Source organism: Megalobrama amblycephala, linkage group LG12 (assembly GCF_018812025.1).
Source record: "Megalobrama amblycephala isolate DHTTF-2021 linkage group LG12, ASM1881202v1, whole genome shotgun sequence".
Classification (NCBI taxonomy): Eukaryota; Metazoa; Chordata; class Actinopteri; order Cypriniformes; family Xenocyprididae; genus Megalobrama; species Megalobrama amblycephala.
The window spans coordinates 3,758,250-3,902,428 of NC_063055.1; the positions used below are offsets into that span (position 1 = coordinate 3,758,250).

The 144,179-nt window shown below is 36.5% G+C and overlaps 3 protein-coding genes across 3 annotated transcripts; 1 reads left to right on the forward strand and 2 right to left on the reverse strand.

Annotated features, from left to right (window-relative positions):
* The first annotated feature begins 879 nt into the window (after positions 1 to 879).
* Positions 880 to 84,576, forward strand: dock5 (dedicator of cytokinesis 5). Its single transcript, XM_048209273.1, has 51 exons — positions 880 to 1,071; positions 9,745 to 9,828; positions 12,154 to 12,194; positions 12,314 to 12,369; positions 15,264 to 15,360; positions 15,522 to 15,670; positions 15,915 to 16,050; positions 18,077 to 18,234; positions 19,217 to 19,298; positions 22,424 to 22,553; positions 24,290 to 24,362; positions 24,566 to 24,708; positions 25,851 to 25,976; positions 26,141 to 26,265; positions 27,092 to 27,190; positions 31,209 to 31,281; positions 31,647 to 31,750; positions 34,916 to 35,096; positions 35,632 to 35,729; positions 35,813 to 35,902; positions 38,666 to 38,766; positions 39,007 to 39,141; positions 39,709 to 39,820; positions 40,225 to 40,295; positions 44,670 to 44,776; positions 44,884 to 45,020; positions 49,080 to 49,175; positions 49,453 to 49,551; positions 52,553 to 52,723; positions 55,600 to 55,700; positions 55,820 to 55,878; positions 56,132 to 56,286; positions 56,433 to 56,518; positions 58,262 to 58,418; positions 60,374 to 60,414; positions 60,504 to 60,594; positions 62,573 to 62,692; positions 63,040 to 63,129; positions 66,488 to 66,592; positions 67,407 to 67,548; positions 69,768 to 69,849; positions 69,936 to 70,020; positions 71,531 to 71,617; positions 72,146 to 72,322; positions 72,670 to 72,753; positions 74,893 to 75,030; positions 77,244 to 77,410; positions 80,639 to 80,783; positions 82,458 to 82,608; positions 83,555 to 83,676; positions 83,819 to 84,576. The coding sequence occupies exons 1-51, from the start codon at positions 1,029 to 1,031 to the stop codon at positions 83,918 to 83,920; spliced, it is 5,604 nt and encodes a 1,867-aa protein (XP_048065230.1). The 5' UTR covers positions 880 to 1,028; the 3' UTR covers positions 83,921 to 84,576.
* An 8,133-nt stretch (positions 84,577 to 92,709) lies between these two features.
* LOC125279888 lies at positions 92,710 to 96,008 on the reverse strand. The gene is made up of 2 exons (XM_048210011.1): positions 95,077 to 96,008; positions 92,710 to 94,213 (listed from the first exon to the last, which is right to left on the reverse strand). Exon 2 carries the CDS (start codon positions 94,189 to 94,191, stop codon positions 93,214 to 93,216), a length of 978 nt encoding a protein of 325 aa, XP_048065968.1. The 5' UTR covers positions 94,192 to 94,213; positions 95,077 to 96,008; the 3' UTR covers positions 92,710 to 93,213.
* A 12,354-nt stretch (positions 96,009 to 108,362) lies between these two features.
* On the reverse strand, positions 108,363 to 123,740 carry vsig8b (V-set and immunoglobulin domain containing 8b). The gene is made up of 8 exons (XM_048210670.1): positions 123,586 to 123,740; positions 121,378 to 121,480; positions 117,732 to 117,901; positions 115,601 to 115,802; positions 113,055 to 113,204; positions 112,671 to 112,793; positions 111,314 to 111,452; positions 108,363 to 108,903 (listed from the first exon to the last, which is right to left on the reverse strand). The coding sequence occupies exons 2-8, from the start codon at positions 121,451 to 121,453 to the stop codon at positions 108,657 to 108,659; spliced, it is 1,107 nt and encodes a 368-aa protein (XP_048066627.1). The 5' UTR covers positions 121,454 to 121,480; positions 123,586 to 123,740; the 3' UTR covers positions 108,363 to 108,656.
* Between the last annotated feature and the right edge of the window lie 20,439 nt (positions 123,741 to 144,179).

Sequence of the window (144,179 nt, forward strand, 5' to 3'; positions counted from 1 at the left end):
TCTCTCTCTCTCACACACACATACACACACACACACACACACACACACACACATGCACAGAGATGTAGCAGTTGCTGTAACAATAGAAGATTCCAAACATTCCTTCCCATCTCATCTCTGTCTGGCTCAGTTCACCGTCCTTGAGAATATTCCAAACAGCCATATGATGTTCTAAATCAAAAATGATAATTGCATTTTTTCACCCTGATGTAATACATGGATAGTGTGGGGAAATGTGGACATGCATCCCTTCAAAACAACCAGAATGACTGTTTGCTACTCAAAGTCATGTCAGTTTTATTGTTCATTGTTTCATTCATTCACTCTCTGCAGGGCCAAGAGAGAAAAAAAAAGAGACGTAGTTTCCCGGGAAACCTTGGCACAGCCGAATATTACAGACAATAAACAGACAAAAAATAGACAAAAAACACTACAAACTTCAGACAAATTAAGAATAAAACAGCTGGTGCAACATCCCGTAATAAAATCAATCAATCTATCTATCTATCTATCTATCTATCTATCTATCTATCTATCTATCTATCTATCTATCTATCTATCTATCTATCTATCTATCTATCTATCTATCTATCTATCTATCTATCTATCTATCTATCCAAACATTGAATCCATATAAAAATGAACACACACTCACACACATACGTCTGTATGACTATATTTGTGAGGACATTCATTGATCAATCTCTAGCCTCTTACCCTGACCTTAACTCTAACCCACTCTAAACCAAATCTTAGCTATGAATTTTAGCACATTGACGACTTTTAGTATTTAAGTATTTATTATTTAATATTTAGCTGTTTAAAAATGTAGGTTTCAATGAAATTCTCTCTCTCTGTGTTATGTATGTGTAAGTGCGCGCGAGCCCGAGGGCGCGTCACACACGCGCGCAGCGAGCGGTTCTTTGCGTAACACCGGAACTGTGATGTGCGGACCGCTGCAGCCCTGCAACTCCACAGCACTATTATTGTTCCTATGATTTATTTCACTTCTCTCAAGTTATCCTGCCATGACGCTCTGGATTCCCACTAAAAGAGAGAAATATGGAGTGGGTGAGTGACTTTCAACGCGCTTTTGTTACTTTTTAATCAATGTTTCACTCTGGAAACTTGCGTTGGAGTTTGAGGAGCGTTCAGCCGCACCTTTACCTGAACACACACGCGCTTCTGATACCTGTGTGAAAAGTTGTCAAGTTATTACACACAAACTCCTCAGATGGTTTAATATAGCCAAAGGGTTTAGATTTGTTGACATTTCGTTACAGAAGATTGGATGGGTATCTCATCGCACTGTAGGGTCACAAACAACATGTTTATTTTAGTATAGTTTGCTTCATTGTTGTATATAAGTACACAGTGCAGTGAATGTTGTTCCTGGAGGTTTGACAGGACAATACAATTACAATAAATACAGCAACAGAGCGGCCAGAGTTACAGTGATCACAGTCATAAACAGCATTTCCCTTCCAGCCACATTAATCTGTGCTCATGAGCTCAGGTTAACACACCCATAAAGCCAAACAGAAGGAACTCTTCTATCTCACACTGCTCAGTGACATATAGAGTTGCTGGATTGTTTTGCAAATGTCCTTATCAAACCACAAACAACAATAAAGGACATTTGCATACATTTGTGGTTAGTTAACATGCTGTACTCCATCTAAAACTATTTTTTAATATACATATTATGTGTAAGTTACCCTTGTGCAGTTTAATTTTTAGCTGAAACCGCCCTTTATTTTTCAGATGCATCTTTATGGAGTTGCATTTATTTTTCCAATCATCCAATTCATATCACATGCTTCATTTGAAATGACTTAAATTCTCAGGACAATTAAATCGACTTAAAATGCACAAGATATTATAACACAGTAAAGGCTTCATGTAATTCTCCAGTCTCTGTTTTCTTCACGTTTAGTGCTTTCCACTACAAAAATGCACTTTATATTATCTACACATTCAACAACACTTGCCTCTGAAACAGTAACTGCCGTGTTTGCAGAGGGAATAAATTTAATATTTAATGTTTAATGCACCAGCTAGAGGTGAGAGATTTAAGCACTCTTTCTCTTTCTTTAGCTCTCCTAATTTTATATATATAGTGCTGTCAAATTGATTAATCACTTTTAATTGCATCTAACATATAAAGTCTGAATATATGATATTTATTTGTGTGTATATATATATATATATATATATATATATATATATATATATATATATATATATATATATATACAAATATCTAAACTTTTATGTTAGATGCGATTAATCACAATTAATCGATTTGACAGCACTAATATATATATATATATATATATATATATATATATATATATATATATATATATATATATATATGTCATTTTTTTTTATTGGAACAGTCAATGTATAAAAATATATGTTTGATAATGGTTTGAATCTGAATGTGCAATATTTGGACATACTGGACTGGAGTTTATGATTGTCATAATTTACAAAAACAACCACTGTTCAATAGTGTAGGGTCGGTGCGATTTCTTAAAATGTTCTACAGAGGCACTAAACCCATATTAAACTCTTCACTATACAGGCCTAGATTATAATATTATGACATACTGTACATGTTAGATCTCATATTTAGAGCTCATTTTAATATTTGGACCACTTTTGTTGACCTTTTCCCCTTCAGTGCTGGTTCATTTCTGACCCTGGTTGTTTTACATGTATTTATTCTATTCCTCTGGTGCAATACTCTACTTAGTATTTATGCCAAGAGCGGTCAGCTGGCCAGTTTAACACACACAGGAATGATTGTTGTGGTGGAACGTTCTTAAGGGATATGTAATCTTTTGGTCAGACATCAAGCAGTCTTGGCCTGTTTTCCTGCCCGAGGACTTTGACATACACTCGAGGAATTTGAATTAAAGGTGCTTTTTGCATCTGGTGAGGATTTGTTAAAGGTGACCTATTATGCCCCTTCTACAAGATGCAATATATGTCTCTGGTGTCCCCAGAATCTGTCTGTGAAGTTTCAGCTCAAAATACCCCCAGTGCTTCCCACACATAGACTTTACTTGGGCGGGCCGCCCACGTATAATAACGGCCGCCCAAGTATATTTGGAGACACATTTTTGCTTTTATTATTTTTATCCTCTTATACTTTTATATCCGCGCAAGATAGCGAAACCATCCGCGATCGATAAACTAGTCGTTTCATGCCTGCTCATTACATGTGCATCAGAACTGTTTATTCCCGCTAACATTCCCACAGGCGCTGCATTTTGCAAAGTCACAAAGCAACGCTGTTGCGTGTTCTACAAGCTCGCGCAACAGCGCTTCAGACTGCTTCAAAGTGATTCTCAATCAATGAAAAGCGCAGATTTATGCCAAGCGATTGCTAATGAACTCAAGCTGATGAATTATTACAAAGTCTACTTTATGGCCTTTATATAAAATGTTTTAGATGATTGTAAGAATCTGAAGGATCAGCCTGCAATAGTACAGACATTTCAAAATAAGAGTCCCGGTGTATTTCGGGCTTGTTTATAATTAAAAGTCACACGCTAAGTTTTTTTCTTTTTCTTTTGGGCATTATTGGTATTTTGGTTACACGATAAATTGTATTTAATTTGATTTCCATTTAATTCATAGTAAATTATTGTAGTCTCCCCCACAGGAAGAAAAGACTTAGAACATTATTTGACACATATATTATTCATTTTATAAATTTTACTAGTAAAATCTGTGTCCCTTTCACTGAGAGAGATAATATATGACAGCAAAGAGAACATAGGAAAAGGTGAACCATTTAAATGCTGTAATTTTGCATAATTTACAATGCATAATAATGCATAATATTAGTATGTAATTAAATGTAATATGCTATGAAATTAAAATTAATTTCATTAAATAAAAATACTGTTAAAATCACACATTATTTGTTTGTCACATGTAGTAGACCATTTTTGTGCCGTGGGTAATAGGAGGATTTTTCACCCGGCTACCAGTATATTTCAAACCTGTGGGAAGCACTGTACCCCACAGATCATTTATTATAGCTTGTCAAATTTGCCTCTGTTTGGGTGTGAGCAAATACACGCCGTTTTTGTGTGTGTCCCTTTAAATGCAAATGAGCTGCTGCTCCCGCCCCCTTTCCAGAAGAGGGCGGAGCTTTAACAGCTCGTGCTCCAGTTGCTCAACATCAACAAAGCTGGAGAATCTCACACAGCCAAAATGAGGATTGTCAGTAACGGTGTTCAGCCTTACATTGTTCAAACCGGAGTCGACACTGATGGAGAGACTCAGGAAGAAGTTACAACTTTTAGAATGAAACTGGACGTTTCTGAATGGTTAGTGGATACATTTATGTAGTTGCTGTGGAGTTGATTCAACTCATCGACTAGCATGTGCCGTCATGTTCTTCTTTTGTGCAAATCCAGTGTTGAATTGACCCTCGTTTGTGAAGCAGTCCGGTGTAAAATGACGGCTTGTCAACAACACTCTACTACAACAACTCTTCCTCTTCTCTAAAGCAGCCCAACATGGCCTCAGCCCCTTTGTTGTGTGTTCTCGGGGGTGGGGTTTATGTAAATTTTAAGGTTTGTGATGTCACTAACCCAGGAAGAAGCTCATTGTAGTCCCAACCAGCTTTTTGTTGTAGTCCTTAAACAGAAAATATCTCTTCTGAATTCTAGTCACACACATTCGAGCTGTTTTTGCACCATGACTTGACTTCAGCATGTCACTAAAACCACAGGGCATTAATTTCACTGCCCTTGTAAAGCGCCATCACACATCTGCTCTCTGTAATGGCTCGGGTCATCATGGCACAAAGTGCATAATAAATGCTTACGGCAAAATGACAAGTGGCAGTATGCTGGTGTGTGACTTGCTTGTCAGTGATGTCATAGACAAGCCTACACAAAGACCGGTCAGAATGGAGCCTGTTAGCACAGCCCACATCCCAGCATGCACCAGGCCTCAGCACTGTGACACCTCTATGGCCCATTTGGCCCAGACAACAAATCACACGCTCAAATTGTGCCTAGTGTGTGAACTGAAGCATTGTCTGTGATGCCTAGACCGAGACAGCTTTTTTAAGTGATAAAAGGTCTTAATATGGATTAAATGGTATTTTTGTCTTTGTAAATGTAGCCTGGGGTGGTGAAATTCTCCTTTGTGTTTGACACTCCTCTTTGAGTTCTAGATTTGTTTGGGTGTGGACGGGAAGTTTCACGCACCTGTATTGTAAATGATTAATCTGAGCGAACCAGACCGAAGTTTATAGGCTGATTTTACGAGTTGTGGAAGTTATGAGATATGGTAGCACATTTATTTTCTTCTTCATAGTGCAAAGAACAGTATGTCAGATTGTAATGAACTTGTTCTGTACAAACTCAGCCGAAAGAAGTTGCTTTATACTTCTGTCCGCTTCTTTTCCACGGCAAAGATTTATCGGTTGAGTGTGCTTGAGATCTGCAGTGCGCTAGTGGAAGCATGTTGTGAAAGGTAGCCTCAAGCTTTTCGGTTTATCTATGATTCTTTATTTGAACTGAACAATGTGCATGCCTGAACAAGGCCTGAGCCTTTTTCCCTTGGGCTGAGTGTCAGCGCGCTGTAGATAGTGCTGCATTGAAAAATACCATTCTTTTTTAGCTGTAGTTTATCTTTTTATTGTTTAATGCATCAACTACGAGTGGGAGATTTAAGCAAAACATATATACATAGAATCCAGAAAAAATATGTATCTTTGATGAATAGAAAGAACTGCATTTATTTGAAATATTTTATAACATTATGAATCACTTTAGTCACTTTTGATCAATTTATTGCATCCTTGCTGAATAAAAGTATTGATTTCTTTAATAACATGATCCCAAACTTATGAACGTTTGTGTATGTCTGTCAACACTATATGCACACTGGACTGAATTTATAATTCTCATGATTTTTAAGAACACCTGTTAGTGTCAGAATACACAGTGCATCACAGTTTGTTGCGTATGGAGCTGCATAGCTGCAGACCAGTCAGGGTGCCCATGCTGACCCCTGTCCACCGCCGAAAGAGCCAACAGTGGACACGTGAGCATCAGAACTGGACCACGGAGCAATGGAAGAAGGTGGCCTGGTCTGATGAATCACGTTTTCTTTTACATCACGTGGATGGCCGGGTGCGTGTGCGTCTCTTACCTGGGGAACACATGGCACCAGGATGCACTATGGGAAGAAGGCAGGCCGGCGGAGGCAGTGTGATGCTTTGGGCAATGTTCTGCTGGGAAACCTTGGGTCCTGCCATCCATGTGGATGTTACTTTGACACGTACACCCTTTCATGGAAACGATATTCCCTGGTGGCTGTGTCCTCTTTCAGCAGGATAATGCTCCTGCCACAAAGCAAAAATGGTTCAGGAATGGTTTGAGGAGCACAACAATGAGTTTGAGGTGTTGATTTGGCCTCCAAACTCCCCAGATCTCAATCCAATTGAGCATCTGTGGGATGTGCTGAACAAACAAGTCAGATCCATGGAGGCTCCACCTCACAACTTACAGGACTTAAAGGATCTTCTGTTAAAATTTTGGTGTCAGATACCACAACACACCTTCAGGGGTCTAGAGGAGTCCATGCCTCGACGGGTCAGGGCTGTTTTGGCAGCACAAAGGGGGACCAACACAATATTAGGAAGGTGTGCATAATGTTATGCCTAATCTGTGTGTGTATGTATATATATATATATATATATATATATATATATATATATATATATATATATATATATATATATATATATATATATTTATATTTATATTCTTATAAAAAGAATATCTGCTGATTTCGTCCTATATTGTGTAGCCCTACTGTTTTGCACCATTGAGATAAGATACTGGACAGTTCGGGTAAATGGGTTGGCAAACTGTTTTATTGCCCACCCCTAGTATCAGCCAATCATGTTTCAGTGATTACTTTGTCATGACTCTGTTTCTGTAATGTCATTTAATATATGTATGAGGAATGAGGAGGTTAGTCAAGTTACCTTTATTTATATAGCGCTTATACAATACAGATTGGTTCAAAGCAGCTTTACAGTGAAAAAAACGATTCAGTGATGCAAACATAATTGTGTTAGTGTGCTAAACTTTCCTAGATTTAGTTTTTTATCACATACATCATTTTTATGGGTATTCAGCAGATGGAAAGCAGTGTGTGGAGGCAGATGCATGGCACAAGGAAATCTTGCACTCCCACTAAGTGTCCTTCAGCATTCAACAGGGAGGGAAAACTCAGGCTTTGTATAGTGCAGACATGAACTCTCAGGTTCATCTGCAGTTCAACAGCTCGAAAATGTTACTACTAGTATGAGAAAAGCACTCAGCCCCTCTTAGCGTGTGCACATTCCACGAATCGGCACTTGTGCAGTGCCCAACATTTCAGATGCTGTTTGTGCAAGACAATATTGCATCCTAGTACATCACAAACTCTCTTGTCGTCTGTTGTATCCCCTACAGCATGGTGAAATGGGTTAGTGGATAAACAGCATGGGTTTTTTGCTAAGGCAAGCATCATTATTACTATTGCTGATTCTGAAAGACCCAAACTGTATCTTTTGAGGTTAAGCTTTATTTTGAGTTTACCAAGACAGGATCATCATCAAAACATAATAAATTGCAAGCAATAATAAGTGAGTTAATAAATCGGCCAATAGATGTTAATTTTGTAATGTTATCATCAGCCCGATATATTAAAGCTGATAAATAATGGATTATTTCCTTCTACTGAGACACTTAATTTGTTTTGAAATGCTTGAATATTATTGAAATCACTTCAAAAAGGAAAATACAGTCTATATAATATTATGATAAGAACACTATAATTGTGTGCTTTGGACATGGCTTTTAATGGTGAGATTTTTTTTTTTGTAATCAGGCTCTCAAAAATTATATAAATTTATTTTGATTTAGATTTATCGGCCAATATTTCGATTATCTGCTTTCAAATATGAAGAATTATCGGTTATCGATATCGGCTAAAAATTTTCATATCAGTGCATCCCTATATAGTTTAGTTTAGGGCTGCCTTAACTAAAGATTTTTTAGTTGACTAGTAGTCATTAATTTAAGCGATAAGTTGACTAATCACATGTGTATATTAATAAGCCATATAAATCATAAGAATGAGCCTTTAATTATCTGTATACAATATATAATTTGCCTAATCAATGCTCAAGCAGAAGTAATAATTATTAATGTGTCATGAAAAAACAGCCAGGAGACTGTCTAAACATTTGAATAATTTATTGATGTTTTCTGTGTTTTTGGCCGCAGAGATGAAATCTATGATGCTAACTCGTCATCTTCACAGTAGTGGACGTGCCTATATGCACATTTCATACGGATTACATAATCCGAGAATATTTGTTTTCCACTTGACAATCGCTTGACATTTCAAACTTTCTATAGATATATTTCTCATGTCTGTGAGGCAAGTATACACAGAGTTTTGGTTTATTTTTTGACGCGCTCAGGTTCACAGAGACCAAGAGTTTACACAAAAAGACCCTTTAGTTTGCAATGATGTATTACTGTTATCAGTATGACCAAAAATGACACCGTATTTTAAGTGGTTTCAGGAAAAAATGCAAGTGATCGCGGCGGCGCCTCCATGTCATGCAGTAAGAGCTATACTTTAGCTTCCTCACTTGGATCGCTCAAACACTTGGATATGTGCCTAATAAAGTGCACATTTATCATTAGAGTGAACCACCATTTTAAAGTTGCTACTACTTACATGTTTCAAATTATAAGCCATATTTGAGGTCGACAAACGATTAGTAGAATATTAGTGGGCTGCCCTAGTGTATTTAAAGGGATAGTTCACCCAAAAATGAAAATTGTACCATAGTTTACTCACCCTCAAGCCATCCTAGGTGTATAGCACTTTCTTCTTTCAGCCAAACAAAATCGGAGTTATATTAAAAATATTCTGGCTCTTCCAAGCTTTATAATGGGAGAGAATAGTAGCCAATATTCTAAAGCCAAAAAAGCACATCTATCCATTTGAAAAGTAATCCATGCGACCTCAGGGGGTTAATAAAAGCCTTAAATTTATAGTTTATAAAGTTAGTAATAACTTGACACATATATAATAAATAATATAAAGGAGCCGTATGTTTTTTTTAAAAAAAAAGGTACCATTCACTCCCATTATAAAGATTGGAAGAGCATGGATATTTTTTTATATTTTATAACTCCGAAAGATTAGAGAAGAAAGTCATATACACCTAGGATGGCTTGAGGGTGAGTAAATTATGGGATTATTTTCATTTTTTTTTTAGTGAACTATTCCTTTAAAGTTGTCTTTATTATATTATAGAGACTTGATGTGGACTCGTTTGACAAATATAACTACCCAGAACACCGTATCACTGCAAAGCAATGTCCTTGCATCATGATGGCATGTTTTTAGGAGCAAAATAAACTCACATTATCTTCTAAAAATCACTTTTTGTTGTAATCTCACTGGGAGTTTATGTTTCATTTGGCTGTTGTGAGTCATGCTGATAGACGTCAGACATGTCAAGTGGCTGTTTCCCTGCAGAACTTGAGAACTTTCCACTTAAGAACTTGTGCAACAGTTGGTGCGCTGTCATTTTTTCCCTCTTTCACAGGACAGACAGCAGCCTTGTTTTTTTTTTTTTTTGGTTTCTCTTTGCTCTCTGCAGTCTCTGACACCCTTTTGTCTAAATTTCAGCTATCTATAACTATGATGCCAAAGGAGAGCCAGAGTTGAGTCTTCAGGTGGGGGACACGGTACACATACTTGAGACGTTTGAAGGTGAGTGTTGAGTTCCAGCGTGTCGTGACACGTCCACCTACACTTTCTGATAGCGTGTTCTCACTTGCACTGAACACATAATCTGGGGTATCCCAGTTGTGTTGATGCTTTGAGAGATGTTTGAATTAATGCACTCATGGCCTGCAACACACAAACGGCATACTGTATTTGCTTAGAGGATTTAAAAGGATCATATTTTACACTTTGTAGCAGTTTATTTGACCAAAGTCCATTTATAATGTTAAAAAAAGTTTTTTTCCATGATCATTTTCTACTCTCTAAGAATTTACTCACCCGCATGTTGTTGCAAATATGCAAGACTTTCTTTTTTTTCTTTTTTCTTTTTTTTTTTTTTTTCTTGTGAAACATATAAGACATTTTAAAAAATGTCCATACAGTGAAAGTCAATGGGGTCCAATTATGTTTGGACCCCAATGTTCTTCAAAATATCTTCTTTTGTGTTCTTCAGAAAAAGAAAGTCATACAGGATTTTGACTTAATACTGCAATATTGTAAAATATTATTACAATTTAAAATAACTTTTCTACGGAAGAGGATTAGGGCCAAGCAATAATAAAAAGATTGAGATTAAAGTTGTTAAATTTCGAGAAAAAACTTGTTAAATTTCAAGAAAAAAGTCTAGATAAAATGTTGAGAAAAAACTTGTTAAATTTCGAGAAAAAAGTCGAGATAAAATGTTGAGAATAAAGTCATTAAATTACGAGAAAAGTCGTTAAATTACGAGAACAAATTAGTTAAATTATGAGAAAAATGTCGTTAAATTTCGAGAAAAAAGTCGAGATAAAATGTTGAGAATAAAGTCGTTAAATTATGAGAATAAAGTCATTAAATTACAAGAAAAAAGTCGTTAAATTTTTTTAAATTTTTAAGTTTTTTCTCATAATTTGTTTATTCTCAAAATTTTATCTCGACTTTTTTTCTCGAAATTTAATGACATTTTTCTCATAATTTAACAAATTTGTTCTCGTAATTTAATGACTTTATTCTCAACATTTTATCTCGACTTTTTTCTTGAAATTTAACGAGTTTTTTCTTGTAATTTAATGAGTTTATTCTCAACATTTTATTTCGACTTTTTTCTCGAAATTTAACAACTTCAATCTCGAGATAGTTTTATTTTTTTATTATTGCTTGGCCCTAATCCTCTTCCGTAGTTTTCTGTTTGAATATATTTTAAAATGCAATTTATTCCTGTGATCAAATCTGAGTTTTCAGCATCATTGCTTCAGTCTTCAGTGTCACATGATCCTTCAGAAATCATTCTAATATGCTGATTTGCTGCTCAAGAAACATTTATGATTATTATGTTGAAAACAAATTGTGCTACTTAATATTTTTGTGGACAAGTGTTTTAACTTTGCTGTTCACATGCAGCTTTAAGTAAAACTACCATCTGATCTTAAAATTCCAGTCCACATGTGAAGGACTTAAACCTTTAAGCTTGGAAGTTAAAATTGTGATGTAAATTCAAGTGATTTTTGCCTGATTGAAAAGTTTTCTCTCCATTTTCACTTTCTGAAAAAGACAGGAAAATTTTTAGCACTAGTTCAACAAAATGAATATAATTTTGAATATGTGCCAAATGATTGTGCATTATGCACACAATTGATGCTTTATCTGTGTATTTTAGCATTCTTGTACTGCAACAAAGAATGATAGGAAATTTAGTACAAGTCTGTTTCCATGTAAACTGGCTAAATAAGTATTTTCTGGCAAGCTTTATAGATATTCTTCTTCAACAGCACACAAAATGCATTCAAACTAAATTGTCAAGTCAACATTCACAATGAAAACATTATTATATTACTGATACCAATAAGCTTCCACCATTATTATTTAGTTTACGCTCCCCCAAATCAGAAAGCTGAGCTTTAAAGGTTTAGTTCACCCATAAATGAAAATTCTGTCATTAATTACTCACCCTCATGTCGGTCCACACCCGTAAGACCTTCGTTCATATTATGGGTGTGGAACAACATGAGGGTGAGTAATTAATGACAGAATTTTCATTTTTGTGTGAACTAACCCTTTAAAGACAATACAGAGTTTCCCACTGGTAATTATGACACTGTAGTGTTGCATGTAATGTCTGTCTTCTTGTAAATATGATTGAGACAAGAATAGAAAACCTGAATTTGTTATTTAGACCTACCCTAGTTTCAATATATTCATTAGTGATATTGTTAACTCTGAACGAACAGAACATCTGCCGCATTCTGTTATATAAATAATATAGACCAGCATCTGCCATGTGGCATCATCTGTTTCAAAGATCTGTTAATTTTTTCTCTCTCCTTCTCCCAGGGTGGTACCGAGGATACACACTACGACAGAAATCACAAAAGGTGTTGGGATAATTATCATCCTACTGATAAAATGACAATCTAATCATTACCTGACATTCTGCAGCAGGCGGAATGAATTGCGTGGGTTCTCACAAATGCTTCTTTGTCTTATTTCAAAGGGCATTTTCCCTGCCAACTATATTCATCTGAAAGAAGCCAAAGTTGAGGGAACGGGGTAAGAGGCAGATCATTTGTTAATTATGCTCTATAATTCATTAATGACAAAATGTCTATCACTTATCACTTAATTAAACATGTGCTGTCAGAAAAGTCTACAGTTCCAGTCATCTACCGCAGGCTTGCGGTTTTCTCGTTTGCTCTCAGAGATTGTAACACTTGTTCAAAGCAGTTCAAAGCAGTTAAATATGCATGATTCATAAATATGGGTTAAAATGCTCTGGAATGTGTCATAGCAACACATTTGGCAAGAAAATATAGTCTGAATCTCCCAGCATGCCAAAGTCACACAACATGGTCATTGCTGCATTGCTGACACAATTGCTGACTGTTCTGGACCAAATTTAACAATCTTATAAGTAAGTGTTTATTTTTTCCTCAATTCTCAATGTAATATATATATGTGACCCGTCACGGAATCCAGGGACACAAGTCGGCAGCACAACTCTCGAGCAAAATGAGAAAGAAGCATTTTTTTCAAAATTGGTGATTTTCGTTTATTTGCAGAATCTGTTAGTTGAGATCATGAAGAAGCCTTTCCGTGTTTGAGATAGCAGTATTGGTATATTTAAAAGCGTACATTTTGAGGTCGAAATCGGCTTGTTTTTCGGAGACTCTAGCACGCAGTAGGGGCGTGTCATGTCTGTGTGTATTTCCATACTGGGAAGCGTGGCTACTTATTATGCAGCGCTCTGGCCGGCTCTAGCTGATATCAAAATTCAATGAAGAACCGTGGCCGTTACACCGAAAATGTTTTGAAGTACTTCTTCGACAAGCCGGATGCTTATGAACAAGCGCTCACTGATTCTGAAGACGATCTGAGCGACGATGAAAGCGGCATAATAAGACATTACCTCTCTGGAGTCGGGTAACGCGCCGGCGCGTTTTGCAGGTTTTTTTCACATTGCAGCAAAACAGACTTAAAATACTCCATCATATTTTGTCATAGAGACATAAGTAATATATATCAATTGAAACTATAGAATGTCTTCTTTTATTTGTGTACACTCAGAGTAAAAACAAAATGTTGTGCTTTTTGAAAAATAAAGAAAACTAACATGATGCGTGATCTCTCATCTCCCTCTGAACGAAGTCCAATCTGATAGTTCTCAGAAAATGAACTGTAACTTAGTGAATACTAATCATAAAAAAATTATACTTATGTCTGAAAAAATGTTGAAATGTCAAGTTTTAAAATGTGTAAGTCAAATCGAAAACAAACCTTCTGTGTTTATGTAATCTGTATGAAAAGAGAGCCATGTCAGAAGTCCGTGATTCAGCTCATTATCCGCTAATGCGGCCACGCCCACGGAGCCAGCGCTATTCAGACGCAAATTCAGTCAATACATGCATTCATCGCCTCAATCGTGTATTTATTGTCTTGAAAAGTGTTTTGAATAGCCATAGTTAGCGATCTCTGGCCTCTGTTAGTCCAGTTATTTCCTGGATTGCCTATTCTTCTTTAACAGGCTTCTCAGGTGAGAACATTTCATTTCATGATTAGTGACCAAAATGATCACGGTTATCACAGAATCCTGTTCAAAAAGTCAATTCACCAAGTTTTATGTGGAAAACCAGCAAATAAAAAATAAAATTAGCATCAATATGTACTTTTTCTTTACATAAACATTAAAATAATAACATAAAAAATGATGGGCAGATTTTAAAGGAGTGTCTTGCAACATGTTATCTACAATGCACAAGTTCAAATAGAGTTTTGACAAAAAAGTCACATATTTCAGCCTCTAAATCATTTTTATAAAAGTAAAAAAAAATAAATTACTGACATTTACAATGCACATTAACCTTTATTATTAATAGTATGCGGTCCATGCAGCTTTACAGGGGGTATGGCTTATCTAAATGAGATGTAAATGAGCCCTATTGTCACTCCCAGCAGGTGAGAACAGGTGAGAACTGCACAAACTTTAAAGGGGTTTTTCTCCCTCTTGAGCTTTCTTGATTGCCTACCTTCAAATGGCCACAACTTCTCCAAATATTATCAGATTTCCATGTGTCACACATCGTTGGAAAGCTTGGAGACTGCACTTTCAGAATCTGTGAATAACTCAAAATGCCCCAAAACCGACTTGTGTCCCTACTTTCCGTGACTGGTCACATATATATATAGATCAGGAATAACACTCTGCAGTGGTCAGTATCTATCAAAAGTGGTCCAAGGAAGGAACAGTGGTGAATGGGCAACAGGGTCATGGGCGGCCAAGGCTCATTGATGCACGTGGGGAGCGAAGGATGGCCCGTGTGGTCCAATCCAACAGACGAGCTACTGTAGCTCAAATTGCTTCAAAAGTTAAAGCTGGTTCTGATAGAAAGGTGTCAGAATACACAGTGCATCACAGTTTGTTGCGTATGGAGCTGCATAGGCGCAGACCATGTACACCCTTTCATGGAGACATTATTCCCTGGTGGCTGTGGCCTCTTTCAGCAGAATAATGCTCCTGACACAAAGCAAAAATGGTTCAGGAATGGTTTGAGGAGCACAACAACGAGTTGATTTGGCCTCCAAATTCCCCAGATCTCAATCCAATCGAGCATCTGTGGGATGTGCTGAACAAACAAGTCCGATCCATGCAGGCTCCACCTCGCATCTTACAGGACTTAAAGGATCTGCTGCTAACATCTTGGTGTCAGATACCACAGCACACCTTCAGGGGTCTAGAGGAGTCCATGCCTCGACAGGTCAGGGTTGTTTTAGCAGTAAATGTGGACCAACACAATATTAGGAAGGTGGTCATAATGTTATGCTTCATCGGTGTGTATAGATTGTTAAAATAGGCCCATGGTCTCTCAGGTTTAAATAACTGCAAAAGACATTTTATTTGAGAACCTGACCGAATCACGTTTTTCTACTAACCTTCTGTTGATGTACAGGAAACAAGAGACTGTCGTACCTACAGATTTGCCCTTGGTCCACGAAATTGGCACCACTCTACGAGAATGGACACAAATATGGCACAAGCTTTACGTGGTACGTGAACCTATTTGCGGTTTGTTTGAGTTGAACTCATGGTCCGTTTCAGCTCAACACAGAGCTTCCCACGATGTGTTTGTTCAACAAAGACAAATCCCATCCATAGTGTTTTGTAAGCTGTGATATCATTTTTAATCACCTGTTTGTCTACATATCAGAGCAACAAGACCACGCTGTTCCGGAACGTTCAGCAGATGGCCTACAGTCTGATCGAGTACCGCTCGCAGATTGTGTCCGGCACGCTTCCCAACGACGACCTTGTGGAGCTGAGGAAGAAAGTCACAGCGAAAATCGACTATGGGAACAGGTGTGATATAGCTTCCCGAACCTCATGTCGTTTCACCAAACAAATATTTTGATAACTTTTCATTTGAGGGGCTTGAATGTCTGAATATGTGATTTGCTGATATCCTCAAGCATAAATATTGAATTATGAACCAAGTTAAGTTGATGGAATGCTTTAGTACAACTGTTTAGAATTGATGATGATAATACAGGGAGGATGTGTCAGTGCTTTTGTGTGGTAAAATATGACTGCGGCTGTTGCACAGGATTCTGGGTCTTGATTTAGTGGTTCGTGATGAAGCCGGAAACACATTAGACCCCGAATGCACCAGCACTGTCAGTCTGTTCAGGGCTCATGAGTCAGCATCCCTCAGTATTGATGAGAGGATACAGGAGGAGAAGGTAAAACGCTTGTTTTTGCTCTGTTTATTATCAAATTGGTATAATATATACGCTGGTACTAGGAAAATATTTTCTTTGTAGTTGCATGTTGAACCCTGGGTCCAGAATTAGCACCTGACTATTGCCAAATTGGATTTGATGAGTAGGCTACTTAAAATAGTTGGCTTCTAACTGTATTATGCATGGTTTGAATTGCAATGTAAATTCACAGGAATAGCTGTCTTAATCTAATTAGGAAGGATACAAATGGACTGCTAAAGAAAAAACTGATACACTGGTTGGTTATTCTGATGTTATGATTTGACATATAAATAGGCTAAATATCTGTTAACCTTTTATTGCACAAGGAGGTGGAAATTTTTATTAATCCTCTTTGAAGCAAAAAAAGCTAAAAAAACAAACAAAAAAACACTACTGTTCAAAGGTTTGGAATAGATTTTTAATGTTTTTAAAAGTTTCGTCTGCTCACCAAGGCTGCATTTATTTAATTAAATTTTTTTTTTTTTTTTTTTTTTAAACCCAGTAATATTGTGAAATATTATTACAATTTAAAAGAACTGTTTTCTGTTTGAATCTAATTTATTTCTGTGATCAAAGCTGAATATTCAGCATCATTACTCCAGTCTTCAGTGTCACATGATCCTACAAAAATCATTCTAATATGATGATTTGCTGCTCAAGAAACATTTATTGTTTACAATTGTACAAAATATTTGTGTACAATATTTTTTTTCAGGATTCTTTGATGAATAGAAAGTTCAAAAGAACAGTGTTTATTTGAAATATAATCTTTTGTAACATTAGAAATGTCTTTACTTTTGTTCGATTTAATCCTTGCTGAATAAAAGTATTCATTTCTTTAATTTCTTTTCAAAAAATAAAAATAAAAATTCTTACTGACCCCAAACTTTTGAACGGTATTGTATAATGTTATTAAAGCTTTGTTTTTCAGATAAATGAACTTTCTATTCATCAAGGTATCCTGAAAAAAAGTACACAATTGTTTTCAACATTGATAATAATCATACATGTTTCTTGAGCAGCAAATCATCATATTAGAATGATTTCTGAAGGATCATGTGACTCTGAAGACTGGAGTAATGATGCTGAATATTCAGCTTTGCATCACAGGAATAAATTACTTTATAAAATATATTCAAACAGAAAACAGTTATTTTAAATTGTAATAATATTTCACAATATTACTGTTTTTACTGTTTTTTTTTATTAAATAAATGCAGCCTTGGTGAGCAGAAAAAAATTCTTTTAAAAACAAAAAAAATCGTACAGATTCCAAACTTTTGAATGGTTGTGTGTGTATCTCTCTCTCTCTCTCTCTCTCTCTCTCTCTCTATATATATATATATATATATATATATATATATATATATATATATATAGCAAAAAAATCTGTATACATTTTTCAGCTGGTTATCTGTTTATATATCGCAAATAAATAATTTATTAATTAATTTACTTGCAACTGAAAAGTGTGTCAAAAAGGTATTTTTGTTCTTTGCATGAGCGCTTTTTTTGTATGTTTCTTGATAATTAATAATCCTCCCTAATCAACATTCAAACGATATTTTACTGTGTACATTTTTACAGTAATTTTTCTAGTGTATTTTGCTTGTTTTAAGCAAAAACTCACTTAATTTTGTCTTATTTTTTCTGAAAACAAGACAATTATTTTTACTTGTCTAGAAAATGCTTCTTGATTTTAAGAATTTTTAGATATTTGGACTAGAAACAAGACAAAAATTCTAAGAAAAGCATTTTTTGCAGTTTCATCTCAAGTGTCTTTGAAGGTTACATTTAAATTGTCAAATTTTACAATTTATGCATTTGACAGATGCTTTTATCCATTGCATTCAAGTATACATTTTATCAGCTCATGCATTCCCTGGGAATCAAACCCATGACCTTGGCATTGCTAGAACCTGCACTACTGTTGTTACATAACTTCAGTCAAACTGTCCACTACTTCTGTCTCCATTACTGAAGTTTCTCTGTTCTTTACCGGTAGATGCGGCTTCAGAACATGGAGAAACGGCGTCAGGCCCTCTTCAGCGGCGTGCACACGTACAGCCTCTTAATGAATCTCAAAAACTTCGTATGCAACATCGGAGAGGACGCAGAACTCTTCATGTCATTATATGATCCAGACAAGTCTGAATTTATTAGGTGAGTCTGTCTCTTCCTTTTGTTCTATGTGTTGTTTTTTTAAAAAGCAGAAGGGCAAAAGTGTAGAATGTCTGCTGCATATGGACTCCTGTTTGAAATATGTAAATGCTTGGCTAAGTTTTACTTCTTTAAAAGCTGAAGTACACCAGTATATTGCACAATGAACAGCTAGTGTGCTTGTGTCAGTTTCTGAGATGAAAATATTATGGCACGAACTGGACAATGAATGTTATTTTATTTCAGCATGTTATTTTATTTTGAGTTGCTTTATGTAAGAGAGAGACTGAAAACTCCTCTGTTCTTTACAAGTCAACGAAATAGTTTTTCAAAAGATATATAAAACACCTAGTCAATGTGCTTCTTTGCTTTCAGTTCTATATTTTCTTTTCTGTCTTATAGCCTTTATATGTAAGAGCTTGTGTCATGAATCATCAAATTTTCCTTGACATTTTGAATTAAAAGAGTATAATTTATTATGAAAACGGTAACACTTTAGTATAGGGTACATGTATTCACTATTGACTACAATTTTTTCCTCAATTAACTCCTAAATTGCTGCTAATTAATAGGTAGTTTTTGTAGCGTTTAAGTTTAGGTATTGGGTTGGATTAAAGCATTAATATGTGCTCTATAAGTACTAATAAACAACCAATATACTAGTAATATGCATGATAATAAGTAACTAGTTAAAAGTGAGAATTTAACCCTAAAACATACTGGACTCAAGAACTCAAGTCCATTAAAACTGTTTATTAAATCCAAACTTGAAAAGTGGCCCATTCTAAAACCAGTGGAGTTTTGATGAGGATGGAAAATGGTTGTGAATATTAAATTGACATTTAGCATTATAAGTGGACCTCAACAAAGTGATAGAAATGTTCAGTATGACCCCTTTAAGCTTGTCATATAAGGCACACTTTTGCTCACAATCCTAGTTTGGTTAGTAAATGTTTTCGTGACACATTTGGTCTTGTCCTATCAGTGAAAACTTCCTGGTGCGGTGGGACAGCACAGGCATGCCGAAAGAGATCGAAAAACTCAACAACCTTCCTGCACTTTTCACGGTAACAAAGATTAAAAGAACAGGTTTTTGACTACTGCTCAAAAGTTTGGGGATCAGTAAGATTTTTGAAAGAATTCACTTCTGCTCACCAAGGCTGCATTTATTTAATCAAATATACAGTAAAAACAGTAAATGTAAAATGTAATTTACAGCTGTGTTCCAAAGCTGAATTTTCAGCATCATTACTCCAGTCTTCCGTAGCTATGTTGCCATCCACCTATTTTAATGCAGATTTTGGGATATCGCATAAAAAAAATAAAAAAAAACAAAACGCTGGATGGATATGGCCAGATGCGCATAAATTCTAAAAAATGTGCATAAAAAACTCAAATGCGCTAAATTGAGTTGGATACATTTTTGATCCGATAAGCAAACATGCTCTTAAACTATAATGGAAACACATTTAGCCTAGGCCTAAGAAATTCCTCTGCGCATCAAAAAAGTCACTTTGTGATGGGACGGTGTCATGAGAAATCGAGTCCCCCCAGGAATCGGGTCTCCTTTGGTACCCAATCGGTAATACCTGATCAGAAGTTGTTATTGTAAGCACAACATGCTTGAAATATAAAATTAATGGCTATGTATTGAATAATAAAACAAACTGGAACAGATATTGGAAGCAAAAAGATAAGCTAGCAGGCTAATCGGGTAAATGTATGCCATGCTAGTACATAAGCTAACTAAAAAACAGTAAGAACAAGAAATGCTTGATTTCACAACCTAGAGCTTCAGTTATATACTAGTTTATGAAACCATGTAATTTAAAAGACATTAATGGTCATTGTAATGCATTATAAACTAGATAAATCATAACATGTTGCAGGAATTATAATCAGGTGTTAAAATACTACCCATTAAAAGTCATTTGAACAAATGGGATTACTTGGGGCCCTAAAGGAGACCTGATTCCTGGGGGGGTTTGATTTCTCACCACAACGGCATAACTGGACCAACCAGTGGACCGTTCTCGCTGCACAGAATCTGAAATGCTGTTTTGGTCATTCTGAAATGCCTGAGCAAAGTATGTCATCAAAGTGGTTTGGTATAATTATTACCTCTCAGAACTGTCTTACACGACTTGTTCCCAAACAGCAGACATCAGTCTCTGAAACCATGATAACATGACCGAATTTATTGCGTTTTGTCTGCATGCTCTGAGGCTCAAGTACAACCCGATTTCCAGAAATGGTGGGATGTTTCTTACATTTGAATAAAATGAAAACCAAAAGACTTTCAAATCACATGAGCCAATTTTTTATTCACAATATAACATAGATAACATAACAAATGTTTAAATGGAGAAATTTTACACTTTTATCCACTAAATGTGCTCATTTCAAATTTGATGCCTGCTACAGGTCTGAAAAAAGTTGGCACGGGGGCAACAAATGGCTGAAAAAGCAAGAAATTTTGAAAAGATGCAGCTGGGAGAACATCTAGCAACTAATTAAGTTAATTGATATCAGGTCTGTAACATGATTAGCTATAAAAGGGATGTCTTAGAGAGGCAGAGTCTCTCAGAAGAAAAGATGGGAAGAGCTGTGAAAGTGTGTAAAAAGATTGTGGAACACTTTAAAAGCAATGTTCCTCAACGTCAAATTGCAAAGGCTTTGCAAATTTCATCATCTACAGTGCATAACATCATCAAAAGATTCAGAGAAACTGAGAAATCTCTGTGCATAAGGGACAAGGCCAAATACCTTTATTGGATGCCCGTGGTCTTCAGGCCCTCAGAAGACACTGCATCACTCATCGGCATGATTGTGTCAATGACATTACTAAATGGGCCCAGGAATACTTCCAGAAACCACTGACGGTAAACACAATCCGCTGTGCCATCTGCAGATGCCAACTAAAGCTCTATCATGCAAAAGGGAAGCCATATGTGAACATGGTCCAGAAGCGCCGTCGTGTCCTGTAGGCCAAGGCTCATTTAAAATGGACTGTTTCAAAGTGGAAAAGTGTTCCTTGGTCAGACGAGTACAAATTTTACATTTACATGTTGGAAATCATGGATGCCGTGTCCTCCGGGCTAAAGAGGAGGGAGACCTTTCAGCGTATCATCAGCGTTCAGTTCAAAAGCCAGCATCTCTGATGGTATGGGGGTGCATAAGTGCATACGGTATGGGCAGCTTGCATGTTTTGGAAGGCACTATGAATGCTGAAAGGTATATAAAGGTTTCCAGACGGCATCTATTTCAGGGAAGGCCTTGTGTATTTCAACTGGACAATGCAAAACCACATACTGCAGCTATTACAACAGCATGGCTTTGTTGTAGAAGAGTTTGGGTGCTGAATTGGCCTGCCTGCAGATCTTTCACCTATAGAGAACATTTGGTGCATCATTAAATGAAAGACGACCACGAGTTCTTCAGCAGCTGGAAAACCATATCAGGCAAAAATGGGACCAAATTCCAACAACTCAGAAACTCATAACCTCGATGCCCAGATGTCTTCTAACTGTTTTGAATAGAAGGAGATGCTACACCATGGTAAACATGCCCCCGTCTCAACTATTTTGAGACCTGTAGCAGGCATTAAATGATGCTCATTTTGTACGTAAAATTGAATGTTTAAACATTTGTCATGTTATCTATGTTCTTTTGTGAATAAAATATTGGCTCATGTGATTTGAAAGTCTTTTAGTTTATTTTATTCAAATTAAAAAAATGTCCCAACATTTTATTATAGGCTATAAGAAAATGATTACATTAAGTGGCTCCTCCTATTGCAGCAACTTCCATTTTCTTATTGATATTTAGAGCCAGTTTATATCAGGAAGTGATGATCTTTCACAAGATAAATTCGCAACTTTGGAAGGAAACATATCCACTGTCACATGATCCTTCAGAAATCATTCTGATATCTTGATCTGTTGCTCAAGAAACACTTCTTATTGAAAACAGTCAATAGAATGAATAGAACGTTCAAAAGAACAGCATTTAATTGAATATATATTTTTGGAATAAAGTCTTAACTGTCACAAACAAATAAGTAAACAGACAAATGTTCTGACCCCAAATGTTTGAACAGCAAATCTAAAAATGAGGAAAAAAAGCATGGGATCATTTTGAATAATTTTAAGTGTTTCCCGCTGTTCTTCTTCTGTGACATCCCTGTGTTCAGGACCTGAGCAGCAGTGACCTTATCAGACAGCGCCTCTTCCTGGTGTGTCAGATCATCCGTGTGGGCTGCATGGAGCTGAAGGACGGAAAGAAACACACAGGAGGGCTGAGGAGGCCGTTTGGAGTAGCAGGTTTTAGATGCGTTATTATTCATAGATGGTATAGCTGTAGAAGATCCAGAGGATCTTCTCTTCATTTCACACTTCAGAGAGCGGAAACAAAGTGGACAAACGCACAAATCAAACAGACACGCACAAAACATTTACATGATGACGTACTGGGGTGTAACAAACCGTAGTGTTCCCGTTAAAATAAACACAGAACTAGTGGCATCCTGGAACTGAATTGCAAAAATATCGATTGTTTTCAGGCAGATTTCCTGAACACACTCTCTCTCTGCCTTTCTTGAACAAACAGTAAAGTTGTTCCACCTCGACAGGACGACTCAAACAGCTCAAATTACACTCATTTAGTTCTACTGACTACATGTAAGTGCTTTAAAAAGAACTGCACAAATGTCACGTTTCTGCTTCTAAGCTCTTCAGCTGTCTTGGCTGCTGGGTTTGGAATATGAGTGCATTACTGCAAATACACTTTTTGTCTGTTTTCATGATCTTCAGCATCATTTTTGTGGTAATAGATCTTAACCTACAGATGTCATGTGTGTGTGAACAAGGGTTGAATTGCATTGAGAGAATCAGTCAGTGTTTCTACACACTTTTACTCTTTTGCTCTTCAGCACTGCCTCATAATATGTCAAGTAACTGAACAAAAGACATTATTTATCCATATTGCTGATTTGCTGTTGAAAAGAATGACTTTTCCCCAGTCAAGCATGCATAATGTTTTACATCTCGCTGCTTACAGTGTTCTCTTGCTTTTCAACAGTGAGTTTCTTTCTCCTGTTATCATATTTCAGTTCAAAGTTTTCACTCGTGCAAGTAGGCTTGACGTTACTATTACTATCTTTCCTTGTTGGTCTAACTCAATAATATATAATATATAACTCAATAATGCTAATATGAAATGATTACATTGTGAAGAGATGTAAACCTAAAGGCGACCCACATTTGCTGAAAATAGTTTCGTTGTGTCAAGTGTTTTGACCTTTTTTATATTATTTGACATACCGTAGACAAAAAAAACAACAGGTTGAATGCCTGAAATGTATTTTTCAAGAAGAAAATTGAGGCAATTTTTATTTTAAGCTCTTAAGACATGATAATAACATTCATCCTTTGCCTTTTTTTAAACCTGAGCACAGACAAGTTATTGGTAGGCAGCATGAATAATTATGTTTTTCTTAGATTTAATAATCTGACTTTGAAGATTTGATTATTCATTGAACATCCATCCATCCATCCATCCATCCATCCATCCATCCATCCATCCATCCATCCATCCATCCATCCATCCATCCATCCATCCATCCATCCATCCATCCATCCATCCATCCATCCATCCATCCATCCATCCATCCATCCATCCATCCATCCATCCATCCATCCATCCATCCATCCATCCATCCATCCGAATAATGATGTTTTTCTAAGATTTAATAATCTGATTTTGAAGATGATTTAGAGTCTGGTTCATTTGGTATTCAAGCTTCCAAATCAAAAGTTGATATTGAGTTTTCTATAGACTCAAAATGAATCTCTTATCAACATTGAAACATATTCAGGAAGATCAAATGAACAGTTTGCGCCACATATTTGACCTCAGAATACATCTCAAAACCAATACTTCGAAAATGCGAGTTATTTTTTCTCTCTAAGGGAACGTGAACAATACAGAATGTAATAATTAAATGTAATGTATCTGTGGTTCGGATCAGCTCTAGCCTCCTGTTTCTTTGTGTTTACAGTCATGGATATCACAGATATTGCCCATGGGAAAATTGATGATGATGATAAGCAGTATTTCATCCCTTTTCAACAGTGAGTGTGTCCTTTTTGAGATTAGAATATCCTTCATTTGCATGATTATAATTTCTCTTTTCATGTTTTTTTTCTTTGTTCTTCTTCATGCATTGTTGTTTATCTTGGGCAGAGTCCATCATACACTGTTAGCCCTAGGCTACATTTTGATATTTTTTTCTTCTTCAATTTTGTCCTTCTCCTCTTGGACTCTCTTTTCCTAGGATTGCCATGGAAACATACATCCGTCAGAGGCAGCTAATCATGTCTCCTCTCATCCCGTCTCGTGTCATTGGCGAGAATGAGCCACTCGCTGCCGTCTTCAACAAAGTCATTGCAACACGAGAGGTCAACCACAAAGGACAGGGTAAATCCAGACCAATAAGCCCAAAAATTAATCTTTGGTCTTGTGTTTATGGCTCTGGGGACAATTGTGACCTTACGGAAGTTTCTCGATTGTTGTATGAAAGTCGAATGTTTGGAAAGTTTGAGAGCATGAAAACAGGATCAAAACTGTTTTACATAGAGACAGAATGAGATGTGAATATGCCCGTCTTTCAGGATGTTTTGGCTTTGAATATGAATATCTCCCAGTTTTAACAGTTCTCTCTCTTTTCAATACCCATATGGCACAGTGTTTACTATAACTGTCAGGTATGATTATTACCAACCCTACAAATCAAATAGTGTGACACTTTTTGTGTAAACATTACAATTTCTATTTTAAAATGTTTTAGTAAGTTGCAAGAAAATATTGCATAAAAATATCCTGGCTGTTAATTTCAGTATACATCTGTACGTCTCAGTTTCTGTTGTTATAAATTTTATTGGCTTTATCACATGTTGCCACTCAACTCTAATAATTTTGAGACAAAAAAAAAAAACTATTCTAGAAAAAATAATCTACTGTTTTGCATGTAAACACATATTTAGTTTCCTAATGTTGTTTTAAATTGAGTTAAAATTGAATGCATTAAATTACTTTAAGGATTTTCTTTCTTTATTCTTATCCATCCATCCATCCATCCATCCATCCAATATTCCATTCATACAATCCTTCATCCATCCATCCATCATTATATCCAATCCATTCATACAATCCTTCATCCATCCATCCATCATTACATCCAATCCATCCATCCATCCATCCATTCCATTCATACAATCCTCCATCCATCCATCCATCCATCCCATCCCATCCCATCCCATCCCATCCCATCCCATCCCATCCCATCCCATCCCATCCCATCCCATCCCATCCCTCCCTCCATCCATCCATCCATCCATCCATCCATCCATCCATCCATCCATCCATTCCATTCATACAATCCTCCATCCATCCATCCATCCATCCATCCATCCATCCATCCATCCATCCATCCATCCATCCATCCATCCATCCATCCATCCATCCATCCATCCATCCATCCATCCATCCATCCATCCATCCAGGAGTTTGTTGACTGACGAGACCCGTCTAACCTTATAAAGGCATATTTTTGCTTTCAGGTTTGTTTGTGACCCTAAAGCTGCTCCCTGGAGACGTGTTCCAGGTTAAAAAAGATTACCCTCATGTTGTGGATCGCACAACAGCTATAGTCAGGAAAATGGGCTTTCCTGAAATTATCCTGCCAGGTTGGTCTGCACATCTTTCAGATTGAAACATCTTCGTCTTAGCAATAGTGCTATTAAAGCCATTCTGACCCTCTTCAGTAAATCCATTTGCAGTCGTCTCTTCACTCAGATACTCTAGTGACCATTACTAGTCAACCCACTGTGCAACTGTTATTTCTCTACAGGCTATGTAAGGAATGATATATATGTTACACTGCTACAAGGAGAATTTGATCGTGGCAAGAAGAAAACTCCCAAAAATGTAGAAGTTATAATGAGCGTGTTGGATGAAGAAGGAAATCCCATGGAGGTAAAGAAACCCCATAACATTAAATATTAACTAACATTAATATCTAAGCGCAATTAGGAGATTCCCACACCATCGCTTGGTAAAGTGCACGTTTAAAACCAATAACTGAATCCCGATTCAAACATTAGTGCTTCAATTACATATTTCTTTTTGCATCAGTAATTTGCATGTGCTACCATGGTACATATCTAAAAAAAAACATGGGATTACCATGGAACAACTTTTTAGGAAATACCATCAAAGTCATTTTAATATGAATGATATGAATAAAAACTGTTTCTTTGGTTCCATTGTCCTCCGTTCTTCTCGTTTATGTTGACTAACAGTTTTCGCTTTCACTATTTAGCATGCAGCGCTCATCCACCCCCTTTATCTCTGTGTTTTGACAGCAGAACTGTTGCTGGCATAAAAACAGCTCACAGATCTTTCTCCTTTATGAAACGGCTGCTGTCTTTTGAATGTCCAAACACACAGCACAGAAAGCATTTTACAGTGCTGTTCTTGCCAAATGCTATTTTGAGCTGTAATGCACATATATGCGTGTCGTGTTTACACTCGTGAACACAGAAAAATACAATAAATTTGTTCTGAAACATATTTCCTAAAAAGATTTCCCCCTTTTAAGAGCTCTTCTCTCAGTCTTGTTGTCATTTTATATACTGCACATTATGCAACACAGTTTCCTTCAACTCAAGCTGTGCACTGCCAACTGCTGGTCTTGTTAACAGTGAACTTTTTCTGCTGCAAACCACTTACTGTATGTGAAAAGAAAAACTATTTTCTTCCAGTAGATCTTACTTTTTTTACATTCTCATTCTCTCTTCAGAAAGCCATATTTCCTGGAGCTGGTTATGAAGGGATCACTGAATACAAGTCTGTCATCTACTATCAAGTCAAGCAGCCCTGCTGGAATGAGACGGTTAAGGTACAAACACCAGGACGAAAACAAAATCAAAGACGTCGTGGTTATGTTTTTGAAGTTTTGAAGCTAAAGTCCCTTTCATATGACTCCCGGCAGCATTCTCTAATGCAAAGCATTAATCTACAGCACAACCTCCCTTTATTTTGCGTGCAGGTCAAGCGTTTTGACCTGTAACTCAAAGTCCAACAACATCAACTTTTGGAGCCCCAGTCAAATATGAAAATAAGATGGAAGAGCGACTGATTCTTGTAATCATAACTCCTGACCCGTTAGGCGTTGGCTCAAGTGTCTTATATCGTTGGAATTTCTGAAAGTTTTTTGAAAAACCTACTTTTGCGATTTAGTCCTAGGTTTTTGACCCGATCTGAGCCAAACCAGTGCAGCAAGATTCTCTGGAGTCTGATTGTCAATAATTATCAAATAAATTTTGAAATTTCGATTCACGGTCTCTAAAGGTGCATTCACACCGGACGCGAATGAAGCGGTAAGCGCGAGTGATTTACATGTTAAGTCAATGCAAAGACGCGAATTGACATCCTGCGGCGCGATTCGCGCGAATGAAGCGGCGCGAATTGAGCGATTCGCGCAAGTTGAAAAATCTGAACTTTGGCGAATTTCCGCGCTGCGTTAACCAATCAGGAGCTTGCTCTAGTAGTGACGTGACGTAGCGAGCTGAGGCAGAATTTCGAAACAACAATGGAGGACAAAATCATCGTCGCTGTACATCTTCATACATTTATAGAAACAGAAATAAAAAGGATCGTGTTTGAAAGAAAGTGAATGAGGAGGTCGGACAATCTGATAAGTTGTAAAAAATGGTCTTTACTCAATTAGAGCTATATATATATATATATATATATATATATATATATATATATATATATATATATATATATATATATACATATTAAGACTACAAGCCAACTAAAGACGACCAATTGAGCTTATTCGCTGTAATTTACAATTATTTCCCCACTGACAAGTTGTGTTTATTCAGAGGAAGTGTGCAGAAAGCAGTGGGAGAGTCTGGGACACATAAAGGAGCGGGAGAGCCCCTCTCATGACGCGAATTCGCGTCTGTTGTGAAGGGATTTTAACGCGCGAATGAAGCGAATGTCACGCGCGAATGAAGCGAGTAAACTCAAAATGTTCAAGCGTCCAACTACGCGCGAATAGCGCGATTTATTCGCGCAAGTCGCGTCTGGTGTGAACACAGCATAAGAGCCACCAAAACGTTTGAAGTGGGTGCGCCACTTTTACTAAAATGGCTATAACTTGTGAACAGAATGAGATGTTTTTACCAAACTCGGCTCACATATGTAAAAGCTAATTCTGTTGTCGTGTGAAAAAGGAAGTGGTGGCTGGACACTAGGTGGTGCTATAACAGCAAAAAAAAAAACATGAAAATGGCTATAACTACTTCACCGTTTGTCCGATCAACTTAAAAATTGGCATGCAATGTCTTTGTCCGAGGGGCCATGATTGTCTTTGACATTGACGCATCTCGAAAAACATGTCCGCCATCGGCCACTGAATTTTGAGCAGCTATCAGACAAGGTTAACGGAAGCCCATCGGAACAAAACTCGCTGAGCCTGTTTGACTCACGGCCCTAGAGGCCTGTGAGAAATTATAAAGAAATCGGCCACCGGGGGGTGCCTTCGCGTTTTTTATATGGGCAAACGATCGTGTATCGTGCCTTTTTTCGTGTACGCCCACAACATTCATACCACATGGTAGACCTCCTCATTTTGAGCAACTTTGCCTCTACGACCGCCGCTGTCCATCAAATCATTCGTTAAATATTGATGATTATTTCAAAAAACAACTTTGGCGAACTAGTCCTAGGTTTTTTGCTCAACCTTGATAACTGTTAAAAAGCTTTAAAGGATTAGTTCACTTCAGAATTAAAATTTCACCCCCATGTCATCCAAGATGTTCATGTCTTTCTTTCTTCAGTCGAAAAGAAATGAAGGTTTTTGATGAAAACATTCCAGGATTTTTTTTCCCAGTGGGGTTCATTGGGTTTAAGGTCCAATTTGCTCTACATTGGGCTCTACATGATCCCAGATGAGGAATAAGGGTCTTATCTAAAGAAACGATTGGTCATTTTCCAAAAAAAATAAAAATTTATGGTTACACTTTATTTTACAGTGCCATAGTTACATTGTAATTACTTAAGTACTGAGTACTATTAATTAACTACATGTACTTATAGAGTTACAGTTAGGGTTACGGTTTGGGTTAGGGTTTGGTTTACGGTTAGTACGTGTAATTATGCATAATTTACTGTTACTACTATAGTAAGTACATGTAACGTGTAACTACGGCACTGTAAAATAAAGTGTTACCAAATTTATAAACTTTTTAACCACAAATGCTCATCTTAACTTAAACGTGTATCTGTTATTATAATTTGTTTTGGCTTTAAAGGTGCCCTAGAATTAAAAATTGAATTTACCTTGGCATAGTTGAATAACAAGAGTTCAGTACATGGAAATGACATACAGTGAGTCTCAAACACCATTGTTTCCTCCTTCTTATATAAATCTCATTTGTTTAAAAGACCTCCGAAGAACAGGAGAATCTCAACATAACACCGACTGTTACGTAACAGTCGGGATCATTAATATGTACGACCCCAATATTTGCATATGCCAGTTCATGTTCAAGGCATTAGACAAGGGCAGAACGTCTGGATCTGTGCACAGCTGAATCATCAGACTAGGTAAGCAAGCAAGAACAATAGCGAAAAATGGCAGATGGAGCAATAATAACTGACATGATCCATGATTACATGATATTTTTAGTGATATTTGTAAATTGTCTTTCTAAATGTTTCGTTAGCATGTTGCTAATGTACCGTTAAATGTGGTTAAAGTTACCATCGTTTATTACTGTATTCATGGAGACAAGAGCCGTCGTTATTTTCATTTTTAAACACTTGCAGTCTGTATAATTCATAAACACAACTTCATTCTTTATAAATCTCTCCAACAGTGTGTAATGTTAGCTTTAGCCACGGAGCACTATCAAACTCATTCAGAATCAAATGTAAACATCCAAATAAATACAATACTCACATGATCCGATGTATGCATACAGCATGCATGACGAACATCTTGTAAAGATCCATTTGAGGGTTATATTAGCTGTGTGAACTGTGTTTATGCTGTTCAAGGCAAGCGTGAGCTCCGGGGGCGGGGGAGCAGGAGAATTAAAGGGGCCGCAACCTATATATCGGTGCATAGTTAATGATGCCCCAAAATAGGCAGTTAAAAAAATGAATAAAAAAAATCTATGGGGTATTTTGAGCTGAAACTTCACAGACACATTCAGGGGACACCTTAGACTTATATTACATCTTTTAAAAAGAAGTTCTAGGGCACATTTAACACATATCGATACCCAACATTCTAATAAATTACAAAAATCTGTAATAATTTACAGTAAAGTTTAATTTGTTGCAATAAGTAACTACAGTAGTTAACATGAACTACCAGTGAACAGCATTTATTCATCTTATTTAATGTAAATTTCAGCATTTACTAATACATTATTAAAATCAAAAGTTGTAACAAAGCATTAATAAATGCTTTAAAAATATATTGCTATTATGTATTGTAGTCCCTCAAAGTCAGAATGGCGCAATATCCTGACAGAATGATCTGGTACATTGTTTAACACACAATGCATATCAAGACAATCAGAGAGAGTATGTTCCCTTTTTCTTCTTTCTGCATTGTATTAAAGTGATTGCCAGGATATTTTGCTTATATTAAGCTCAGATATGTTCTCTCTCCATACTTATACTATTTTAACTATGTACACCTGCCACATTCATGCTGCCTAGCAAGGAAATTGCCTTTCTGTGATGCTGCCAGCAGTGCTTTTCATGTCAAGGTCAATTGAACTCCTGACACTTGTGTTAAGAGGTTCGTTGAAGCCCTTCACATGGGTCATGTGAAAGGGACTTAAGAGCTGCAGCAGGGTTTCATTCACTCGTTCTCTTCTGTCTGTCAGGTGGCCATTCCTATTGAGGATGTATGTCGATGTCACCTGAGGCTGACCTTTAGACACCGATCTTCTCAAGATTGTGAGTCCTTATAGTGCATGACATTGAGGTTACTAGAACTGCATGTAGAAGTTAAGGACTGTGGTATCTGTTCTGTTTTTTTTTGCTTTTCATTAATGCATTTCTGCAGGGGTTCACAAACTTTTTGTCCAGGTCATGTTTGTAGTGTGCATTTCACTTCATTTTAGGCTCAAGAAAACCTGCATATTTTATATACAAGTCCAACATGGGGCTAAATATTATGCTCGAAAAACATTTTTAGTAATAAAGAATAAATAAGATTCAACCCATTAGCATTTTTGCTGACCCCAGGTTGAGAACCTCTGCGCTACTGTGTGTTCAAGCTTGTTTTTATGTTGAACATTTGTCTGCTTACATTTTTGTAGCCAGAGATAAGTCCGAGAAGCCTTTTGGCATGGCTTTTGTCCGCCTGATGAAGTCGGATGGCACCACGCTCCCAGATGGAAAACACGATCTCATTGTCTACAAGGTGGGCATCTTAAAGAATGTTCTGGGTTCAGTACAAATTAAGGTCACTTGTGGCATAAAATTGACTATTGCAAATATATAGGGATGCACGATATATCGGTCACCATATCGGTATTGGCTGATATATGTTCATTTTTAATGTTATCTTTATCGGCCCGATAAGAAAATTTGGCTGATATATTAAAGCCGATAAATAATGGATTATTTCCTTCTGCTAAGCTGCTTTTTTGTATTGGTTTTGAATTGCTTGAAATATGATTGAAATCTCTTCAAAAAGGAAAATAAAGTTAAGTGCAACATACAGTGCAAGTCTGTCATATAGACTACATAATATTATAATGAGAACATTATAATTGTCTGCTTGGGACATGGCTTATAATGGCGAGACTTTTGTCTTTGTAATCAGGCTCTCAAAAATTGTAAAAAAAATTGGATTTAGATTAGGGCTGTCAAACGATTAATCACGATTAATCACATACAAAATAAAAGTTTTTTGTACATAAATAACATATTTCTCTTAAATATATACATTAATCTGTGTGCATTTATATATACATATTAATTACACACAGTACTCACACATATATTATGCAAACTCGGCTTTCAAATATTCGCCAAAATGTTCATATCGGTGCATCCCTAATAAATATATAAAGTGACAAGATCTCAGAGTTAAACTGTGTCAGAAAAATATTAATCTTAATTATGTCAGATAACACTTAAGCAAAACATGGTCAGTTCAATGTGTCTGAATAATTTTTGGGTATATGTCACAGTTTACTTTATTTTTCTATCCTCACTTACATAAATTTACTATAGTGTCTATATGTACTATAGTAAATATATCAAAAATGTTTGAATAATTTTTGGTTTGACTGTGTGTGTATATGTATATATGTATTTTTTATAATGTATTTTTTAATTATATACATTTTAATTATATATATATATATATATATATATATATATATATATATAATAAAAAAAAAATATATATATATATATAAAAAAAAAAAAAAAAATATATATATATATATATATATATATATATATATATATATATTTAAAAAAAAAAAAAAAAAAAAAAAAAAAAAAAAATATATATATATATATATATATATATATATATATATATATATATATATATATATATATATATATATATATATATATATATATATATATATATATATGTCTCCACATTTTTTTTTTTTTTTTTTTTTTACTACTAATTTTGTGGTTATCAGCATTATGCTGATTGAGCTTAAGTTGCATTGAACCAGAATTCCTTAAATGGAATAAATTAGAATTTAAAAATTTTTAAAAATGTGACCCGCTCTGGCGAAATGAGTCGGAAGTCGCAACGTTCTTTTTAAGATATGGGCCGATAATGTGGAAAAGCAATGAAAAAAATTGATTTTTTTTTTTAAGCTAATTTCAAAGAACTTTCAAAACTAATCTCCCAAAGTTTCGTAGTCCAGATAATTGAGTAAAGGTATTTAAATGGCTATTAAATTTGACATAGTTTTACCAAATTCGCTGGAAATGAACTTCTCAACTCCTCTCGTCACTTATGAGCATTTCCCGGTATCCCCTGAAACGTCACTATCTCTGCTCTCCAAATATGGTGTTACACGTTGTATAGAACCAATCAAAAAGCTTAGGAATGTAAACACGCTGACATAAACGCTGATTTTTATCAATGGGAAGCCCCGTTTCGACTGACAGGCACGCGATTGGTCCGGCCATCCTCCTGTCAGACTAGCGCGCACTCTGTGTAAACAAGCTAGTAGATCTCCTCAGAAAGATTCAAGTTCAGTAGTGTATAGTGTAGTGTAGTATACTGTGTGTAAGTTAGCTCTGTTTATTAATAATATTTGAGAAATGTCGCTGTCAAAAGAGAAAAAAGTGGCCAAAGCTTTAAACTCACTGGAGGCTGCTAACCTAAGCTCTGCTGCTCTCACTTTCTCTTTCTCTCTCTCTCTCTCTCTCTCTCTCTCTCTCTCTCTCTCTCTCTCTCTCTCTTACTCACACACACACACACACACACACACACACACACACACACACACACACACACACACACACACACACACACACACACCCTCTCTCTCAAGCAAAAATGTAGCACCTCTCTTCAATCTTTCTGATTTTAGTAAATCTTTGTAAAAGTGCCTTATAAAATATTAATTCAAATAAATACTTTAAAATAATTTGAGCTTCAGCCTGGTTTAATAGCATTTATATATATAAAAATGTCTTTGGTCAAATTAAGCTTTAAAATAAATAGTTTATCCCTTTAAATGCAATGGATTTTGAAAGAATTTCAACAAAAAAACGGGCAAAAAACTTTAAAAGCGATTTTCTCAGGTTTTCAATTGGAAAAAGAGGGCAGACGACCATAATTCAAATGGGTATATCTTTAAAACCATTCAAGGTATGACTTTGACTAGGATATCATTTTAAAGCTTATTGTCTCATCTTTGCATTGATACCAAAATCTCAATTTTTTAAATTTGGGTCACTGTGACTCATTTTGCTGGATCAGGTCACAAATACTCATTTACTATCTCATGATGTTCCAGATTTGTTTTAGATGAACTATTTCTTTATTCCTACTCTAGTAAAAATAAATACATTGTTGTAGGGAGTACAGAACTTTAAAGTTGAAGTGATACCTTGATCTTTCAGCCATTTTACACTACCGTTCCAAAGTTTGGGGGTTGGTAAGAATTTTTTAATGTTTTTAAAAGAAGTCTCTTCTGCTCACCAAGACTGAATTTATTTGATTCAGAAAAACACAGTAAAAACAGTAATTTTGTGATAAATTACAATTTAAAATGATTTCGATTTGAATATATTTAAAAATGTAATTTATTCCTGTGATCAAAGCTGAATTTTCAGCATCATTACTCCAGTCTTCAGTGTCACATGATCCTTCAGAAATCATTCTAATATGCTGATTTGCTGCTCTTACTGTCCCAAAACTTTAGCTTACTTTCTTTGCTGAGAGCTCGAGTCAGTAAAACACATTTTAGCATGCAAAATTTCCTTAACTTCCCTTTATACCTAACAGTATGTTATTGTTCCATGGCTTTACAATTCAACTGGACAATAAAGTCTCAAACATGCAGTGCCACTACAAGTTCCTCTTCTGTTCCTCCAGGTGGATGTGAAGAAAGCTGATGATGCTAAGACGTATTTGACTCTGCCTGGCACATATGCTGAAGTGGAAGAGAAGGAGAGACAGACGGGAAAATCCTTCCATCATGCCGGCCTCATTCCCGTCACCAAAGACAGCTTCCAGATCGGCACGCTCACCTGCTCTACGAAGCTTACTCAAAACGGTATTTCTCTTCTGTAAACGCAACAGCACTTCCACAGTCATTTATTATATTTTGAATTTCAATATTTCCACAATATTTACCCAAAAATGACAATTCGCTCATAATTGTCTTTGCAAACCTGACATTTTTTTATGTCAAAATTAGACTTGTTTTTGCACACATTACATTTAGATTTCATTTTCACCTTTATTTGTTGAGCGCTTTTCACGAAACGTACTGCAGCTTTACAGAAAATGCGTGTTTCTAGGTTACAATTAAGAGAGGTGACTATGTCAAAGTAATATCCATATGGCAGAAATAAACAGTTCTAAGAAAATCCTGCAGTTAGCTAATCATGTCATGTATTAATTTAAGCAGAAACAGTGAGCATGTTAAAGCAGTGATTACATTTAGTGATCGTAATGTGATCATACCATTTAGAATGACAAGAGGGATGAGAATAGATAATGACAAAAGTGTAACAGTAACAGTATGAGACAGCAAAGGTCTTGCAGTAGGTGGATTTCTAAAGCTTTTTTAATTTCCTCCGACTCAGTTGACCTTCTGGGGCTTCTCAACTGGAGATCAAACACTGAGAGACTTGAAGAAATTCTTCAGAAACTTATGGAAGTGGATGGAGGGGAGATTATTAAAGTAAGGTTGTGAGAAAACACAACACTTGGCCTTCTGCAAAATTCTGCTTTATGATCTGAAGTTTTTGTTGTGTGTTTCTCTAGTTCCTTCAGGACACACTAGATGCTCTCTTTAATATCATGATGGAGACCTCAGAGGAAGAAACCTACGATACACTGGTTTTCAATGCCTTGGCAAGTTTTAATTATTTAACTCACTCTTCAGAGATCCACTAGTTTCCAGACTATGCTTCTGTTTTGGAGTTTTTCCTTTGGAAAACCTGAAAAATACCAAGGAACATTCAAATAAGTTTCAATAAACGTTCGTGTATTGATTTGGTCCCAACATGCCACATGAGTGTAAGTATTAATTATCCCAAACAACAAAGTTTAATACTTGTTCAGATCCCAAATCCGTAGTATAAGTAACAGTAAAAGTGTTGCTCATTTGGAACAAGCATGACTTTTAATTCATGATCATTGGATAAATATTTTTAAAAATCCTTTGGTTCACATTGCTTTGGGAAATTCTAGTCCATTAAAACTTTTACAGTCGAGCAAAACCAGAAAAATACATAATGATTATAGAAATATAGATTTCTACTATTTTATAACTTTTAATGACTTTTTAAAGGGGTCCTATTATGCCCCTTTTTACAAGATGTAACGTAAGTCTCTGGTGTCCCCAGAATGTGTCTGTGAAGTTTCAGCTCAAAATACCCTGTGGATTTTTTAGTATACCATGTTTTAACGGCCTATTTTTGGGTGGTTGAAAAAATGCACTGATTTGGTGTGTGTACCTTTAAATGCAAATGAGCTTGTGCTTGCCGCCCCCAAGCTTGTGATTCCATTACACTGAGGCATACATAATACAGGAGAAGCTCACACAGCAAATATAACTCTCAAAATGGATCATTACAAACTGTTTGTGATGCAGCATATCAGATCATGTAGGTATGGCATGTATTTTGTGGATGCTCGCTAACATTCGTTTCTGAATGAGTTTGATAGCGTGCTGCACGGCTAACGTGGCTAAAGCTACACACTGTTGTAGAGACTCAGTAAGAATGAAGATGCGTTTATGAATTATACTATTATACTATTATAATTATAATATAATACTCTTATAAATATAGCTAAACTGTGCAGGACAGCTGCACTCCAGGACCACAGTGAAAGCAAAATGGTGGCATCATGGGTGGAAACATACAGATTAAGGGGCGGTAATATTATAATAAGTTCCCCTTGTGACATAGAAAGGGGAGCAAAATCTGAACAGCTTGTTTTTTTTCACATGCTTGCAGAGAAAGGCTTGCCAAAACAAAGTTACTGGGTTGTCCTTTTTCACGTTTTCTGGGTTGGTAGATGCACCGGAGACCCGATTATAGGACTTAAACACAGAAAAAGTCCCTTTAAGACTTTGTGTTCCCTTTAAGAGATTTTTATTGTTATTAATAATAATAATAATTGTAGTTGATATGAATATTAATATACAATTAATAATATGAATATTAATACTAATAGTAGCATTAATATTACTATTTTATATTCTGTGACTTTTTAGAAATTTTATAAAATGTACATTATTTTTATTAACTGATATGTGCTTATTAATAATTAATATGATAAATCACCATATTCACATTCGTATCTAATAATAATAATAATAATAATAATTATTATTATTATTATTTATCAATGGTACTATTATTCATATTAATGACCATTAATATTTATATCAATAATAATAATAATAATAAAATGTCTTAAAAAGTAATGAAAACCTTATACAATATATATATATATATATATATATATATATATATATATATATTGTATAAGGTTTTCATTTCTATAATCATCGTCTTTTTCTGTAACTAACATTTTTCATGGACCAGAATTATATATATATATATATATATATATATATATATATATATATATATATATATATATATATATATATATATATATATATATATATATATATATATAAAAATAAATAAATAAATAAATAAATAAATAAATAAATAAATAAATAAAAATAATAATAATAATAACAATAAATATTATTATTTATCAGTGGTACTATTATTCATATTAATGACCATTATTATTCATATCAATAATAATAATAATAATAATAAAATGTCTTTAAAAAGTCATGAAAACCTTATAAAATAGTAGGAAATGTATTTTTCTATAATCGTCTTTTTCTAGTTATTCTCAACTGTAACATTTTTCATGGACCAGAATTTTTCTTCCTAGTGCAATGTGAACAAAATGTTTTGAAAAAATATTTATCCAGTAATCACGAATGAAAAGTCAGAATGAGCGACACTTTTGCTGTTACTCATACTTGTGGTCTGGGATCTGAGTAATAAACTTTGGTGTGTATGTTTTCTCATCGTGATATTTAAAATCATGTGACATGTTGGGACCAAATCATTACACTAAAGTTAGATGAAAGTTACCAACTGTAGAAGGAGTGCTCGACCACTTCTGCCGAGTCATTGCGTTACTCGTACCCTTAACGCCATAACACGCCATATGGCCATCTGCATGTGGGATGTCTTCCCCCTCACAGACATACAGGTCAGATTATTCCACCATATAATGCGTACTTGATGTCTATGAAGACCATTATTTATTGTAGGTTTCAGTCCGTTTTTCAACCACTGTTTCAGTTGCATCACATTTGGGATGGAGAGTGACGTTTGTGCCTCATAGTCATTTGAGGTTGTGCATCATTAGTTGGTTATTATTAATTTTCCCCGCCCACTTGATCTTGGTTACTTAAATACAAAAGAAAGGTAGTTTACTTCAATATTCAATTTAATATTCAAATAAATTATTCACAATAAGATACATTTATTATGAAAGTAAATTTGAATTTCTTGTAGTCATATGATTATAATGTGAAGAGCTAGACCTTGTATTTTTGCTTTATTTGTTCAGGTTTTCATCATCTCATTGATTGGCGACATAAAGTTTCAGCATTTCAACCCTGTTTTGGAGACCTACATTAGCAAACACTTCAGCGCTACTCTGGCGTATCAGTAAGAGTTACTGTCTCGTTTGGATTTCTCTGTCCTTTGTTTCACAGTTTTACAGTGTTTTAATAGAACTCGGCCATTTTTGTCCACATTTTAATTCTCACTTTGCCAACTCACACTAACACTCTCTTCTTCTCTCACCTGTTCTCTATATACACCTGTCCAGAGACACTCTCAGTTGTGACCTGTGTATTTATTTGCAAGTGTGCAGTAATTGCCTCGGCTTGCCTTGTCTTTTCACAGGAAGTTGACCAAAGTGTTGAATTATTTTGTGGGCCATGCCGAGAACCCGGCTCATACAGAGCGACTGTATGCCGCCTTGAAAGCCTTCAAGTATCTTTTCCGTTTCATTGTGCAGTCTCGAATTCTCTATTTGAGGTGAGTACCAACCTGTATTTGCTCTTAAATATACCCTCCAAGAGGGCTTGATTGAACTTGTCCTTCATCTGACGATGCAAATGAAAAAGCAACAGTAAAAAAGGTACTTTAGAAATCACGTGCTTCTGAATCCATACAAACACATAAAGCAATTGGAACTCCATTTGGAGCTCAAAAAAAAGGCAATTAAATCAAGAGCATTGGTTCAAAGCAGTAGCCTGCTTTCCTGCATAATAAGATTACATGCATCCTTGTGCATCATGTTTATTGCTCAGTGTCTAGATAGATAGATAGGTCATTTTGTTGATGTTTCAATTCAATTCATCTTTATTTTTCAATTCTACTATATGTTCAAGACATACAGAGGATTGAAATTACGTTTCCCAACATAACACAAAACAAGATTGAAAAGTAAATAAAAAACAATACAATACATACAACAAAAACATATTACATAGGAATTTAAATATGCTTACATTATAGTGCAACAGTATGCAAAAATGTTTGCATGGACAAGCATCACTAATATGTTCTTTACAAAATGCATTTCTGTTTGTTGTTTGTCAGGTTTTATGGGAAAAGTGAAGATGCAGGGCAGTTTCTCGACTCCATTCGGACCTTATTTCTTTCAATTAGCAATCTGATGGACAGACCTCTGGATGAAGGAGTTAAAATAAAGGCAGGTTTCACTACATGGATATTGACACTTAGAATATGGCCATTTGTAAAAGCCACAAATAAAGATTTACACTACTGTTCATAAGTTTGTGGTCAGTATTTTTTTTTTTATTTGAAGGAAAATAATACCCTTATTGCATTCAATTGCTCAAAAGTGACAGTAAAGACATTTATAATTCAAATAAATGCTGTTCTATATCAGAGAATCCTGGAAAAAAAAATTCATGCCATGGTTATCACACAAGTATTAAATAGCACAACTGTTTCAACATTATAATAATACAAAATGTTTCTTGAGCAGCAAATTAGAATGATTTCTGAAGGATCACGTGACACTGAAGACTGGAGTACTAATACTGACAATTCAGCTTTGATCACAGGAATAAATTATGTTTTTTCTAACAGGGGGCAATCCTGAAATATCTTCCCACAATCATCAATGAATTGCAGAAGGTCTTTGATGCTGTAGAGCTCAGGTAAAGTGAATGACGTCACATTGATGTGAAAACATCTGTTCTAAATTTTTTTTTTAAAGCATAAATCATGGTTACAGTAAGACACAAATAAATGTAAATAAATTACCTCAGTGCTTCTGATGGTGAAAGTTCCATACCGCCCTCAGATGTTAAAACCACCAGAGTGTCTTACATTATCAACAAATGGCAAAATGAATGAGATCAGTGTAAAAAAAACAAACTAATTTAAAGCTGCAAGCAGTGATGAAAGGGCCCTCGCACCTGTGCCACCACCACTCGGTGGCTTTAGGAAAACAGAGCACGGTGGGAAATATGCATTTACAGTGGGTACGGAAAGTATTCAGACCCCCTTAAATTTTTCACTCTTTGTTATATTGCAGCCATTTGCTAAAATCATTTAAGTTCATTTTTTTCCTCATTAATGTACACACAGCACCCCATATTGACAGAAAAACACAGAATTGTTGACATTTTTGCAGATTTATTAAAAAGAAAAACTGAAATATCACATGGTCATAAGTATTCAGACCCTTTGCTGTGACACTCATATATTTAACTCAGGTGCTGTCCATTTCTTCTGATCATCCTTGAGATGGTTCTACACCTTCATTTGAGTCCAGCTGTGTTTGATTATACTGATTGGACTTGATTAGGAAAGCCACACACCTGTCTATATAAGACCTTACAGCTCACAGTGCATGTCAGAGCAAATGAGAATCATGAGGTCAAAGGAACTGCCTGAAGAGCTCAGAGACAGATTTGTGGCAAGGCACAGATCTGGCCAAGGTTACAAAAAATATTCTGCTGCACTTAAGGTTCCTAAGAGCACAGTGGCCTCCATAATCCTTAAATGGAAGACGTTTGGGACGACCAGAACCCTTCCTAGAGCTGGCCGTCCGGCCAAACTGAGCTATCGGGGGAGAAGAGCCTTGGTAAGAGAGGTAAAGAAGATCCCAAAGATCACTGTGGCTGAGCTCCAGAGATGCAGTCGAAAGATGGGAGAAAGTTGTAGAAAGTCAACCATCACTGCAGCCCTCCACCAGTCGGGGCTTTATGGCAGAGTGGCCCGACGGAAGCCTCTCCTCAGTGCAAGACACATGAAAGCCCACATGGAGTTTGCCAAGATGGTGAAAAATTAGATTCTCTGGTCTGATGAGACCAAGGTAGAACTTTTTGGCCTTAATTCTGAGCTGTATGTGTGGAGAAAACCAGGCACTGCTCATCACCTGTCCAATACAGTCCCAACAGTGAAGCATGGTGGTGGCAGCATCATGCTGTGGGGGTGTTTTTCAGCTGCAGGGACAGGACGACTGGTTGCAATCGAGGGAAAGATGAATGCGGCCAAGTACAGGGATATCCTGGATGAAAACCTTCTCCAGAGTGCTCAGGACCTCAGACTGGGCCGAAGGTTTACCTTCCAACAAGACAATGACCCTAAGCACACAGCTAAAATAACGAAGGAGTGGCTTCACAACAACTCCGTGACTGTTCTTGAATGGCTCAGCCAGAGCCCTGACTTAAACCCAATTGAGCATCTCTGGAGAGACCTAAAAATGGCTGTCCACCAATGTTTACCATCCAACCTGACAGAACTGGAGAGGATCTGCAAGGAGGAATGGCAGAGGATCCCCAAATCCAGGTGTGAAAAACTTGTTGCATCTTTCCCAAAAAGACTCATGGCTGTATTAGATCAAAAGGGTGCTTCTACTAAATACTGAGCAAAGGGTCTGAATACTTAGGACCATGTGATATTTCAGTTTTTCTTTTTTAATAAATCTGCAAAAATGTCAACAATTCTGTGTTTTTCTGTCAGTATGGGGTGCTGTGTGTACATTAATGAGGAAAAAAATGAACTTAAATGATTTTAGCAAATGGTGCAATATAACAAAGAGTGAAAAATTTAAGGGGGTCTGAATACTTTCCATACCCACATTAAGTATATAAATATTGGAGGACAACGTCAGTCATTTGTATTTGCCACACTTCCTGCTACAAGCTTGTGGTGATATGACTATAACTAAATTTTGACTTGTAGATGTCTTCAGGCCAGGGCACTTATTAAACATGTGAAGTTTGGGGCAGATTGGACATTGTATGCCTGAGTTACAACAACTTCCTGTTTCATGGCGAAACAACGAAATTTGTCAGGCCGTCACGGACACACCCTTCAGCGAAAACTCAAGATCTTCGCAATTTAACGTCGCAAAGGCCTTAAGATTAGACTGACCAAATATGATGTTAATTTGATTAAAGATCTAGGAGGAGTTCGTTAAAGTACAACGTCTGGAAATGGCACAAATTTTGCAAAGGAAATTAAAAAAAATCTCACCTCCTGTTGGGTTTTCAGATTTTACTTTTTTGTAGGTATTGGGCTGTTACATGTGTCTACCGAATTTCATACTTGTACGTGAAACGTAGTTCCGATTTTTTTGTTAGTGTGATCTGCCGATACCGATTTTTGCGAATTTTCTTTCTAAGAACTATAATTGACAACATATACAAACAAAAATCTACTTTTCTTCAATGCAAAGTTTTAATTTCATAAAAAAAAAAAAACACAAGTAAAAAGTCAGTAATAAAATATAAAAAGCTCAAATAAATGCAATAGAATAAAAAGAGCTATGAAACTAAGTTTTTCAGGTAAGAAAATACTACAGAAATTAAAGTAATCAAATGTAAAATAACACATTCAGTATTATTTTACATTGTTTACCTTAATTTCTGTAGTCTTTATTGTAAATATTAATACAGATCAATTCTTACCATTAAACTTATAAAACATATTCAGTCAAGAGAAGAAAGTGATTTTCTTTGTCCTTTGTTCTTTGATTAACATGACAGATAACAGCAGGAATATTGGGCTGCTGTCCCTTTAAGAGTTTATGAACTGTGTTCAATGGACCCAGTACTGTTACACACAACATGGGTTCACTTTCTTAGCTATTTAATGATTCAAAACTGACTGTGTTTATCTGTATACTCGCCAAGATTACCTGTGCCGCTGGTTTTGACATACTTTTGGTACTTGTTGTGACTCTGTTTGACTTCTGTCTCTGTTTGAGACTGAGCGTAGCTGAAGTGAAACTGATCTGCCAAGGGAAACCGATCGGATCATGAGGGAAATCGGCCGATTCCGATACCTGACCGATCGATCGGTGCATCTCTAGATTATTTCCTTCAGCTGAGACACTTCAGATGTTGAATTGCTTGAAATACGATTGAAATCACTTCAAAAAGGAAAATGCAGTTAAGTACAACGTACAGCGCAAGTCTGTCATACATGAGAACATTATAATTGTGTGCTTGGGACATGGCTTTTAATGGTGAGACTTTTGTTTTTGTAATCAGACTCTCAAAAAATATATAAATTCATTTTGATTTAAGTTTATCGGCCAATTTATCGGTTATCGGCTTTCAAATATAAAGTGTTATCGGTTATCGTATCGGCCAAAATGTTCATATCGGTGCATCCCTAGAAATTATATTACCAAGCAAACACTTTCGAAGACATTTTTAACAGTCATCCCTGAATCCATTTTAGACTTTTTATCCAAAGAAAACGGACCCACTTTATATTAAGTGGCATTAACTACTATGTACATTTAAATTAATCATTTAATACAATGCACTTATTGTGTACATACATGTTTTTACATTGTACTTATATTTTAAAAACACCTGCATGTAATTACATCTATAATTAATTTCTGTAATTACATTTATAATTACACTGTTGACCCATCCCTTAACCCTTACCCCTACCCTTAAACCTACCCATACCACCAAAGCTGTCCCTAACCTTACCCGTATCCCACCTCAATAGCTGCAAATGTGTTTTGCAATTCATTATGAACCCAATAAGTACATTGTACTTATTTTTTGATGTAAGTACATAGTAGTTAAGGCCACTTAATATAAAGTGGGACCAAGCAAACTTTAAAAACCTTAAATTGATCTTTTTAAAGTATTTCAACTTGATACCCGCCTTGAAAATAGCCAAGGAAGCTGAATGGCATTAAAACACCAACCAAACAACAAGTCCTGAAATGTGAAGCTTGTTTTTTTGTTGAAGCACTTGCATGAACAATTGAGTAAAAAAACAGTTTATTTTTAAGCTTTAAATTATAAATGTCTTTCTACCATTCTCACTGACAGAATAGCTTTGGCGCTGTAGTTCTTGTGGTAAATTGGTTGACATCTAACAGTCTTGTAAACATCGAATGTTTGAAGACCGGTTTAGACAAATTAATGGTTGTGTATGTCAGTTCTCTATTTTCTTGTCCAAAATCTGATTTACATTTTCTGTACCATGTTAAAGTTTCCACTTTGCATTCCTTGGACACATTTTTTCCCCTTTCTCTCTCACACACACAGTGTTCAGCTGGCTAAGTTCATCGAGAGCATCCCAGATTTTCAGATGGTGAGGCAGAAGCTGGGCTGTTTGGTGAAAATTGTTGAGAGTAACCTGTTCAAACAGCCAGGTAGGACTTGACATAACATATAATTTTCTCATCCACATCACACTAAATGTGTAGTTCCCAAGCTGTGTGTCAACCCAAACCCCTCATATTCTCTGTTGTGCTTCTAGACTGCAGAGATGTTTTGTTGCCCCTGATCACAGATCAGCTGAGTGGACAACTGGACGATCACTCCAACAAACCTGATCTTGAGGCCTGTGTACAGCTGCTGAGCACTGTACTGGACATGTTGGACTGCAAAAACGTGGTGAGTTATGTGGTAGAACATCCCTTATAACATCTGCCATTTGTAAGGAACCTTATCTTAGCCTCAGACCATCTGATGAGCAAAACCGTAGGCACTGAACTAATTGGCTAGCTTTATGCAGTTTCTGGGAGTCAGGGTGTACAGGTTTTATCAGTCCTCTGAAATTAATGTCTTTTTACAAGTTCACAATAAATTAATCAGTCTGGACTCCACAAAAAGGATATTTTTTTTTTTTGGATGTCTCAGTCATTTTTACTTCTTTTGCAAACATTAGAAATATGATTTTTGAAGTATATACGTTTGGGGACTGGAAGACTTTTTAAATAAAGTCTCTTCTGCTCACCAAGGCATTTACTTAATCAAAAAGCAGTAAAAACAGTAATATTGTGAAATATTATTACGATTTAAAATAACTTATCTATGTTTTAACAGATGGCAAGGCTAAATCACTGAAAATAATTAGATTAATAAAAAGTGACAGCATTTATTGGAAATAATGTTTTGTAACAATGTAAAAGTCTTTTCAATTCAATGCATCCTTGATGAATAAAATATTAATATCTCTTTAAAAAATGTACTGACCCACACACTGGAAATTATACTGCTACAATGTAAGTGTATAAATTCATGGACACACTTTCATTTGTTGGATGACACAATGGAAAACATTATTGATTGGTTTGTAGTTTTCAACACATTCTTACAGATGATTCAGAGATAATCACAGGTCATTTTTTCAGCTTTGATGAAGTAAATATATTCAGTTCTTGGCCATCTACATAATGCTGTTGCAAATTTTATTGATTTGTCACCAAGATAATGTAGAATACATCACAGAAAACCTGACGTTTTAGTTTGCAAGACATAAAAATGGACGTGCAAGATCAATGAATGTAATACTTTTATTCAGCAGTGACATTAAATTGATTAAAAGTGACAGTAAAGAAGTCTGTAATGTTACAAAAGATATCGATTTCTAAAACATTCTGTACTTTTTAGCTTTCTTGTCATCAAAGAATATGTTAAAATATATCTGCAAGCAGCAATTATCGGGGTTCAAGCATTTTAAAGGTGCCATCGAACGTTTTTTTACAAGATGTAATATAAGTCTAAGGTGTCCCCTGAATGTGTCTGTGAAGTTTCAGCTCAAAATACCCAATAGATTTTTTTAAATTAATTTTTTTAACTGCCTATTTTGGGGCATAATTAGAAATGCCCCTTTAATTGCTCGCGCTCTCCGCCCCCTCCCGAGCTCTCGACTCTATCATTGCATAAACAAAGTTCACACAGCTAATATAACCCTCAAAATGGATCTTTACAAAGTGTTCGTCATGCAGCATGTCTGATCGCGTAAGTATGGTATTTATTTGGATGTTTACATTTGATTCTGAATGAGTTTGATAGTGCTCCGTGGCTAACGGCTAATGCTTTATACAGTATGCATTATGCAGTATATTGTTTATGAATTATACAGACTGCAAGTGTTTAATAATGAAAATAGCGACGGCTCTCTTGTCTCTGTGAATACAGTAAGAAACAATGGTAACTTTAACCACATTTAACAGTACATTAGCAACATGCTAACGAAACATTTAGAAAGACAATTTACAAATATCACTAAAAATATCATGTAATCATGGATCATGTCAGTTATTATCGCTCCATCTGATGATTCAGCTGTGCACAGATCCAGACGTTAATACTGGCTGCCCTTGTCTAATGCCTTGAACATGGGCTGGCATATGCAAATATTGGGGTCGTACATATTAATGATCCCGACTGTTACGTAACAGTCGGTGTTATGTTGAGATTCGCCTGTTCTTCGGAGGTCTTTTAAACAAATGAGATTTATATAAGAAGGAGGAAACAATGGAGTTTGAAACTCACTGTATGTCATTTCCATGTACTGAACTCTTGTTATTTAACTATGCCAAGGTAAATTCAATTTTCAATTCGATGGCACCTTTAAGGCCTTTAAGCACTTTTACATTTTATTTAGTAAGCATGTAACCACTTAAATTATAAAAGGAAAAGACCATTTACAGACAATACAGGCAATTTACCATTGAAAATATATGGTTTTTAAAGCATTTTAAGAGTTCTTGAGATTGAGCCAAAAACCTAGGACTAGTTTGCCAAAATTGGTTTTTGAAATAATCTCCAATATTTAATGAACGATTCGATGGACAGTGGTGGTCCTAGAGGCAAAGTTGCTCAGAGTGAGGAGTTCTACCATGTGGTACAAATGTTGTGGGCATACGCGAAAAATTGCACGATACATGATGCTTTACACACGTGAAAAACCCAAAGGCGCCACCCGGTGGCCGATTTCTTTTGAATTTCTCACAGGCCTCTAAGGCCGTGAGTCAAACAGGTCCAGTGAGTTTCGTTCTGATCGGCCTCTGTTAACCTTGTCTGATAGCTGCTCAAAATTCAGTGGCCGATGGCGGACATGATGTTCGAGATGCGTCACTGTCCTCATAAACAACAGTGGCCCCTCAGATGAAGACGCTGCATGGCAATTTTCAAGTCGCTCGGACTAACGGTCAAGTCGTTATAGCCATTTTCATGTTTTTTTTCCTGTTATAGCACCACCAAGTGGCCAGTCGCCGTGTCCTTGTTCACGCGACCACAGAATGAGCTCTTACATAGGTGTACTGAGTTAAAATATCTTCAGTTCACGAGTTAAAGCCATTTTAATAAAAGTGGCTCCACCCACTTCAAACGTTTTGGCGGCCCTTAGAGACCGCGAATCGAAATTTAAACTTTTTTTGGTAATTAGTGACAATCAGACTCCAGAGAATCTCGCTGCACTTATTTGGTTCCGATCGGGCTAAAAACTTATCACGGTTTTAACCAAAATATCAAGCATTGATAACAATAAGAGTTGTTTCTTGAGCAGCAAATCAGCATATTAGAATGATTTCTGAAGGATCATGTGACACTGAAGACTGGAGTAATGATGCTGAAAATTAAATTATGTCCTAAAATGTATTCAAATATTTCCCTGTTAATTTAGGCAAGTTCTCTTCTGCATCAGCTCAGCTACAATGTGGTGTCCGTCAAGGGTCAATTTTAGGACCCTTGTTATTTTCATTGAACATGCTTCCCCTGAGCTTTATTTTTCAGAACTACAGCATATCTTACCACTGTTATGCCGACGATTCCCAATTTTATTTCCCAGTGAGTATAGACAAGATATTGCTTCAAAGATATTAATTATTGGCTGGCAAATAATTTCTTACAATTAAATGAGAGCAAAACCGGTCTTGACCTTAATTTCTTCTTTGTCTTGCTTACCCAGCCTAGTTGCCCAGTTAGGTCAGTTATCGTCGAACATACAAGATGATGTGAGGAATCTTGGAGTGATTTTTGACTCATCTTTACTTTTAAATAAGCAGATCAGTGCTGTTGTCAAGAGTAGTTTTTACCACCTGCAATCATTCGCTAAAATAAAGCGTTTTCTTTCCCACACTGACTTGGAAATTGTGATCCACTTACTTATTTCATCAAGGTTAGATGATTACAACTCATAGGATATTGGTGTGCCCCAAACTGCATTATCCCATCTACAAATTGTCCAAAAAGCAGCAGACAGGCTTTTATTTTACTAGCTTGATTTGTAAAGCACCTTGGGTTAGCTTCTGTTTCACAATATCAAAGTTTTTACTGTATTTTTGATCAAATAAATGCAGCCTTGGTGAGCATCATGGTGGCTACTTTATAAGGAAATGCCTGCTTACACAAGACTATGAGTGACTTTTTGTATGAATACAGACAGGCTGATCTATCAACCATGATGCTTTTCACTAGCTTGTTGATATGACAGCACATTTAATATTGGTTGACATTTTCAGTTGATATGTATTAAGACAGGCAGACATTTCAGGTCAAACTCTTGTGACTTGTGAGCAGTGCTTTGCTGGAGCAGTTGCATTGCGAATTTCCAAAATAAGGTCATTTAAGGTCATTTTATCAGAGAGAGAGTAGTTTCTGGAATCAGTCATCACTCATTCAACCACTCTTCAATGCATCTCATTCACCTTTTTATGCTTTCAGGGTCCCACATCCGGTCATGTGAAGTTAATCGTGGACCGTCTCTTGCGGAGGGTCAACCGTACGGTCATCAACCTGAGCTTGGACTCTCCCTTCATAGTAAGACACAAGCATGCCACAAAATGGAGCGTTTTAGAAAGCTTTAGCAGAGATAAATCAGCTTACCTTCCTGCCAAAGCTAGTGTTATTTCGACCGCACAGCGGCGAAGCCCACACACACCTGCTGAAACTCATAACAACAACAACAACAACAGTCTGCACCACTGAACCTAACTTGTTTATTTCTTCGCCCAGGCTCGTGGCTATGAGTTTTCTCAGCGGTGTGGGCAGCACATGTAAAGTTTATTGATTATTCCCTCTCTTCCTCTGGACACAGGGCCACTACCTGGCATGCATGACCGCTATCCTGAAACAAATGGAAGACGCACATTACGCACAATACATCAGCACCTTCAAAACCAGACAGGACATTATCGTAAGTCTCCCGCTCTCTCCGCAGGAACCATCCATCATCGCAGATGCAGAAAGAGCCTTCTGTGCTCCGAGAGTTAAGTTATAAATAATCCACCTTTCGCACAGCTGACTGATGCGACGCATGTGGCTCTGTTCCCTGTCGTCGGTCGAAGTGAGTCAGGGTTTAATAGCAGAACGAGATAAGCGTGTTCAAAGTGCGGCTTCAAATTACCATGTGTTTTTCCTGCTCTGTCATATATGTGCATTCCACAAATGTCATTTGCCGGTCTGCATCTAATCATAGAATTCCTTTGCATGCACATACACGCTCTTAAAGGATTAGTTCACTTCTGAATTCAAATTTCCTGATCATTTACTCACCCCCATGTCATCCAAGATGTTTATGTCTTTGTTTCTTCAGCTGAAAAGAAATGAAGGTTTTCGAGGAAAACATTCCAGGATTTTCCTCCATATAGTGGACTTCACTGGAGTTCAACGGGTTGAAGGTCCAAATGTCAGTTTCAGTGCAGCTTCAAAGAGCTCTACATGATCCCAGACGAGGAATAAGAGTCTTATCTAGAGAAACAATTGCTCATTTTCTGGAAAAAATAAAAATGTATATATTTTTTTAACCACAAATGCTCATCTTGCACTTGCTCAATGCGCCACGGATTAAGTAATCATGTTGGAAAGGTCACGCGTGACGTAGGTGGAAGTACCGCGGTAGGGTGAAAAACTCCAAACTCTCATTTTCTCCTCCAACTTCAAAATCATCCGACATCGTTGTTTTACCTTTTTTTGTAACAGGCGTTTAACTTAGTCTTTGCACGTTCGCTTTGTAGACACTAAATCTGTACCTCCGTCTACGCCACGCGTGACCTTTCCAACATGATTACGTAATGTGTGGCACATGGCAGAGCAGTGCAAGGCAAGAATTTGTGGTTAAAAAGTATATAATTTTTAATTTTTTTAGAAAATGACTGATTGTTTCTCTAGATTAGACTCTTATTCCTCATCTGGGATCATGTAGAGCTGCACTGAAACTGACATTTGGACCTTCAACCAGGGCTTGACATTAAAGCCGAGTTCAGACTGCACGATTTTAGCCCCGATTTTGGCTCGCCGACAGGTTTTGAGAAATCGCCGACAAATGCCCGAAATCACAGGCAAATCGGTGCTCGTTCACACGAGTGACAATCACGCAGTGTGAATTAGCAAAGACGCGATCTGAGAGAATCGCTGACGAGTCGCCGACGCCCGTGAGATATTTGGCATGCTAAATATGTGTGAAAAGTGTTCTGACTGAAAACTACATCGGCGATGACCGACAGCCAATGAGAGAGCAAGATACAGAGCAGCGGGGAGTTTGGGGAGGAGTTATAGACCACAATATCAGCAAGCATGGCTTTGTGCATAAACATTACAATTCTATCAAACAGAAACAAAGCACAAACATTTGCTTGACCATCAACAACAGCACATTGAAAAGTTATGTATTTAGCTCCAACTCTCATTGCAGAACACACAATCCTTGTTCCTTGCATCTCCCCAACCATTTCCTCCTCTATATTCTTCTTTTCTTTTTCTTGTTTTCGCTGCAAATCAGCGCACAGGCAATTCGTTTTGCAAGCTTCTTGCGGGCTACCATTTTTAATAATAATAATAATAACTTCGGTCTTGCACGCGTGATATCGCGTTGTTTCCTTGTCACATCTCGCGTGTGTTTGATTGTGAAACGTAGTTTGCGTGCCAGACAGAGTTGTCGGCGATTCTTCCTATTGTAAAGTCATGCAGTGTGAAACCTTCTGTCGCTGATCCATCGTGCAGTTTGAACACAGCAGCGACTGAATGCTGGCCAAGATAGTCATGCAGTGTGAAAAGAACAGTGACCCGACTACTTTGAAAATCGTGCAGTCTGAACTCGGCTCAACTTTTTCGTTCACCAGCCACTTTGGCTAGTGGTTTTCCAAAGTCACTAGCCACTCAGCACTTTCACTGGCCACAATTTTGCTGATTGGGAAATTCCATTTTATATGATTAAAGTTGACTTTGGCATGCTAAAATTACTTGATTTTGAGTCATTTTACTTGATTTAGCTAGATTTAAAACAATCTTTCAGATGCAGATTGACCACCTAAATCAAAAATACATGGTATATATCAGCTGGTATGTATGGATGGGCAATATGACCATAATATGAGAAATTTTATAATTTCATTTTTTTATAAAGTTATTTTTGTTGGGCTATACAAAATGCAATGCAAATTACCAATACAATAGCAAACTAAATATATATATTTTTTTCAGATAGAGTAGGTTTATTTAACGGATACATTTATTTAACTGTTTGATTAACATTGATGACAGACAGGTTTTTAATTGGGCTGCTGAACGCATGGACGTAATATACTGACACACATCCAGTTTTTACCCACCTGTTTACGTCCACTTAAGCCATAAACGGCTGTATCCACATGAGATACTCCACACGATGAGCATTTTGACATCTGTGTGTATATATATTTTCTATTTAGGCGCAAGGAGAACTGATTGTGCATGCGCAAGAGAGAGCGCACGTGAGAGAGCACTTCTTTTGTGAGTCTTTCAGCGCTATTCCGCCTATCCCACTTTCACTAACTGCACGTTCATCGATAACGAATTGTGATTGAATTGTAATTTTGTGCTACAGCAAGCTTGGCTACCTTTGATTAGGCTGTAGGCTGAAATTATTTCAACCCGCCAAAGTGTCTTACCCGCCACAGCTGAAATCTACCCGCATTTGGCGGGTTGGCGGGTGTTAATGTCAAGCCCTGCCTTCAACCCATTGGTCCCTGTTGAAGTCCACTATATGGAGAAAAATCCTGGAATGTTTTCCTCGAAAACCTTAATTTCTTTTCGACTGAAGAAAGAAAGTCATAAACATCTTGGATGACATGGGGGTGAGTAAATGATCAGGAAATTTGAATTCAGAAGCAAACTAATCCTTTAACAACAATTCATGTTTTTTGTTGTCTCGTCACCAGGATTTTCTAATGGAGACATTCATTATGTTTAAAAACCTGATGGGCAACGTGTTTCCACCCGACTGGATGATCATGAATCTTCTCCAAATGAAAGTCTTTCTGCGGGCGATAGACCAGTACTCTGATGTTCTCAATAAGTACTTCCTGGAGTCCGCTCACTTCCACTTACAGGTCAGTTTGACGAGGCCTCGCAAAGGGGTTTCAATTACGCAATAACGCTTCAGGCAAGATCAAGATTATATTGCCGGAAATGCAATAGTGTTTCTGGTTGTGCAAACCACCAGCGCTTCCCACTTTTGCTCCTGAAACAACTGCACATTGTAAGAAACTCACCAGAACCGGTTATAGAAGACGTTCGGAGGCCAGTGTTGTCTGATGACAGAGCAAATGACAGAAATTTGGTGTCAGAAAGAAATAATACTTTTATTTAGTAAGGAAGCAATAATTTGTTAGAAAGAGACAATAGACATTTATAATGTTACAAAAGATTTCCATTTCAAATAAATGCTGTTCTTTTGAACTTTCTATTCGTTAAAAGAATCCTGAAAAACATCGAGGATGATAAATGTTTCTTTAGCAGCAAATCAGCATGGTTTCTGAAGGATCATGTGACACTGAAGACTGGATTAATGATGCTGAAAATTCAGCTTTACATCAAGGGAATAAATTACATTTTAAAATATGTTCAAATAGAAAACAGTAATTTGAAATTGCAATAATATTTCACAATATTACTGTTTTTTTATCAAATACATACAGTCTTGGTGAGAGTAAGAGGCATTAAAAAAATTATACAGACCCCAAACTTTTGAACAATTTTTTTTTTTTTATTTACTTTAAAAAAAAAAAAAAAATGAATGAAATATTTGAATTTTTTTTTGTTTTAGTTTTGTTGTTTAATATATAGTCATGGCCAAATATAATGTGAAATAAAGACCAAAAAGGATGTAAAAAATCTGTGTAAACATGCCTTTTGCAGGAATTATTTTAAATTAAATTAAATTGCGTTTCTTTTCAAATGTGCAAAACTACTAAATTAATCGTTAATGGAAACTTTAATGAACCGTAATAGTGCTGATTAAGAAAATAATGAATATTGTCTGTAGTTAAAAGACCCGCGTCAAGAGGAATATTGTTTTTCTTTAAACTTCTGAGATAAAAGAGTTCACTTTACTAGCCGTACTGTCATTTTCAGAACTCGTACTTCCATCCTAATCCTAAAAACAGCACTGCTGAATCCTTAATTTGAAAAACGCTGCTTTCACAGGCAGTTTATAGAACAGGAAGGCATCAAGGCACATTCAGATCTGATGTTTGCACAACATCCTGCCTGCTAAGACCTGCCTACTTAGTTTTGGTTGTTTTTTGAAGGCAGCGTAGATCCTTCAGTCCCGAAGATATCCCACAAACCTGAGTTTGTTGGTTGTAATCAAAATGGCATCTGACAGAGTGGTTAAAAGAAGTAAATAAATGTAGAATTGCCCAACCTATGATTCTGTTTCAACCAGGAAATGCACATCGATCGTAGTCAATAAATATTTACTCAGTTGTCTCTAAAACTCACTTTAATGTGTTTTAGATCATTAAACAGGACCATCTAAATCCAGTTATCAGTAGCTGAAGTTTATTTAACAAGATCTCGGATCATTTCAGTCTGATCTTAACAGGATCAGAATTGATTTTGTTGCCACATAATCTGTTGAACCCAAAATCAAACCCACATCCACAATGTGTAAGTGCAGTTTCTCATTTAAAATGTGAACAGGGAATTTACATCTTGGTTAAGCGTAAAGGTTTGAAAATAAGTGTAAAAATAGTATATTAAAATCCAATTTCAAATTGACAAACATTATAATAAGACCAGAGATAAAAATAAAACATCTATAATTTTCTGTGTGTGAGATTGTGCAGTAGTGATTTGACCTCAGATTTTATAATTTGGGTGCTGTGAATATCTCTGCATGCATCTCTGCAAGTGCGCATGTAATTTTTTGTTAGTGTTAGGGCATTTCTATGAAGCATATGAAGACTATGCTCTTATGTAACATGTTTTAATGATGCCCATTTGTGATTATCTTCTGGGAAACCATATGGATTTTGCACCCACGGGAAGCCTTCTGCATTTTAGGCGTTTGGGAAATATCATCTTGAACCACTGTTGAAAATAACTCAACAGCTAAACTTTCTGTTGCTTGGTTACCATTCATCCAACACCTTGTGCATCTGAAGTATTTCACCCGCAAGACCTCAGGCAATTAAAAAAAGCAATTGCATTACAGTATATCAATACAAACTCATTTGTTTAAATAATCAAAGTGCGACTATGCCATACTCATCTGTGATATGTAACCTAACACACAAGGATAATTTAAAAGCAGCGTCCAAGTGGATTTCTAGCTCTGCGTTTGTAATAGTAGAAAGAGGACAATTCTGGTCCTTGAAACAATGAAATAGTAAATACAGATTTTCCTCAGTAAATCTCCTTTTTTTAGTGCAGTTATTATTGTACGGATCCTGCACTGTTTGTGCATACATAAATGATACCTCAAATTGTGCAGCTTGTTAAAAAAAATACTTGGATTATTTTATATATAAAATAATCCAAGTATTTTATATACATATAAAATACTTGGATTATTTATTATTTTATATATATATATATATATATATATATATATATATATATATATATATATATATATATATATATATATGCATATATATATATAATATGCATATATGCCCTATACAATATGCATATAAGAATACTATATTACCATGGAGCATGTCTTAAACATAGTAATATCATGGTATTTTTAGGTACTTTATTAAATGTAATGCTTTCATTTGTTCTAGAATCTAAATGATAATGAGACTAAAACTTACCAAAGTGCCAGTTGTCTGAAATGCAGGATATTGCTGTACACAGATGTTTTGGAGTCACACAATTTTTTAATATTTGCCATATCATGATGATATTTTTATGTCCGTTTTGTACTTTGGAAATTGTTTTGCAGTGATGATTTCCTGTTGTTTTTCCTCAATAGCTTTGGACCAGCTACTTTCACCTGATTGTTGCCTTCCTTACCCACAAGTCCTTGCAGCTGGAGTCCTTCTCGCTTGAGAAACGAGACAAGATTCTCATCAAGTGAGTGAGAGACATTGTTCTGTATATACTTGAGTTCAAGTGTTGTGTTTTGTTCATTCGTTTTAAAGGCTGAAATTATATTAAACTTGATTAAATTGTGTTCCTAAAAATGTAAACAGGTATGGAGACATGCGGAAAAGCGTCGGCTTTAAGCTGGGAGATATGTGGCAGAATCTTGGTAAAACCTTTTTCCTGTGCCTCTTATCTGTTAGAGACATTGACAATTGCAGAAGCTTCAAGTGTAGAGAGGAAGGGTTCTTAAGGACTCTTATTTTATTTTTGTTCAAATTGCTTTTTATAGAGAGTAAAATCACTACTGTACTGTTTGTATTTAATGGCTAAGGCAAAGTGCATATTGACATATTGACAAAAAAATGAAAAGAACATTTTGGCTATTTTGGGACATCATTGGGTATATGTGTCACTTCCAGGCCCAGAGAAGTTGAAGTTCATCCCTGCAATGGTGGGGCCGATCCTGGAAGCCACGTTAGTGCCCGAGCCTGACCTGAGGAAAGCCACCATCCCCATCTTCTTTGACATGATGCAGTGTGAACACCATTTTAGCAAACCCCAAACCTTTCAGAAGGTGAGGGTCATTACTTTGATAACTTCTGTTCCAAAAGCTGTTCCAAAAAGTTTTCCACCTAGGCAGCATATTATTTAGGCCTCATGCCTATGTAGGCTCCTACATGATGGTCAGAAAGTTTGATGATACATTTATGTGCTTTTCAGTTTGAGAATGAGCTAATCACAAAACTGGACCAGGAAGTTGAAGGAGGCCGCGGTGATGAACAATACAAGATTTTACTGGAAAAAATGTGAGATCTTTCTCTCCTCTTACACTCTTAAAGATAAATGATCCAAAAGGAGGTTTTTGCAGTGATGCCATAGAAGAACCAACTTTGCTTCCCCAAAGAACATTTCAGTGAACAGTTCTTAAAAGAACCATATTTTTCTTAGAGTAAAGAACATTTTAAAATTCTAAAGAACCTTTTTCCACTATAAAGAACCTTTTGTGGAATTGAAAGGACTTCAAGTAACCATAGATGCCAATATCTTAAAAATAAAGGTTCTTCATTGGTTCTTTTAAAGGGGACCTGTTATGCCCCTTTCACAAGATGTAATATGTGAATATGTTCTGGTGTCCCCAGAATGTGTCTGTGAAGTTTCAGCTCAAAATACCCCACAGATCATTTATTATAGCTTGTCAAATTTGCCCCTATTTGGGTGTGAGCAAAAACACACTGTTTTTGTGTGTGTCCCTTTAAATGCAAATGAGCTGCTGCTCCCGCCTCCTTTCCAGAAGAGGGCGGAGCTTTAAAGGCAGGAACACACCAAGCCGATCGACGGTCGGCCGTCGGGCAGTTTTTGTTCATCGGCCGACTAAGTTTTCTCAGTGTGTTCCGCACCGTCGGCTGAAGTTGGTCCTCGTCGGCTCTTTTACGGCCGATTCGACATTTTGAATCAGCGTCGGAGCTCGTCGGTCCGTCGGGCCATCTGATCATTCTGATTGGCTGTTCAGCTACTGCCACCTGCTGGTTTGGAAAGGCATTTCTTCTTACGCAGGCGCAGAACGGACGTGCTATTTGGCCGTCGGCTGTCGAGCGTGTCAGGGCAACTTTGGACACAGACGCTGCTGACGTGAGCCAACCCCGCAGTCTGCTTTCGTCGCCGTCGGCTTGGTGTGTTCCTGCCTTAACAGCTCATGTTTCGGTTGCTCAGCAACAACAAAGCTGGAGAATCTCACGCAGCCAAAATGAGGATTGTCAGTAACGGTGTTCAGCCTTACATTGTTCAAACCGGAGTCGACACTGATGGAGAGACTCAGGAAGAAGTTACAACTTTTAGAATGAAACTGGACGTTTCTGAATGGTTAGTGGATAAACTTATGTAGTTGCTGTGGAGTTGATTCAACTCATCCACTAGCATGTGCCGTCATGTTCATCTTTTGTGCAAATCCAGCGTTGAATTGACCCTCGTTTGTGAAGCAGTCCGGTGCAAAATGACGGCATGACAACAACACTCTACTACAACAACTCTTCCTCTTCTCTAAAGCAGCCCAACATGGCCTCACCCCCTTTGTTGTGTGTTCTTGGGGGCGGGGTTTATGTACATTTTGGGGTTTGTGATGTCTCCAACCCAGGAAGAAGCTTGTTGTAGTCCCTACCAGCCATTTGTTGTAGTCCTTAAACAGAGAATTCTTTAAAAGAAAAAATCTCCCTTTGCATTGAACATTGAGTGTCTTAACTTTGCAGATGTTGTTTATTCGCAAACAGCAACATTACACACTAACTAAAGTTAAAAAATGTAAATCAAAATCAGCCACCCCTTTAAGAACTGGTTACCTAAAGATTCTTTCTTTGGGGAACAAAAAATGGTTCTTCTATGGCATCACTGTGAAAATCCCCTTTTGGAACCTTTATTTTTAAGAATGACCATGTGCTGCCACTCATACAATATTTTTGATTGCCTTGTGCTTCTATTCTTTCCTGTATTTTATATTTTTTGTAGTTTTGGTGCCTGTGTAACTGTCTCTATGTCTCTGTTTGTGTTGTGTCCAGACTGTTGGAGCGCTGTCAGCGGCATCGGTATCTGAGTCAGTCAGGTAAAGAGTTGGCTCTGCTCTTGAGTAGCCTGCTGGAGAACCTGCTGGCCTACCGCACCATCACCCACGACGAGAGCCCTGAGCTCCGCATGAGCTGCACTGTCAACGTCCTGGTGAGAACCGGACACCCCGTGAACCCAAACATATTCTTTATCATGTGCTCAACCTGCTGAAAAGATCAGTGAGGACTAGTGGTTTGGTGCTGGTCTAGTATGGTGGACCACACTTTTCATCAGCAGGACTCCCAAATTTGTCACTACTGAAACACAATAATATATAATTTAATAAGTAGAGTTACACTGACCTTTTTAAGATTTTGTTCACATCTATCTTGTAAATTTTTTTTTTGCTATTTTATTAAAAGGTTTTCACAGGTAAATCAATAACAGTTATAATTTTAACAATATTTCAAGTGAAATTTATGAGAATCTAATCTTTATTTGTAAAAGCCATACAGTTAATTATATTGATTTTAAAGTGAAGGATTCATTAGTTTGAATATACATTAAACCAAACACTATCATAACATCTTAATTGATAATTAAGCATACTTGATTTTTGACAAAACATCCCATGTTTCGGTCGTGACTGCACATTTTCGGTAGTGACAGTAATGTGTTGGTAGTGACCACATCACACAATTTTAACTTGCATACTAAACACTAATAAAACATATTAAAATACTAATGATTTGCATAACTGTACTAAAATTTTGTTTATTTCCCCCAAATAAATTATTATGCGTTTTGTCACTACTAAAACAATGATGTCACTACCGAAACGTCACCACATGTTTCGGTCATGACTGTTTCCGTTGTGACAATTTTAGATACTTTTGAGCCTAGCTCAAAGATGCTAATCACATGGTTAGCTAGCACAGTTCTGAACGGTTGTACACACATAAAAACTAAATTTGATCAAATAACACCCAAAAAACAATAATGTCACAACTGAAACTTCATATTTTAGCCATTCAAAGAAAATATAAAATAAATAGAACTTCACTTTTTAAAACAATCAAAAAGATATTTTTAAAAACAACAAAGGAATTAAATGCAAAAATGATTTTAATATCATTTTCACTGTCACTGTTTCGGGACAGCCACATCCCAATTGAAATTCCCAATAAATAATGATTTTATATATATCAAAGTCCCTTTAAGACAAGTCATTTCACTCGGCGGCCATCTTTGAAACGCCTCTCGGGCATCCTGGGCATCATGCAATCTCTTTGAATGGGGAAACATCAAATTCTCCAAAACTGTTCGCCAACCTTACGATTAAATTTCATATTTGAAATCAACAATGAAATCTAACAACAACCGACTCATAAATTTAGTTTCTAAACGCTCGAATCATGACAAAAAAACTGTGTTTTTCAGGCTGGATCAAGCTAATGCGCATGCGCAGACCTAAATGCGCGTCTCTTCGGAGGTGTGCGTCTGACTGTTTCTACAGAAACCGGTGATTCTAACGGCCGCTGAAGTGACGTGAAGACTTTACCAGTCGCCGATTGGCTCTTATTTAGAAGGCGGGACTTGTTCCGCCATATTGCGCGTTACACTTTCTCCCATTCAAAACAATACGAGTGATGCGTCTTGTGTTATTCTATAGTCTTTGTATATATTAAGCTTACTGATATTTTAAACATTATTGTGAGTTTCAATAGATAATAGAAGGATCTTAGTAAAAATCAAAGATTTGAATACTTAAATGCTTTTTAAATTTGTTTTTTTTTTTGTTGTGGGACAGCAGTTTGCACCAATTCTGTACAAATTTAGTATTAATTAATTGTGTTTTAATTCATTTTTTTATTTAATGAATTAAACATACTTAATCACTAGAAATAAATAACCTGTTAAACCCATATTATGCAAACTTTCTCCTTATAACAGAACCTTTTTGGCATAAAGCATGCTTTAAAATTGAGTCACAAACACTAGACTTCAATATATAGAACCCCATTGAACCTTTTTCTGAGAATGTAGTTATATTCATATAATCAGGAATAAAAGATATTTATAGGCTTTGGTAAAAGTCACCTGTATCTTCTCTCTCATGTCCACAGAACTTTTACAAAGAAAAGAAAAGGGAAGATATTTATATCCGGTAAGTGTGCCAGATGATTGAAAGTCATTGGCTTGTTGATAGCACATTGACCCACGCATGAATCTGTATGTTTTGTGGTCTTTCTTTAGATATTTGTACAAGTTACGAGATCTACATCTGGCCTGTGAGAATTACACAGAGGCTGCGTACACCCTGCTGCTGCATGCTGAACTTTTGGAGGTTTGGACGTAAAATTATTAGCCATTATGTACTGTATATATATATATATATATATATATATATATATATATATATATATATATATATATATATATATATATATATATACACACACTAACAGTCAAAAGTTTCCATGCTATAATTTACCATTTTTTCTTCCCCTACACTGGAAATAACAGTTGGGAGTATGAGATGTATGTAGTGACCAAAAGATGAAGCAAATTAAAACTTACTTTTGAGCTTTTTGAAACTATACATTCTTTGAGCTCCTTTTCTTTCATTATCTGGTCTAATTATCCATAAAAAATGCTTTTAATTAAAATGATACTTATGTATAAAAAAAATCATATTTGTCATTTACAGTAATTTTAAACATTTAAGCATAATCCTTTAGATGTAGGCATGTGACGCGATCACATTTTTGAATTATATTGCAAAAACGTTAAAAATGAACGAACTTCAGTGATGTCCTCTAAATAACAAATGTAATGACTCTTCAAATAACAAAATGAAGCATGAACATTTAAAGGGGTCCTTGATTATGATTTCACTTTTTTAACTTTAGTTAGTGTGTAATGTTGCTGTTTGAGCATAAACAACATCTGCAAAGTTACGACACTCAAAGTTCAATGCAAAGAGAGATATTTTCTTTTACAGAAATTGCTTTTTAAGGACTACAACAAGCTTCTTCCTGGGTTAGTGACATCACTAACACTATAATTTACTTAAACCCTGCCAACTTATGCCAACTTATGACAACATAAGTTATAATTAAGCTAAACTATACCTGTTCTATCTTCATGCAGCAGATATTCTCTGGCTCTGTAGGATCTTACAACAGTTCCCACATGAGAGATTTATAGATTATCATGACAGAATATGCTAATCAGTGACTTTAAGATGGTTAACTCCACATCAGATACATAAATTCATCAACTAACCGTTCAGAAACATCATGTTGCATTCTCCGTGTTGTCACTTCTTCTTAAGTCTCTCCATCATTGTCCGACTCCGGTTTGAACATAAAAGGCTGAACAGTTTCTGACATTTTCAGTGAGTCTGCGTGAGGTAATCGGAGCTGCTAACTCCGCCCTCTTCTTTAGAGCAGCAGCTCATTTGCATTTAAAGGGACACACGCAAAAACTGAGCATTTTTGCTCACCCTCAAAAAGTGACAATTTTAACATGCTATAAAAAATTATTTGTGGGGTATTTTGAGCTAAAACTTCACATACACATTCTGGGGACACCAGAGACTTATATTACATCTTGTAAAAGTGGCATTTTATGACCCCTTTAAATACAATAAAACCATACACAATAAAAACGTATTAAAGTTGTAAACAATTGTTTCTAACAGAATACAGAAGATCAAAACTGTGCTCAGAACAATACAACATTTTCAACCAATATCTAAATATCTTTTCTAGGATGGCATGTTGTAGTCCAGATTAAATAGTAAAAATGTATGTGAATGCAAAACTTTGAAAATAAGTTTTAAGTCTAAATATGTATGTATTTGTTGTTTGATAAACACCATAATGAATGCAAAAATCTGAATTGCTGTTTGAAACAAATGATGCATATGAAATATTATGACATTTAAAGAGATTTTATTTACATTTATTCACAATTTTTGAAATAGTTTATTATTCAATGACAAGGATGTCAGTAGATTTTGGAAATGACATGACTTTTGTTCTGTTTTTCGAACAAAGTTATCTGAAGATGTCATCTGTTTGCTTTGGGAAAAACTAATCAAAGTCAGTTTTTATCCTCCAAATCTTTATAAATGCCAAGCATTTACTCCTGTCACTCCCCAAAATCTTATTGCTCTGCTTAAAGTAATCTGTTTGTATTTATATATCTGCACTGAGAAACGCATTGCTCTTGCAGTGTGCTGGTTAAAGTTGCGGCTTAGTTTGGTGATTAGCAGATCACTGCGATTAGCATGACTGAATTGTGCAATCTCTTTCTAGTGGTCCGACAAGCCGTGTGCGCCCCACCTGATCCCACGGGATGGAGCACAGGGCTGGACGCAACAAGAGCTAAAGGAAAGACTTTTTCAGGAAATCATGTGCAATCTGGACAAGGGCAAAGTATGTACATCTAAATCTAATGACAATGCTTCAGTCTGAATGCATTTTACAGGCTATTCACACAGTTTTTACGGTAATACAGCTGTAAAGAACAGAAAGAGATGTAGAATTCCAGTCTTCAGTGTCACATGATCCTTCAGAAATCAATCTAATATGCTTATTTGCTTTCAAAAGTCTTGTAATTTAGCATACAGGTGTATGGACATAATTCATATTGTTTTTGAACACTGTAAGGGAGACAGATATTTGGTTGATATTTGTTCCTCAAAGAAGTAAGAATAAACACAGCAGATGTGTTGCTGTCAACACACTCTCTCATATGTTTTTTGTTTGTTCTTTCTTCACAGATGTGGGAGAAGGCCATCGAGATGGCCAAACAGCTTGTTAAACTTCACGAAAACCAAATGTTTGATTTCATAGAGCTCAGTCAACTGCTGGTAAGACAGACGTGACAGAATTGCCTCTTGTTTCTTTGTAAATGTGATCTGAAGGTAACGCCGCCGACAAACCTCCCCTGAGCTTCTGTCAGAACAGGAGATGCTCTGTGATGTACAAACATTTTAGCGAGACAAACCTTGAGCTCGTCTCGATTCAAGCACTTCTTATTTATTCACGTTCTGGGTTGGTAATCCATAACCCTGTCTGCTGGGTAGCAGCCGTCACTCTGCTCAGGAAATAAACATGGCAATTTGCAAGCAAGAGGAGGAAGGAAACTCTGGTGTGATAACAGCTACTGTAGCAGTTACACACTCTCCTCTCAGTTCTGCCTTTGGCTCTGTGAAGTTCTCACTTGGCAGCTGACTTTAATTAGATCGGAGAAGTTTGCTGTTTGTGCCGACGAATTGGGTGGACACTTGATTCATCTTTTCTGTCCTGTGGGGCATAAAATGTGCCGTGCATTAGTTAGGGTGAATTCAAGGTAAATTGGGACAGTTTTTGCCATTGAGATGACTGTAAAAAAAAAAAAAAAAGAACCCTATATTCCTCATTTCTTGTTTGATTTGAAATCATTTTATGGAATGTACAGTAATTAATACCAAAACTTAAGTATGTAGAACACTTAAAAAAATGAATATTATGTCATCTTTTACTCATTCTCATGTCATTCCTCACCCAGTTTTATTTTTTCTTTATCACCAGAACACACGATGTGATATTTAGCTGAATGTTCAGGCTACATTTAAAGGGGACATATTATGCCTCTTTTTACAAGATGCAAAATAAGTCTCTGGTGTCCCTAGAGTGTGTATGTGAAGTTTTAGCTCAAAATACCCCACAGATAATTTTTTATAGCATGTTAAAATTGCCTTTTTTGGGGGTGAACAAAAACGTGTCGTTTTTGTGTGTCACTTTAAATGCAAATGAGCTGCTGCTCCCGGCCCCCTTTCAAGAAGAGGGCGGAGCTTCAAGAGCTCATGCTCCGGGATACCGGTGTGGGACAGATTGCCAGAACACCGGCAACAACAAAACAGGACAAAAGCAAAATCTCACGCACTGAAAATGTCAGAAACTGTCAGTAGTGGTGTTCAGCCTCGAACCAGAGTCACTGAAAATATCCTTGTTTGCGGCGCAAAATGATTGGCGCAGATGTCTTCTGGACATTTCCTTCGAAAAAATGAAATTTAACCATGATGTCCTCGTGACTCAGATGGCGGGAGTCTATGGAAACTCTTATGTGCATTGGTATATCCCAAAACACAACACTTGATCTGAATCAGCTTTTGATTTAAGGAAATTATAAAAACAGTGGAGTGGGTTTGTACCATTATAGGCTGGTTGTTCTCACACACATGTGGACACACATCAGTGGTCAAACACCTTACAAAAGTGGATTTTGCATAATAGGTCGCATTTAAAGTGAACTAGAATGCTGTCAAACAGCCATAACTCTCAAAAGGCACATTGTGACGGTTTAAAAAAAAAAAAAAACTTTAAAAAAAGTTTTTATATTTCAAAAATTATATTTCAGTGCTTTTCCCTTCTTTCAAAGAACTTTTTGCGTTCACCAAACAAACTTTGTGTTTGCTTGCAAAAATTTTGTGATGGAAATAATATGAGGTGGGAGGAAAAACATTGAAGGGAAGGACAATTGCAATTGTATTTTTAACAATAAAAGAGCCACAGGACTTAAAGGTGCCCTAGAATCAAAAATTTAATTTACCTTGGCATAGTTACATAACAAGAGTTCAGTACATGGAAATGACATACAGTGAGTCTCAAACTCCATTGTTTCCTCCTCCTTATATAAATCTCATTTGTTTAAAAGACCTCCGAAGAACAGGAGAATCTCAACATAACAGCGACTGTTACGTAACAGTCGGGATCATTAATATGTACGCCCCAATATTTGCATATGACAGCCCATGTTCAAGGCATTACACAAGGGCAGCCAGTATTAACGTCTGGATCTGTGCACAGCTGAATCATCAGACTAGGTAAGCAAGCAAGAACAATAGCGAAAAATGGCAGATGGAGCAATAATAACTGACATGATCCATGATTACATGATATTTTTAGTGATATTTGTAAATTGTCTTTCTAAATGTTTCGTTAGCATGTTGCTAATGTACTGTTAAATGTGGTTAAAGTTACCATCATTTCTTACTGTATTCACGGAGACGAGACTGTCGTTATTTTCATTTTTAAACACTTGCAGTCTGTATAATGCATAAACACAACTTCATTCTTTATAAACCTCTCCAACAGTGTGTAATGTTAGCTTTAGCCACGAAGCACAGCCTCAAAAGAATCAAATGTAAACATCCAAAAAAATACTATACTCACATAATCCGACGCATGCATGCAGCATGTATGACGAACATCTTGTAAAGATCCATTTGAGGGTTATATTAGCTGTGTGAACTTTGTAAATGCACTGTATTATAGTCGAGAACTCGGGGGGCAGGGAGCGTGCGATTTAAAGGGGCCGCAGCCTGAATCGGTGCATAGTTAATGATGCCCCAAAATAGGCAGTTAAAAAAATTAATTAAAAAAAATCTATGGGGTATTTTGAGCTGAAACTTCAGACACATTCAGGGGACACCTTAGACTTATATTACATCTTGTAAAAACTGGTTCTAGGGCACCTTTAATGAATGTATATATAGGACTGAATTACAGGCTCTCATACCACCTAGAAAATAGGTGAAATTATTTTACAGAATCACAAGCGCATTCAAAGTTATCGGCAGTTTTGTCAATTCTTCAGGTATAGGGCTGCCACGATTAAAAGTGTTATGGTAACAAAAGCAATAGAACCAGAGAGCTATAGGAACAATTACGACAATTTGAACCATTTTTAATGACTACTACGACCTTGGTTATTATTAGCCTCTTAAAATAACTACTAAAAGGATCATAATTGTTCGTCCAGGGGTTAAGTGCTTTGATCAGAGGCACTATGAGGGCAGATAACAGTAATTTAAGTTGACTGAAGCTTTTGTGTTTGCAGGATTACAGGTCAAACAAGTTAGTCATTTGTCAATGAATTATGTTTTTTTTCTTTGGAATCGGTTAGAACGGTCAAAAATGGATGAATATTGGTGATAATATTTAAGTTTTCCTCACCCAAAGCTGTCATATGACTTCACAAGAATTACATTATAGTTCACAAGTATTATGACCTCATTCACATTCATTGCATGAGAGCAGCATGAACACACATACACTTTCAGATTTGTCAGATTTGAGGGTGAGCAAATGATGACTGTTTTCGTTTTCAGCTGAACTATTCCTTTTATGCTTGACTTTTAAATGTCTTAAAAATGTAAAATCACCTGTTGTTTTTGTACACAGAAACAGCAGGCACAGTATTATGAGAACATCATGCACGCTATGAGACCTCAGCCTGAGTATTTCGCAGTGGGATACTACGGTCAGGGTTTCCCGTCCTTCCTCAGGGTGAGTGAATTTTGCTGCTTCAGCCCATAGTTTTAACGGCTTTAATATGGGATACAACAACTTGGAGAATTATTCCCCTATTTGGTGCTCATATGTCCAATTTTCTGTTGTTTATGCGGTGTGAAATCGGAAAAGTATGGATTAAACGGTGGCACAAACATGCTGGCAGGGTCGGTTCACTGTTTGGCATTTCAGCATCAAGCATTGCCAAAGGAAAACAGATATTTTGATTGCGGCTCTCCCCAAAGAGCTCTCGGAGTAATTGGGTTTTAACAAGAAAATAATACTTTTGTTTTCACAGTCAGGGGTTTGGAAACCATGGTGCCGCACGTTTACAGATACAAGAGCCCCTTAGACATCTAATGAAATGGCAGGCTTTACGCAGTTATTATTGGTTGTGCATGCCAGATATGAAGAACACTTGAATTGAGAAGGAACTTTATCGCCAGTAGCCTACATTGATTGCAGTGGTATTCTGTAATGAGGAGGCAAAATCCTCAGTTTTTTTAATGTAAATTCATGTTCCAGTTACACTTAACACTGACACATTTTCAGGTTAAATAAATAAACATTACTTAAATACATGCTGATGTCGCTGTTGAACAGTGTCAACATTTGTGCTTTATACAATTTTTATGATCATACTTTATAATATTTTTGTACTGTGGATTATTATTTTTTGAGGAGACACTGTCTCGCTTGCCTCCTCAGAGGAAACACACCTGGATGTTAGCTAAAAGTTGCAGCAGATCATGTGGTCAGTTTATACGGTCTACATCATTTTTTTTTTTTTTACTCTGCCTCTTCCAAACAGAATAAAATGTTCATTTACCGTGGTAAAGAGTATGAGTGGCTGGAAGACTTTAGCCTCAAGCTATTGTCTCAGTTTCCCAATGCAGTGAGGATGACCAGCACTTCGCCCCCTGGTGAAAACATTTGGAACTCACCCGGTCAACGTATCCTTGTAATCAAACTAGATGCTGAAGTTGAACAAAAGCTTTGTGGGTTAAATTCAGTAGAATATATATATATATATATATATATATATATATATATATATATATATATATATATATATATATATATATATATATATATATATATATATATATATATATATGTATGTATGTATGTATGTATGTATGTATGTATGTATGTATGTATGTATGTATGTATGTATGTATGTATGTATGTATGTATGTATGTATGTATGTATGTATGTATGTATGTATGTATGTATGTATGTATGTATGTATGTATGTATGTATGTATGTATGTATGTATGTATGTATGTATGTATGTATGTATGTATGTATGTATGTATGTATGTATGTATGTATGTATGTATGTATGTATGTATGTATGTACAGTACAGTCCAAAAGTTTGGAACCACTAAGATTTTGAATGTTTTTAATAGAAGTTTCGTCTGCTCACCAAGGCTACATTTATTTAATTAAAAATACAGTAAAAACAGTAATATTGTGAAATATTATTACAATTTAAAATAACTGTTTTCTATTTGAATATATTTCACAAAGTAATTTATTCCTGTGATCAAAGCTGAATTTTCAGCATCATTACTCCAGTCTTCAGTGTCACATGATCCTTCAGAAATCATTCTAATATGCTGATCTGCTGCTCAAGAAACATTTAATGTGTACAATTGTACAAAATATTTGTGTACAATATTTTTTTTCAGGATCATTTGATGAATAGAAAGTTCAAAAGAACAGTGTTTATCTGAAATCTAATCTTTTGTAACATTATAAATGTCTTTACTGCCACTTTTGATTGATTTAATGCATCCTTGCTGAATAAAAGTATTCATTTCTTTAATTAATTCCTAAAAATTCTTACTGACCCCAAACTTTTGAACGGTAGTGTATAATGCTACAGAAGCTTTGTATTTCAGATAAATGCTGTTCTTTTGAACTTTCTATTCATCAAGGAATCCTGAAAAAAAAGTACACAACTGTTTTCAACATTGAAAATAATCATAAATGTTTATTGAGCAGCAGATCAGCATAATTTCTGAAGGATCATGTGACACTGAAGACTGGAGTAACGATGCTGAAAATTCAGCTTTGCATCACAGGAATAAATTACTTTGTCAAATATATTTAAATAGTACACAGTTATTTTAAATTGTAATAATATTTCACAATATTACTGTTTTTTACTGTATTTTTAATTAAATAAATGTAGCCTTGGTGAGCAGACGAAACTTCTTTTAAAAACATAAAAAATCTTAGTGGTTCCAAACTTTTGGACTGTACTGTATGTATATATGTATGTATGTATATGTATATGTATATATATATATATATATATATATATATATATATATATATATATATATATATATATATATATATATGTGTGTATATATATATATATATATATATATGTATATATATGTATGTATGTATATGTATATATATATATATATATGTATGTATATGTATGTATATATATATATATATATATATATATATATATATATGTATATATATGTATATATATATATATATATATATATATATATATATATATATGTGTATATATTGTACTGTTAAATTAAATATAGTAATATTCAAAAGTTTGCGGTCAGTCAATATTTTTTAAAGAATATAAAACATTTATTCACAGGGATGCATTAAATTGATCAAAAGTGGCAGTAAAAACACTTATAATGTTACAAATGATTTATATTTCAAATAAATGCTGTTCTTTTAAACTTTCTATTCAGAATCCTCACAGTTTTACAAAAATATGAAGCAGCACAACTGTTTTCAACATTGATAATAATCAGAAATGTTTCTGCAAATCATCATATCAGAATGATTTCTGAAGGATCATGTGACGCTGAAGACTGGAGTAATGATGCTGAAAATTCAGCTTTGATCACAGGAATAAATTACATTTTACAATATATTCACATAGAAAACAGTTGTTTTATATTGTAATAATATTTAGCAATTTTACTGTTTTCACTGTGTTTTGATAAAATAAATGTACCCTTAGTGAGCAAGATTTTCAAAAGACATTAATCTTACCAACCCCAGACTATTGAACGGTAGTGTATGTGCCTCACATTAAATCAGTATTGTGTCCAAATGCTTTTTTGGGCCAAATGAAATTAATGTGAACAGTTCCTTAATGAATTCTCCACAGATATTCAATGTTTTACAGTGAAGCCGGTCCTAAACTTACCTTCACAGTTCAAAGATAAGGGACTTCCCGAACAAATCCTTAAGTATGAATCAACACACTTGTCACAATTCACATCTATTGTAAATAATGCTGTTTATACATCTCATTTTCGTTCTTGTGTTTTCTCAGTTACTACAGGACGAACGAGGTGGATAAGTTCCAGTATTCAAGACCATTCAGGAAAGGAGAAAAAGATCCTGACAATGAGTTTGCCGTGAGTTGCAAACATTGAACAAATGTTGAATCGCTGGGGCTGATGAGGGTAACCAGGGTTCACGAAAAAGCTGATTTCAGATTAAATGACTGAAATTTTTATTTCAACATCGTCAACATTATACATTTTTTAGCATGTCTCAGTCAAAACTGTTAAGCATGCTTCAGTTCGAAGTGTCAAGCTGATGACTGATGGTTTTCATCAAGATTGTTTGTGACTAAGAAATGAATGCAGGGATCCCACAGTCATGGCAAACCTGAAATCTGTGACTGAAAAAATTGTTATTCCCAAGTCTAAATAAGTCATTATACTGAATGAAATGTTAAAGGAATAGTTCAAAGACGTCACCAAAAGATGTCAGGCATATGTTCAAGGTTCTCTTGAATGTGTACAAATGGTGATTTTTACAGCAAAGCTCCAAAAAGGGGAAAAAAAAACCCCTATAAAATTCACTGTACTCCAAGATCCCTGAACTGTTGGTTTCATGCTGCTTTTTTTGTTGTCTTTGCAGCTTGGCAGGAAGAATTACTCTACTTTTTATCTTTATTCACATTTTGTAAAGAGCTGCTTGGACATTCTATGGTCTCTTTTTATGTTTCTGGGAAGAAAAACAATATGAAAATTGTAGATAAAGTGAATACAAATATTTTTAGTTCTAATTTATGCTCAATATTAATTGGCTAAAAACCTTTTAAATGCAATCTTTATGAAATTATTATTTTTAAATCCATATCTGATCATAAAAAATTACTGAAAAGAAATCATGGAATTTAAGAGCAATAATTAAAATGGGTCCTATTATGCTTTTCTAGTAATGTTGCTGTTTGAGTATGAGAAGGCAATTTTTCTCTAGATCAGTGTCACTATTTCTAAAGTCCCTGAAATGCTTCAATTGTAGTCTTGAGTTTTCGTCCTAGAACGAACACGTCACAATATTCCTTATTTAAATAATTCCCGCACAATGCATACACAAAAAAGGGGCGGGGCCTGGTTGAGTTATTTAGTATTGTGTTGAAACTTGCGGCTATGGTAAAGGGCTAAACACGATTGAAGCAGTTGACCAATCACAAGTCACTGGTTCAGCTGACCAATCGGCGCACATTGTGCCTTTTCAGAAGGAGGGGCTTCATAGAGACAGGAACTAAACAAAGCATTACTGACATACTTTTTGAACGTTCAAGCATGAAAACCTATTCTAGTAGACGCCAAAAACCAAAATCAAGACTTTGATAAAGGGCACAATAGGTCCTCTTTAAAAATGTTCATGATAATAATGATTTAGTTACCTAAATAATTAGATACCACTTTTAAAAGAAAGCTGCCACTCACTAACACTGAAGAATCGCCTTTTTTGCCAATAATGATTCTGTGAACCATTTCTCTTAGTTTTCTATGTGATACGAGAGCCTGTAATTCAGTTCTATATAATTATTTATAAATAGAGATGATTAACCTTCAGATCTTGGAAACCCCTCTGTGTAAATGTGCCTCTCTGCTTTTGACCTCACAGACCATGTGGATCGAAAGGACCACCTTTATTACGGCATATCGCTTTCCAGGAATCCTCAAATGGTTTGAAGTGAAATCCATGTCGGTGGTGAGTGACTCGTCCTTCTTGCAATACTCTAAAACTGTCTTTTATTGTTAAATGTCACTGAATACTTACCTATAAACAAAATACTTGTTTAAAGACAACATGATGTAAAAATGAACCCTATTCACTTCTTTAAAAATGCCCCTTTAAAGGGTTTGTTCACCCAAAAATGAAATTTCTATCATTAATTACGTCTTTTCAAACCTGTAAGACCTTCATTCATCTTTGATATGCAAATTAAGATATTTTTGATAAAATCCAAGAGGTTTTTTATCCTCAATAGAAAGCAACGAAATTACCACATTCAAGGTCCAGAAAAGTAGTAAAAAATTGTTAAAATAGTTAAAGTGACTGCAGTGGTTCAACCTTAATGTTATGAAGCGACAAAAATACTTTTTGTGTGCAAAAACAAAACAAAAATAGCAACTTTATTCACCAAATTTGTCTTTTTTTTTAATATATTTCTCTCAAAAAACAGATCATAATCAGATCTTAACTTTCTGCCTGTCTCATATTATCCCTCGTTTATAGGAAGAGATCAGCCCTTTGGACAACGCTATAGAAACCATGGAGCTGGCCAATGAGAAGCTGAGTAATCTGGTGCAGCAGCAGGCATGTGACCGCTCTCTTCCTGTGCACCCGCTCTCCATGATGCTCAATGGAATTGTGGACCCGGCTGTCATGGGTGGCTTTTCCAACTATGAGAAGGTCAGACTTTCTCCCCTGTTTCTCCTCTTTTGCTGCTCTTAATTTCAGACATTAATGTGCGGACATTACTCGTCTTACTTGTATGATTGTCATCTTTTTGTCCTGCACCTGAGCCCAATTAAGGTTCGGGATGTGCACACCTTTTTTGTATTTTTGCTTCTATTAATTTTTAACCAAAAGAAATCCAACTATCACCCTGATAATCCTCAGCTGAATTGGTCATGTGCTCAGCAGTTGCTCTGTACCTTTTCTCCTGGTCAGATATGAAAAATTGATGTGTGTCTCGAGGCATTTGGTCTGCTGGAGCACCGACTGAACCTAATTGAAATTTTTGTTTCAATCCTCAGGCGTTTTTCACAGAGGCGTACATGAAGAAGAACCCCGACCACCTGGAACGCATTGAAGTCTTAAAACACCTGATCGCATTGCAGGTGACACTTCTGCAGATCTGTATTGTGTTTAATCATTCACACTAGTGTTGTCAAAAATATTGATATTTGATACTGAAATATTCTGATATCAGTGCACTGATATGGATTGACACACACCTGCATCCTCTCACTCCCTCGTCTCATTCACTCTGGTTGAATAGTGCTTGCGCATTATTTTAGTCATTCGCACAGGTTTCACGCTCACACCGAAAGCTCACGCACCCCTGATGTGTATAAGTGGCGCTCTCATAAAGCCGCTTCTCAAACAGCTCACGAGTAGTACCAGACTGACTTGTTTTTTTGTGGTTTACTGCGCTTAAATGTTCAAATACATTTAAAATTATGTCAAAATGCCCCTCTTGTCGAGTATTCAGGTAAATACAGTCAGTTTCGGAACATAAATAGTTGAGAAATGCAATGCATGTTGTGTAACAGTATATTGGATCCGTGCATATGCTCTTAAAGGGACAGCAGTCTAATAAACCTGCTGCTGTCAGTCATGTTAATCAAAGAACAAAAGACAAAGAGAAGATCACTCGCTGCATTAATTTGTATTTATTTTTTATTTACTTTTATTTCTGTAGTATTTTTTTACCTGAGGTATCGAAAATGGTATCAAATATCGATATTTTTCAAGGTATTGATTCAAAGTTGGAATATTTCAGTATCATGACAACACTAATTCACACAATGCTCAGATTATCTTGGGAGATATGACCATATACCATGGAAGCTGTGTATATCACAATAGGTTCATTAAAAAATGGCTTATACTCTCCTATTCAAAGTAAGATTTTTGTTATATTTTTTATGCTTATTTTTCACAGTTCTTCAATGATTGTTCAAAATTATACAAACAAAGAATTGAATGATAGGGTAGCACCAGCTGTTCGTAAAGTGATACTTAAAGGGTTAGTTCACCCCAAAATGAAAATTACTCACCCTCATGCCGTTCCACACCTGTAAGACCTTCATTCATCTTCAGAATAGAAGATATTTTTGATGAAATCCGATGGCTCAGTGAGGCCTCTATTGCCAGCAAGTTAATTTCCTTTTTCAATGCCCAGAAAGGCACTAAAGACATATTTAAAACAGTTCATGTGACTACAGTGGTTCATCTTTAAAGGATTAGTCCACTTTTAAATAAACTTTTCCTCATAATTTACTCACCCCCATGTCATCCAAGATGTTCAAGTCTTTCTTTCGTCAGTTGAAAAGAAATGAAGGTTTTTGATGAAAACATTCCAGGATTTTTCTCCTTTATAGTGGACTTCAATGGACTCCAAACGGTTGAAGGTCAAAATGTCAGTTTCAGTGCAGCTTCAAAGGGCTTTAAACGATACCAGATGAGGAATAAGGGTCTTATCTAGAGAAATGATCAGTCATTTTCAAAAAAACAAAACAAAACAACTGTATATGTTTTATAAACACAAAATATTTGTCAGTTTGATACACACTCCGAACAACTGATTCGAAACAAAAGATGCATAAAGCTTCATGAAGCAGTGTTGCATCACTAGATATTGTTGAATAAAATCATTAATTAGGTTTTTTTGGCACACAAAAAAATATTTTAGTTGCTTTATAATATTACGGTTGAACCACTGCAGTCACATGAACTGATTTAAATATGTTTTTAGTAGCTTTCTGGGCATTGTAAAAGGGAGCGTTTTTGCTGGCGATGCAGGCTTTATAGAGCCATCGGATTTTATCAAAAATATCTTAATTTGTGTTCCGAAGATGAATGAAGGTCTTACGGGTGTGGAACGACATGAGGGTGAGTAATTAATGATGTTATTTTCATTTTTGGGTGAAGTAACCCTTTAAGTATTATATAATTATATATAAATTGTATTATCTAAATTTATTTACTGTACCGTTATAAGATTTTGTTCATGTTTCTCACAAAGTCTGCATTTATTTGATCAAAAATACAGTAAAACAGTTGTGTTGCTTAATATTTTTGTGGAAACTGATCCTTTGATGAATAGAAAATTGAAAAGCATTTATTTGAAATAGAAAACATTTGTAACATTATAAATGTTTTTACTGTCACTTTTGGTTAATCTAAATTCAAAGTGTTTATTTCAGCGTTCAATTTTTAATGCTGAAAATGCTTTAATGTCTGTTCCATCTCAGGTCCCGTTGCTTGATGAGGGGATTCGGATCCACGGAGAGAAATCCACGGAGCAGCTCAAACCCCTTCACAACAGAATCGTCACCTGCTTCCAGGACCTGCGCGCGAAAGTGGAGAAACTCTATGGTGTCATTACTCTAGTGAGTCTGACGAATATGACTCTAAGCCAGATTGAGGGTTTGCTGTTTCTGGGTGGAAATATTTCAGATCTGATGAAATGATTCATACGGGATATTGTCTAACAATAATTTTGAAGGGGTTTTGAAATCAGCCAAGACAACAAGGTTCATTTTCGAGAGACAGTAGACCACAAGAGGGAGGACAGATCTGCTTTGATGAAGTGATATTTTCTTGAGCCCTATTCAGATGGTAATTGTTTCTCAAGGAGACGTAAGGTATTTTCAACATTTACAGGGGCTAGTCAGTGAATTTATTTCCATTCAAATCCAGAATGTCAGTGTTTTCTCCCACCGTTCGCGTAAAGATCCCCGGCCAAATTACCTACTGTTTTTTGACAAACACCAAGGTCGTGTGGTGATTTAATTACCATCCGAATCCACATCTCTGAGTTTACAAGAAGAGATCAATACAAAATTCACAGTTTAAATCCTTTTTGACCACTGCAGAGCACCGCATGATAAGTGTTGACCTTCGCTGTAATTTGCACCTGTTTTAAAGACATTTTTTTATGGAAATGTTGGAAAGTATTTACAAGAACAGTGTTTCATCACTGCTCCACCACAGCGAGTGGAACCAAACAAAAAGAGAAATAAAGTACATGACATTTAAAATTGTCAGCAACAGGTGTGCAATTTTCTATAAAAAATTCTTACAGGGTGAGATGAGCAGCATTTATTTGAAATAGAAATGTTTGTATCATTACATAGGTCTTTACCATCTCTTTTGATCAATTTAATTTACTCTTGCTGAATTAAAGTGTTATTTTCTATCCAAAAAAATCTTATATAATACATACAGTGGCATGAAAAAGTATGTGAACCCCTTGCAGAATCTGTGAAAATGAGAATTATTTTAATAAAATAAGAGGGATAATAAAAAATGCATGTTATTTTTTGTTTAGTACTGTCCCGAGTAAGATATTTTACATAAAAGATGTTTGCATTTAGTTCACAAGACAAAACAATAGCTGAATTTATTAAAATAACCCCATTCATAAGAATGTGAACCATTGATTCTCAATACTGTGTGTGGTTACCTGATGATCCACGACTGTTTTTATGTTTTGTGATGGTTGTTCATGAGTCTCATGTTTGTCCTGAGCAGTTAAACTGAGCTCTGTTCTTCAGAAAAATCCTCCAGCTCCTGCACATTCTTCAGTTTTCAAGCATTTTTGCATATTTGAACCCTTTCCAGCAGTGACTGTAGGATTTTGTGATCTGTGTTTTCATACTGAGGACAACTGAGAGACTCAAACTCAACTATTAAAAAAGGTTCAAACATTCACTGATGCTCCAGAAGGAAACATGATGCATTAAGAGTCAGGGGGTGAAAACTTTTGAACAGGATGAAGATGTCACAATTTTTCTTATTTTGTTTAAATATCGTTGTTTTTCATTTAGTACTGCCCATCGGAAGCAACAGAAGATACTTGCATGTTTCCCGGCAGAAAAATTAAGTACAATTTACCTTGATATTTGAATTCAAAAGTTTTCACACCCCGACTCTTAATGCATCGTGTTTTCTTCTGGAGCATCAGTGAATGTTTGAACCTTTTTTAATAGTTGAGTTTGAGTCCCTCAATTGTCTTCAGTGTGAAAAGATGAATCTCAAAATCCTACAGTCACTGCTGGAAAGGGTTCAAATATGCAAAAATGCTTGAAAACTGAAGAATCTGCAGGATCTGGAGGATTTTTCTGAAGAACAGAGCTCAGTTTAACTGCTCAGGACAAACAAGAGACTCATGAACAACCATCACAAAACATAAAAACAGTCGTGGATCATCAGGTAACCACACACAGTATTGAGAATCAATGGTTCACATACTTATGAATGGGGTTATTTTAATAAATTCAGCTTTTGTTTTGTCTTGTGAACTAAATGTAAACATCTTTTATGTAAAATATCTTACTCAGGACAGTACTAAACAAAAAATAACATGCATTTATTATAATTCTCATTTTCACAGATTCTGCAAGGGGTTCACATACTTTTTAATGCCACTGTATATTACATGCGTCAATTTTAATGAGGAGACTAAATGGTGCTAAATTCACATTTACTGTATAAACGCTAAAAGTTGAGAGTAGACTTCAGATAGGTCTCATTTAATTTAATTTCTATAGATGCCATGATATAAATAGAAACATGTTTGTGTTTGTGTCTGTATCTCCAGCCCTGCTCTCTGACAGAAAAGAAGAAGAGTCGCGTGGGGTCGATGGTGATGCCGTACATCATGTCCTCCACACTCAGACGGATGTCCACCATCTCAAACGCCTCCTCCGGACACTCCAGCGGCTCGGGCTCCTCCGACGGAAACTCCTCCAGACCTGCATCCCAGGAGTCAGTATTCTCTCATTCCTAGAAATAACCTTGCTCATTTTCAGCAGCGCACCGAGGGCTAATGTGTCGCAGGACAGAGTTCCTGTGGTCACGGATTTGGTTCTTTTAGGTGCTGGATAAGTGGATTCTCGTTAAACAAGTCCTTAATTAACATTGATAAATTTAGATTTAAAAAAAAATCTAGGCTCAAATCTGAAAATCTTAATGATAGCCTTAACCAGTTCTCACTGGTCAGCTTGTTTTCTCTTGAGTATTTGCAGATTAAATTATTTTAAATGAGTCATTCATAGCTGGTCTTCCTGGAAATCATTATTGTGGATGAACGCCTGGTGAGAAAGAACATGAAAAGTGCAGTTTCTGTTTTTTCTCCCTCTCACCTTATGATTAGTTTGATGACATCCAAGTGTGTGCTGCTTTATTTAGAAGATGTACTTGGTAATTAATTCTTATTAAGTCTTATTTCCTGTGAGGTCCACTTATAATGGTAGTGAAGGGTTTTTTGTGTGTGTCAAAATGGTTTTAATTTCAAATAATTGGAATAATTTTAGTTTTTATGACCGTTTTCCCTCACTCTGACCCTTTGAATTCAGCTTAGTTCATTTCAGCTGTTGAACCCTTCGCATCAGTAAAGTATTTCAATCACAAAACAAAGCCTGTTTTTACATAGGTTGTCCTTACACCTGACAACACTCATTTAATATCCTAGATATTTTTTTGCATGTTTATTTTGCATCACTTGCATATTTCATGAGAGCGAGAACATACATTATTAACACATTTACTGTCACTGTTCAGGAATATTAAGACTATTAGGCTAATAAGTCCTGCATTGATTCAGTCTACTGTATTTTGTAGCTTATAGAAACAAACAAATTTAAAGCATACAGTATAAGCTCTGACGCAAGGTTGATCAGTATAAGTCATTTTAACAGAAGGCTAAAAATTATTATTTTTGTAAAATTTTGGATGGATTCCCCAACCACCCGCAGTCCACACGCGGAAAATGGATGACTTTGGGGCACTATTCATTTTGTACATACAATATTCTAAAATTAGAGTAAACTTTATACACTCTAAAAAAAACAAAAAAAAAAACACTGGGTTAAAAACATCCCAACGGCTGGGTAAATATAGGACAGCACATTTTACCCAGGAAATAGGGTTGTTTATTTAACCCAGCATGATTGGTTGATTTTTTTTTTTTTTTTTTTTTTTTTTTTTAAATAATTCTATCTTATTTTTGACTTTTTTTTTGTACTTCATACATAAATTAATGTTTACAGATTAACTTAAATCCTCTAAACTGTTTAAAATACTCCACACAACAATGGGTTTGTATGATAATTCCTTTATTTTCAATCGCATTTTATAGTATAGCATATTTTATATCATTTTTAATACATATTGCCTACATCTAAGATCTTTTAACAAAAATTACAAGTAAAACTTAAACATTTCCGAGGTGAAAGCATGAATTTGAATTTAGCAATTGATCACATGACGCACTAATCACACCGGTGTGATCGTAAGCTTCAAAAGGGTTAATTAATAATATATATATATATATATATATATATATATATATATACTTTTTTTTTTTTAGTCTTTTGGAAGCTGCATTCAAATCCATTTGGTTCAAAAGTCTGAGAGGGCACGTGGAGCCTCTGCATAAGAGGTTGCGTTAACTGAAACATTTCCACCCAGTTTCACAGACGAGGCTTAAAGGTGCTACAGAGGATGTTTTGTTTTATACATTTTTGCAATATTACTTGAAACTGTCTTTACTAACTGATAAAAGACTATTTATTAGGTGCACTGAAAGTAATAATATCAATATACATCATCTGTGCACGAGGTAGGGCCTTAAAAACATCAGCCAATCGTTTACGTGATCATCGCGTAAACGATTGGCCCTCTGGCTTGTCAGTCACTGCCGTGACGTTCCTTGTGCGAGACGTGCACGGCTGCGCGCTCCAGTAACTTTCCACACTCCACAGGCGCCGCATGCAATGTTTTTGTCAGGAGACAGGAGTAACAACTGCAGATTATGAGTTACCTGCGGTGAGTCCGACATAATGAATCCACTAACACGATACAGTGAATGCCGGTGGTAAACACTCGTCTTCCAATACTCGTGCACGAGTTTTGGGAGGCGTTCCCTCTAAATGAGCTGTGAAGGAGGGGGGGTTGTTCTTACGCATGCGCTCATTTCAAAAACTCACTAACAGTCTTTGGTTTCTCAGTCGTTGAAAACATCCTCTGTATCACCTTTAAGCTAGTCTCAGACTAAAATGCATGTTTGAGCTGTGTTAACTGAAAGAAACTTGTAATGACAGATCTTAAAATATGTCAGTGTCATTGTTTTGTCTCAAGATGCACACCAGTAATGTTTTTATCTAAGGCATATTTATAAAAGCTACTTAAATGCCCTAACTGAACTAAGGCCTAATATGTCATGTGTGGGGCTCTGCAATATTCATTTAATATCAGTTATGTTATTGGGTTATCGGCCATGACATGGAATGAATCAACAATGAAATTACATTGTGACAGATTCATAAAACAATCAGTGCCAAAATGTGTTGCTCAAAATGTTTCAGACTGACATAAACATAAAAAGTTTTAAAATAAACTTCACCCATTTAAATAAACTTGCTCATTTCGTAATAGTGAAGAGTTGAGAAGAGTCTTAATGTTTCCTTCTGTGCCTGTTAAAACTTCAGGACTGAATGTTTTATAATGTTTGTACTTTTATATTATGACTTTTTCATGTCAGAAGCAGTTATACTCGAATGTAATGTTTCCATTTTATGTTATGTTAGAAACATCTTCGATTTACTGACCTTCCATTTATATCCATTTATATTTATACACATTAACAATTATATTTCTGTTTTTAGCAGATGTGCTTTTATTGAAATGCCAGTGAAGTGTGTATATCATATATAAGTAGCAATTACCAAGACAGGCAGCTGAGAGAATAAGACAAAGATCTCTGAAAAATCATATACATTGAAATTTTAAATCAGGTTGCTATTTGGAGGTTTCTACTTCTGCGCCACTCAACCCACGAGTGGCTTACTTGTAGTCAGATGTGTTTCTAGACCAGATTACTAAACTAATACACAACCAGAATCCTGGCGCACAAATGCATAATACATGGCAACGTGCTCGGAGGATTTGTACAGGTGCACAAAATATATCTGATTGTCTCTCTTTTTCTCTCAGTTCGCTGCTCTCCCGCGTGAGCGACAGCAGGGTTTCGGTTCTGTCCCGCTCAGAGGAAGATAATCGGATAAGTAAGAAGAACAGGAAGGAATGGAGCATGAGCAAGTCTCAGGTCTTACTGGAGCGACCCGCTGACAGAGACGAGGTGTGCTGATTTCTTCTGTTCATGGCTGTCAGTGAGCTGTTTAGCCCTTGTGTGTCAATTAAAAAAGATACACATAGGTCCATAGAAGTCCAAAAACTCTCATTAAAATTTGAAGCTTGGGAGCACAGACTTAAGTTTGTTCTCATTTTAAAGAAGACCCTTGGCAGATTATTGTTGAAGTGAAAAGAGTTTAAAAAGTTAAATAAGAAAAAAAAGTTATAGAGGTTTAAGTTTATGAAAATGATTTGTTATCAGTATTTTATATCAAATATATATTTTATGTTGAACTCTAAACTGCTAGAAAATCAAAGCCATAAATCTAAATAAGTCGTGTTCCAAATTTGTGGTTCATATCTCAAAAAATGAGCTTTCAGTAATATTTGGTTTGGGCGCAGTGCCAAATTTTCCCCATTAGATGCCAGCAAAGCTCTGCTGGTACACACAGTGGTTGGATTTGTGATTTGCAGTAGAGATTTTCAATGTCAAATATTACACACACAATTTTTTTTATTTTTTATTTTTTTAATTACACACATAAACCACACTCTGACAATTATAGCCGCATTATTTATCCAATTGACTCTATAATATGCAGAAGCAGAAAACAGGAATAAAGCAAGTTTTGCTTTATAGGTTAAACCTATTTGCTTAAAAAAATTGTACAAATTGCCTTGTACAAGCCTGTACAAGTCGTTTTATAGTTAAATGGCCCTGTGATTTAAAATGGCAATTTCAATGGGGACATTTTTGTCCTTAAGGTCCTGAGAGGAATTATTTTGTCTACCTAGTGCAAAATAGATTTATTAAAGGAAATGAGGGTGGCAGTAAAATTCTAATAAAAATACACGCCTGTGCAAAACTTTATGCATTTGGCAAAATGATCTAAAAAAACAAAACTGAAAAAGACAGAAATGTCCATAAGGACGCACAAGGGTTAACCCTCTGGAGTCTGAGGCTGATTTGGGGCCTGGAGAAGTTTTGACATGCCCTGACATTTGTGCTTTTTTCAGTTGTTCATAAACATATTAATGGAAAAAGTGTCATCACACTGTACTCAGCACAAACTAGGCTACAATAATATGAGAGGAACATGTATGCACATGTTTGTGTTTTTGAAGGAATAACGTTTATGCGTGGTTATTGAAAAAACAAAAAAATTAAGTCACTGAAATAAGGCCAAAAATATGTATTAAATCTGTGTTTACAAGACTTCTGGGTATTGGAGGTTGTTTTTGCTTCAAAATTATGTAAAAATTATAATGACTACTTGTTCATATAAAACAATATATTGATTTAGTTTTTGTAAGACACTTTTTGTCAAGAAACACAGTATGCGTGGAGGCGTGAATCATCATGAATAATGGGTCATTTACACCTGAGAAGACAAAAGAATCGCATAAAGAACCTCTAATGGTGCTGCATAATAATGAGGCCTTCAGGTAGGCTGTGAAAAAAACCCCTCTGTAATCATGTCTCAGCTCAATTTAAAATAATGGTATTCTATACATAACATTAAATGTGATGACTCTGTGATGTTTACATGATTATTTCATAATGAACTCAAATGATTGAATGGATTAAATTATAGAATTCTAGACAGTTATAAAATGGACTGATTTAATATTTGGAGACATGATTTCATTTTATGTGCTGTCTCTGTCTGTGTGATGACAGATTCCTCCAGAGAAGCAGCCAAGGCCGAAAAGTCTGACGATAGGGGACCGGAGACTCACGCTGTCGCTGTTTCATGGAGAATCATCCAATTTGAGTTTACACAACCCACTCAGCCCTCTGCCTGCCACACCGCGCACACCACGCAGCTCGAGTGAGTGCGCACACACACACACACACACACACACACACACACACCACTTACACAAATGGAGTGGGTTTTTGACATGATCTGTGGTTTTACTTTACCATGGTGCATAAATATGGTAATTAGTACATGTCAAAACAGTATGGTATTACTGTCTGCTGCCATCTCTATACCAATACAGTAATGTTTAAAAAATAAAAATGTCCTCAAAATACAATACCATTCAAAAGTTAGAGCTTGGTAACATTTTTGAAAGAAGTTTCTTTTGCTCACCAAGGCTGCATTAATTTGATTTAAAATGCAGTAATGTTGTGAAATATTATTACAATTTTAAATAACTGTTCATTATTTAAATATGTTTTAAAATGTAATGTGTTCCTGTGATCAAAGCTGAATTTTCAGCATCATTCCTCCAGTCTTCAGTGTCACATGATCCTTCAGAAATCATTCAAGAAATCAATGTGATAGAATGCAGCTGCAACTTCGGATGTATAAATTATTCATTGTAATGTTTTTGAATACAGCGCTCCAGTTATGAATTTGTTTCCCCACAGATCATTTATTATAGCTTGTCAAATTTGCCTCTATTTGGGTGTGAGCAAAAACACGCCGTTTTTGTGTGTGTCCCTTTAAATGCAAATGAGCTGCTGCTCCCGGCCCCCTTTCCAGAAGAGGGCGGAGCTTTAACAGCTCACGCTTCGGTCGCTCAGCAACAACAAAGCTGGAGAATCTCACGCAGCCAAAATGAGGATTGTCAGTAACGGCGTTCAGCCTTACATTGTTCAAAGCCTGACAGTTTCTTTAAAAAAATCTTACTGACCCAACCTTTAAACAAAGAAAAATTCCTACAGGCATTTGAGGATGCTATATATACACAGATCATCATGATCTATCACAGTGATCCAGCACAGGGCACATCTGTGTAATAAACCTCATATTGATCATCCTGTAGGTTACACATGCCTCCCGAGCGAGAGTGACTTCAGCGCACCTGACATCACGAACACCCCTCCGCCAATGCCACCCAAAAAACACCCTCACGAGAGCGAGAGCATCTATAACTCTACTTCTGAGGTGAGACACGATATGTGCAATTTAGAAACGTCGAAAAATGTTTACATTAGCAGTAAAATGTGCATCTAAATGGCATACAAAGCTAAAACGACATTTTCAAACTGAAAATGATAAGCTTTTTCTCTTTTAATTTCACATGTAGATCACGCCTCCTTTACCGACGAAAGCTGAAGTCAAGCCTCCGCCGCCGCCACCCAAAACACGCAAGTCCATGCTTCCCACCTATGAGAGCAACCCGCAATAAACACACACACACACTGCGTCTAATTGCGTGCTGTGCAGGTTCGATTCATGGAGGAAAAGCTTCTGAACGGTACTTCCTCCTGTTTTAAAATGTTCTGAGCTGAGAGAGATTTTTTTTTGTCATGGTTATCTGGGATTTCTGATGAGAATTTGATTGAAGATTATCATTGCATTTTTTTTTTGTAGCAGTTTCATCATTATAAAATGCTTTTTCTTATTTGGAAATGGACCTCTAGTGTGTATTTATTCATCACTGCTGGGCAGGAACATGACCAAAGGTTGGTTTGTTTGTCGAATGTTCAAATCAGCCTCACATCCACTGGATTCATTAGTCGATCTAGACCTGTAGCTGTGCCTTATAAATAGAGAGATTTAATGTTATTGAAGTTTTTACTTCCTCGGTGCACATATTCACTTTGCACGTTGCTCATGATTGTTGAGTTGTGTGTTCATGCAGTTAAACCTTTTCTAGTTGAACTTCTCGAAACCAATAATTAAGAAAAGATTGATTGTCTCTCTGTTTTCACTCTAGACAGCTACATTGGTATGAAAAAACATGTTAAAGGATTAGTTCACTTCTGATTAAAATTTCCTGATAATTTACTCACCCCCATGTCATCCAAGATGTTCATGTCTTTCTTCAGTCGAAAAGAAATGAAGGTTTTTGAGGAAAACATTCCAGGATTTTTCTCCATATAGTGGACTTCAACGGGTTGAAGGTCCAAATGTCAGTTTCAGTGCAGCTTCAAAGAGCTCTACATGATCCCAGACGAGGAATAAGAGTCTTATCTATCGATACGATCGGTCATTTTCTAAAAAAAATAAAAATGTGTATACTTTTTAACCACAAATGCTCATCTTGCACTGTTCTGTGATGTGGCACGCGTGACGTAATCACATGGAAAGGTCACGCGTGACGTAGGTGGAAGTACAGATCCAGTGTTTACAAAGCGAACGTGCAAAGACTTAGTCAAAAGGGGGTAAAATGACAATATTGGATGATTTTGAAGTTGGAGAAAATGAGATGAGATTTGCGCCCTACAATGGAACTTCCGCCTACGTCACGCGTGACCTTTCCAACATGATTACGTAATGCATTGTGCATCACAGAGCAGTGCAAGATGAGCATTTGTGGTTAAGAAGTATATCATTTTTTATTTTTATTTTTTAGAAATTGAGTGATGGTTTCTCTAGATTAGACTCTTATTCCTCATCTGGGATCATGTAGAGCTCTTTCAAGCTGAACTGAAACTGACATTTGGACCTTCAACTCGTTGAAGTCCACTAAATGGAGAAAAATCCTAGAATGTTTTCCTCAAAAACCTTAATTTCTTTTTGACTGAAGAAAGAAAGACACAAACATCTTGGATGACATGGGGGTGAGTAAATGATCAGGAAATGTTAGTTCTGAAGTGAACCTTTAAGAAAGCCTGTGAACTGAATTTGGTGGTAGAGAATGCAGAAAATGCAGGTTATGTCATGATTGCAAAAAAGCAGATCAGCACTTAAATCTCACCCAGGTAAAGCGTTTTACTTCACAGAACAGAGGTTTGAGATCACTAAATCATATTTAAGATTTGCTTGTACCTCAAGTCAAAATATCACTTCAGTAGTATCTGCACTGTATGGAAAAGCTGTATTTGTATACTGTATTTTTTGCTCATGATGATTTTTTTTATTATTTCTTTATATGATACAGATGTTTAGATATTTTTATTTTGTGATTCAAAATGTGTTTCTTGTCCCTTGTGATAGAATGCAGCTGCAACTTTGGATGTATAAATTATTCATTGTAATGTTTTTGAATACAGCGCTCCAGTTATGAATTTGTTTGTAGGTATAAACATCAGAATAGCAGGATCTTTCTTATCTGCACAGTTAAAGTTCACTGGGTAAAACTACATGGCATTAATGTTGTTTGTAATGGGTTCTTATAGTAAGGTAATTTGCATAAAGATTGCATAGTTTTGTACTTTAAGATAGTGTTTTTGTTTTTTGTTTTTTTTGCAAATATGGTAATATTTAATTGATGTGCACATGGGAAATGCTCTTTCTACAAATGTTTTGTACATTCTGTATTAAACCATGAAATTATGAGAACAAATGTGATAGAGATTACACAAAATTCCAGGAAAACCAGAACAATGTTTTTATAAAGGGATTGTAGGTGTAAATAATTATTCTTTACAGGATTATTTAAACTTGAAACTAATTTAAATTCGATTTGAATGAATGAATTAGTGTTTTTTTTTTCTGGCCTGGATCATTTCAACATTCAAACACATTTTTCTGTTTAGTAAATGCATGTTTTTAAGGTAATTATTTATATTTTTTGTGGGCAGGCAGAAACCCATGAATGAACAACCGATCAAAAACTGTTATTTGAGAACTTTTTGCACTCCAGTTTGAATAAAAGTGCAAAAAAAAAAAAAATAATAAAACTGTTTACTAATTTTTCCCACTAATGGAGTTTAATAGTTGAGTGATTTACCTTTCAGTCTAAATATTATTATTATTATTATTATTATTATTTATATTTTTTCAAAACTTGACAGTGTGAGATTTGGTAACATTTGTTCTGTTTAATTGTTTAGAATTTACAGGTGGAATCAAATTAGAAAGAAATTAACATTTTTCAAATAATCACATTGGAAATTAGTTAATCGTCAATAGGCCTATAAAAATATGAATTCCTATGGAAGACACAGTTGTCCTTGCCCGAACCACAAGTTACAGTTCATTTTCTGAGAACTATCAGATTGGAGTTCGTTCAGAGGGAGACGAGAGATCACGCATCATGTTATTTTTCTTTATTTTACAAAAAGCACAACATTTTGTTTTTACTCTGAGTGTACACAAATAAAAGAAGACATTCTATAGTTTCAATTGATATATTACTTATGTCTCTATGACAAGAAATGACAGAGTATTTTAAGTCTGTTTTGCTGCAATATGAAAAAAATCCTGAAAACGCGCCGGCGCGTTACCCGACTCCAGAGAGTTAATATGTTATTTTCACTTTGACGATGAGGGTTATAATGTGTACATACAACTCAAATTTTTTTTATTTTCAGGATGTAATGCGACAAAAGGTAAAGATTTTCACAAGGTATGATGACTTTCTATAGGCACTGTATACAAGAAAAAAAAATCATTCAGTATTAAAGGTGCCCTAGATTCAAAAATTGAATTTACCTTGGCATAGTTAAATAACAAGAGTTCAGTACATGGAAAAGACATACAGTGAGTCTCAAACTCCATTGTTTCCTCCTTCTTATATAAATCTCATTTGTTTAAACGACCTCCGAAGAACAGGCGAATCTCAACATAACACCGACTGTTACGTAACAGTCGGGATCATTAATATGTACGCCCCCAATATTTGCATAATGCCAGCCCATGTTCTCAGCATTATGAAAGGCATTAGACAAGGGCAGCCAATTAACGTCTGGAGCTGCACACAGCCGAATCATCAGACTAGGTAAGCAAGAACAACAGCGAAAAATGGCAGATGGAGCAATAATAACTGACATAATCCATGATAGCATGATATTTTTAGTGATATTTGTAAATTGTCTTTTTAAATGTTTCGTTAGCATGTTGCTAATGTACTGTTAAATGTGGTTAAAGTTACCATCGTTTCTTACTGTATTCACGGAGACAAGAGCCGTTGCTATTTTCATTTTTAAACACTTGCAGTCTGTATAATGCACAAACACAACTTCATTCTTTATAAATCTCTCCAACAGTGTAGCATTAGCCGTTAGCCACGGAGGACAGCCTCAAATTCACTCAGAATAAAACTTTAACATCCAAATAAATACTTTACTCACATAATTCGAAGCATGCATACAGCATGCATGACGAACATCTTGTAAAGATCCATTTGAGGGTTATATTAGCTGTGTGAACTTTGTAAATGCGCTGTAATATAGTCGACAGCTCATGTGGCAGGGAGCATGTGATTTAAGGGGGCGGCGCCAAGTGTAAATCAGTGCATTGTTAATGATGCCCCAAAATAGGCAGTTAAAAAAATGAATTAAAAAAAAAATCTATGGGGTATTTTGAGCTGAAACTTCACAGACACATTCAGGAGACACCTTAGACTTTTATTACATCTTGTGAAAAAGCATTCTTGGGCACCTTTAAGTTTTTTGGTAACACTTTATGGAAGTTTGTTTCGACATATTAAGTGGTTATTTCAAGATATTAAGTCGTTATTTCAACATAATAAGTCGTTATAACGACATAATATCTTGTTATTTCAAGATATTAAGTCATTATTTCAAGATATTAAGTCGTTATTTCAACATAATATCTCGTTATTTCAACTTAAGTCGTTGAAATAACGAGATATTATCTTGAAATAACGAGATATTATGTCGTTATAACGACTTAATATCTTGAAATAATGAAATATTATGTCGTTATAATTATTATGTTGAAATAACGATATGTCGTAATAATGACTTATTATGTTGAAATAACGAGATATTATGTCGTAATAACGACTTAATATCTTGAAATAACCACTTAATATGTCGAAATAACGAGATAAGTTTTCGGGGTTTTTTTCCTCCCCACCAAGTTTTTTTTTTTTTTTTTTTTTTTTTTCACCATGTGGTTCAGGGCTTCCGTATAAAAGGTATAATTCTGCAACAAATAAAGTCAGACTTGTGTTATAAACTCACAATTGTGAGTTATACAGTAAGAATTGCAAGATAAAAAGTCGCAATTACCTTTTTTAATTTTTATTTTGGTGGCAGAAACAAGCTTCCATAATAAGGTCTCATTTGATAACATTAGTTGTGAACTAACAATAAGCAATACATCTGTTACAGTATGTATTGATCTTTGTTAATGTTAATAAAAAAACAGTTATTCATGTTATTTACAACTTTTAATGTCAATTTTTTGTTGTTGAAATTAACATAAACTAAGATTAATAAATGCTTTAGAATGATTGTTAATTCTTAGTTCATGTTACTAATGAAATCGTATTGTAAAGTGTTACCCATCTTTTTAGACTAGCTTTTGCTTGATGACTTTTTATTATTTCATTCATTGTTTTATGTATTGTTTATCTTGTGTACAGTGCTTTGAGAAGCTGCTTTTAAAATATTATTAATGCAATATTCATTTATGGCTTTATTGAACATAAGCATTGTTTTATTTTGTTATTTGCAGTGGCCCTAAAAAAAATTGAATTTGTTTCACAAAAATCTAAAATCATTTTAAATATATTTTTTTAATTAAACATGCACCTCATATTGACAACATATTTATAATTTTTAAAAATTGGCACACTGCACTGAACTAGTGAAAGCAAGGCGAATGTCTAAAATCATTGTGACAAGTTACTCTTTATTCACTGAAGTTGTTATATTGTTCTGGAGTCTCCCAGACCCCTGACCGTAAGGTAATGACTGCTCATCTAGTGAGTTTACGCTGCCCCAGGATCACATTATACACAAGACATCTGTTCTCTCTTAGTAGCCAGAAATGGAGGTTGTGAGTGTGAGTGGACGCAGCGGTGGATCAAAGCTGCTCTCCGTCCCTCAGGCTGGAGATTACAGAGGGAATCTCGCCTGTGAAGGTGTTGCTCATTTCTGAAACGGATACTTCTCTCTGTTGTGCTGCACGATACGAGCCACACAAAGTCAAATATCCTCTAGACTAGAGTGGCACAGCAAATCATTTATGGGGCTTTTATTTCAATTTTGAATGTTGAAGATATGATTTTTTTTGTTTTCCATTTTGTTTGATTCCAAACCAGAATAGATCATATAAAATATGTGCTGTTCTCCTTCTGGATAAATGCTTGTTGCTTGATGCTTGAACATCATAGTCTCTATAAGCCTGTAAAATGATTGACTGCTAAATAGCCTTTAATCTTACATTCCACTGATGGATATCTCCATGGTAACTCCATGCCTTCAGAACAGGAGATCCTCAGTTTTTTCAGTCGGAGAAAAAATAGATGTTAACCATTATATTTGTTTTATAAGTGTTTTTCTTTTAAAGGAACTGTTCATTCAAGACCTAAAATGTGCTAAAACAGATGCTGTTTAGAAGTGTATTCATGTTGGTCTTTTGCAAAATAAGCATCAAAAAATTACCACATTCATTCAGATGGTATCTGGTCAGTGATGTCAGTGACGACAGGTGGAAGCATTGCCTTCTGTCGAAAAGGTTTTTTTTTTATCCCAGGCACAGTTTTCTCATGTACTTGAGTCTCTTTTGATCTTTTCTCTCATTTCTCTCTGCATCAGGAAGTGTTCCCTGTGTCCACTGGCTTCACCATATTAAAGAAATTAACATTTGTATTCAGCACTGATTTGTTAAATTGATCTAAAATGACAGTAAAGACATTTATAATATTACAAAATTTCAAATTAAAGCTGTTCTTTGAACTTTCTATTAATCAAACAATCATTAAGAAAAATATATCATGGTTTCCATAAAAATGTAAAGCTGCACAACCGTTTTCAACATTGATAAAAATAAGAACTATTGCTTGAACATCAAATCAGCATATCAGAATAAAGCGATAAGCCCCAAGAAGCCGTGGTTTACAGTGAATTTATAACGGCTAAGGGGCGTTATATGCTATTTTTACTGTATTTTTGATTAAATAAATGCAAAAATATTTTATATTTATGATCGATAGAATGTGTAAAATTTAGTATAACTTATTTAAAAGTATTTAAACACTTGCGCCACACTTAAAATGTCTGAATGTCAATGCATTAGTTGAAAAAATCATAGCACTTTTAAAGCACAATGTTTAGTTGCCACTTGCTTTGATATTTTGTTATGTAATGCAATTAAATTCTGACATTTAAGTTGTGTTGTGTCAACTCTTTCATAGTCAATCTACATTTTTTAGTAAGGTCTAGTAATACACTAATTTTCTTCTTCTTCTTCTTCTTTTTGTATCCAGTACTTAAAATGCTTGCTTTGGTTGTCAGAAATTAGTGTAATAATCGTGAACCAACTTCAAAATCAATTTCTCCTGTGAGGTCTTTACATTTACTCTGTACAGATTTGTGTCTCTTTTACAACCCATTTCTCCCTCAGACAACTAGTCTAGAAAATAGCATTGATGTAAAGTCTTTCATCGATGTTTCTGTGCTTAACGAGCTTAATGAATGAGTCTGTCAAACTATTATAAGAACCACTGTGGTGCTTTATGTAAACATTTTGTTTCGTAACTTTAAAAATGAATGAATGAACTGCAATACATTTGCACAAAGACGACAGCCCACAAAGGATTCTCTTTACACAAAAGGCAAAGGAACACATGTTTTTATACTTTTATTCATGTCAACCATTGACAAGTTGCATTAACATGAATCTTCAAGGACTAGTAGAGTGATTGTGCAAACTTTCATGGCAACACAATGTACAATAACATCTAAAGCTTAAAGAATCAATTATAAAATCTCAGGCGAAAAGATAACTAAAAATGCCTTCGCCATGGAAAAATAGCAAGAAGCTACACAAGCTACTATAAAATTTCTAAAGGCCATTTTCACACCAAGAAATAAAACTATAACAATATTAGCGTCCACATCAGCAGACGATATCATTCTGTTTAAGCGCGCTGCAGTTTTGTCGTCTCGAGCTCGTAAAGCAGGATGGATTCTGATTGGCTGTCAATGTTTTTATCATTCATTGGCTGAAAAAATCATTTTGAAAGTGATTCCAATTATATTGTTTCTGTGCTGTTATTATAGCTGTGGTGTGGACTCTGCCATTCTTTTAAATTTAGAATGATTTTTAAAACTATATTATTGTTAACTGTATATCTATATTCGTGTGCACACCAGCAGACGATATCATTCTGTTTATTGTAAGCGCATTGCAGTTTTGTCATCTGCCGCATTAAATGCTCATTCTCGTAAAGCAGGAAGGATTCTGATTGGATGTCAATGTTTATATCGTTCATCAGCTGGAAAAAATAGTTTTGAAAGTGATTCCAACAGAATTGTTTTTTCGTGCCATTATCATTATAGTTGTAGAGTGAACTCTGCTATTCTTTCTATAGAGTTTTTTTTTTTTTTTTTAAACTATGGGCCCTATTTTAAGCGCATCGTCTAAAGTGCACAGCGCAAGTGCACTTAGGGCGTGTCCGAATCCACTTTTGCTAGTTTAACGACAGAAAAAAATGGTCGGCTCACTCAGTGCATGATCTGAAAGGGCTGTACATGGTCTCTTAAAGGGTTACTTCGTTAATCTTCGGAACACAAATTAAGATATCTTAGTTGAAATCCGATGGCTCCGTGAAGCCTCCATAGGGAGCAATGACATTTCCTCTCTCAAGATCCATAAAGGTACTAAAAACGTATTTAAATCGGTCGATTTCAAAACACTGCTTCAGGACGCTTCGGAGCACAAATGAATCAGTGTATCGAATCATGATTCAGATTGTGTGTCAAACTGCCAGTGGCTGAAATCACGTGACTTTGGCGCTCCGAACAGCAGATTTGATACACTGATTCATTTGTGCTCCGAATCTTCCTGAAGCAGTGTTTTGAAATCAGCCATCACTAAATATGTCGATTTTTTTTTTTTTTTTTTGGCGCACCAAAAATATTCTCGTCGCTTTATAATATTAAGATTGAACCACTGTACTCAAATGCACTGATTTAAATATGTTTTTAGTACCTTTATGGATCTTGAGAGAGGAAGTGTCATTGCTCCCTATGCAGGCCTCACGGAGCCATCGGATTTCAACTAAAATATCGTAATTTGTGTTCTGAAGATTAATGAAGGTCTTATGGGTGTGGAACGGCATAAGGGTGAGTAATAAATGACAGAATTTTCATTTTTGGGTGAACTAACCCTTTAATCAGTCATGGGTGTATTTTAGATGTAACGTGCAATAAACCAATCAGAGTGTCATCTCCCATTCCCTTTAAAAGCCGCACCATGGCGGATTCACTATTTACATGGTGGAATTTTGCAAGCGGAAAAACGGAACAGTTCTCTAGTGAGCAAATGGATCTGCTCGTGCGCAAGCAGACCATCTACTGGACAAGCCGGAATCCGCCAAAGCATTTTTATGTTTATGCACACAATAATAATCTTATTCAGCACGGATGAAACCTTTAGGAACCTTTAGATCAGGTTTTTGTTGGTCAATGGCGCAGTCATTTTCAGTTGCCTCAAAATAGCAACACGCCAACAACGCACCTGAACCAACTCATTTTCAGACCAGCACGCCCATGGGAGCACAAATCTTTATCATTATAGTTATCATCCTTGGTGTGAATGGGCCTCAACTCTGGGTTAGTGCCCATGGCTGTGCTCGTGCGGTTCTGTTTTGACCTCTTCGACCTTCATTCTGCTGAAACAAGGGTACTCGTCTAAAAAGAGGTTATAGGAGGCGATCAATTCCTTCCAGTAGCTTTTTTTGCCGTAAACCAGCACGAACGCACTGACCGTGGTGTAGATGCTGGCGAAGAGAATGGTCAGTGCAAGTGTGTTCTGCCTCATCAGCACCACCGTCATCTGCGTGTAGATGTCCACGGCCACGAAGCAAAAGTACACGACCACCAGGCTCAGGGTCATCTTGATGACCCGCATCTGCGTGCCGAGTTTGGGCCCGTGGGCGCCGTTGCTGCTGGCCTTCATGTCCAGAAGATGTTTCGCCAGGTGGTATGAGATCGAAATGCTGCATTTGACCATCACGATGCCCGGAATGATGTCGGAGATGATCACGTAGTAGAAGATGTAGGCGAGCCCGGTCGTATCGGTGGGCATGATGGACCCGCAGTCGCCCAGTCCGGTGGAGGTGCCGTTGTAATAAGTGAGAACGCTCAGCAAGGGAACGGCATTGGCGAAGCCGCTCACAAAGATCACCGCCAGGACGGTGTGGACGTGCTTGACGATGGCCTCCTGGATGCGTGTGTAGCAGTGGACGGGCTCCACCACCAGCTTAGTGCCGTAGTAGAAGGTCAGGAACGCCGTGCTCCAGAATATGATGAGCTTCACGCTGAAGATGAGCACCAGCAGGATGGCCTCCGTCAAGCTGATTCGGCACACGGTGTCAATCACGTCCATCGTCTGCCATAAGTAGGTGAGAACCTGCTGGGAGATGCTGGCCAGGGCGATGGCCGTGATGATGAAGTCGGCAGGGTTGAGCTTGTGCTTCTTCCGGTAGCTTCTGTGGTTGACCAGAAGCAGGTACATGTTGAAGAAGATGGTGAGAATTGCCAAGAAGCCCGTCAGCACCCAGGCCACGAGTTTATCCACAGACGACAGCATTATCGATGGTCAGATTGATGGTCTTAACATACACACAGGAAAGAAAAGGAGATCTCTTTAAAATATCTTCAGTGAGATCAAACGCTCAAGTGTCTGTTTAGATGTTTCTCCTGAGAACAAGACCTCAGTAATCTTGTCTCTTCTAGAGCTTCAGAAAAAAATGTCAGTGTTGTTATTGTTAACTAAATGTATTTTTTTATTTAAAAAAAAATGTTAATTGAAATAAAGCAGAAATAAAATAAGTAGAAATTAAAACTTAAACTTAAAAAAAAAAAACATTCAAAACTGAAATAAAACACTGAATTAAAGCTAAATCAAAATGTTAAAAGGAAGCAAACTAATAAAATACAGCACTAATATATACACACACACTAAAATAACACTGGTCTCAAACTAAAAAGATATAAAGATATGCCAAAGTAGCTCTGTTTTCTTACTCTATGACAACTACTGACTCATTTGTATTTATTTCTTCAAATGAATTTAAAGAGAAACGTCTGAGAGAACATTGATTCATGAATGAATATGAACATTCATTTTCACCATGAACCTATTACTAAAATAAAACTATTAAAAATATTTATGTGAATTTAAAAATTCTATAAATATTAGGTACAAAAATTTACTTGAAAAACGAAAATGATAAATGTTCTCTGGTATACAAAGTTATGCTGAAATACTAAAAGTATAACAAATTCCTAAAAAACACTCAAACATCAACATCAGCTTTCATTTTTTTTGCTCTGTTCTCTTACTACATTTAATATTTACTCATTTGTGTGGTTCTGTTTCTTCAAAGAAAAAATAAAGGAGAAACATCTGATAAAACATGATACATACATTAACATAGGAGTTATAATTCCTTCAAAAATAACATTTCAGTACCTTGTTTTTGGAGGTCTCAAATATTTTCCCTCATGTTCACTGTGCTTGAGTTCCTCGTGCATTTAGGGGACGAAAAAAACAAAAAATGATGTTCTGTTGTCATGGCAAAATAAATGTTTAAAGAAATAGTAAATGATAGGGAGGAAATTGAAGGTGAATTGCTATGGTTGGTGCTGAAAGCTCTTGACAATAGACAAGTGACTTTTATACAACAGATTTGAAGGACAATTTTCATATGCTGACCGTAACCATATTTAAAGCAGTGTGTTTTAATGGCACAGAAGCATGACTAGTCATTTTATCCACTAGCTGACCAGATATTGTGGTGCAATACAAATTGCTATTGGGGGCTGGTGGGCTTTTGGTTTTGGGTTTTACACAAAACACACATGCACCTACATAAATTAAATACTGTACAAATGTGATTCAAAGGCTGGTGAGAAATGCTTCAGTATTCATTCAGCCAGGTTCATTTCAAAGCTTTATGTTGTCAAAAACAATTTTATATTTGGAAACAACAATCTGTTAACTTTGAAGATTATAGCATTTATACAATCCAGTTAATGAGCTTTATTAAGGGCCACAAGTTATTTCTTGAGATGGGAAAAAATAAGCCTCTTTTACACTAAAAACTAGAATGATTGTGTTAAATAATTCATATATAGGAGGAAGTAGATGGACAAATACAGTAGTGGCCAAAGGTGATGGGCTATTTGTTTTTGCTGATCCTACAAGTTCCATTAAACCATCAAAATATGAGGAATATTTTTTGTATATTCTTAAAAATATTTTAAATATGTTATTACTGCTGTTGTAAGAACAAAAATCTAAACTTGGTTAACGTATTTCTGTCATGACAACTCATATATGAGATATGACAATGTTGATATATTTGGTCTTGGCGGAATAGATCTGCTATGCTGCTGCTTCTGTAATCGCTGCTGATGCTGTTATTGCTGCTGTTATTACTGCTGCTGCTGTTATTGCTGCTGCTGCTGTAATTGCTGCTGATGCTGTTATTACTGCTGCTGCTTTAATTGCTGCTGCTGTTATTGCTGCTGCTGCTTTAATTGCTGCTGCTGTTATTGCTGCTGCTGCTTTAATTGCTGCTGCTGTTATTACTGTTGCTGCTTTAATTGCTGCTGCTGTTATTGCTGCTGCTGCTGTAATTGCTGCTGCTGTAATCGCTGCTGATGCTGTTATTACTGCTGCTGCTTTAATTGCTGCTGCTGTTATTGCTGCTGCTGCTGTAATTGCTGCTGCCGTAATCGCTGCTGCTGCTTTAATTGCTGCTGCTGTTATTGTTGCTACTGCTGTAACTGCTGCTGCTGTAATCGCTGCTGATGCTGTTATTACTGCTGCTGCTTTAATTGCTGCTGCTGTTATTGCTGCTGCTGCTGCTTTAATTGCTGCTGCTGTTATTACTGCTGCTGTTTTAATTGCTGCTGCTGTTATTGCTGCTGCTGCTTTAATTGCTGCTGCTGTTATTGCTGCTGCTGCTTTAATTGCTGCTGCTGCTATAATTGCTGCTGCTGTAATCGCTGCTGCTGCTTTAAATGCTGCTGCTGCTGCTGTAATTGCTGCTGGTGGTGTTATTGCTGCTGCTGTTATTGCTGTTGCTGCTGTAATTGCCGCTGCGGTTATTGCTGTTGTTGCTGCTAGTGCTGCTGCTGTTGTAATTGCTGCTGCTGCTGTTATTGCTGCTGTAATTGCCACTACTGCTGTTATTGCAGCTGCTGCTCTTTATTGCTGCTGCTGTTGTTGTTATTGCTGCTTGCTGCTGTTAGTGCTGCTGCTGTTAGTGCTCTTGCTGCTGTTAGTGCTGCTGCTGCTGCTGTTATTACTGCTGCTGTAATTGCTGCTGCTGCTGCTGTTGGTTATTGCTGCTGCAGAGCAAGTACAGGATTTGCTACTGCCAATACATACACAACACACTGCTGTGATCAAGTAAGACATGCTGCTGCTGTACAATACAGCATACATGAATTACACATAGCAGATCTATACAGGTGGAGCAGGGGAAGGTGGAGGGTTTCTGAAAGCACGCTGCAACTGCTACAGAAAATGCTGACCAAGAATTTAAAGTTTGAGCAGCAAGCTCATTGGCTACTGATATAGCAGGGACCAATCAGCTGTGCCCTATAGAGAATTATGTGATTGTATGCAGATTGAGTTAAGGATCTACCATCTAGAGCAGGGGTCTCCAAACTCAAAAAGTTGTGTTGAGGAAAGTTAGAACTAAACTCTGAAGGACAGTGTCCCTCCAGGACCGAGTTTGAAGACCCCTGATCTAGAGTTTCATGACAGAACTTTGTATTTATCTGACAGACTTATTTGGTTAAACTGGTAAACTACAGCTACAGCTTTTATTTTGCAATACAATGCAATGCAATGCAAAAAAAAAAAAAAAAAGCATAGAAAAACAAAAAGCTCACAGGGAAAGCATAAATTGACTATAACATACAGTGGGTACGGAAAGTATTCAGACCCCCTTAAATTTTTCACCCCTTGTTATATTGCAGCCATTTGCTAAAATCATTTAAGTTCTTTTTTTTTTTTTTTGCCACAATTCTGTCCCTGAGCTCTTTAGGCAGTTCCTTTGACCTCATGATTCTCATTTGCTCTGACATGCACTGTGAGCTGTAAGGTCTTATATAGACAGGTGTGTGGCTTTCCTAATCAAGTCCAATCAGTATAATCAAACACAGCTGGACTCAAATGAAGGTGTAGAACCATCTCAAGGATGATCAGAAGAAATGGACAGCACCTGAGTTAAATATATGAGTGTCACAGCAAAGGGTCTGAATACTTAGGACCATGTGATATTTCAGTTTTTCTTTTTTAATAAATCTGCAAAAATGTCAACAATTATGTGTTTTTCTGTCAATATGGGTTGCTGTGTATACATTAATGAGGAAAAAAATGAACTTAAATGATTTTAGCAAATGGCTGCAATATAACAAAGAGTGAAAAATTTAAGGGGGTCTGAATACTTTCCATACCCACTGTAATCAGTTATTAATATTTTGTTGGTTCTCTCTTGCTTTTGCATTTGTTCATAATTTCTTGGCCAAAAATTATGTCTGTACAATTTGGCATGATTCATTGAGTTACAATACATTACAATACATCACAAATAAAACAATTGAATTCAATCACAACTACGCAACATGCTTACAAAATTTTTTATAATAATATTTGAATAAAAGGTGAAGACATCAATATTGTCCACTACTGTATTAGAGGTGACCTTATCAAATTTATTTCTAACAAGGCTGTAAGAACTGAGATTTTAATATAGCCTATATTAATCTTTGTTTCTGTGCCATATGCTGAAAGGCACCTGCACAAAACTGCTGTTCTCATTATGAATTCATATTGTGTAATTGTTCAGATGTGCTCAATGTAAATCGAAGCCAAATTCTGTGGTGCTCAAACTGCTTTGCCTGCACCCGTCCTTCCTGTGCTAATGCACCCTGGATGTAAAGAGGTTTTATTTGACTAGCACACATACCACCACCGAGACTCATAATGAGAAGATGGAGTCCTGAGAAAATCTCCCACCTCATTCACAAGACAAATATAGCTCGTCTGACATTCACATGCATGACACACCTTAATTGGAATATTGCTGTTTAACATGCAGGTGATAACATGGCCATGTAAATGTGTTGCTCTTGAAGAACTTTGGTGCTTTCTTGTTAATTTTGTTCAAAACATTCAAACACCTCCAGCAGTCCTTGCCTTGAGCCAAACGTCTTCTCGTTTCCTTAGTAACCCAGCAGTCGGGTTTTCTCGGCTTCTTGTCTGATAGTGAGAACACTTACATGACCCTGACATTTTACCCACAGATCCGCCAGATTAAAGCCTTGGATAATGAGGAGAACCTACAATATTCTGTTTGTGAATCTGAACATCTCATAAGCCACGAAAGCTGCAATGGATATTCAATAATAAATCATAGTGCATTCATGTAGAACCATACAAAACTGATTTACTCGGACAAACACACAGCTAGTTGCTTTTGGATCAGATAAATGGTACATAAAAACAGGCTATTTATTAGGACATATTCCAATTCCTTCATTGTTTTCTTTCTCTGCTCAAAAATGTTTTGGTTGTAAATTCATTTATATATTTTTTTCTGTATTCCTTGTTATGGTGTGTGCACACCAAAAGCTAATTGAATTATTTGCACGAGTATATAACATACAAAGTCAATGCAAAGACGCGAATGGATGCGAATTTGAGACTGGCGACGGGATTGCCGCAAAGGCGCGATTTTTGCCTCAAGGTTCGAGCAGGAAATTCGCATGACGCATTGTCGCGCAAGACAATCAGCAAAGAGCTTGCAGTGTTGCTAATTTAGGGATTTTGTCACTAGATTTAGTGACTTCCCCGCCCCTTTTGAGATTTTTTTTTTTTTTTTTTCAAAAGTTTAGGGACAAATCTAGCAACGTCTTGGACAAACCTTATCTAGATTATTATTTTGCCCACTGATCTCTATTCATATTTATATAGATCAATGAATTTGCCATCATGATCTAGTGACATTTAGCTACCAGTTTAAGCTTCTTTAAACTGAAAGCAGTTGGCAACACTGGCTTATTGACACATCCAGTTGTATCAAAAAATGGAGGAGCTAGTAGGTTATCTGTGTGAACCCGTCGGCATTTGGCTTCCCGGTGTATTTTGTACTTCCACAACAGGTACAGAGCAGCAATAGTAGATGGTTGATGACAGAAAAAATGGCAGAAATGTTGTTGGTGTCGATGTGAATGAATTGCACAATGTTTTTATTTGCGCAAGTGATGCGAAAGACAAGTAATTCCATGAGTAATCTAGAGCGAGTAACACGATGCGAATATTTACTACACTTTTGTTGTGCACACACCATTAGTCTTGCTAAACAATCCCTTTAACTAACTAAAACGGTCATACTGACATTATCCTTCAGGAAGTGACATCATTTCAGAGGGACAAACAGCAACAGCTCAAACGCCAGTAAGTATTATCAAAAGATTTGATGAATTTTGTGATGTTTTGTAGTATTAGTTGGTTTGTTTCACTTTAAAACACATAAAATTACAGAAATCGTTATAATATCAAAATATCAAAAGTTGATAGTCAATGTCAGCCTTCACTATAACTTTGGCTCTGTATTTTCATCCTGTTCATGCGAAAGTTAAACATAACTTTAATAATAAAATAAACATAAAGAACAAAACGAAAGTAAACCTAAAATAGACTAATATAAAGTTCAGACCTGGTCCTCTCTCATCCTTCACTGTCGTCTCCTCTGTCGGACTCGAGACCGATGGCCTCGCTCCGTTCCCACAGCTCTCGGCCCCGTCCTGCTCACAGTAAGTTATGGGCTGCATCTGAAATCGCATACTCTCTTGAGTAGGTTTTTATTTTGAATAAGTAATTTCCTTGCAGTCATATAGTTCAAAAACAGAACAGAAATAAGCCATGAAACAATAAATGAGGAGATAAAACCTGATCTATCACAGCAGAAATGTATGTTTCCGCCACCGTATAAAAAATAAAAAAGGCAATCGCAAGTTATATCAAATTCTGACTTTTTTTCTTGTGATATTTATTGTGATATAAAGTCAGAATTGCGTGATATATAAAAAATGTCAGTCTATTTTCCCTTCAGAATTGGAATTTATAACTTGAAATTGCTAGTTTATATCTCACAGTTCTGAGAAGTCAGAATTTCGAGATATATACTCACAGTCGCTAGAAAAAAAAGAATTGTGAGATAAAGGTCACAATTATTTTTTACATTTCCAAAGAAATTAACTCATAATGTATAATCAACAATATAATATCTGTTAGGAAATCATTACTTTGGGCTTTTTGCACTTATTGAATACAGTCACGCTTTACGAAAGGCACTTGAGTCATTCTACTGAGTTTTGAGATACACAGAAAATGTCTTGGTGAATCACTCTGCCTACAGCTGAAATATAAATTTTTGTTACTCATCCTGTACTGTTTGTGCTACAGACATGAATGATGACACAAATCATACCATAACAAAGTGTGCTGTTAATTTTTTACACAATGATGCACGTAGATGTAAGCTGAAGGGACCTGAGCCAGTTCCAAAGACCAGAATATGAGGCTTAAAAGTGGATGCTTTAAAATAAATATATTTTAATATAGTTATTTTTCTTACAAAAACACATCGCTTTGCTTCAGAAGGCATTTATTAACCTCCTGAAACTGTAAGGATTACTTTTATGATGGATGGATTCAAAATCCAAAAGCAGCAGCTTCAAAATCCTGGTTCCTATTCACTCCCATTATAAAGCTTGGAAGAATATATATATATATATATATATATATATATATATATATATATATATATATATATATCATTTTCACTTTTGGGTGAACTAACCCTTTAAAATGATGGTTTGTAAGGAATATCTTTCTACTCTCTATTTAAGAATATTGGTTTCTTTGAACCACAATATAGATTTTCATGCCTAATGAACCTTGGCAAGGAAAATCTTGTTCACTTTGCGCAATTAAATGTGAATTATTTTGCATGCAGTCTGTCAACAGCACTGTGTATGTGTCCTTGAAACACGGCGTGAAAATGCACTAAATTCATTTCAAATGTCTTTTCATGTATTTCTCCCACATGCTTATTTTCCATACTTTGTCCAGACCCATTATCCCATAATTGGAGGTTATTAGTCAAACAATTCTGTGAGAAAAGCTGAAGAGAGCAGGTCAGGTCATGGAGGATGGTACACTGCAGCTGGGGGGCGCTCTTGCACAATGCTATCGCTGCCATGCATTGATTGACTTGCAGATGCAAATCGAACAGAGCAAACAATTTCTTTCCCATCATCTCCACATCACAGTGCTGATTTGAACTGAATGCTTGTCAGTGCAGGTGCATCACAAGGCAGAAACAACATATTAGAAACGGAGGCCTTACCAATGCAACCACCATGCAAACTGGAGAATAATCACTTATATAAATATATAACAAATCAAATAAATTATGGCAGCAGACAAAAGCATTGAATATAAATGAGGTCAATATTAGAAGTCAATATTTCTTATGTCATATCATTATGTCCATCACTGGCATACAATCCACAGCAATTAATTTTATATCAAGTTTAAAACACTTGTCAACTTTGTAAATGGTTACACAGGAAAAACTGGACATCAAACACTAAATGACTGAGGATCACACGCTACCAGACTTTCAAGTCATTCCAAACACAACAAACTCACACAGAAAGATCCCCTTTGTTGCTAGGAGATGCATGACAAAGGAAAACAATGTGTGTGTTCTAAAATCAGCTCAAAATATTTATTAGTGGCATGAAATAGAAGTTGTGATATTCTTTTCTTTTCTATTTTGACGTATATCCAAGTGAAGCAGCTTCTCAAACAAGAAACAAATGTGGGGTGGGGCTTGATTTTGACCATGGGGAATTGATTGGATGGTTGTGGTTTGCTATTGGTGGATCTCATGTGAGTGACAGGTTGCTCCGCCCTCACATGACATCAGATTAAAATGTCAGTGCAAGAGGTAGGGGAAGTTATTTTGATTAAAGTCACCATGAAAGCAAAATTGACTTCTCATTTTCTTTTTTTTACAGAATGTTGCAGTGTTTTATAATAAATTATTTATCTGTGCATACCGTCATTTTTTTAATTCATATCCACCTGTAATCTTTAACCCTTGTGTACTGTTGCAGGTCAATTTGACCCGTTTTGAAACATCAGTTGACCTTTGTTTTCCTCACTTATTTCAATACAAAATATATTTTGTCAGCCACATATGGTAAATAGTCATTTCTTACTATCTAATACTATCTAACTTTTGCCAATTTTTTCTTGAAATTTTGTGACTTTACAGAGCATGTGTTATAGTTTGGCACTGCATCACAAATGAAGAATCCATCGCTATTTATCTATTGCTCTGTCATTTCTTTTGAAAGTCAGTCACCAAATATGAAAACTAGAGTCTGAAAGCTTTCAAACAATATATAGTTTGTCAAGATTACTTTAGGTTTAGTCTACGATATTATTGTTATAAATGTATAATAGTAAATATCCCACAGGTCGGGGGAGGGGCAGTCTTAAAAATAGTGGTTACAAATATTTGTATAAATCATAAATTCAGATATTTATTCTTTGTAATATGTGAAAAGTATTGATATTGAAAGTTAATTATTTAAACATGATTGTATTTTTTTTTCATAGTGTGTTTTTTGGGGAATTGTATTGAATCCAATTAGGGTCAATTTGACCCGGACAATACGGGCAGGCACCAGAAATCGAACAGTGCATGAGAGTTAATCAAAAACATTAACCTTCTCTCGAAACGACATCTGTTCTCTTCATGACGTGAGTCTTGGCGAAGGGTGGGACTATATTCTCCACGACTGACTGACTGCAAACTGCCATTCAGATCTGCCTCCATTTAGTTAGCAATGCCCAACTTCCAATCCAATCAATTCCCAAAGAGGAAATCCCATCCTTTTTTTCACTTGGATATAGGTTACAATAGGGAAGAAAATACTATCGCAACTTCTGTTTCATGCTGACTTTAAAGATTATGAGGGCATATGAATTAAAAAAATAATAAAAATCATGTGCACAGATAAATTATTTATAAATACTGCAATATTCCATAAGAAAACAATAATTGTTCATTTTGATTTCATGGTGACTTGAATATCCTGAGTGGATGGAATCAGTCTGAAATGAAAAAAAAAAAAAAAGGAGTCTGTGGCCACCATACTGTGTCTTCCAGGCTTTAGAGGGCGCAAGACACATTCCATATATATTTTAATTATTGGTTTGTAAAATGATGTGCAAAATTTGGCCGTTGTGCCACATCGCTCTGCTTTTCAGCATGGATACCGCAAGCACTGTGGCTATGCTTAAAACATTATTTTTAGGATAGTGGAGAACTGACAGGAAAGTAGAGGTTTCTTCCAGGATTTTTTTGTCCACTCTTAACACTTATGAATTTTTTTCAGTCACTGTTACGAGCCCCTGCTCTTTCTTTTTCTCTTTTTCCCTTTCTGAGCATAGTTGCCAATTGGATGGGGGCGGAGCCTGATTATCTCCAACACCTGTGGCTTCTGCCCATTTAAGAGCTGCTGGTGGCACTCCACTTGGGGCCTACCTCAAGAAACCTGTTGTTGGTGGTTTTGGAGTTTGTTTTTTTTGTTTCTTTGTTTTTGTACAGGATGGTGAGATCTGCATAGGTAATTAAGCTGACCCGGAAGATTCTTTTGTGTTTGTTATTTTACCTCGGAGTGAGGAAAGTTTAACTCTGAGTTGTAGCTTAGATTAGTTAGCTCACCAGTCCTGATTTGAGTTTTGTATATTCATTTGTTGCTTTGTTTTTGCTTTCTTTGTTTGTTATAGTTTTGACACTTTTACTGCCAATAAATTTGATCTTTCTTTTGCCCTGGCCATTGCAAATCTTGTTTGTATTTCTTTTGAACGGCTTCTTATGTTGGTTCCTAATCTGGGTCGTAACATAAATTGGGGGCTCGTCCGGGATAGATCTGAACTGCCTTTGTTTGTAATGCTATTCTTGTCTTGTTTTTGTAGCTTGCTTTAACTGAAAGTTTTTGTTTGCAACGCTATTAGTTTTTTGTAGCATGCTCTGTCAAATGCATTGCTACTCGTGTCTTTTTGTAGCATGCTCTGTGTTTAATGCATTGTTACTCATCGTTTCTTTTTTGTAGCATGTTTTGTTAATTTTGTATTTAGTTTTTTTTTTTTTTTTTTGCCGTTCTCTTGTGTAACCACTTTTGATTTGGCCATGGGTTTTAGTTGGTTTATGGGGTAGAGTTCCTAGTCTTGCCTAATTGTATTTTACAGTAGGCTTTGTTAGTACTTTTAGTACTTCTGTTTTGTCAGGGAGCAATTGTGATGGAAAACTTCGATTTAGATACGTTTGTTCAGACTCCTCCATTAGAACAGCTTAATAGCTGTAGAAAAGCTGAGCTTCAGCAAATTGCAGGTTTCTATAAAATAGAGATTGTTCGTGGTAGTCATAAAACTGCCATGAGAAAACACATTTTGTCTGCATTAGTAGATCCAAAAAGTGTTCTCTAGTGATGCTGCTTCAACATTTTTGCAAGCTCATACTTCAGTCCAGTCTGGTCAATTTGATTTGCCTAGAGAATTAGCTGTTGAGAAATCTCACTTAACTAGAGCTTAAACTTAGAGAACTTCAGGTTAAAGAGAAACAGATAGCAAGTGACTTGGAATTGAAAAGGTTAGAACTGGAGTCAGAAAGATTGGAAATGGAGAAAACCTTTCATTTAAAAGAGCTGGGACTTAATGCAGCTAGATCAAGTCAAGTAGCCACAACATCTGAAGTTGGTGCGGACTTTGATGTCAGTAAAAACATTTGTTTGGTCCCTCCTTTTAGAGAAAAGGACGTGGATAAATACTTCACTCATTTTGAGCGTGTAGCAAAATCTCTAGGTTGGCCTAAGCGTGTATGGACGTTACTTTTTCAATGTGTCTTATTTGGTAAGGCTCAAGAAGTTTATTCTTCTTTATCCTCTGACCAGAGTTCAGATTTTGAAGCTGTTAAAACCGTAATTCTGAGATCATATGAGCTTGTCCCTGAAGCTTACAGGCAAAAATTTCGAAGTTACCAGAAGACTGAGGAACAAACTTATGTGGAGTTTGCACGTGAAAAAGAGAGCCTATTCGATCGTTGGTGTGTATCTCAAGGTGTTACTAACTTTGCTCAGCTTAGAGACCTGATTGTTCTGGAAGAATTTAAAAACTGCCTCCCTGATGCTGTGACAACCTTCTTAAATGAACAGAAGGTGATTTCGGTGGACAAAGCATCTGTTTTCGCTGATGAGTTCGTTTTGACTCATAAACGTGTTTTTGTGCCGAAGTCTAGTGTTCACCTTGATAAGCCTGCTTGTAATGAATTTAACCCTTTTAGCCAAGTAAAGAAAATGGTAGATAAGCCAAGTGAGTCTGAGACTATGCAGAAGCCAGTTTGCTTTTATTGCATAAAGCAGGGTCATATTATGGCAGAGTGTTTTGTACTTCAGAAGAAGAATGCCAGATCTAAGCCTGCTGCTTCTGTGAACACTTTGCTTGACTCAATCTACTTTTGAGTTTTAGAATGGAGAATGAACTGTTCTTCGAGGACTACAAGCTTTTCCATAGGGAGGGTTTGTGTCAGTGGGTGCTGACTTGGAAATCTCTGGTAAGAGTTTGCTTGATACAAAGGTATGCAATCTCTCATTTTAGGGTTTTTGAATCATTGAGTGTGCTTCGTGTTGGAGTCTAATTACAGATGGTGAGTATTTGATTCATTAAAATAATTCTTTGAATTATTTATTGTTTTATGGGTGGGGGTGTTACGAGCCCCTGCTCTTTCTTTTTCTCTTTTTCCCTTTCTGAGCATAGTTGCCAATTGGATGGGGGTGGAGCCTGATTATCTCCAACACCTGTGGCTTCTGCCCATTTAAGAGCTGCTGGTGGCACTCCACTTGGGGCCTACCTCAAGAAACCTGTTGTTGGTGGTTTTGGAGTTTGTTTTTTTTGTTTCTTTGTTTTTGTACAGGATGGTGAGATCTGTTTGTTTAGTTGTATTAGAATAGTGGGAAAGCATAGGTAAGTAAGCTGACCCAGAAGATTCTTTTGTGTTTGTTATTTTACCTCGGGAGTGAGGAAAGTTTAACTCTGAGTTGTAGCTTAGATTAGTTAGCTCACCAGTCCTGATTTGAGTTTTGTATATTCATTTGTTGCTTTGTTTTTGCTTGCTTTGTTTGTTATAGTTTTGATACTTTTACTGCCAATAAATTTGATCTTTTTTTTTGCCCTGGCCATTGCAAATCTTGTTTATTTCTTTTGAACGGCTTCTTATGTTGGTCCCTAATCTGGGTCGTAACAGTCACTTTTGGCTTCAAGTGGTTCTCACTGCAGAGCTCCCCCTCTCTGGAACATCATGGGTTGAGCTTGACCTAGTCCAGCTCCACCTCTGTGGATCTAATGGCTGGATGGATAGAGTTATGAGTAGGATTAGGATGTGGTTGGACCTTCTAGCTCCACCCATTATGCTCAAATTACATCCAGAGAGGGGGAGCTGGACCTCATGCTCCACCCACGGCTCTGCAGTGAGCAGCCTCTCTTTGGCTTGTTCACTGGGGGTTTATAGAAAAATACACTAATGCATAATTTCCTTGTAATTTAACTTCCAAATGAGGACCTTACGGAATTTGAGACATTATTATTTTTCTGTCAAGATGCTTTGTTTGAAATATTGAAAAGCGCTATAAATAAAAATGACTTGAAGGGGTAACAGGACCAGGATGTGTTCTGGGCTGCACTCATGTCTCTTCAAAAACAACAACAGCTTTCTACCCAATGTGTCACAGCTCAGACCGCTCAAGCTCTTTTTGGGGAATAAAAGAGACAATTTCCTGCACAATCAGATACTTAAAGGGTTAGTTCACCCTCATGTCGTTCCACACCTGTAAGACCTTTGTTCATCTTTTGAACACAAATTAAGATATTTTTGATGAAATCTGAGAGATTTATATATCTCCATTGACAGCAATGCAACTGGCACTATGATGCTCAAAAAGTTCATAAAGAGAATGTAAAACTAATCCATATGAATTGAGCGGTTTAGTCCAAATTTTCTGAAAAGACACTTTTTATGACAAACAGATTGAATTTAGGCTTTTATTCACGTATAAACATTAATTAACGCACACATCGGTTGTGGCAAATGGAAGTTCCAGCATGTTCGCTTGACGTGCGAGAACCAATGAGATTCATTCTCATGTTACGCATCACGTTTGAGCTTCAGCAAGAGGTTTGTTCTTGTGCATCATTCAGGTTCGGTTCAGCTTCTGTTTATGTTCACTGATCAGTATTCATCATATAATGCAATCGAGTCTCTTTAGAAAATCTGGACTAAACCACTCAATTCATATGGACTAGTTTTACAATCTCTTTATGAACTTTTTGAAGAGTCAAATTTCAATTGCATAGCCTGTCAGTGGATGGACAGAAATCTCACAGATTTCATCAAAATGTGCATTCTGAAGATAAACAAATGACAGAATCTTCATTTTTGGATGAACTAACCCTTTAAAGCTGCTTTGATGATAGGGCAATGTGTTATTATGGAATTCAAATTTTTTTTTTAAATATTTTACATTTCATAAATCAAATATAATTAAATTAAAAATAATTTAAAAAGCGCCCTAGTAAACATCAATCACTCAGATGACACTTTATATGTTTTACTTTCAATCTTTAAAGACTGAATTTATTGTTATAAAGAAATTAGAAGGCTTGTTAGTTTAATATATTCATCGTTTTGACCACATTTCACCAAAACAACTATATAAACACTTATAAAACAATCATACAAAAAATACATCAACACAATATATACACATATTAGCATATATCTATCCTTCACAAATGTGAATTTTCTTCTGTGCAGTAATAATGTCCTCAAATCTTGCCATGGTCTTGCATGGTATTGCATCTTTTCAGCGCAGTTTGCCCTGGCAGCATGTCAGTGGTTATACAGGGTATCCATATTTGCTGTCATATGTGAGCGGAGGCCTGTGATCAGATGCAAGCATGCTGGCTTCCCTTTGGGCTCGGCTGCGTTCGGTGTGGGTGCTGCTGCGCCCGGATCCGGCCCGTATGACATCGGCATTCTGTACAGAGCTGTAATAGATGCCCGGGTGGACGCGGTAATTCATTACGGAACGGAAGCTGGAGTTACGGCTTCCCGGGCGACTCTCCGGAGCTGCAGTGTCCTCCCTGAGATACGGTAGAGGAAAGGAACAATGTCACATGGTGTTAGCCACATGTTTTTTTTATTTTATTTATAATATATATATAGCCTCATATATATATATAATATATATATAAATATATATATATATATATATATATTATAAGCCAAAGCAAAAATAAGGACACACATAGGCCTACACTAGCCTATTTGGAGCTAATCCAGTTAATTATTATTGGGTGTGGTTGCGGTTGCGGTTGATTAATTAAAAGGTATCTGTATTGCTTATTAGTCAGCCAGGTATTGTGAGACATTCCTTAATAATGCACTAAAAGTATGTAGGCTACATCCGCTGGTGAAGGGAAACTTGTTTTGAACTTGTAGTGAGACGGTATGCCAGTGTTGAGACATGCTGCATTCATGCCATGTAGTTATTACCGTTGTCATGACAAATCAGGTTCCCCTCGAAATCAGGTCTCCAACTGTCAGTGATTATCCTAAATATGTGTGTCATTGATGAATAAGGTTTTTAAAAGTGTAAAAAAAAAAACATAATGGAGATATAATTAATTAAGTTAAGTTTTACTAAGTGTTAACAATGAGATTATGTGGTTTTTATAATCAATTAACACTGCTTTTGACATTTTTTACAAGATGGACAAAATTTGTCACCAAAAAAGTCATTCGGTTTAACTACAAAATACATTTTGGTCCAAAAAGAACAAAAACTACGACTTTATTCAGCATTGTCTTCTCTTCCGGAATCCTTTCCTTTGAATTGATTCCATTGAATCCTTTCATCTGTCGGCGTTGGTAATGCACTTTTACGTCGTTGTTTTTGGCGATTAGGACATCCGCGACATGCACACTTACGCACCATTTTAAAAAATATAGCAATACCAAAATACAAACAATGTAGAATAGCTTGAATACAGCGTGCGTCTCCCTCAGACTGTAAACGAAGCTCAGGCGCACCAGATAACACGTCAGCAGCGTCACTGCGGAGTCATGAACCTGGATTGACAACAGACCCGGAAGAGAAGACAATGCTGAATAAAGTCGTAGTTTTTGTTATTTTTGGACCAAAATGTATTTTCGATGCTTCAAAAACTTCTAACTAACCCACTGATGTCACATGGACTACTTTGATGATGTTTTTATTACCTTTCTGGACATGGACAGTCTACCGTACATACACTTTCAATGGAGGGACAGAAAGCTCTCGGACTAAATCTAAAATATCTTAAACTGTGTTCCAAAGATGAACGGAGGTCTTACGGGTTTGGAACGACATGAGGGTGAGTCATTAATGACATCATTTTCATTTTTGGGTGAACTAACCCTTTAACAATTAGTTGCTTATTAGCATGCATATTACTAGGATATTGGCTGTTTTTTGAAACTTATAAAGCACATATTAATGCCTTTTCTGCATGACCATATTCTACATCCTATAATCCTAACCAATACGCAGTAATAAACAGTAATTAGGAGTTTACTGAGGCAAAAGTTATAGTTGCTAGTTAGTTAATAGTGCGAATTGGACCCTAAACTCAAGTGTGGCCACAAATTGTAATTACGAGGACATGAACACTTTTTACATGCCAGAAACTCATAATTACAGTAATTCTGACATAGTGTGAAAGCACCTATATACTGTACCACCAGAGGTGCCATTCCCATTCAAACCACTCAGTTTTTGGAGCAAAAATGGATTTTTACATTTGATAATTAAGTTTCACAATTATAGTAGGAATTTTGGAGCAAAAATGGATTTTTACATTTGATAATTAAGTTTCACAATTATAGTAGGAACAAAAACAACAGTTTTGGGCTATATTTTCCTAAAAAGTTTGAAAATCCTCTAAAATGCTTACTAAATCCACTGAAAATAGTATTCTGTAGTACTATGACTAGTAAATGCCCATGCAAACCTTTCCACTATGCTGCTAGGGTGTTGTGGGTGGTTGCTAATGTAGTTGTGTAATGTGTTTGTTAGTGCTTGCATACTGTCAAAGGAGTCCAACATTCTTGTCTCTGCGACTTCACCTCCTTTAGCGTACGTCTGTGGGATTTTTTATTTTACCTTTAAAATTGGCATGAACTGAAAATACACCTCATCTATTTTATAAATGTTATAGATCTCATTGTAAACAATCCTTTCTTATGTCATTTTTCATTCAAAATGTCATAAAATTGACCTCCTGGTGAAAATGACACACTTTTCTCTGATCATGTATGCAGGACTTGTCCAAGCATTTAGTCCACTTAACCTCCGCCTCTGTAAGCTCATGTTCATCTGCCTCCATTTGTTGAGTGCAGCGTCCACATCTCAAAATCCAATCAACAACTGATGCATAGAACCAGGTCCCAACCTTAAATTCTTTCCTTTTCAATAATCAGTTTCACTCGGATATACGACCAGCAATATCTTACCTGATCTCATTGGCGACCTCTTTTTCATAGCGCCGCTTGTTGCAACAGCAAATCAGGAGCCAGATCAGCAAAAGGAGGAGGAGCAGCAGCAGCAAAGCACCAATCACAGCTCCCACAATCACTCCCACTTTATTGGTTGCTAGAGATAAAAGATTCCGATAAAAGACAGTAGGTTATCTCACTCTCACTGAGAAAAAGTTCATCTGAAAGTGCAGCTGAGGCTTCAAACGCCTTACAAAATCATCTAGGTTCATCAAAATAATATGCACAAAAGAAAATAATGCTTTGTTGAGTGAATCTGCATAATTTGTACAAGGACACATACTGCATAATGGCTTTCATAAACACATATAATATATGAACCCTGAACTGAAACATGCTGAATACATAGGAGGATGACTGGATTTCTTGATTTCTCCATTGGTTCAATAAGCATGAAGAGACTCTTACATGCAAATAACTACCATTCAAGTATTTGGACACTTATTCACCAACTTCCATTTTTTTTTTGCATGAAATCTTTAAATCAGCTGGTGTTTTTGATGATTTTTAGTGGATGTGCACTTATACCGGTTTTAATGTTTTTGAGAAAGTCTCTTCTGCTCACCAAGGCTACATTTATTTAACCAAAAATACAGTAAAAACAGTAATATTGTGAAACATTATTACAGTTAAAAAAAAAAAATAACTTTTGTGGAAACCATGATACATTTTATTTCAGGATTTTTGATGAATAGAAAGTTAAATGAACAGCATTTATTTGAAATACAAATCATACGTAACATTATAAATGTCTTTAATGTCGCTTTTGATTCATTTAATGCATCCTTGTTGAATACAAGTATTAATATCTTCTCTCTTTTTTTAAACCTTACTTACCCAAAACTTTTGAATCGTAGCGTATAATAGTTTCCACAATAATATTAATCAGCTCAACCGTTTTCAACACTGACAATAATAAGAAATGTTTCTTGAGCAGCATATTAGAATGATTTGTGAAGGATCATGTGACACTGAAGACTGGAGTAATGATGCTGAAAATTCAGCTTTGATCAAAGGAATAATTTACATTTTAAAATATTTTTAAAAAGAAATTGCAATAATATTTCACATCATTACTGCATTTTTAATCAAATTAATGCAGCCTTGGTGAGCACAAGAGACTCAAAAACTTACACAGGTGTCCTTGCAGAGTAACTGCAGGTTTATTTCTCTCTTTGATAATGATTATATTTGTGAAATTTCTGTGCTTGCTTCCTGTCAGATAAATTTGACATGCCGTTATGTAATGCACTGACAATCAGACATCAAGTGTGTCTTTGTTGTGCAAATACTTTGCGGATCCACCCATACTTACGGTTATAAGCTTGAAGGGCGTATGTGCAGCGTTCTGCGCCTACTTCATTGCTGACCTCACAAACGTACTTCCCCGTGTAGCTCTCGCTGTGGTTTCTGATCAGCAGCTCTCCGGTCAGGGGACCTTCAAACAAAAGAGTCATTCAGAATGTGCAGCCATTGCGAAAGGCCCGGCAGTGTCGTTTACGGCAGATTGCACACAGCAAAACTTGTTTGGTTGCTATGAGGCTCAAAAAATGTTTTTGTTTTCATCTACAGCAGCTGGCTTTACGACGCACAGCCCTGAAGCTACAGGTTATTCAAGCGGGACCAAATATTAAGCTTTCACTTCAAGTATGTGCTGAGTAGTGTGGCGCTAGACCTGCGTTCACGGGTGGAGACTCACTCTGTGTTGCGGTTGGTGGCATGTTTCCACCTTCCTTTGTCCATGCATATTTTAGAGGTGATGAACCCTGGGAGGATTTGCAGCGGAGCGAAACGGTTCCGCCCTTCTCCTCGCTACCTTCCACCCAGCATTTAGGGGACGAAGGTCGCACTGAAAGAGACCAAAAGAAAAAGAATCAGAGGTCATGGACAAAATCACATGGCTGATGCATGGAGACTGAGAGAGCTATTAATTTAATATTTTTACTTTTAAATAATAATGTGTATTGGAAAAGTAATGATATATGTCAGCGATAAGCCATTGTAGCCAATTTGATTTAAAAGAAAAAAGAAGGGGGAAAAAAAAGATATATATAATTTCTTTTTAAACCACAAAAGTTACTTTACTTGTTACTTTTTTTAAGTAACAAAGTGTTATAAATAATTTTTAAACAAATACATGAAATATGCCTTGCAGGGACTTCTGTAAAGAATTTTACATTTTATGTTACATTAAGTTACTTTTATTATCTGTCTTGGATAGCTACAGTAGTGATATCTTTCACAATCAGGTCTGACTACATTCTGCTGTAAAACACCAGCTTTCCATCTAATTAGATAACATCAAGTCCTACTTTACATTTCACACAGAAAGGCATCACATTTAAGGAAGTAAAATGGTTTGGGAATGCAATTTCCTGTTGACACTCTCATACTTGCAATTCGTGAAATTAGAGTCACATTTATTAAACTGAATGGCCAAATAACAGTATATATATATATATATATATATATATATATATATATATATATATATATATGTGTGTGTGTGTGTGTGTGTGTGTGTGTGTGTGTGTGTGTGTGTGTGTATTTATATATATATGTATGTTAGATATATGTATATATGTATGTTAGATATATGTATATATGTATGTTAGATATATGTATGTATAGTTGTAACTAAAATAAGAACAAAAATGTTACTTGAAGTTTTGTTACTTAAAAACAACATTTGAGTCTTGAGAAAATCAAGTCTTTTTGCATCAGCAAATTATTTGCAGAAATTTTAAGCAAACATGTTTAAGTTTGCTTGTTACTTGTTTATTTAGGCTACTGATGTATTTAAAGGTGCCATTGAACGTTTTTTTACAAGATGTAATATAAGTCTAAGGTGTCCCCTGAATGTGTCTGTGAAGTTTCAGCTCAAAATACCCCATAGATTTTTTTTAATTAATTTTTTTAACTGCCTATTTTGAGGCATAATTAGAAATGCGCCGATTCAGGCTGCGGCCCCTTTAATTCCTCACGCTCCCTGACCTCCCGAGCTCTCGACTCTATCATTGCATAAACAAAGTTCACACAGCTCATATAACCCTCAAAATGGATCTTTACAAAGTGTTCGTCATGCAGCATGTCTAATCGCGTAAGTATGGTATTTATTTGGATGTTTACATTTGATTCTGAATGAGTTTGATAGTGCTCCATGTCTAAAGCTAACATTACACACTGTTGGAGAGATTTATAAAGAATGAAGTTGTGTTTATGAATTATACAGACTGCAAGTGTTTAATAATGAAAATAGCAACGGCTCTCTTGTCTCCGTGAATACAGTAGGAAACGATGGTAACTTTAAGCACATTTAACAGTACATTAGCAACATGCTAACGAAACATTTAAAAAGACAATTTACAAATATCACTAAAAATATCATGATATCATGGATCATGTCAGTTATTATTGCTCCATCTGCCATTTTTCGCTGTTGTCCTTGCTTGCTTACCTAGTCTGATGATTCAGCTGTGCACAGATCCAGACGTTAATACTGGCTGCCCTTGTCTAATGCCTTGAACATGGGCTGGCATATGCAAATATTGGGGTCGTACATATTAATGATCCCGACTGTTACGTAACAGTCTGTGTTATGTTGAGATTCACCTGTTCTTCGGAGATCTTTTAAACAAATGAGATTTATATAAGAAGGAGGAAACAATGGAGTTTGAGACTCACTGTATGTCATTTCCATGTACTGAACTCTTGTTATTCAACTATGCCGAGGTAAATTCAATTTTCAATTCGATGGCACCTTTAATAATATACTTAATTTTATTATCATGGGAAATGATGCACGCGATTTGTGAATCATTGTCCGTCATTTTGCAAGCAACTGGTGATAAAGAAAAATGATTTATTAAAATATCTCTGATTATTTTCATCAGAAAGAAGAAAGTCATATACACTTAGGATGGCTTGAGGGTGAGTAAAGCCTGGAGTAATTTTCATTTGAAAGTGAACTAATCCTTTAAAGGCTCACTGAGCCAGAGTTTTCCAAGAAAGTGGAAATCATTGAGTCTCTGGACAGACGAGGTGGCGGGGTTGGGCTGAGGTTAATAGAGGAAAACAGAAGGCAGGCGTGAACAAAGAGCGTCCACCCCACCTGCCATTCCAGTCATGTCATCATGAACAACTGGGTGAAAGGGTGGAGAGAACCGGTAAAACAGAAACCCAGCAGCTCGATGAGATTGTCTGAGCCGGTCAGCAGAGACAGAGGGAATTTGTGCACATCCTCACCAAGCACCACTAAAGTGACTTTCCTCGAGTCGATGCCCGGTGTCTTCTTCACTTTGCACTGGTACGTGGCCGTGTCCGAGACCTTGAGGGTGGAGAAGGTGATCGTGGCATCGCCGCGGCTCGGGTCGCCGACAAACTTCATGCGACTCATCAGGTCTGGGTTTCCTAGCTGATACTGTTTCCCTCCCGTGTAGGATAAGATCTGTCAGACAGTCAGAGAGAAGCTCAGTGAGACGGTGGACAAGTGAGCCTTATCTAATATAACAGGTATAACCACCCGCCGTCATTAAGACGGAGCCTCTAATAGTCTACACCATACGCACAGATCTCTCTGAATCTCCACTGACATCCCTGAAAAGCCTGAGGTTAAGTAGTCTGGACAAGGGAGAAATGGGAGGAAATTACAAAATAAATCCATCTAGATGATAAGATTGATCAGGTGTAGACTGTGATCACCATGGAGCTGAGAAAACATTCTTGTCTTATCAAGAAAACACCAGATGTTTTACGTCAAGAAAAGCTGCACAGCATGCATTCTTTGCATTGTTAAAATCACCTTTATTCCTTCAGTAGTTCATTTTAAAGGGTCTTGCAGTGTAACAAATGTTCTGTAGCGTCTTTCATGTAATATGAGGGTTATTTTAGTAAAAATGGATGTAGAAAGAATTTTCACTCAGAAATTGCTAGTAAATTTTATAAACAATTACAAAGAAAGAGCAAGTAAAAAAAAATAGAATTAAACATGACATTTTGAAGTAGAAAACTGAAATAGTATTTCTCGTAAAACACACTCAAACAATCTTCCAAAAATAAAAAAAAAATCTTTTTTGTTATGTCATATATATATATACACACACTACCGCTCAAAAGTTTGGGATCGGTAAGATTTTTAATGTTTTTAAAAGAATGCTTACAAGGCTTAATTTATTTAATTAAAAATACAGTAAAAACAGTAATATTGTGAAAAATTATTACAATTTAAAATAACTGTTTTCTATTTGAATATATTTTACAAAGTAATTTATTCCTGTGATGCAAAGCTGAATTTTCAGCATCGTTACTCCAGTCTTCAGTGTCACATGATCCTTCAGAAATCATTCTAATATGCTGATCTGCTGCTCAATAAATATTTGTTATTATTATCAATGTTGAAAACAGTTGTGTACTTTTTTTTTTTTCAGGATTCCTTGATGAATAGAAAGTTCAAAAGAACAGCATTTATCTGAAATACAAAGCTTCTGTAGCATTATACACTACCGTTCAAAAGTTTGGGGTCAGTAAGAATTTTTATTTTTTTGAAAAGAAATTAAAGAAATGAATACTTTTATTCAGCAAGGATGCATTAAATCAATCAAAAGTGGCAGTAAAGACATTTAAAATGTTACAAAAGATTAGATTTCAGATAAACACTGTTCTTTTGAACTTTCTATTCATCAAAGAATCCTGAAAAAAAAAATATTTTACACAAATATTTTGTATATTTCACACATAAAAGTTTACACAATCTTTCTTGAGCAGCAAATTGACATATGAGAATGATTTCTGAAGGATCATGTGACACTGAAGACTGGAGTAATGATGCTGAAAATTCAGTTTTGCCAACACAAGAATAAATTACATTTTAAAATATTTTCAAATAGAAAACAGTCATTTTAAATTGTAATAATACTTCACAATATTACTGTTTTTACTGCATTTTTAATTAAGTAAATGCACCCTTGGTGAGCAGACGAAACTTCTTTTAAAAACATTATATATAGGCCTATATATATAAATGTTACCTTGGCAAGAAGGTAAAGTAAATTAACTTTATACTTGATTCTGATGCTTTCGAAAGGAGATACAATACAAGATGAGAATGTGGTTTGAAGAGGTCATGACATGAGACATCAAATTTTTCTTGAGCTTTTGACATATAGTTCCCTTTAAGTAAATAATTTAATAATGTTTTTTTGTGTTTTCAAATCACTTAGGATTTTCAACTAAAAACAGAAAACTTATGTGTTTTGGCCATATATTTGTTTGTATGGACATTATAAGTGAACCTCAAGGAACATATTAAAATAATAAGATAAAATATTAAAAATATCCATCTTTTAAACTCTATTTTGTATTCTCAGTGGCCTCTCACCAGCTCATCTTTCTGGGTCATGTCTTGACTGACGACTGTCCACTCAATGTCCAGGTCTCCGACATCTGCTGCTTCCAGAGTGTACGTGCATCCCAAAGAAACACTCTCCCCCTGGGCTTTCTTGAGCGTCTGTGGTCCTGTGGACGTCACCTTTATAGCCCACGTAAGAGCTAAAGGTTCACAGAGAGAGATACAGAATAATTCATTAATGACCATTCATTTTAAAAACACCTGTCTTGCCCTATCATAGGTCATATTCAATTGAATTTCGTTTGGTTTGGTTACCAACTAGTCAATAAACCTTTTTATTGTGCTATCTATACTACTCATGACTATATGGTTTGTTGCATTGTATTATTTGCATAACATATCCAATCAGAACAGATTTCTTACCCATGTTTGGGCCACGGCTCACCAGTTCAGAACCAGTTTTTGCCCATTGAATTGAATTGAATTTTGTGTTGCATTTTCTCTCTGAAACTTAGTCAAGGTCCCCTGCACCAAAATCAATGGCAATTTTGTTTATAATGCAAATTAAATGAGCTTTTCACAGTTTGTCAACTGCACATTTAATATGTAAATTAGCTCTGTTATGATTGGCTAACATCTTTGCATGAGAAATGCATGTCAATGACACCTCCAAGATGATGAATACTGATTAACCTTTTGATTGATGTGCTCATAGTTGTGACGATTTCTGAAGAAACCATTTTTGCAGCTTAATTTCAATGATTGGTCTGAGGAAGAACTGAAACGGCACCATTTGTTTCAGAAGAGCACAAACAGTCCTGTTTTCCATGATATATGCACTTTTAAAAAGGGATCGAGAGGAGGATTTGCTATAATGAATCAATGTTGCTAATAGTGCCATTTATCTACACGTTCTGTCTGTGCTAGAAAATCTGCTAAGTGCAATTCCCATGCTTCAATCTTGTGGGTTGCTTCTGAATGTTGGTTGTGTGGAGGATGATACAGACTGCTGCAATTTGGACTGTACAGCATCACTCCACTGATCCAGACACCATCCATCAGCTCTTTTAAAATGCTGAAAGTGCACTTGCAGGCTGCTTCTGGATATTTGGCCGGTAATAACTTTCTTCTCCCATATTTGATGAATTACTTGAGCCATGATCACTGGAAAATGTTTTCCACAGATTGTGGCACCTAGCAGAATATTTCAATAAATATGGTGCATTCTATATTAAGCCTAAACTCTAAAAAAAAAAAGCTGGGTTAAAAACAACCCAAGTTGGGTTGAAAATGGACAAACCCAGTGGTTGGGTTAAATGTTAATTTATTAAACATATTAATAAATGTTCATTTCCAACATATAAGTAACTAGCGCCTAACATTTCAGCTGGCTAAAAACACTTTGGTGGACACACGGCCTAAATGTGAGCATACATTTACTCATTTACTTCTCCTGCATCCTATTCTTCTGCGATCCAGAATGGCAGAACAGCTGAAAGGTTTGTTTGAGCTGCGCCCTCTACTGTACAGGTGTGAATTTGCATTTCCTTCAGCCTGAGGATTATTCTCTGCACTTTTGGTGTGAAATGGCCTTTACATTTGCACTGCAAAAAATGCTGTTCTTACTTAGAGTTTTTGTCTCGTTTCTCGTCAAAAATATAAAAAAATTCTTAGATCAAGAAGCATTTTCTTGACAAGTATTTTATTTTTTCTAAAAACAAGACAATAAAAGTCAAAGTCTTTAAAACAAGCTAAATAATCTGCCAATGGGGTAAGCAAAATAATCTTAATCCAAACTGAAAACAAGATTATATATTACGGAAGAGGATTAGGGCCAAGCAATAATAAAAAAATAAAACCATCCTGAAATTAAAGTTGTTAAATTACGAGAAAAAAGTCGAAATAAAATGTTGAGAATAAACTCATTAAATTACGAGAAAAAAACTCATTAAATTTCGAGAAAAAAGTCGAGATAAAATGTTGAGAATAAAGTCATTAAATTACGAGAAAAAAGTCGTTAAATTACAAGAACAAATTCGTTAAATTTTGAGAAAAAAGTCGAGAGAAAATGTTGAGAATAAACTCATTAAATTATGAGAAAAAAAGTCATTATATTACAAGAACAAATTTAATGAGTTTATTCTCAACATTTTATCTCGACTTTTTTCTCGAAATTTAACAAGTTTTTTCTCAACATTTTATTTAGACTTTTTTCTCGAAATTTAACAAGTTTTTTCTCGTAATTTAACGACTTTATTCTCAACATTTTATCTCGACTTTTTTCTCAAAATTTAACGACTTTATTCTCAACATTTTATCTCGACTTTTTTCTCAAAATTTAAGGAGTTTTTTCTCAACATTTTATTTCGACTTTTTTCTCGGAATTTAACGAGTTTATTCTCAACATTTTATCTCGCCTTTTTTTTCGAAATTTAACAAGTTTTTTCTCGTAATTTAACAACTTTAATCTCGAGATGGTTTTATTTTTTTATTATTGCTTGGCCCTAATCCTCTTCCGTAATATATCTTATTTTTGGTTTGAGAAAAGATTTTGCTTACCCCATTGGCAGATTATTTTGCTTGTTTTTAGAAAAAATAAGAAAATAATTTTCACTTGTCAAGAAAATGCTTCTTGATCTAAGAATTCTTAGATATTTGGACTGGAAACAAGACAGAAATTCTAAGTAAGAACAGCATTTTTTACAGTGTGGCAAAAATAGAACTTTTTTGTTGTTATAAAAACAAACAAACAAACAGCCCGGCCCAGATGAGAAAAAGTAACACAAAAGTAATGTAACACATTACTTTTCCATAAAAAAGTAACTAAGTAATGCAATTAGTTACTTTTTTAGGGAGTTACGCAATATTATAATGCATTGCTTTTAAAAGTAACTTTCCCCAACACTGAACAACATCAGTTTACTGTCATCAGAAATACCTGAAACAACAATTAGGCTGATGTACTGATGTACTCTCCTTTCCTCATATTTTCCTGTCACAATCTGTGTCTCAAATTCACAGACAACTGCCTTGATTACAGATGAGCAATCCTCGCTAGGGGCGTCTATTTTTTTTTTTTTTTTTTAAATGCTACAGATTGTCGGGCTTGTCTTGTTTTTTTGCACCACCACAACAACAGAACATGTCAGACGACTGTGTCATCCCTGTTAGTATTGCACTTTCACACAAAACGCAGGGAGTGTCTGTGTGATTTACGGATCGCCTCTCTCAGCTGGAATAAAAACAGTCCAAGCATGAATGTGTTGAGCAACACCGCTGGGCTAAACCCGTTGATATATGGTCAAAAATCATGCATTTTCATGCTCTATAATTTCAGTGCACTTAATACGATGCAAATCGTGTTCACACATAATAAACTATTGTTTTGTGCACACTAAATCTACTTCTTCTTCTTTCTTTAGAAATTCTAATGCAAAGGCATTAAACTGAAACTCAGAAGCAGTAATATTCAGAGCTTGAATTTCCATAAAGTGGAGTGGGAGGCCAGTGCAACTTCTTAATATGCAGGGTTAATTTATGCATAACATGGTCACACTGCCGTGGAAACTCGATGCAGCCCACACAAAGTGAAGAGAAAAGTGACCTTTAATGCAGAAAACCCTCAAAAAGACTGTTAAATAAATAAATAAATAAATAAGACAAGTATTTCACACACCTGCATGATTTAGACACGCTGCAATGATGTATAATGCAGCTAGCTGTAAGGGGAAGTTGATCCAGGACTTGCTCATAGCCAAATGTCAACTATAACTGAAAACCTGAAAGAAAAAAAAGAGAGAGAGAGCACAGACTGTCATTGTCCCTTAGCTGACTGGACACCTCATTTGCAAGTGTGATTCATTTGATTCTGATAAGGGTCTCACGTATGACGAATTCAAATGTCATTTTAGCTCAAACGGAATGAGAAAGTCTCGAGTTTCAATTCAAAAGTGTAAAAATGAATCATTAATCACTCTGAAGTAGTAAAGGAGAAATGTCAACAAATATGGCACAGAAAAAATGAAATCAGCAACCGTGGATGGACTTGTATCTGACAGAAGTGATCAGATACATATATATATATATATATATATATATATATATATATATATATATATATATATATATATATATATATATATATATATATATATATATATATATTTATATTTAAAGGCCGATTTATATAATGCTATATACAATAAAAAAAGTATAATAATATAAGAAATAATGATAAATTGAAATAAAGTCAATTTAAAATTCACTAAAGAGAAAATACAGTATGTATTTTTATTTAGTTCTTCATGTTTAAGAGTGTTGGAATGCTATATTTGGCAGATTGATCCACTATCCAGACTTTAAAAAAAAAAAAAAAATAAAAAATAAATAAATAAATAAATAAATAAATAAATAAAATAAAAAATATGTAATGTTATATAAAATACAATTTGAATAATAATAATACTTAAATAAATTATTTAAAAATGTATTTTTTGATAAAAGTGACCAGATATATTTTTACTAAGGCCAATATTGATACTGATTTATATAATGATATATACAATAATATATATTGTTTATTTATTTTATTGTATATATATATATATATATATATATATATATATATATATATATATATATATATATATATATATATATATACACATACAATAAAATAAACAAACAAACAAACAAACAAATAAATAAATAAATACATTTAAATTAAAAAGTCAATTTAAACATGTACTAAAGAGAAAATACAGTATGTATTTTTATTGTATCTATTCAGTTATGCTGTATTTGCCAGATTGATCCCCTATTTCAACAAAGAAAAATAAAATAAAATAAAATAAAATAAAATAAAATAATACATTTTTATTATAATAATAACTAAATATACTTAAATAAATTAATTAAAAATGTATTTTTGATAGAAGTGACCAGATATATTTTTAAAGGCCAATACTGATACTAATTTATATAATTTAAAAAAATAAAAAAAATAAAAAAAAATATGATTATTTATAAGAAATAATAATATAAGAAAAAATATATTAAATACATTTATATAAAAAGTTCACTTTTATAAAATTCACTAAAGAGAAAATACAGAATGTGTTGTTTTGTGTGTGTCTCTTCAGTTACTAGAGTGTTGAAATGCTATATTTGCCAGATTGATCCACTATCTAGATTTAAATAAAGAAAAATAAAATAAAAATGTGTAATATGTAAAATACAATTTTAATAATAATAATAATAATAATAATAATAATAATAATAATAATAATTTAAATATACTTTAATTAAAAAAATATTTCTTTTACACATTTACTTAATTCAAAACAAACATTTCGAAACAGAAACTGTGCACTATCAAATGACAAGTGTGACAAATCCAAAACTCTCAAACACTGTCGCCTATCATATATTTTAATAAATATTATAATATTTGAAACACCAGGTGGAGTTATCAAAAAGAAACACAATAAAAAGGAAATGGTTTCACATCTCAAAACACCGAAACTGTGATTCTTATCAGTGTGTCCATAAATCATTTAAGGAACAAATCATGTGCCAGCATAGCTGCCAATAAAACACAGTAATTAAAACTTTGAGAAAGGGAGTCCTGTCACAACTGAATGCAGCTTTTGATTCAATGAACCTTACTGACGGTCTGCAATAATCATTACTGTCTCATAAGAATTTAAATAAGCCAGAAAAACTAATTAATGGAGGTCAGAGAAGGCAAGGATCTCATTTCTGTTAGTTCTTTTAAAGAGCAAAGTCCAAACTTCAGTTCTTCCTATCACAACCAACTTCACAACAAGCTCTGGTTCTTTTGTTATTAATATAAAGCTCATGTAAACTCAAAAAATAAAATTACCTCTCAATGGAGCAACCAATTTCAGAATAATCCAACAAACACAGTCGTTCTATCGGCTGTTTTCTTTGCGGTTTCCTGTACTCAACTCTCACTCTTGCCTGAAGCAGGTAAAGGCAAGCTCCGCCCCATCACAGCACTCCACCAATCACAGCCTGAGAATCACAAACTGAGTGAAACCCACTGATGACCAGCCTATTTACACCTGACATGTTTGAGTTGTGATTCATGGCCTCTGTGTAGGCAGTTGAGAGCTTTCCTTCCAATGCAATATTCACTCTGGATTATAATGTGTTCAGAGAATCACAGTAAGTGAATTAAACCAGCCATTTTAAATGGATTTCATGATCCAAACACAGTGTTCACAGAGAAGCTTCTCATTTGGATATTGAAAGTAATGCTAAATACGAATAACTAATTATATAGTCATCCATAGTTAGAATATCAAAATAAACATCAACATTTAAAAGGACAGATTCCCGTATTTGTTGTTGGTGTTGAAGTTGAAAGGCCTTGCATCCATCACACATGGTATTTTGGTGAAAATAGACCTGTTGTTTGGTAATATGACTAATACTAATTCAATATTAGTGCTTGTTCTGTGTGTCGGTTTGATAAATCACAAAACTGTGTTTTCTTACTCAGTCTTGGCCATGTGAATCATTTTGCATTTTGTTTGGCCTGTGCAATTTGGGTTAGTATTAAAGTCCCCCTGTAGTCAATAATTTTATCCCCTAAAACTCATATTTGAAACACCACAATGACATATTTGAATGTTTTTTGAAAATTTTCTTCATGCCTTAATAGCTTGAATGTAACTCTACACCTTTGCCTCATTTAATATACGTGGGTCAATGAATATGCAAATTAGCCCCGCCCCCACTCGCTCAGCTCAGAGAACGCTCTTTACAATATTGGACACATAACGGTAATTAATATGATTAGCCTTTTGCTTGACTATGTTATCAAACGGCTAATAATGTGTTGCTAATGTTACACAAACCATGCTCCCGTTCACCATGTCAGAGTCAAACAGCTGCCCTCTAACAATCAGCATCCTTACAAACGCTTTAACAACTCAGAAAGACATAATGTTCATCGTAATATACATCGTACACCCGCCATATTGCTAAATCTACATGATTTTTCATGTCAACAGAAAGATATATAACCTGGCTTCTCTCGAGACTCCGCTGCTAGTTCACTGCTAATGATATGCTAAAACCCGCCGGCATGTGATTGGTTACAAGGTAGTTTGTGACGTCACAGACACCAGCGAGTCTTTTTTTCCACTGCAATTTTAAGGAGAAAATACTCAACGATGGTGTTGACATGAATTTGCACAGCATATTAAAACACCACATAGACATATAATCGACATTAAAAACTTGATTTTCACCACTGTTTGATTTATTGTTCATTTTCTTTACATTCGATAAGCAATTTTGGAACTGTGTTGGTACTGTCCTAATGCAAAATTCAAAACCAAATGAGAACCATTGCACTGGAGTGTGGCTTATGTTGCCTCTATGTTGCATATTGCATGACAAATGTGACGCTTGAGCTGTGCTTCTTTTTTGTCAAAATTATTTCACATTAAGCCCAAAAGGCCCATATGTCGGTTAAAGCAATGTGTTTATTTTGGAAATGCAACTTTAGGCTGATGTAAAACCATAAATACTGCAGTGTTGTTTCTCTGGGGAATGGGCTTGTTTGCTAGCACTGCTCAGATGCTAATTATCACTACAAAACATGTACAATACAAGGAGAATCAGTCTTTGCTGTCACTGTAGGCGATGGATGTGCGTACAAGGACTCAGATGAAGTCTTCTGTCAGTCAAGAGCTCTTTTGATCATCAATGCCTCCTCAAACTCCCACAGCTACAACAGAACCGTGGAAATGCTGATATGATCACCCTGGCAACATCACCGAGCCTCTGAGGATATGAGGTGAGTGTGAATGTGTGTACAATTCAGAAGTGGGTCTCATTCATGAGTTTGAATCTGAGTACAGGATTTTGTCTCTGTTTAACAATATTTTTTCCCACAGAATTTTGTCTTTGTGTAACAGTTTTTTTCCCCCCACAGGTTTTCTTGTCTCAGTGTTGACTAACTAAATTATTCCCACAGGATTTTGTCTTTGTGTAACAGTTTTTTCCCCCACAGGATGTTGAATTTGAATTAGAATTTGAATAGTGATGAGTGAAGGTGGAATCTACTGAATTGCATTGCAAACAAATTCAACACTGTCATACAACTTTATTTTATTAGTCCACAGTTCTGTGATTAAACACTCGATTGCGTCATTCATTTATGGTAGTTTATTCTCTGAATATGTGCTTTTTCTCAAACTGGCATTTATTATTATTTTTATAACTAGGCATATTTATCTAAACTAAGTTAAAAGGGCTATAGAATTTTCTTGTATTAATCGCTTTTTTATTGTCAATGTGTGAACAGCTTGTAAAAAAATGAGACCTTCCTTGACTTCTTACTCTTTAAAAAATGCTGGGTTAAAAACAACCCAAGTTGGGTTGAAACAGCGAATGGGTTGTTTTGACCCAGCGGTTGGGTTAAATGTTTGCCCAGCCTGCTGGGTAGTTTTTATTTAACTCAACTATTGTTTAAAAATTACTATATTGCTTGCTTAAAATCAACTCAAAGTATGTTGGAAATTAACATTTATTAATATGTTTAATGAATAATAAACAAACAATAAACATTTATTAAATTGCATATTAATAAATGTTCACCTTTTGATTATTATTGTTGCCTCTAGTATCATGTGTCTGATTTTTAATTTACATTTACAAACATTTAACCCAACTGCTGGGTTTGTTCATTTTTAACCCAACTTGGATTGTTTTTAACCCAGAATTTTTTAGAGTGTAGGTTGCCTGATTTTTATGTGAAGCACTCGGGGCGTTTTTGCCAGGAATATCAACATTTTGTGACGTTTTACATAGGGCTGGGCGATATATCGCATGCGATTCTCACGCGCATTTTGTCAGTAAAGCCGGTTCCCTGATTGCCGCTAAATCGGCATCACCTGCTTTCAAATGGAGCGCCTTTTAATAGACAGAGCCGTAGTTCACGGACAAGCCACGCAAAATCGCGTTCAGTATCGAAGATGAATCGACTTTGCATGCGATATATCGCCCAGCCCTAGTTTTACACATGTTCCCAAAAGCCTCTCTTCCATTCAATGACACATGAAGTGAATGTTTATAGGATCTTCAGGATAATGCCGAAAGAGGTATTCTGTACTGTAATGTCGATGTGAAGCGATTAATTCAAACCATAGTCTCACACAGCAAGATCTATATAGTCTCAAATATACTTTATAATCAATCATAACAGAGTAATTTTATTTCCTCTTCTGTCAACATGATGCTAGTGAATTGCAGAACTGGTGCAAACAGCAATCAGATGCTTTCTGAACTGCTGTTTTTTCACCACTGTCATTTTTGTTGTGTTTATTTTGTTATTGCGAGGAAAGCACACAGCACATATTCATCCTATATATTCATCTAAGGGTGCATTCACACTTGTCATGTTTGGTTCGATTAAAACGAACCCTGGTGCGATGGCTCGGTTAGTGCGGTTCATTTGAACATATGTGAACGCTGCCATCCGAACCCTCCTGCGCACCAAACAAGCGGACCGAGACCGCTGAAAAGATGGGTCTCGGTCCGCTTCCAAACGAAGTGGAGAAAAATCCTGGAATGTTTTCCTCAAAACTCTTCATTTCTTTTCAGCTGAAGAAACAAAGACATGAAAATCTTGGATGACATGGGGGTGAGTAAATTTCAATTCTGAAGTGAACTAATTCTTTAAGGGCCATCGCTAATAACAAGAGTTTCTGAATTCTACTGCACATAAAGCCCCTTTAATTCTACAAAATTATTAATATTCAGTAATATAAAGGATTTAGCATGAATATTAGTTGACCAAAGTTCTTTGGTCGAGGTTCAATCTTATTTATTGCTAACACAAAAACAATGTTCAGCTTGTCTTGATATTTTTCTCTTAGGCTTTGCTTCAAGGCTGACAGCCGCTACAGAGCTAATAGTTGAGATAGCGGCTGCTGATAATTGGTGGCGATTAGAAAATAAAGATCATTCCATGTAATTTCTCTGAAGACCTTGAGATATAAGCTTTCAGAATCATTATCTCTTCTTATCAAGTACAAATAAAGCATCTTGTTGTGGTTTTCAATGAACTCAGTCCATTAGTAGTGAGAAAACATTGACACAAGATGAAAGGACATGAGAGGACGTGACCGTACTTCGCTGTTTTCTATATGGTGTGATGCTTTGAAAATAACTCTGTGGATTTGTATTGTTGTGCACACGGATAATGAATGACTTGATCTAACATCTGACCTTAAAGAACAACCATATGTCAAGCCAACACTTTGAAACTTTAAAACTGTACAGTATTTTCAATCATCTCTGATTCACAGATGGTGACAGCAAATCTCAGAAAATGTTCAGTTCATGAGTCATCTGGAGACGTCTGACCCAGTTTGAATCCAAAATATATTTTCATATAAACAACATATGAAGTATTTCTAGAAGCACTAGATTCCACCTATTTAATTCATAGATTTTTCATCATTTTTCTCTTAATTTTTATTTTATGGACAATTTAATTTTCTAGAATGTTCTAATTTACCCCTATTCGTAATGTCAATATTTATTTTGGCTGTTAATATTTGACTGTTTTGTAGAGCTCTATATGCAAGTTGGAAGGTGTGCAGAATACATTTTCATTGACAGTGGTGTTAGGATTTAGACCATTACACACTCTCAAATTTATTTTATACCAAACAGTGGCAACTTGGTGAGTGAATAGAGAAAATGTATATCATCAATAAATAATGCTTACTGTATTTTATATTATTATGTTCAGTAGAAAATATTTGTCCTTGTGACAACATGATTATTTTAGCAATTTCTCGTGTGTTTGTGGCATAGAGTGTAGGATAATGTCTTTTGCGGCATCATACTGTATATGAAATGAGACAGTCTCCAGCTTTTTGCCATTGAAAATATAATGACACATTATTTTTGTTTTGCTTATTTTTGTTTTAGTGGCTTGATGTGAGAAATACTCAACATGTTGCCAAATGGAGTTCTGGAGGTAAGAAATTATGTCCTAGATAAATTTATGATGGTGGAAGATGCATGGGTCATGACGGTTCTTGTTTGATTTAACATTTAGCGAGAGCCAGGCAAGCATTTAAATTTGATTAATAATGTAATAGGCTGCAGTTACCAACTAAAGACATTTTATTTACTCATCCAAGGCAGGTTTTACTTGTGTTTGGTGCTTGTTGGGTGTTCATTTTGGACCCTGCTGACACCTACTGGTGTGGATGCAGTGGCACGCAGAAATGTTTTTGTTTAGCAATGCATTCGCAGACATATTTGCCTCCCATGATGAATTGATTCTTCAGCTGAAAGTGCATGATTATAAGGGTGTAGTTTGTAGTATTCAGCTGGTCATGTGATCTAAGCATGGTTAGACGGTGTGGTTACACTAGACTTTAAAGTACACATGAAATCAAAATTGACCTTATTTACTTTGATAGTGCATATTACTGGTTTTGTGGTAAACAATTAATCCGTGCAAGATAAAACACAGAAATTTTTTTTTGTCTCAGTAATCTTTAATCAAAATCTGAAACGTTTCTTCTGGTCTGGAATGGCGTTCCTTTTCTAATAACGTCAGTTAGACGGCTTGGGTTGAAAACGCGTAAACCACTCCTCTGCAACCGTTCGTCTGCTATAAGCGAGACACGGAGAGGAGGAGCGCTAAAGTAAAACTCTGCCCTCTATTCAATATTCCGTTTCACTTGGAAATGCATCACAATACTGGAGAAAAGTCGTTTGCAACTTCCGGTTCACATGGACTTTAAGGGGCTTTTTACACAACACCTTTTTCAACTAAAAACTTTTTATGCATTTTTGCCATTCATTTACACAACAACGGCATTTTGGGGGCCCGAATACAGGATTTTTGACTTTTGAAAACAGGATTCAAAGTGCAAGTTTTTGAAAATGATACCATTATCGTCTCCGTGTAAACTACAAAAACATTAATTTGTGTAAATGGTGACGTCATGAGTATTACGTTTTCAGTCTATAGTTGCGCAATCTTTCTTTACAAAGTGACATCGCCAACTACTGGCCTGGCAGGATAATACAGTGTTTTTCGTAGTTCTCACGGTTCCATGTGAATGGGTTAAAACGTTAAAAATGGGGTCTGTTAAAAACAGGGTCTGTTAAAAACATTGTCGTTTGTATGTGAAAAATACAAAGGAAAAGCTTTTCTATTTTATTACATTGTTGTGTAAACATACCCACTTCAGACCTTGCGATCACATCACACTTTTTGTTTTGATCACATCACACTCTAGTGCTTCTGTTTTTAATTAATAAATTGTAAATATTATAAATTCATAATATTAAAATATATCATGTACTCCACTTTCCTGCAATACCACAGCAAACAGGGAACTTTATCAAAAATTTGGCTAATGTTCTGGCAAAGTTATCTTGATTACGTTTGGCTAACATTCTTGCAGTAACATTAATAGAATGTTCTTGATTATTATTGGCTGACCAGTGCTGTAAGGTGTGCAACTGTTTTTCAGGAAAACGGCTAAAGTAGATCCAGGCTGTGATAAAGTTCGTATGAAGGAAGGAAGAAGACAAGGGTCGGCTGACTGCTGACTATTTCTGACTATATTTATTATGATTCTCCAATACAAACACAAAAGCAGGTGCATCAGCACAATAACTCAAATCAAAGCGTAACAAAACTTTCACTCGATGGCTGTGAATAGCAGAGTCCACCGGTCAGCAGTCCTTCTCTCTCTCGCTCACTCCTGTTTCTCCTGGCGTTATATACTCTCTCCATGCCAATTACTGAAACAAGAAACAAGTGTTCGTCATTTGCATTTAACCCACTCAATCACCAATCGTCTTCTGCCTCTCTCTACCGCTGCAGATTTCGCTGTACCACGCCCCCCCTGCCACATACCCCCACCTGCCGACTCAGGCCGGGGAGCCATCCGGACTGCAGCCCCCCCCACCCCCCATTTCTGGAGAGGAAATCAGCCACAGCCATCTGAACACCCGGTCTGTGGACCACCTTGAACTTAAACGGCTGTAAAGCTAGATACCAACGAGTGATCCGCGCGTTGGTATCCTTCATGCGGTGGAGCCACTGCAGGGGAGCGTGGTCCGAACAGAGGGTGAATTCCCGTCCCAGGAGATAATAGCGGAGGGTGAGGATGGCCCATCTGATGGTAAGGCACTCCTTTTCTATGGTGCTATACTTAGTCTCCCTCTTTGAGAGCTTCCGACTAATGTACAGCACCGGCTGCTCCTCTCCCTCTATCTCCTGAGACAGGACAGTGCCCAGCCCCTGTCCGACGCGTGTGTCTGCAACAAAAATGGGAGAGAAAAATCAGGAGAGTGTAATAACGGCCCGCCACATAAAGCACTTGGGTAAAAGCCTGCTGGCACGGCTCCGTCCACTGGACTGTATCTGGTGCATCCTTTTTAGTGAGATCAGTCAAGGGGCTGGTGAGGTCCGAATAATTAGGTACAAACCTTCTATAATATCCCGCCAGCCCCAAGAACTGTCTCACCTCCTTTTTGGTCTTGGGACGCGGACAGGTCGCAACTGCTGCTGTCTTGTCAATTTGGGGACGCACCTGCCCATTCGGGTTGGCCGTGAGTCCAGCTCCTCTCAGCGATCTCAACACGGCCCTCAAATGCTGCATATGCCGCTGCCAGTCATTACTAAATATAATTATATCATCAAGATAGGCAGCAGCATACGCAGCATGGGGCCGTAAAATCCTATCCATGAGATGCTGAAAGGTAGCCAGAGCACCGAACAGCCCGAACGGAAGGGTGACAAATTGGTGTAATCGAAATGGCGTGGTGAAAGCTGTTTTTTCCTTAGATAATGGAGACAAGGGGATCTGCCAATATCCCTTTGTTAAGTCCAGTGTCGAATAAAAGCAAGCCGTACCGAGCCGATCAAGCAGTTCGTCCACCCGTGGCATTGGATACGCGTCGAATTTCGACACAGTGTTGACCTTACGGTAATCCACACAGAACCGAACCGAGCCGTCCGTTTTCGGAACTAAAACTATCGGGCTCGCCCAGTTACTGTTGGATTCTTCTATTACTCCCATGTCAAGCATTGCCGCTAATTCTGCCTGAACCACGATACGGCCGGCTGCGAACTACCAAGCCCGGCTCTGTCTCAATGTGGTGCTGAATTAGATTAGCACGGCCAGGTAGGGGCGAGAACTCGTCCGCAAACTCTGCTTGTAATTTAGTGAGATCAGTGAGCTGGGAGGGTGAGAGGTGATCTCCTCCTGGAGCCAGCGCGAGAGATTGTGTTTTGACATTCACCTCTGGCCCAAGATCATCCTCTCCTCCAATCACCGTCGCCAGCATCACTGTCTCCGCCTCATTCCATTTTTTAAGGAGATTGAGGTGATATATCTGACGTGCCCCTCTCCTATCTGACCGTATTACTTCATAATCGAGATCTCCAATTTGCCGTGTGACCTCAAACGGTCCTTGCCACTTTGCAAGTAATTTTGAGCTTGACGTGGGGAGCAATACAAGCACTTTATCTCTTGGTGAAAATTTATGTAGATTAGTTCCCCTGTTGTACAACCGGCTCTGTCTGTCCTGAGCTTGTAACAAATTCTCCATTGATAGCTGCCCCAAAGTCTGGAGTTTTGTTCTCAAGTCCATTACATACTGAATTTCATTTTTACTCTGAGATGGTCCGTCCTCCCAAGTTTCCCTTAGAACATCCAGTACCCCACGGGGCTGGCGTCCGTAGAGAAGCTCAAAGGGGGAAAACCCCGTGGAGGCTTGCGGGACCTCTCGCACAGCGAACAACAGGGGTTCTAACCATTTATTTTTGGCGTCTTCTTGAACGAATTTACGAATCATGGTTTTAAGCGTGCGATTAAAACGTTCGACCAGCCGCTGGTACGAATCGATTTAATGTCCAATAATTCGTAAAGTTCGCGTAAAGTGCGTGACACAAACGCCGTGTCCTGATCGGTGAGGATTTCTTTCGGAATCCCCACCCGGGAGATTAAACTAAACAGTGCGTCCGCAACACTCTTTGCGGAAATGCTGCGGAGAGCCACTGCTTCAGGATATTGTGTTGCATAATCCACAATGACTAATGCAAAGCAATGTCCCCTAGCTGATCGCTCTAATGGCCCGATGAGGTCCATACCAATTCTCTCGAAGGGGACCTGCATTAATGGTAAAGGCCGCAAAGGCGCTTTTGGGGTGGCTGGTGGACTCACCAACTGGCACCACCTGCGCACATTCTCGTGAATGCCCGGCCAAAAAAATCGGGTCATGAGGCGATTTAGTGTTGCTGCCTGCCCTAAATGTCCAGCCATTGGATTAGAATGAGCCGCATGAAAAAGCATTTCCCTGCGGCTCCTTGGAACTAATAACTGGGTTGTATCTTCTTTTGTCTGGGCGTCTTGGGTCACCCGATACAACCGATTCTTTATAACTGCAAAATATGGATAGGTAAGCGCCCACCCAGGCTGAAGAGGCTGACCGTCGATGGATTGGACCTGTTCAAACGCACGTTTCAGCGTCTCATCCTGAGACTGCTCCAGGGGAAAGTCATCGCGCTCCGAGAGAATTATTCTCTCAATTTCACTCTGTTCCCCTGAAGCAGCACTCAGTGGTCCCGTCTCAGTCTCTCCCGCCTGCACGAGCGCATCCCCAACCATCGCATTCTTTCCCCAAGAGGCATCCGTGCATAAATAACCCAATAATTCTGAAAATGCTGGCCAATTAGTCCCCAAATTTAACGGATGCCGGAGGTGCGGATTAACTGCCACCTCAACACTATGCTTTTGTCCCCGAAATTGAATAATGACCGGTATGACAGGATATGCCACCACGTCCCCTTGCACACACCGCACCTTAACCATGCGGCTTGTATCCAATGCCCCGGATGAAATCAGGCTTTGATGGATTGAGGTTTGGTTACAGCCAGAATCCACCAAGGCCTGATAGGTACCCCCCTTGATACTCACAGGTATTTGGTACCAGCCAGCTTGACCGGGGGCAGCCTGCGGGGCGTCCGGGACCCGGACCATTGTCCCGATCTCCATCACCAGGCACCTGTCCACGGAATGCTCCGGGTCCCCGCAACGCCAACAGGCCGGCTCCCCGCCGCTCCAGTGGCAGAGAGTGGGGTAAATGATTGGCGTGGAGAAAGCGGAGAAACAGCAGCGGGGTCCGTCCCGGCCTGGGTCAGACTCTCGGACACGGATAATGACCCTGGTTATTCCCACCCCACCCCCGGGGCGGGACTCGCGGCGGGCCGGGCGGACGGGACCTAGGTAGAGGGACAGGTCGAGAGAGAGAAGGGGAGGGGGAAGAAGGAGAGAGAGAAGCAGATGGTAATGGCCGACCCCTGGGCACGCCGGCAGATGGATGGCCAAGTCCAGCGACGTGGGATGGTGGCACTGGACCCACTCGGCGGTCTTCCTGGGTAGCCGAGTGATAAATTGCTCCAGCACCACACGATCGATGATTTGCTCCACGTCGCTTCCCTCAGCCAGCAACCATTTGCGGCAGGAGTCCCGGAGCTGTTGGGCCATCACGAAGTGCCGGCCGGACTCGCCCAACTCCAAGGAACGGAAGCGCTGTCGATGTTGTTCTGGGCTCCGGCTGACCCGTTGGATGATGGCCCTTTTGAGGTCGTTGAAGACCAGGAGGTTCTGTACGGGGAGCTGCTGGTCTGCCACCTGCGATTCTCCAGAAAGCAACGGGATTAGGCGCATCGGCCATTCGTCTCTGGGCCATCCCGACACCTCCGCTGTTTTCTCGAACAGGTCAATAAATGCTTCAGGATCATCCGTTGGCCCCATTTTATTCAGGGGCAGGTGAGCAGACCCAGCGCGGTGATCGACGACCTCAGTACGAACCTCCCGGTCCATCCAGCTCCGGAACGTCTCGCGGTCCTCCTGCTGGACTTGCAGGATGGCTTGGAAGCGCCACTCCTGATCAGTCCTTAAGTCCAGCAGGGCCTGATGTTGTTCATGATGTAGGGCCGCGAGAGATGTGATAACCTCCGCAAATGATGCAGGGGAGGACGATTGCATGGCGGCGGCTCTCTTCTTCCTTCCCGGGTTTTCGGCACCAGTGTGATAAAGTTTGTATGAAGGAAGGAAGAAGACAAGGGTCGGCTGACTGCTGACGGTGGTATTTATTATGATTCTCCAATACAAACACAAAAGCAGGTGCATCAGCACAATAACTCAAATCAAAGCGTAACAAAACTTTCACTCCATGGCTGTGAATAGCAGAGTCCACCGGTCAGCAGTCCTTCTCTCTCTCGCTCACTCCTGTTTCTCCTGGCGTTATATACTCTCTCCACACCAATTACTGAAACAAGAAACAGGTGTTCGTCATTTGCATTTAACCCACTCAATCACCGATCGTCTTCTGCCTCTCTCTCCCGCTGCAGATTTCGTTGAACCACGCCCCCCCTGCCACACAGGCATATCACTTCACCAAATTATTTCAGTTGTTTCAAAGGTACGTACAGCCAAGAAAAACACAGCAAAAGAACCAAAACCAAAACCCCCAAAGACACTGATCATGCAAACAGATATAACAAATAATATGATTAAAATGACAAACTATTTCCATGTTTTCCTCTCGATATTACGTAAATTTACAGAAACTTGTTGTCAACGCTGGCCCTTGACTATCAGTAACATATGAAGACTTCAGATGCAAAAGCCTCTAAGTGCCATCTGAAATTTTCTTATAAAATGAGCATTTTTTTTTATCAAGCTTGTATGTTTATGTTCAGTTATTTCACTTTAATGGCAATGAAAAGGACCTATTAATTGCCATTAAAGTGAAATTACTGAACCTAAACATACGAGCTTGATAAATATGCTCATTTTAGAAGAAAATTTCAAACGGCACTTAAAGGCTTTTGCATCTGAAGTCTTCATATAGTTTGGCAATTGAAAAGCTTCAAAACATTTCTCAGTTGTAAGGTAATAACATTGCTGTTCTTAAAGCAGTTAAACCTACAGGTCCGCTATAACAATGGCTCAAGCCAAGCTTTAAAATTACATTTTGGAATTTGCAGGGGATTTGATGTGTAAAGAATTTTAAGGACAAAAATTGGACAAAATTGTCAATGCAGGCACGATACGAAGCAGGTGTGCATTATAATGATTCAACGGCTCATCGTCAATTATTCCCATATAATATTGTTAAACGTTAGCAATTTTTTTTTATTTATATACATCATTCATGGAATGTTTTTACAAATTCCATGTTTTAAATGTTACTATTTGTTTCAGAACATTTAAAAGTAACATTGTCAACATACAAAAGTAACATAATGTTTGCAAAATGATAAAATGGAATGTTCCCTTATAATGTTCACATAAACGTTCAGAGAACATTCACGGTTTTTATAACTTAATGGGAATGTTAGCAAAACATTCTTATGTTTTCTTGTTATTTAGGACACGCAGGAAACAAGTTTTTTTTTTTTTATATCAACCCAAGAGAACATTTCGAATCCCTACTTTGTCCTTTCGCTATGTGAATTTGCAGGATTTACTACACAACGTACAGTGTAATCACACATTAAAAGAGCTGTTTCAAGGCCACTGATATGAGTCTCAATCATTTTAAACTGGTTTGTCAGCAGTACTCCTCTGTTTTTCAGAAGTGAAACATGGATGGTACACCTTTAAATTGGCTACCGCATCTCTTTTGAGCGTGATTTCGTCAGCGTGAAAGTGTTTTAACTTGAGTTATTGAGGCCACATAAGGTAAAACACATGGGGAAATGCTGTGCTTCTCATCCCATGACTGCTTTCACTCAAATGCTAATGGAGTCTTTAGAAAGCGAGGCCGAGGTTATGTTCCTCATTGTGCCATTGAATGCAAATTTTGGATTGGACTGCCGCCACCTGTTGGCTCCCCGATTGATTTCACAGAGTGCTGTGCTTTTGTTTATTTGCACCTTTGTTACTGAAGCGGAGAAGGTTGCTCTGTGGTTTTCTTCTGAAATTCCCTGAATGGTCTGAAGGCCACTCTTCTGAGTAATGAAATCTTGAATTGGACTTCTAAAACAAGAAAATGTGAAACAAAGACTTTGGCAAAGGCACAGTCACCTTAATAGGCATGCTTTTTTCATTACAGTCCACATGATTTGACCATTAGAACTGAGTCTATGCTCTGTGTAATGTGCCTTTTGTGCAGAGAGAAGTCATATTGCATTGTAGCTGCTACTTTTTAGTCTGCAGTGTGAGTTTCTTAATAAGCAGAGTAATTTATCTTTGCCATCCATAGATGGATGCAATGACAGCTCGGCAGGATGCCTATTAGTAGGTTTGCTGTAGAGCTGCTGCACCCGCAACGGACCTGATCGAACCTTGATGTTCTTCTGCTGCAGAACAATGTGTGATGAGAAAGAGGCAGACAGGAAGAGGGGACATCAGCCAACAGAGCTAATTCTGTAGAATGGGAGATGACACATAATTATGCGGCATCGATCGGCAGGGAATATGCTTGATCATGCTGTGACTGTACAATGGTAATTTGGCCTTTGGGGCTTCTGAAAGTCTGAGTCAGAATAGTCAAAAAACTGTAGGCGTTCATTAAAGTGAAGAAGGCTAATGAAGAAGTGATGCCTCAAAAAACACACCTGGATTTGCTTGAATGTCACAGTGTGAGCTTGTGGAGAGCTGCACGCATTGCATGAGTATGTGCGTATGTGATCATATGTGCATGTCGAGATGTTCTTAAAGGCATGAAAATGCATGTCTTTGTTCAAATGTGCTTGGACATCTTTTTTGCATTACTGTTCTAAACACTTGTGTTGTTGAAATGTGATTGCAATTACCTTGAGTTTATTAATTACATCCGGCTCAGTTCACAAAACCTTGAATTTAGACTATGCTTCCAATTAAGCACTGAACTCTTCATTTGGATTCATAGCCATTCTTTTACTTTCTAGTTATTCATTAAGGAGCTGATGTCATGCAGAGTCTCTCGCAAACAAGTGTTGTTGATCTCAAGGTCTCAAACTAGCAAGGCTGGTCATAGTCAAAAGGCCAATTCACACTGTGCTATGTCGGTTTTTGTCAGATCAGTTTGCCCCGGGGACCTCCTGGGACTGAGAGATGACCACTTCTTGTGGAAATTTGACTGGCTTATACTCTGAAACTGAGCCACCTCGGGACTCTGGAACTGAGCTGCCTTGGAGCTCCAGACTCCAGGATCTGAGAGGTCCCTATGGCCCTTCCTGACCTTGGCGTCCCGAGTCCTGGGGACCTCCTGGGACCAGGATATGACCTTATCCTGTGGAAATTTAACCGGCTAATACTAGAGAACCGAGCTGCCTCGGAGCTCCAGACTCTAGGATCTGCAAGGTCCCTTGGGCCACTTCCTAACCACGGAGTCCCGAGCCCCGGGGACCTCCCGTGACTGAGATAAGACCACTTCCTGTGGAAATTTGACTGGCTAATTCTCCAGAACTGAGCTACCTTGGAGCTCCAGACTCTGGGATCTGCAAGGTCCCTTGGGCCACTTCCTAACCACGGAGTCCCGAGCCCCGGGGTGGCTTGGCTCCAGAGTTATAGCTCTACAAAAATGGTAAATTTGACCGACTGTAACCCTGGAACCAAGCCACACCAGGGCTCCAACCTCCGGGGTCAGACAGGTTTCTAGGAACCCCGCCTGACCCCGGAGTCTGGAGCCCAGGGGCAACTTGGTTTCCGAGTTAAAGCTGGTCAAAGTTGGGACTTTGACTGGCTATAACTCTGGAACCGAGCCACCTTGGGGCTCCAGACTCCAGGATCTGAGAGGTCCCTAGGGCCCCTCCTGACCCCGGAATCCTGAGCCCCGGGGACCTCCCCAGATCGAGATACATCCACTTCCTGTGGAACATCAACCAGCTTTAACTTGGGAACTGAGTTGCCTCGGGGCTCGGGGCCCTTCCTAACCACAGAGTCTGGAGCAAGGTGTCTTGGCTCCAGAGTTATAGCTCTACAAAAATGTACATTTTGACCGGCTGTAACTAGTGATTGACCGATATAGATTTTTTTAGAACCGATACCGATAAGTGTTTAAGTGCCCGATAACTGATATGCAGAACCGATATTTATTTACTGTTATTAGGGATGCACCGATACCGATATTAGTGTCGGTATCGGGCCCGATACCAAGCTCATATACTTGTACTCGTAAAAATACCCCCGATACCAAAGACCGATACCTCACGTGACGTAACTGACAGAACTTTCCGTGCACAGAGACACCGATGGCAGCAGCAGAAACAATGTCAGCCTCAGAGGTGTGGAATACAACCCACACATTGCGAACTGCATGCTTTCAATCACAATTCGTTATCGATTAGTGAAGGCGGGATAGGCGGAATCAAGCTGAGTGACACAGACCAGAAGCGCGCTCTCTCTCTCTCTTTCTTACTCGCGATCAATTGTCCTCGCGCCTGAATGGTCAAATGCGCACATAGTTGGCAAAATGTCCATTGTGTGGAGTATCTCTTGTAAATACAGTCGGTTATGGCTTAAGTGGATGTAAACATTTGGGTGAAAACAGGATATGTGTCAGTATCCATGGATTAGGTCTTAAAGGGACCGTAGCATATTTGTCATTAATGTTAATAAAACAACAAAAGATGTTAAATAAATGTATACATGGTATAAAAACCTACTGTATCTGAAAAACAAGTTTATTTAATTTGTATCTCTATAGTATTTGTTGTATTGTTTGTAATTTGTAAATTTCTTTTAATATAACAACAATTATATATATTGGTAATTATGCCCTTTGAAGGTTTTTGGACACTGACATTTTTGTTCTTTAAGTTTGTAGCAAGCACATAACAATTATTACTTTTTTCATTAGAGTAATAATAAACAATCTGTCCAACATTCATTAGTCTCACTGTTTTGTGCTTGTAAAACTGCAACATCACCAAAAAAAGAAAAAAGAGAGAGAGAGAGAGAGAGAGAGAGAGAGAGAGAAATTAATAAATGTATAGGTATCGGTATCGGTATCGGCGAGTACTAGAAAAAAAGTATCAGTACTCGGTCCTTAAAAAATGGTATCGTTGCATCCCTAACTGTTATACTTCTGTTTTTGACCACTGAACTGAACAAACCATTTTATTTATAACAATCACTCCCTCCTTGCATAGAAAACAAAACAAATCTTATGTAGGCACCAATAAACAGAGGGGTCTGAAAGTGCAAAAAAAGAAAAAAAGAAAAGTGCACTGTTACTAAACTGTTTTTGTTGAAAATTAGTCTTTCATGTTAATTTTAATCTTCATATTACAAAAATAATTGTATTTATAAAAAGCATCAGCAGCAACACTAATGTTAACAATAAGCAAAATAAATGTAGAATGTCTAATGTTTTCAAATGGAGAAAATAAATTAAAGACAGGAGTCATATCAACTTTGCAGAAATGTAAACTTCATTTTAAACTACAGTTTAAGTAGATTTATAAGCTGTTTAATAGGCTAAAGTAAAGAGTGAAGAATAATTCACTGGATAACGTTAAATAACTGAATAATATTGTCTGGAATATTGGAATATAACAAACAAAACATCATATTTTATTGCATTTCTCAACTGGTATGTTATATCAGAATTAATAATAATGTTTTTGTCATTCTAGATTATGAAATATCTGCTGACAAAGTGCTGTTTATCTATGCATTTACACAGAACTATAGCCTACTTAAACTGCAGTTGCTCACAGAGATAATAAATAATTAATTTCCATAGAGTTTTGTTTACTTGGAGGTTTATTAGCGAATGAATTGTTGTATAGTAAATGTTTATATAATTACAGTGTTTTAAACGAGTGAATCTTGTTAAAAGTTACATACGGTGGCCGTGGAGCATTTTCTGAGCATCAACCCGCTGAATGAACAGCAAAATGCAGATGACTTCACGAGACTAATGATAAGCATAGATAACAGAGAGAGAATTAAATTCAGCACTTTTATTTTCAACATGTGCTCATTCATGGCTGTATTATTTAATTCATGTAAAGTTACATCTTTATTGTGACAGGACATGACGGATCATCTTGCGTGACTCCGTGAGCTTGTCTCTATTTCTTAAGCTGCATAAACTAGCTACATTTCATGCATTTATATAACACATCTAATTTGTGCATTAATGGCTGTTAAGTTAAATAAAGTTCAGTAATTACAGCAAAGCAGGTGAGTATAGGCTACTTTACCTGTGCATGCCGTTGTCTTGTCTCCCCTCAGATGGTAAATCCGATATTACAAAACCGATATCCGATTATGGTAAAATGCTTCAATATCGGGGCAAATATTGGTAAATCTATATATCGGTTGATCTCTAGCTGTAACTCTGGAACCAAGCTGCCCTGGGGCTCCAGACTCCTGGGGATTCTAGGGACCCCACCTGGGCCCAGGGGCAGCTTGGTTCCGAGTTATAACTGGTCAGAGAAAGGACTTTGACCGGCTGTAACTCCAGAAGCTAGCCACCCCGAGGCTCCAGACTCCCAGGTCATACCCCTTCCGAGGGACCCCTCTTGACCCTGGAGTCCCAAGCCCAGGGGCGGCTTGCTTCCCAAGTTACAGCCGGTCATATTTCCTGCTGTGAAGCCATCTTTGACTGGCCAGAACTCCCTGTTGCCATTGGTTGGCGATAGTTTTTTACAGACTGAACATGTTTGTTGGGTCATGGACTGTATTCTGGTGATTGTCCTTGTTGGCCGGCGTCTGACGCTGCAGTGTGAATTGGCCTTTAAAGCCTATTATCTGAGGTGTTTATGCTTCCAGCATTAGTTTTGTGGGGGCAGCTGTATTGGTCAGCTGTAATGTCTCTAGTTTGGTTTAGTCACACATTCAGGGAAAGCATGAAAAAAGATTGTAAGCAGTGCTCAGTTTTGCAATTGAATTCATCTCCTCTTTACCTGAGCATTCCTTCCTCTGCAAATGGGTTAAAGACTCAAGTTTTCAGTGAAATTGTTCTGTCTGTACTGGGCCATTGGCTCTTTATTCCATGTGGCTTCTCTAACGCCACACTTTCTCTCTTACTCTACCTTTATTCTCTACCTCTCAGGTTTTATCATCACAATGTTAATGTGTCTGTAGTCATTTTAGGCATTTTTCAGCCTGAAAAAAGTGAAAACCTGCCTATAAACTTGCAAAAAGCAAATATGCTTGGCAACAAGTGAGAACATTGAACAAATTTGTGTAGTGTATCTTACTGTGAGTGTGTATATGCTATGTTGAAAATTGGTGTGTCAACTTGTTTTTAAGGAAAGAAAACCAACATAAGTGTTTTTGTGTGCATGAACTCATATCTGAGCATACACTATTCAAAAGTTTGGGGATGTTAAGATTTTTTAAGTGCTTTTGAAGCAAGTCTCTTAAGATCACCAAGATTCATTTGATCAAAAATTCATTAAAAACAGTAATTTTGTGAAATATCACAATTTAAAACATACTTTCTCTTTGAATATTTAAAAATGTAATTTATTCCTGTGATGGCAAAGTAGAATTTTCAGCATCATTCAGCATATATAAATCTTTATAGTTTCGAAACTGATGAAAGTTGCCTCGTTCATAAAGTGATAAATTCTGTGCTATGATTTTTTTTATTATTATTATTTTACTATTTTATTATTATTATTATTTTTTAAATATATGACTGATCCACGCATGACATCTGGTAATGAGAGGACTCAAGCCGGGTACAGACATCATTAGTGTAGAAAGACTTTTGACCAGCATTCTGTTCCAAAATCTAGTGAGCTTCCTCCACAGGCAGCATTTTAAGACCTCACAGACACTCCTGCCGTGAAGCCTGTTCCAAAAGATAATTTTAAACTTAATTATGCTCCTATAAGATGCCTTGCCAAACTTTAAGGTAGCTTTTTTATCGTTCCCAGAGTGTGCAATCCCAGAATGCATTGCAATAAGCTGAACAAGCTTGGTTGTATTAAAATCAGCAGTGAGTCAAAACTGCCGTGCACTAAAGAGAATAATTTGATGTTGCATAAAGTTGCTCCCTATGCAGTGTTCAAATTAGTCACAAATTCCATTTGGGGTTGGATGCTTCCCTCGAAGGCAGCTGTCTATGTAGGCAGTAGTCCTACTCTTGCATACTTTTATTTTCACATACACGTAAGCCTTCTTAAATGATTTCAGTTTTTACTCTATTATACTACTAGATCTGCTTGAAGATGCTGGTCTCTGTGAAAGTCAGTGCTGGCGCCCTTCATCGAATAGTAATTGTCCTCGCTTGCAAAAGGAGGAAAAGCAGCCAAACAGGACTGGATTTGATCTGCAGCCAGGCCTCTACTGATAACCCTATCTATCTTAGTTGATTTGGCAAAAAAAGGGCTCACTAATGACATCAGAGGGATGGCAAACCCACCACCTTGACAGATGTCCAAATTACTGGTAAACAACAGAACAGGGGTGAAAAGAAATAAATGACCAGTTCCATCGGCAGGGAGGTTGAAAGCATTTGAAGACTCGCCAGAAAAGGATGTTGAGGTTTGATTGAAGCTGGAAATGGTGAATACGGGTGCATATTTGTCTTGTAAGGGAAGGATGTCACCCTCAATGAGGCGATGAAGATGGGCCATATACCCGAGGAGTGTTCAGTCTTTAAAATTACCTTTTTTTTTTTTGTCACTGTGCAGATACTATTAAGCTATATATGTTCACCTACTGTATTTGAGAATTCACCTTGTGCCTATCTTTAACTATTCTATTCTATTCTATATATATATATATATATATATATATATATATATATATATATATATATATATATATATATATATATATATATATATATATATATATATATATATATATATATATATATGACACTCCTCAGGTGTATGGCCCATATATATTAATAATATTATGTATTAATTTTACTATATTATTATACTATAATAAATAATATTTAAATATATAATATAATATAATATAATATAATATAATATAATATAATATAATATAATATAATATAATATAATATAATATATAAATTTAAAGGTGGGCAGAATCGCAGTAACTTGGATATTTGAAATAGTGAATGAATCATTCTGAGACATTTAAGTTGATTTTCCCCTCCAAATTACTTATAAATGTGTAATTTTATGAAAAAAAAAAAAAAAAAAGATTTCTTAACATTTTCTGAAAGGGACTTTTATCAAAAGATCAGATACTTCTTACAGGCTGAACAGTTACTGAGAGAGATGTGTAAGACACAAAGAGATGGAGAGAATAACTTGCACAATTTGAAAACCTTAAAAGATCTTGATTTTTTGCATGACTTTTTCTATCTCAATTCAAAGTTAATTAGATTACATATTGTAGGAATCGTTCAACACATCTTGGGCGGTGATGACATTGTAATTTCGAGTTGCGAATGGCATTTTCTGTAGGACGGCATTCACAGAATTAGAATAGCACTAGAACATAAGCAGGCATATTT

Excerpts from the sequence above, each read along its gene's own strand:
- dock5 (XM_048209273.1), top strand. The coding sequence starts at position 1,029 with ATGACGCTCTGGATTCCCACTAAAAGAGAGAAATATGGAGTGG. Across the intron at positions 9,829-12,153 it reads CATACTTGAGACGTTTGAAG|GGTGGTACCGAGGATACACA; the intron begins GTGAGTGTTGAG and ends TCCTTCTCCCAG. Across the intron at positions 55,879-56,131 it reads AGATATGTGGCAGAATCTTG|GCCCAGAGAAGTTGAAGTTC; the intron begins GTAAAACCTTTT and ends TGTCACTTCCAG.
- LOC125279888 (XM_048210011.1), bottom strand. The coding sequence starts at position 94,191 with ATGCTGTCGTCTGTGGATAAACTCGTGGCCTGGGTGCTGACGGGCTTC.
- vsig8b (XM_048210670.1), bottom strand. The coding sequence starts at position 121,453 with ATGAGCAAGTCCTGGATCAACTTCCCCTTACAGCTAGCTGCATTATAC. Across the intron at positions 115,803-117,731 it reads TGACCCAGAAAGATGAGCTG|ATCTTATCCTACACGGGAGG; the intron begins GTGAGAGGCCAC and ends ACTGTCTGACAG. Across the intron at positions 111,453-112,670 it reads CGCCCTTCAAGCTTATAACC|CAACCAATAAAGTGGGAGTG; the intron begins GTAAGTATGGGT and ends TTTTATCTCTAG.